General features: G+C 44.2%; 2 protein-coding genes and 1 long non-coding RNA gene across 4 annotated transcripts; 1 reads left to right on the forward strand and 2 right to left on the reverse strand.

Moving 5' to 3' along the window:
• Positions 1–1856: 1856 nt before the first annotated feature.
• On the reverse strand, positions 1857–84974 carry Ect2l (epithelial cell transforming 2 like). Its single transcript, XM_037200338.1, has 22 exons — positions 83371–84974; positions 74340–74473; positions 72996–73108; positions 45494–45656; positions 40559–40811; positions 39332–39497; positions 37174–37312; positions 36030–36198; positions 32905–33033; positions 30709–30801; positions 28322–28504; positions 26063–26166; positions 22703–22828; positions 17662–17748; positions 15211–15425; positions 14095–14242; positions 12839–12912; positions 12587–12743; positions 11291–11356; positions 9539–9627; positions 4286–4458; positions 1857–2683 (listed from the first exon to the last, which is right to left on the reverse strand). Exons 2-22 carry the CDS (start codon positions 74439–74441, stop codon positions 2559–2561), a joined length of 2874 nt encoding a protein of 957 aa, XP_037056233.1. The 5' UTR covers positions 74442–74473; positions 83371–84974; the 3' UTR covers positions 1857–2558.
• Positions 84975–87142: 2168 nt separating this feature from the next.
• Ccdc28a (coiled-coil domain containing 28A) lies at positions 87143–105805 on the reverse strand. Of its 2 annotated transcripts, none has more exons than XM_037200311.1 (6): positions 105628–105805; positions 102921–103120; positions 97756–97919; positions 93714–93868; positions 90793–92744; positions 87143–87723 (listed from the first exon to the last, which is right to left on the reverse strand). In XM_037200311.1, the coding sequence occupies exons 2-5, from the start codon at positions 103076–103078 to the stop codon at positions 92643–92645; spliced, it is 579 nt and encodes a 192-aa protein (XP_037056206.1). In that variant the 5' UTR covers positions 103079–103120; positions 105628–105805; the 3' UTR covers positions 87143–87723; positions 90793–92642. The 2 variants fall into 2 exon arrangements, with proteins under 2 accessions (XP_037056206.1, XP_028716727.1); XM_028860894.2 differs by having other exon boundaries at positions 90793–90815; positions 105628–105801.
• On the forward strand, positions 87510–92126 carry LOC119086837. Its single transcript, XR_005090203.1, has 2 exons — positions 87510–87758; positions 88279–92126. It is a non-coding gene; the product is annotated as an uncharacterized LOC119086837 (long non-coding RNA).
• Positions 105806–144179: the final 38374 nt, after the last annotated feature.

Genomic DNA, 144179 nt, shown 5'->3' on the forward strand with positions numbered 1-144179 from the left:
CGGATCTCTGTGAGTTCGAGGCCAGCCTGGTCTACAGAGTAAGTTCCAGGAAAGGCGCAAAGCTACACAGAGAAACCCTGTCTCGAAAAAAAAAAAAAAAAAAGAAAGAAAGAAAATACAATATTTAATTTCTGTATATTTTAGGCATAACTTAAACTTTCAAGAATTGGAATTAAAATTTCATTTTTGAAATATATTTCAGTAGCCTGAGTTTACAATTCTACACTGTACCAATTGATTCAATTACCATAACACAACAGTGGACAAACTGTGTCTACTAACAACAAAGTAGACAACAACATAACCCAGCATACAGCTTTCACCAATCAATCATTTAACTATGCAAGAAGAATTCTTTTTTTACTCACCTAAAGTTTATTACAGGTGCTTGCTTTCTTTTCTTTTTTTTTTTTTCACTAGATTTCCATTATTTTTTTATTTTTTATTTACTTATTTTTAAGCCAGGGTCTCTAGCCCTGGTTGTCCCAGAACTCTGTATAGACCAGGTTGGCCTCAAACTCAGAGATCTTCCTGCTTTTGCCTCCAAAGTGTTGGGATTAAAGGCATGCCTGGCTACTTCTTTTAGTTTTTGAGATTATGATTTAATTATATCATTTTCCCATTTCCTCCTTCCAAACTTACCCATAAATCCCTCCTTGCTCTCTTTTAAATTCATGGCCTCTTTTTTGTTATACATTGTTATATGTGTATACATATATGTATATACAATCATATTCCTAAATACAGTCTGCTCAGTCTGTAAATGTTATTTCTGTGCCTATTTTCAGGGCTGACCAGTTGGTATTGGATATCTAATCGTTGCTGTGTTCCCCGAGGAAGACTGTTTCTACCACTGTCAGCACGCCATGGTTGTCTATAGTTCTTCGTGTGGGGTTGAGGTCTGATCTTTCACCCGTCCGTGTTGGCTTTTCTATTGTAGCTGTCCTTGTTCAGCTCATGTTTAAATAGTCATGTTGGTGAGACTTGATGGGTGTAGCTTCTAACATTATTAGGAGACAAATTCTCACAGAAAACTTCCTAGTCCTCTGGCTTTTACAATCCCCACCTCCCAACCCCTGCCCCCCAAATCCCTGCCTTCCACAATGTTCCCTGAGCCTTAGGTTCTAGGGATGTTTTGTAGATGAATCCACTGGGACTGGGTTCCATAAATCTGCTCTTTGACTGGTTGTGGTTTCCTGCAGTGATCTGTTTGTTGCAAAGAAAGCTTTCCTTATTGAGGGATGAGGAACACACTAACCTGTGACTAGAAGGGCAGATATTTAGAATGAGTTGGGGATTATGCTGGTTGAGTAAAGTGGTGGTGGTGGGTTCTCCTCTGAGATCCATGACTTCACCAGCCCTGAGTAGTTGGCTACGTTTCCAGTACCAGGCCTGATTTCCTTCTTGTTGAGATGGTCTTGAGTCCAATTATAGAGCTATTGGTACCCCCAGGTATACATGCCACAACTTCACTCTTATGGTTAGCATGCCATGCTGGTCATTGTAGCTCATAGACATCATAGCCAGCTAGGACTGTTGGTTGCTTCCCTCCTGTTGGAAGCTTACATGGCACCTTCTGGGTGCCTTGAAAGCTAGTCCTTAGGGAGGAGTCTTCAGCCCATTCCATTTCAGGAGTCTCTGGGCCCTGAGTCTGAAGTACAACAATTTCCGTTAGTTTTTACAGATTATTCTAATTTTTATGGGTGTGTGTGTTTTGCATATGTCTCTGTGTACTGCATCCATACCTGGTGCCCATGGAGGCCAAAGAGAGCATCAGTTTCCCTAGAACTGGAGTTAGAGGTTATAATCTACCATGTAGGTTCCAGGAATTAAATCTGGGCCCTCTGGAAGAACAGCCAGTGCTTTTAACCAATGAGCTCTATCTCCAGTCCCATTCATTCATTTTTGGTACTTAAAAATTACATTTTCCCACCACTGCATTTCTAATAGTATTGTTTAAAAAAATTTTTTAAGGTTATTTGGAAGATCCAAGAATTGATCTTAAAGCAAAAAGTAAGAATTATAGAAAACAAACAAAACTCGCCAAACTTTTTAGTACTTTGAAATGGCATATTCTAATGCCTTTAAAAGAGGCACATTCACATTGTTTGACAGTGTGCTTAAGAAAGCTGCTATTTCTGTTTCTCAGACATATCCTTAAAATTATTAATTGCTTCATGAAAAAAGTTGATTGGTGAATCCCAAAATTCAAGTATTATTCTAGAATGCTCATAAAAGAAACGTTCATTCTGATTTTTCACTACTCATTTTTAAAATCCTACACGTTTTTTCTCATTGCTCATCATGTCAAATTGTTTTAAATAATGCTTACGAGCAGTAGCTACCGAAAGATGTGGTTCAAAATTTTAGACTTGTTCTTAGACACCCCACATAGTTTAATCATACATTTTAAAAGTTGAAAGGAACCTCACAGATGGTCCTAGCTCATCCATCTCCTCAGCATCCATGACTGATCCCTGTTTCTCACTAGATGTTCTGAAGCAAAAAACATGGCATATGAATTTCCAAGAACCTTCTTGTCTGTTTTGAACCTAGTCTTACTTCATACTGCTTCTGATTGCAGTTTGGAGTATAGACAACCAAAGGAATTTATCATCCGCCACCTCAGTAGCACAGATCCATTCACGTTTTGGACCTTGAAGAATGAATGCATTCTTGACATCTGTGAAAACATTTGAGATACATTATTTTTTTTCATCTATTGAAAGTATACCGCTTACTGATTTTGACTGTATTTATAGTTACGTAATTCACCATTGCCTGATTAAAGAACATCTTTCTTTTTACCTACTTAGTTTACTTCACTTAAACATAATGTTCTCTGTGTTCATCAGTGATCTCACATATGGCAAGGTTTTCTTCATGGCTAAGCAATACTGAGCACTTGAGCTACACTAAAGTTTAATTTTCAAAAGCAATAATCAAAAAATGTTTTAAGTTCAAAACTTGACTGGCTAATCTTAGAATTAGCCTATAGTCAAGAATTCGAGTGAGTACACATATAATTTAGAAGATTGTCTTCTAAGCAGAATTGAAACATCATTAAAAATCCTATCTCTATCATTATTTGTCAGTTATTTTGAAACCAGATGATAGTGAAGCCCTGTAACCCCTTGTTTCAGTGCCTCTAGAAAGAACTGGAATCCGTAAAAGCTCTTTCCCGGTGGCTGTGGAGAGGCCAGACTTGGAATTGCCTTAGCATGAATGGCACAGCCAAGTGTGGTCTTGGTGCCTGTGCCCTTGTGTAAGCGCAGCTGAAGATGGCAGTGGGAGGGAACTGAAGAAAAGAAAAGTGCCCGGTAGTAACCGTACTCAGTGGTTAAAGGCGGAGCAGACTCAGGAGTCAAAGACGTAAGTAAGGTCTTGGTTCCTGCTTTAAGCTGAGGGCCTGTCCACACACGGGGCAAGTATTGCAGTTATGTTACCTTCCAGTTACCTGTCCTAACAGAAATGTAGGAAAGAGACAGATCGTGTGACACTTGAGAAATAGAGGAGGTACAGTATGCAACATTAAAAATAAGCACCACCCGTTTCAGTTGCGTTCTTTAATGACATGCTGTTTTTATTGGAGTTGCAAACCGATGTTTAGTTACTAAGCACACTTTGTAAACACTGGCTCTTTTAGAGAGGAACTAGCTAACTGCTAATTTAAGGAAGAAAAGGACACTCAAGTCTGGAATAACGACTTACTCCTAGCAGAATGGGAAAAATGATAGAGGGCTGGGACTGTAGCTCTGTGGGGTACTTGCTTAGCATATATGAAGCTCTAGATTCTATCTGCAGTAGTGCCACTAATTGGGAGGGGTGGATGGATGGATGGACGGACGGACGGACGGACGGACGGACAGGTAGGTAGGTAGGTAAGCAGGTAGGTAGGTAGTCTATCTCCAGTAGTGCCACTAATGGTGATAAATGGATGGATGGATGGATAGATGGATGGATGATAGGTAGGTAGGTAGACAGACAGATACCTAAAATAGCAGCTCAAGCCTGTAGCGTCTTCAGAAAGTATAAGACAGTTTCACAGAAGCCCTCAGGATGATGTGGCCCTTTCCTACCTCTGTGACTAAAAGTTGGTTTCTGTTGTCCAAGGTACGTTTCTGATATTGCCAACTTTTGTTTCTTCAGGGGCAAGTTAATGAAATCTTAGTATTGGTAATTGTTTACAAACTAGCCAGTTGCTCCAGCCTTTTCCCTACTTGGATATTTTTATAGTTAATGAGTTTGGTATGAGATAGCTTTTCTCATGAAAGAAAATACATACATTTGGAGTCTGGAATGTCTTCTACGAGTATCCTGGGAAGGGCCACTGATGCAATGAACTGGTAGGTTGTTTTAGAAGTCCTTTCAAATGGAGTATGAGATGTGCTCCGGCTGGTAACAAGCAGTGCATCATTGAAGAGGAAGAGGCTGAGGTCTCGGGTCTCTTCATAGAGCCTGTTAGAGTGGAGAGAAGAGCTATTTTCATGGGTATGCATCTTGTTGATCAGTTAACCATCTTTAAATTGATACACCTATGATTAAGACCTTATTCCACTACAGACCTTTTGGGTAATTCATGGAATCCTTGGTAAAGTGGTCCTGCATCTTCTCTCAGACCAATAATGTAGGCCATCAAGGTACCTGATAGAATTATTTGATCTCATCCATTAGACAAGTATTTCATAATGTGAAAAACATGAACAGTGAGGACTGGAAAGATAGCTCAGATTAAGAGCATGTGTTGCTGTTGAGGACTGAGGTTCCATTCCCAGCAACCAAATGGTGGTTCACAGCCATTGTGACCCCAGTTCTAGGCACACAATGCCGCCTTCTGACCTCCATCGGCACCAAGCCACACATGGTGCACATGGAGCAGGCGCACGTAGAGGAATGAACCCAGCTGCTTGTCTAAATGAGCATTGACTCCTCCCTCCTCCCTGCTTTAGTAAATGAAGTCGGTCATTACTTCTCATAACTTCCATCAGGTTTGCTGGTGTGCTGCATGTATTGGGTGACTGAGAACCATACGGGTTTGCTTAGTTTCAGCTAAGATTGACACATCGGGTAGGGAAATATAAGGGAATGTTGTGAGTGGAGGTATCCTTTGGAAACCTGGGAGACCCATTAGAAATCAGGCATCCATTGGAAACCTGGGGGAGAACCATTTAACTATTGGTTAGAAATTCATTTCTTACTCCATTTGGAGAGAAATTGAAAGGGAGGTAGCTCAATAGCTTTATCCATATGAAAAACAAAAAGTAAATTGTTCTTTGTGTTTATTGACATTGCTAAAAATGGTCAGCTGTAGGCAAAGAGCAGACTTTGGTGTGCTTCGGACCTCATCTATGACCCGCTGGTTTTTGCTTTTAGCCAGGTTGCTGGATGATTCTTTGCATATAATCAAATTCTTTACATGAGCTGTTATAGCTGTCAGGGTTTACTGTGAGAAGCAGTTTGTCAAATGGTTTATTTTTGTGAAGGAGTTCTATATTGTGTACAAAACTTGATGTAGTTCATTATAATTCACTTTGTAATGACTGATATATATATATATATATGTGTGTGTGTGTGTATATGTGTATATATATATATGTATGTATATATATGTATACACACACACACACCTATACACACATACATATGCTGACCTGAGTTACCGGGATTTTGTCATATTGGACTTTCTATGCATATTGGGGTCTGTACATTTCTGGTAAGCCTCTAGTGACTCCAGTTCCACAGATCCAGCCAGGCTTTGAGAAGTAGGACATTTAAGTCATTTTAGTTACATCTGTGCCTAAGAGCTGGACCAGAGACTGGATCGGAGTTCGGAAATTTCAGGTAGCGAACACTTTAGGCTCACTTTCGATGCTTGGGTATACAGGTAAATAAAAACGTAGAGGTCATCCAGCACTAGAGTCAGCTCTTGCATGTAGACATTTCCTCCTTTCTGTGGTTATGATTTGTGCTGCTGTGAGTGGGTTGCTTCACATTTACTTCTATTAAATCAAGTTGATGAGGTACTCTCAAAATGATAGGGTAGAACTAGGAGGAAAGGAGAGAGAAAGCCAGAAAGGGTGATTGATCAACCACATGTAGGAAAAGGGCGCTTTCGCTAGATAAAGAACTCTACCATGTTGTTTCCTGGGGCATGGGGAAAGGTTTTACCACATAGCTGTTAAGAACAATTCTTTTTTTCTATATGTAAGTTTAGAAAAATTTAAAAAAATGGCTTTATGATAGGAAAGAAGCTTACAGGGTGCTATGAAGAAATGCCATTGAAACATGCTTGCTTGTGTACTAAAATGGTGGACTTCCCCTTAGAATGGACAAGGTTGAGTGACAGGAGTGGCGAGCGTCCTTGTGTAACCGGTGAGGCTCAGAGAAAGGAGAGAGCTGCACACTAACGGAGTGTGGCCACTCAAGGACAGTGGGGGAGGAGCTCTGTACAAGTGTCTGACCGGCATTCACCCCGAGGTGCTCTAACAAGTCCCTTGACAAAGTCACCACGAGCTCTCCAAGTTCTCCCAACGAGCAAATCAAGTAATCCCACCACCTGTAATGCTGACGTAATGAGCAGCCAGTATTTTAGGCAATGGTCTGCCTCCCACTCCAGGAACCCACCAGACTGTCACTGAGCTGAGAAGACACTCTTTCTTGACTGGGGGACAAGGGTGGCAGGCGTGGCCATTCAGAAATATGACCCCAGAGTTCTTAGCAAGGTCTTTAACAAAAGCCTGCCCCCATAGGGTTCTTTTAGCAGCCTGGGAAAAGGGGCTTCATATTCACTCCAATCCCCACAGCCTTCCTATCACTTAGAGGAGTGGAGCCCACCTGTATGTAATCCCAGTCCTTGGGAGAGCTGAGGCAGGAGGACATCCACAAGTTAGAGACCAGCCTGGGCCACAGTGACGAGAGAACTACAGAATGTGCCCCTGCTCTCACATCTTTCTACCGCACCAGTAGGACAACCGTATAAATACAGTAGACAAAAACACAAGGCTCAGACGATGTGGAAGGGGTCTTGGGGTGGAAAGATGGTTCAGTAGTTAGGAGCGCTTACTATTACAGAGGACCTGGATTTGGTTCCCAGCATCCACATGTAGCTCCTGTAACTCCAGTTCCTAGAGGATCTGACACCCTCTTCTAGCTTCCATGGACACCAGGCACACACGTGGTCCGCATGCATGCAGGCAGGCAGAACACTCAGAATATCCTTTATTTTTAGGAGTCTTTAAGACTAGGCCTGGACAAAACAAGGCCATGAGGGGAAATGGCAGCCCTTCACTGTAACAACAATAAGCCTAGCCTAGGTGGGGGGCATGAAACCGCACACCCAAAAGGCCTGTTTATGTTTGTCCATGTTTTTCTAGCTTTCGGTAAGTGTTGAGTGCTGAGAGGCAAAAGGCAGAGAGGAGAGGACAAGCAAGCCTCAGAACCACAGTTGGATACGGCAGAGATTTTGAAACATTCAAATTAGGAATTTAACCATGGTTAATATGTTAAGAAATCTAAAAGGGAAAAAAGTGGACAAAGCAGAAGAAAAGTGGGTAATAGAGTAATAGAAACTCCTACAAAGTCAAAGGAAATGGGGAAAATAAATAAATTGTAACAAAGAATCCCTTTGGTGGGCGGATGGGGAGACAGCTGAGTTAGGAGTGGCAAGCTGGACTGTGTGTGAGGAGAAAAGTCTTAAACTGAGAAACAGGAACAGACTGAGGATGGAGAGAAGAGAATATCTAAACAAAAGGCCAATTGAAAAACAAAACATACATGTCATGGGAATACCAGGTAAGGAAGAGAGAGAAGAACAGGAGAAATCCTCCAAGTCAGTTTGCTTAGAGGATGGAGAGATGTCTCAGTGGTTGTCTGCTGTTCTTCCAGAGGACATGAGTTCACTTCCCACCACCCACACCATGGCCCATCACTGCCTGTGACTCCAGCTCCCGGGGATCCAACACCCTTATCTGACCTCTGTACACCCAAACTCATGTGTCTATCCCCACAGAGATACATGCAAACCACAGTCCCAGAAAGCTCCAAAAACAAACAGCCTAAATCTCTACACTTAGGCATAAGGCACCACTCCATCAGAAACTCAAGGACAAACTTGACTACAAAGAACAACAAAAATCTAGATGAACAAGGATAAGAACTGCTGTGGGCTTCTCTTCAAAACTGACCAAGCAAAAGAATGGTGTAAAATCCTGAAAGAAAAATCGCCAACAACCTAAAATGCCATAGCCAGCAAAATTTTTCTTCAAACATAATGGACAGTTTCTCAAACCAAAATTAAGGGACCATGTTGCCAGTAGTTACGTGAAGACCTGAAGACTGACTGTTCAAGAAGCAATACATAGAGTAATCCAGCCTTGATCAGCTAGCATGTCCCCACCAAGCCAGCTCCTTTAGACTTGTGGGGTCAGAAGGCAGCTGCTTCCCACTCCTGCAGCTCTTAACCATCGCTACCAACTAACATTGCAACAAAAAACAAGAATGCTAAGTCCGTGAGGCAAAAGACACTGTTGTGATTTGCTTTTTCTCTCTCTGTTTACATTGATTTCCTTGTGCGGGGAGAGGGGTGTGCCACAGAGCATGTGGGAAGGTCAGAGGAAAACTGCAGAGGTCAGTTCTCTCCTTCCACTGTCAGTCATGGGGATCGAACTCAGTCTTCTCATGGCCTTTGATTTTCATTCGAGATCTTCCAGGTGGAGATGGAGGTGAAAGGAGTGACCCATCTACCCCACTGCCCTGGCACCTTTTGATCTAGTTTGCTGACATAATCATTGAAATAAAATTATGTGTTGAATAATTTGCCTTTGCCCTCAAGACTGAAAACATTGACCATTTCCTAAGGCTAGGATCAGGAAACTATGGTCTATCACCTGTTTTGTAAATAAAGTTTTATTGGCACATAGCCACAGCTGTTCATTTATATAATGGTACTGTTTATGAATAGAGCACTATTGTGTAGCTGTCTCTGATACATCAGAAAAGGTCATTGCCATAGAGCTCATTTAGCCAGCAAATTCTAAATATTTATTCTTAGGACCTTCATAGAAAAACTTGTCCATTCTTGTTCTGAAAGAGCAACAGGAAGACTAATTTATAGCCTTTGGCATCTTTCCACCTGTTCCCACACTTCTCTGAGCATTATGAAAAGTAAATATGGTAAAGTCATTTTCAGTGTTAACTTGATCAGGTATCTAAGGATAATAAAATGATTCTATTGCTTTTTAGCAGAACATTGGTGTGAGCTCCCACAATAATTGGCTCTGATCTCATTAGGAAACTTGAGGTCTGCTATGGAATTTATAGTCTTGGCAGACACTGTTTTCTCATTCTACCATCTAGAATGCAAACAAAATGATAAAGTGCCGTACATCACCTGTAGGCATATGCGTGTGACTTTGATTCAATACAAAGGTTCTCTTGACTGCACACAGGGTCAAGCATTGTACTGAGTGCCAGGGGTGAGCAATGAGCAAGACAATTTCTGCTTTGAAGGTGTCCGTAGCCTCGGCCAACTGCTGCTCACCTTAAAGAGAAGTCCATTGTTTCCCCACAGCAATGAAGTTGAACTATGTCTTGGATCCTAATCAGGTATCTGTTTACTCCTGATAGGGTCTATAAAATAAAAAGTAGGATGTACGATCATTTGAAATCCCATTAGTGTAGAACTGTTGTACATCCCAGAGCAGGCAGATGTTGACTAGAACTTAGTGCAGTCATAGAAAAACCTGTCTTTTCTTACTTTATAATACAAGCTTCCTTTAGCAAACCAAAGTGACAAAGCAATATTTGAGGCTGTCAGTTTTTTTTTAAAGCTTTCGAGATATTTTCTTTGACACTTTTCCTACTGTCAAAAAACAAAGTTAGGGAGGGGATAAAAGGACTGTTGAGAAAGGGGGGCAGATGATTAGTAGCATTGAGACATAAGCCCATGCATTGCTCTGGCCATGGGGATGCCTTCTCAGTGTGCACAGAAACCCCAAAGATGAAGTTCTGTGAGTTCTAAGAATCATACTTTTGCAGTCCAATTAATCGCACTGTTCTTTCCGTACCAAAACATGAAGAAAGAAATTAGGACAAAACTACTTGCTCCTGCTTCTCCAATTTGACCAAGTAAAAGTACCTCCAGTTAATTAATACTTTCATTCGTCATCTATCCCAAGCTCCTGCTGAATGTTAGACACCAGAAAACAAGGCAAAGCTCACACATGGTGGGGCGCCCAGTCTGAATGGGTGGGTGCAGGGCCATATGACAGGGCTGTCCATAGGGATATGGAACACCAAGGAGACTTAGATAAGATCATGACTGATCTCATTTTAAATGTGTGTGAGCATACACAAAGGGCAGAAGGACAACTGTTGTCCTGCTCTATTGCTCTCTGTCCTCTTCCCTTCAGACAAGGTCTCTTGGGAAACCTGGAACTGTACTGGCAGCCAGCTAGCCCCAGCAATTCTTATCTTTGGGGTTTCTGTGCACACTGAGAAGGCATCCCCATGGCCAGAGCACGGTCATGTGTTTTACACGATCTCTGTCTGACTGATAAAGTCCTTGGTGCAAGGTTCAGAGCACCTAAGACGTCCACACTCTGGAACCCGTTAGCCATCTATCCCTCTGTAAACCTGTCTGTTCGCCTTCATCTTCTGACTCCCCTACCACCCATGACGCCCACCATACATACTCTCCATTCTTTAATAATGTACCCCCTTGCCATTGCTCTTTGAGGATACGCTTTCTTCTCTGAAACTGTCTTCCTTTCCTACTTCACTGGATAAGTGCTATTAGCCCTTTAAAAATTAGGTCAGGGGCTGTGGAGATGCCTCAGTGTTGAAGAGCTCTTGTTCCAAAGGCATGCGGACTTGAGTTCAAGTCTCCAGCACGTATGTAAAGCACCAGGGAGACCACAGGCAGGCATCTTTAACTCTAGTGCTGAGGGAGAGTCCTGTTTCACAATTTTGGACATAAAATGCATCTATTCCAAGCCAAACAGGGTACATGACCGTGCCGTGCTCAACTCACAGGGAGTCATGATCAGAGTACCACCAAACAAGGAGCTACTTACAACCTTGGAAGATCCCAACCATGGGATAGGGCCCAACTCACATACGAGTTGTCTAACGCAGATAACAGGGATACGTTAGTAACGTGGAAGCCTGCAGTGCTTGGCAGTAAACAGCGTCCCACAAAACTTAGCCGCCGCAGGATCTGCATGTCTCTTCTTGCCAGTGACAAGGCTATACTCATGAGTGTGAGATGCAGCAAAAACATCAGTGTACGTACAGGGCACCCCGAGATGATCGTCTGTACATCGGACAGCTGCTCTTTCATGTTGATGTTTTCCTTTATCTAGAACACAAGGTTATATTAGGCAAACAAAGGACATGACATTCTTATTAATATTTTGTGACAGCTGGTAAAGAGTTTGGGACTTTATAAAAATACCAATTTTCTGGACCCAGTGTTTTAATAACAGAAAAAATCATGTCAGGGTATGATATGCTTACACAGTATATAGGGAATAATGAGTGCTTTAGTTACTGAGTCAATAAAGTGACTTGATATCTTAAAAACAAACTTTGGCCAGGTGGTGGTGGCACACGCCTTTAATCCCAGCACTTGGGAGGCAGAGCCAGGCGGATCTCTGTGAGTTGGAGACCAGCCTTGTCTACAGAGCAAGATCCAGGAAAGGCACCAAAACTACACAGAGAAACCCTGTCTCAAAAAAAAAAAAAAAAAAAAAAAAAAAAAAATTGGAAGCAAAACATTTTACATTTTGGCTTTTTTCTTATCTATACAAATCCAAGTTTTATATACTTTCACACTAGAAGAGGTGGTGCTGGGGCTGTGACTCAGGTGACAGAGTGCTGTGGATGATTGATAAATAAAATACTGATTGGCCAGTGGCCAGGCAGGAAGTATAGGCGGGACAAAGAGAGGAGAATTCTGGGAACAGGAAGGCTGAGGCAGCAGGATGTAAAGTACCGGTAAGCCACGAGCCACGTAGCAAGGTATAGATTAATAGAAATGGGTTAATTTAAGATATAAGAACAGCTAGCAAGAAGCCTGAGCCATTAGGCCATATAGTTTGTAAATAATATAAGTCTCTGTGTGTTTACTTGGGTCTGAGGGCCATGGAAGCTGGGCAGGAACAGGATAGCTTCAGCTACAACAGAGTGCTTTCCTAGTATGCACAAAGCCCTGGGTTTGAGCCCAACAGTACATTGCCTATGATTACTGGGGAATGTCTGTAATCCCAGAACTCCAGAAATGAAGGAGATAGGAAGATCAGAAGTTCAGTGTGATCCTTGGCTACATATCAAGTTCAAGCTAATCCAGGACACATTAGACCCTCTTTAAAACCAAGTGTGCGAGGAGCACTGTGACCATACAGTTTTCTGGAAACATTGTCTCACCCTGTTTGGCTTGGAATAGATGCATTTTATGTCCAAAATTGTGAAATAGGACTCTAGATTTAACTTTAAAAGGGGGAAAGAGGACATCCAGGGTCTTCCAAATGAAACCACCACAAGAGCACAGAAACATTCTGAAGGGTACACATGAATATCAGCAACCCACCTGCTCTATGTAGTCTTCATATTTCTTGATTTGATCAATTGCAGTGGTCAGGTCCCCACGGTCTGTGTGTCCTGCAGGAGTATGGAGTCTCAGAGCGTAGAGCAGGTGAATATATTCTCCAAATCTCTGGGATGGGTACAGAAGCAGCTCTGGCAGGCTGTACAGGGCATAGGGTAGGGTGCCCTGGTTAGCACTTTTGATCATGGAGAATCTGCCCTTGAGTGCCCAGCTGTGCTCTCCCTGGAAACTCACCTCAGCATTCTGGTAACGATGGTCTTATCATGCCTCTTCAAGAAAGCTCGGAATGCTGGGGTCATTTCTCTGCACTACAAGGTGAGAATTACATGTCAAATCTTTGTCAGAAAGCTCTAAAGCCTTGGGTTCTACCAGCAAGTGATGATCTATGGAACATCAAGGCAAGACAGGAGCATCTCCATCTAATCTAAGTATCAGTAGTACTATTCGTGTGTTCCAATATATTAACTCCAGTATTTTAATTATGCCGCAGATCTACCCATACCCATTAACTTGATCAATAGAGATTTATAATTAAGATAGGATTGGACTATAACTAGAATAAATTGAGTAGGTGACTTGTCAAGTTACCCGACTTTCTCATCTATAAAATGAATGGAAACTCACAGTGAGGGAACGGAATCCCACCCATAAAGGGTCTGCTATGCAATAAATCCAACTTAATTTCTGTAATCACCGGTAGTCGCCTTTAATGCTGCTGCTGTCAGTCATGTTTTCCAGAGGGATACTACAAAAATATTCCACTATTCTTAATGTCCATGTCAAATGCACTCATTTATCACCACGAGTATACTTGTGAAACTCTGTCCTTCCATTCAGTGTGTACACGTCTAAAAGATGTCAATATTGCTAATGTCTGAGTCCAAGATTTGCTGATTTCAAGCCCCCCAAATATTGTAGAAATAAGGCCATTTATACCTGCAAACAACTAAAGGACTTAAAAAGATTTGGTGGTGTTGGAATAATAATAGCCACCATAGCTAAATGTATTGAGCAGCTGTATGTACTCCTCATGCTAATGAAGAAGGTATCAGTATTGGCCATGGCTGTACAGGTTTTGCCACCAGTTTGTTTCTGATGCCACTCATTGCTCTAATTCTTGTCCTCAAGGTCAAAAGTCATGGTCAAGGTGTCCATTGAACCAACCTTGTGTGCCCTTTCCCCTGACGTTGCAGCAGCAGAGTATTCAGAGCTCACAATCTTGCTCCAACTTGTTCAATGTCCTGTCACTAAGTGGCTGGAATGCATGAAAATTTGGCAGTGTATATGAAGATTGCTACAGGTCAACTATCAGTTCCTGAGCACTGCTGTGTGCCCACCGCTGTGTTGGCCTCTATGTCAAGGTCCTTGTCCTCAAGAAGCTCCAAGTATATGGGAGGAGACCTCAGAGGGAGCAGCTGAGAAGCACCCCTCCCCATTTACCTCAGTCTTTTGCGTTGTACAGTGTTAGCGTGGAGGTAACTGCCACTTACCTTCTCGATGGTTTTCAGAACCACTGGATAGTTGTTGAAGAAATTGGTATAAGTGTTCAACTGCCTTCCAAACTTTATGAATATTTCTCCCACACAGTGGGCTGGGCTCCATTCCTGTAGTCTGTCTCTTAGGTTATCTAGAAATTCTCTACAACACGAGAAGATTGTATCTAGAGATAGGAGCCTGTGAGAGCTTCCAAACATAAGCAATGAATTCATTGGTATAGGCTTTTCTGCCTAGTGTTTTGTGGTAGGACTTGATTTTCACCAATTGAGTGCTTCACCACAGAGAAGTTGGAATTTGACAGGATGGGGGAGCTGGGCAGTAAGGGAGGAGGTTGGCTGTCTAAGATCCCATGTTTTACATTAATTTTTTTGTCAGACCCCAGCTTCCTACAATAGAACCACTTCTAAATGTCCCACCCTCTGAGAGCCAGAGCTGTGGACACTCTCACAGTCCTCTGAAGAGAATGGAGCCTTCAAAGGCTTCAAGGCCTTGGCCTTTAACCTTTAATTTGTATACAGCCATAACTTGCATACAGCCCACATACTCTACAGATCCAAGGTGACCCTTCTCAGCCATTCTAGGCCATGAAAACTGAAAGAGGTCTCGTCAGCCTTGTAACTGGGTAGGCGCTGGGCCCAGAGAGGTGAAGAACTCTCTCTCCAGATCTGTAGACATTGACTAAGACCAGCACTTGGCTCTCTTAACCCTGCTACATGTAGAAACCACTGTTCTTCTCATTCTCTTGATACATATAGGAAACCCATAATGGAAAAGCAGATTTCCCTATTCCCATTGACTCCTTGCATTCCTGTCCTGTTATTCAGTTAGACGTTGTTGACTCTTTCCCATGGACTTTTGTGTGAGCCATCTGTTGATTACAGTCTGCCTCGGCATTGAACTCTTTCTTGCACTTGTGACCTGGGGCAGGGGTCGAACTGGAAGCCATCACTGCTGGTGGGAGCCGTCAAGTAACATGCAAAGGAGACTGACTCTCTGCTCTTCCAGGCGATGGGGTCCCCAGGAAGACAGAGAATGGCTGAGCCACAGTGGGACTTTTGAGTCAAAATGTGCTCTTCCCACATTTTAAAGAATCCATCTTTAGGGTTTACCTGTTGAGATCTAGGATGCGTAGAATATCAGAGAAAATGATGTGTGTGTTGGCAGCACTCAGAATGGCTCTGTTTGAGGAGAGCGCTGCCCTCAGGGGCCTGGCGTACACATCCCTCACGATTCCCAGCATCTGCACATACCGTCTCTCGCTCTGTACAAGCTCCCTCACAACTTGGGTTCGTTTCTCTACTGAGTTCATCGTTAGCTTTCTCTCCTGTAGAAAATGTCAGGAATTCAGGAGAAACGTAATGACTGAGGCCCTCAGCAAGGGCCCATAGCAAGATGCCTGAAGAGGAGGAAGAGGCAAGCCCCAAAAGAGGGATCATCTTAAGGGAAGGTGGCAGTGGTGTAGATCTAGAAGCCACCCAGCAGCTTAGTGAGCTGAGACAGACACCCGGTGGTGGCCTACCCACTCTTGAGTGTCTTCGGCTCTTTCTCTCTCATCCACTGCGATAGCATAAGGAACGGAACATGAAGTGCCCACTGTATGCACAAGCTTATTTCCTCCATCCCCACACGTAGCCAAAGATGTCTTGGTCGACATCAGATAGAGTGGGGAATGCCCCTGTAAAATCACCCTTCCTCTGGGAGTGGCAGGAACGTTCATTCAGCTCCTACCTTTCTGATCCGAAAGTGATTTTATGCCCCCTCTGTTAATAGAACAGCATAGAAGTCCTTACACACCTGTTCTATCGGACAATTTTAGAGCTCTTTTTTTTTTTTTCACTTATCACTAGAAAACAAAAGACTTGTTTTTCTGGCCCTGGGGATTGAACCCAGTCCTGTACATGCTAGGCAAACTACATGTGAGCCTAAACCATCAGGCTCTGATCCTAGACCGCAACCTCCAAGGTCAAATGCTTTTCCATACAATTCTTCTGTCTCCAAGTAGAATTAAATTTCTTAAAAAAAAAAAAAAAAAAAAACTTAGGCAAGACATGGGTACACATACCTTGGGAGTTCTCATGAGGCAAGAGGATTGTGAATTAAAAGCCAGCCTGGGCCATATCACAAACCCCGGTCTCAAAAACAAACAAACAAGCCGGGCGGTGGTGGCGCACGCCTTTAATCCCAGCACTCGGGAGGCAGAGCCAGGCGGATTTCTGTGAGTTCGAGGCCAGCCTGGGCTACCAAGTGAGTTCCAGGAAAGGCGCAAAGCTACACAGAGAAACCCTGTCTCGAAAAACCAAATTTAAAAAAAAAAAAAAAAAAAAGAGCCGAGGATACAACCCACCAATAGAGCACTTGTATAGAGTGACTCTGGATTCAAGTCCTAGCATGGCCAAAAACAATTAAAAAATACTAATCCTAGCCAGGTATGGTAGAACAGGCGTGTAACCTCCAATGCCAGAAGGCTGTGGTGGTTGCTACCATCTGTTTGTGATGAGTTTCCCAGCTGATTTCTAGAAACTGGTCAGTAGGGAGAGTGAGAAACCATGTCCTAAGGGAAAGGCCTGCCCTGGACCCTCCCTAGGTGTGAAGGCGCTCTAAAAATCCCTAAGTCCAAGCTCAAGGCTGCAGAACTCACACATGTTTTTTTCTCTCTGAGAGTCTAACCTTAGGTAAAGTCACTTAGGTTTTCTAACTCAGGTGTTCATCTGTAAAACTGTCGATACTAACATCTTTGGAGTCTTTGGAAAAAGAAATGTAAACAAATGTGAAGCCATGTTGAATATTCCCAAATAATACATGCATGCTGTGCATTTTGGCAACTGGAACAGTCTCTGCATGGCTGACATCCCCCTCTAAATGCTGTCCTTCAGCCCAGGGCAGAGCACTTCCTATATATTGACTAGAGTATGTTGTGTGATATTTTGATCGCATTCTGACAATAAAGCTTCCTTTGAATCAGAGGGTGGAGCTAGCAACTAGCTGACCAAAATTAACCATAGAAGTTTTCGAGGACTGAGGACAGTGAAAGTCAGGAAGTTGTAGGGCAGGGCTTAGAAAGGATTCGGCCTTTTTGGATGGAGGAACAAGAGAGAAGGTCATTGGTAGATTCTTCACTGTTTCTCTGGTCATTCAGGTTCTTACCCCATATCTGACTCCCAAGTTTATTTATTGATAAAGAATAATCAAATAAACACATTAAGAGTAAACTTTTGAAGTTAGCCTGTAAGTTGGTGGGCCAATTAAAAACTGCAAATCTTCACACCCGTGTATCCTTTTGTTAAATGATGTCCTTAGTCATGGAAAATCATGGGTCACATATAGATTGGCTTTCTCCCAGATGCCACGTCTCCATCCTTTGAATCAACCTCTGAGTCTATAGCACAGTTACAGGAGAAAAGAAAAATCGATCTTTTCCTCCAGTTCAATTAAGTAGTCGGTTGGTTGTTCCTCTCTTTAAGGACTGTTTCCAAGGAAAACAAAGAACTAACCATGATAAATAATGACTTCCCTGTCAGTGGCAACACTGATAAGATCCTAGTTGGTAATAGGTGGCTTACCAGCTTAACCAGCAGCTCCATGTTCAGGTCGCTTTGGCTTGGACTTGACTTTGTGTCCTGAGAACTGTCTTCTACAGCACTTCTTTCCTGAAGAGGAAATGGAACTTGGTTACTTGGGGGTGGGTCCTGGGGTCCCTGAAAGCCCATTCAGTACTCTGCCCACACGAGCCTTGGGAAGGCATCTGCCTTCAGTTCTCATCCCAGGGTCCCTAGGCACTGAATTAAGCGCTTGACAAATGCGGTGCCTCTCTTAAACTAAGATTTATGTTTTTAATAACAGCCTTTAGGGTAGTGGTTCTAAACTCCTTTGGGGAGGGTCACATCAGATATCCTGCATGCCAGATACTTACCTCATGTTTCATAATAGCAAAATGACAGTTATGAAGTAGCCATGAAATAATTGTATGGTTGGGAGTCACCACAGCATGAGGAGCTGTATTTAAGGGTCACAATGTTAGGAAGGCTGAGAACCACTGCCTTAGGGGCTTAGGAGCTGGTTCAGTAGGTAAAAGTGCCCACGTGTACACATGTAAGCCCAGCCTTAGGAGGAAGAACTAGGAGGGTCGCTGGGGGTTGCTGGTCAGCTAATCTTTCTAGAACAGCAAGCTCCAGGCTCAGTGAAGAGACCCTGCCTCAATAAAGATGGGTGGGTGGGTGGGTGGGTGGATGGATGGATGGATGGATGGATGGATGGATAGAGAACAATAGAAAATACCACTCTGGTCTCCACACATGTACACAGGTACAATTTTGTGTGTACAAAATTTAAAAATATAAACAGCCTTTAGCCTCCTTTGAGCTACTATACCTAAAAACTAAATTCTAGCTTCTTCCCTGAAAGGTAGGGTGGGGGTCCTGCCCTTCAGGGCTCCTCTCAAGGTTAAAGCATCTCCACACTCCTGGCAGTGGGCTTGGCCTAAATGCTGCTTTTTCCCTTCACAGCTGCTGGGAAGTGGCTTATCTCACTTTGAAGATGCTAGAAAGAACAGGCTCTAACACTTTATAAAATTCACCCTTTTTCAACTCATGATAAAGTGTCATAAAACAGTTCACATACTCTTCCAAGATTTGTCTGTTTTCGCATTTAAATATGGCTTTTTCTCTCTCTTTATCATACCTTGCAGCCTGTCTGTAAATTAGTGCATCAGAATTAAAAAGTCCCCTGGTTCCCTGAGCAGCACCCCAGGGTCCCCTCTAGCAACAGAACAATAGCCCCATGTTCCTGTCAGAAGACTGCTGCTTTCACTACTCAAAGCTAAAACTCTTAGTGGAGATCCCCTGCTATCCCTGGAAGAGGTTGGAGGACAAACATCACCTTGTTTGAGGATTTGCTTGTCTTGTTTCCTTGAGACAGAGTTCCCAGTACCCCAGACCTCTCTAGATTTGCTCTCTAGCTAAGGCTGACCTTGAACTCCTGACCCTTCTAGCACCTCCTCAATACTAGGATTACAGGCATGCACCATCAGGCCTGGCTAGAAACATCAGTTTTCAACCAAGACTCCTTTTACTTTACCGGGAGAAAATGAGTGTATTCTGTTACTGTGTGGTTTCATAGGGCAGCTGTCAGGTCCAAAGACAACTTCAATTCCCCAAACTCCAAAAATCAGTCCAAATATCCAGAAATGGACTCAACCTGAACTATAGGAGGATTTCTGGCTGTTAGATAAAACCAGAATTCCTCAGGAGCTTGTGAAACTGGTTCTCATCTACAAAAAGGAGTCATTTCCAGTTACCTCTATCAGAAGGGACAAACAGCTACCTGTGGTGCCTATTAGCATATCAAAGCACATGCTGGCCTCCAGGCTCCGGCAGTATCACAAGTGCCTGTTTCACATTTCAAAACCCAGGCTAGCACCCTAGATTTTCTCACCTCCTCCTGTACTAAACTCCCTCCAGCACATGGGTTCCCTCCCTCGGCAACTCATTTTCCTTATAACCCTGCTATTCTCATTCTCATTCTCATTCTCATTCTCATTCTCATTCTCATTCTCTCTCTCTCTCTCTCTCTCTCTCTCTCTCTCTCTCTCTCTCTCTCTCTCTCTCTCGCTCTCGCTCTCTCTCTCTCTCTCTCTCTCGCTCTCTCTCGCTCTCTCTCTCTTTCTTGCTCTCTCACTCTGCTCTGCTCTAGCTGTTCTCTCTCTCATATCTACAATAAAAACCTTCCCCTTAACTACACCATGGAGCAATCATGTCAACAGTTTATAGCGGGCACAAACTTTGGCACAGGAGGTGGTCCCTGAGCAACATCCATCCTCGGCTCTCTTCCTGGTTTGCAGTCTATACCACTACAATGCCTGTCTGCTCCAGGGACTCTCTGCTCTTCCTTCCCATGTATGGTTGTCTCATGCCAGCCTGGTATATGTTTAGACTTTTGGCTTGGGGAGGGAGGGGGCCTTTGAATTTTGAGAAAAAAAGAAAAAAAAAAACAATTTAGAATGTCCCTGTGAGTAGAACGCTCTTCGTTTTAAAATAAATTACAGCACTAGTTATTTATAGCCAGGAAACCATCACTTTGTCAACTCCTTGGAGACACCAGTGGCTCTGCAGGAGAAAGCAACTGCAGATGTAAAGTGAGAATCAAACTCACGCTGTCTCGAAATTAGGACAGCTGAAACCCTGCAGAATTAGACTGCCACCTCTCAGATAAGGCAGGTGCTCTAACGTGGAAAACCACTCACTATTGCTTAGTTCTCAGATGTCCCTCAAAGACCATGCGTTGAGGGCTTAGTCGCTGCCCTGTAGCACCATTGGGGGGTGGGGCCTAGCAAAAGGACATTGGGTCATGGGGGGGGCACGCCCTTGAAGGAATCTGGGCACGTTTATTATTGTCACTCATCTCCATGATTTCACAGTGTTAGTATAAATACTACAGAAAGCCATGCAGGCACACAGCAGCCCAGAGTAAGGACTGCTTGGACAGCAAGATGAGGAGACAGAATAGTGAACTCATTGGTTACTGTCCTATTACTGTGACAGGACATCCAACAGAAGCAACTTAATGGAGAAGGGATTTACTGTGGCTCACAGTTTCGGAGGATCTCAGTCTGTTGTGATGGAAAGGGCAGGGTGACTCATCTCCGACGATGGCCACTGGAGCAGGAGGTGATAACTTATCCACATGGCATGGACTAGAACCAGGTATATAACCTTCTAGGGCCTGACACTAGTAACCAACTTTCACCAGGCAGATTCCCAAAGACTTCTAAATGGTACCACACGCTGGAACTAAACACTTGAAACAAGAACCTGTGGGGACATTTCAGATTCAGAGTAATGATTAAGATGGGTGGGTGGGTGGGTGGATGGGTGGATGGATGGATGGATGGATGAATATCAGACAGACAGACAGACAGACAGGCAGGCAGAAGAGATCTGGACTTGATAGACAAGCCCTTATTGCTTGCACAAACCCTTCAGAGCTTCCATCTGAGAGATATCATTATTTCCATTCTTGTAACTGTGGGCTTATGAGCTCTTCTAAACAAATACCTATAGTTTTAAAACTAAGCCCTAATGTGTGGAGATAGCCCCTTTCTGGGTGGTCTAGCAGGGTACATAGCAAAGGGAAATGTCCAGCAGATCTCCTGGGTCCTGCCCTGTGCTGTGCTCTAGGGATGCACTAATGAATTTCAGTGTGAATAGGGCAGCAGGTGATTCACCTGCTGGGGTAACTCAGAAGTCTATACATATGAACAGTCTAGATGGGGACTTTGCATTGGATGACAGCGTCCTAAGCCCTCAAATATCTTTTCCCTGGGTATAAGTGGTTGTGTAATGCCACTTTTTCTCCATGTAATAAATCAGTTCTGTGAATGACAATGAATTCTGATTATTTCGTGTAGCCAAGAGTGTGGGGGTCTGAATCAAGCACTGGAAAATTTATTCTCTTGTGAAGGATTAGCTTCAACCTTTTTTCTTTTATAAATTTGAATCTCAACTGAAAAAGGAGCAGGTCTTCTGTAGCCTGTCTTCTCCTATCATTTATGAAACCCAGGGCTTGATCTCAGCTCTTCAAAAGCCTAACACAAGCCGGGCAGTGGTGGCTCACGACTTTAATCCCAGCACTTGGGAGGCAGAGACAGGCGGATCTCTGTGAGTTCGAGGCCAGCCTGGTCTCCAAAGCAAGTTCCAGGAAAGGCGCAAAGCTACACAGAGAAACCCTGTCTCAAAAAAAAAGCCTAGCACAGTGGCACACACCTGTGATCCCAGAAGCCAAGAAGTAAGAGGCAGGAAGAGCAGGAGTTCAAGGTCTTCCTCGGCTCCATGGTGAATTCAAAGTCAGCCTGGGATACAGGAGACCTTATCTCAGAAAAGGGAAGAGGATGAAGAAGAGGAAGAGGAGGAAGAGGAAAAAAGGAATTCTCTTTTTCGTTTGTTTGGTTTTTTGACAGTCTCATCATCCAGCCCTGGCTGGCCTGGAACTTGATACATAGACCAGGCTGGCCTCGAACTCACAGAGGTCCACCTGCTTCTGCCTCCCAAGTGCTGGGATTAAAGGCGTGCGCCCTGTCTTAGTTTCACACACAACACAAAGGGTCTTAGTCTGCGATTTTTTTTTTTCTTTCAAGTTACCTCAGTGAGGACTCAGCTGAGTAAGTGGTGAAGCAAAATGCAAATTTGCAGGTCACCTGCAGTAAAAACACAGCTCTCCAGTCAGCCAAGGAGCTGTGCTCTGACGTGGCTGAAACGCCACTCATGGTAAGTACCACGAAACACCCCATTTAACAATAGTCCGTGACAGTGATCTTCTGAAACAATTGGCAGCTGGAAGCTTTCCAGGAAAACCATCGTCCTTCAGGAGAATCCCTTGCTTTTTTTTTTTTTTTTTTTTTTTGGTTTTTCGAGACAGGGTTTCTCTGTGTAGCTTTGCGCCTTTCCTGGAACTCACTTGGTAGCCCAGGCTGGCCTCGAACTCACAAAGACCCACCTGCCTCTGCCTCCCGAGTGCTGGGACTAAAGGTGTGCGCCACCACTGCCCGGCTAGGAGCCTTGCTTTATAGAGAAGCACCATGACATGAGAATACACAACACCAACTTTTACCTTCCTGAGTGGATCCGGTGTTACGTTTACGTCACGTTCTATCAGGATATCATTTCCTTCAAATTCCTCGCTCCTTTTACTAGATTTCTTCAGTAGGAAATATGACAAAAATTCCAGAGGTTTGTCCTGAGAAATGAACCCCACCCCCCAAAAAATCATATTTAAAACTTCCATCTGACATATTAAATATACGACAGAAAAGAGAGCATGGGCTGGGTTCATTTGGTAAGGGCCTGTGTGACCTTGAGGGCCTGAGTTCTGATCCCAGTACCAAGGGAAAACTGGGCTCTGGTGTTACATACCTGTAACCCTGGGGAAGTGCTCAGATGGAGCCCCAGAACTCACTGGCCAGCCGGCCTAACGGAATCAGTGAGCTGCAGGGTTCGTGAGTGCCCCTGTCTCAAAACATGAGGCAGGAAGTGATCAAGGAAACACCTGATGCCAACCTCTGCCCCACAGACACACATAGACGCCACACGTCACACACATGTACCAGGCTTTTTCTTTGGGGCCACCAAGCAGCTCCCAAATCGTGACACAGTGACTCATTAGTTTTGAATGCTTAGCCTTAGCTTGGCTCTTTTCTGACTAACTCTTTTAAATTAACCTGTTTCTCTTTATCTACCTTTTGCCTCGGGGGCTTTTTACTTTCTTTCTGTATATCTTTTTTTTTTTTGGTTTTTCGAGACAGGGTTTCTCTGTGTAGCTTTGCACCTTTCCTGCAACTCACTTGGTAGCCCAGGCTGGCCTCGAACTCACAGAGATCCGCCTGGCTCTGCCTCCCGAGTGCTGGGATTTAAGGTGTGTGCCGTCACCGCCTGGCCCAAACTTTCTGTATATCTTATTTCACTGCTTCTAGTGTCTGCTGGCTGGCGCTCCCTGGCTTCTGGCCCAGGCATGTCTCTCATTCTCTTCTCCTCCTTCTTTCCTCTAGAGCCTAGATTTCTCCTATGATTCATTCTCTCTTCCTGCCAGCCCTGCCTATTGTTTCTCTGACTACCTATTGGCTGTTCAGCTCTTTATTAGACCAATCAGGTGCCTTAGGCAGGCAAGCTGAAACTAATATAATACATCTTTACATAATTAAAAGTAACATACCTTTACATAATTAAAGTAATATTCCACAGCATAAACAAATGGAACACATCTTTGTCTACTTAAAATAGTATTCTACAACACACACACACACACACACACACACACACACACACACACACACACACACCAATGCCCACATGTGCACTATATACATGGATACATGAAAAAGAGAGGACACATTTTTAGCAGACTTTTCAGCTCTCTGCTTAAATCATACGACTGGAAAACAGAGTAATTGTTATTCAACTAATATTAGTAAATTTCTCATCATCCCATATTCTGGTAAACAGATATACTCTTAATGCTCAGCTTTTTTCCACAATACAAGTTCTTGAGGAAGAATCTCTCAAGATCTTTAGACTCAAATTGGCTTACAACAACCCTTGGCTCGGCGAGGAAAAGACCAGCATGGATCTTGTGGTCTTTCAGGAGGGAAGCAAGCCTCGGAGAGACACAGGTAGCAGCACTGTGAACACACCATGGAGTCTGCTTCCTTCTCACACTGTAGGTTGAAGCCTCATCAAAATTATGCCATCTATGGTTTTTCCTCCACCAAACATGTTTAGCCAATTGGTGTTTGAGAGAAAGTGCAGGATCTTTGCTGTGGGATATCTTTCTGTATGCTGTGAATATGTGTTGTTTTGATTGGTTGATAAATAAAGCCGCATTGGCCTATGGCAGGGCAGGATAAGGTAAGGTGGTACATTCAAACTGAACACAAGAGATGACAACCCATCACTGAAGGAGCAACAAGATGCCAGCAGACCTGTCCGCCATGGCCACTTGGCAACATATAGATGAATAGAAATGGGTTGAGTTAAGTTATAAGAGCTAGCTAGCAAGAAGCCTGACCCACAGGCCATATAATTTGAAATTAAAATTAATATTAAGCCTCTGAGTGATTATTTTATAAGCAGCTATGGGACCACAGGGCTGGGTGGGACCGGAGAAACTTAAACAGCTACAGATCTTTCCAGGCCTTTGGGTCACTAAATATCCATGATCAGTTCAACAGAGAAACTTGTCAAGGCCTTGACTCACTGGGTGTCGGGTTGGAGTACCCCTGAGCTGACTCTATGGCAGGAAGTCCATGGCTAAGAGTGGGTCCATATAGTGTATCTAAGCCTGCAGCTATCTGGTGCTGTCCCCAGAAAACCAAGGGAAACCAGAGCAGGCAAACAGCAGCAAGGGGAGGGAATGTGTGCAGAGATCACGTGGGAATGGTAGAATCACCACAGGAGGAGGGAGTCGGTCCTTGAAGAGTAAAGATCCTGCACAGTCCTGGGAATGCACCAATCATGGCTTCTTCCTCTTTTATTCTGACTTCCCCCCGCCCCACACAATGTCTGTTCATTCCCTCAGCTTCACAGTTATCCTTGAGGCTGTGAGAAAGGGAGCCTATGGACTGACCTTGTGTGTGTGTGTGTGTGTGTGTGTGTGTGTGTGTGTGTGTGTGTGTGTGTAAGCCAGAGGACTGTCCACTTTTTATATTAAAGAAGTTTTCTCATTGGTCTGGAACTCACCAATGAGTAATGATGGCTGGCCAGAGAGCTCCAGGGATCCACCTATTTCTCCCTCCCCAGCACTTGGATTACAGGCATCTGCCACCACCCCTCACTTTCTGGCACATAGGTTCTGGGGTCAAACTCGGGTCCTCACACTTAGGAAGACACTTTGCTAGCTCCCCGGCCAACTAACCTCTTATAGTCTTCTGAAATGTACGCTGCCTTTCCTGGTAGACTCTCCGAGATGCCATGATAACACAAATGCTTCTGGAGACCCGCCAAGTATCCCGAGCCCCCCAGTGCTGCCTCGCCTGTTTTTCTTTTGGTTTCCTTGGCTACCCTTCCTTGTCTAAACCCCTTTGCCCATCATCACATTGTATCCGTTTTCACGTGTTGTGGTTCCCCGGCTCATGCTGCTGTATGACGTTTATATAGACTACAAGTTTTCTAACATATAAGGCCATGAGCGAACGAAATTAGAACTTTCTTCTGACTGAAATTAGGCACGAGACAGAAAACAGCACACAAATTAATAGACTTTAAATAACCCAGGAGGTCTCCTGCTTCTCTGTTTTATACCCTTAGTAAATCACATCGTGAGTCCAGAATCTCTCTGTGTCTGCTTTCATAAACTGATATAATTTCTCTGAGGATCTGTGTCCCAGAGCAATAAACTGGTATAAGGTAACACATGTAAACTAGGGATTTATTTGTGCTGAAACCTGTCCTGTTTTCTTTCTTCAGCAAAAACACTTACAGAGCCTTCTTTTGACAACTCCGTCAGCCCATCGGCCAGAGTCTGTGCAGCATCTTGGTTCTGTAGAATGCTGGCCATACTCAGAGCGTCAAACATAAGTTGCCCTGAAATGTCAGGCACATAACACACTGTACTTAATTCATGCAAGACATGTGGTGGTAAAGAAAACAGTCATCACAGTTAGGTTTTTTAGTGGACAGCAATGCAAGGAACAGCACCACATTTTTATGATTGCCGTGAGAAGCTCTGGTATACAATGGGGCATGAGTCGGAGCGATTTCAATGTGGCAAAACTGACGCCGAAATGGAGTCTAAGAATTAGACAATACTAAGAGAAAGTATGAATGGAACCTTGTATGTCAGATGTTCGATCCAAAGTACATTCTCCCATTTGCCCTCCCCTTGTGTTCAAATGTAAACACTTTAAATTCACAGAAAGTAGTTTGCATACAATGGTATCTATCATTTTTTAATATTTTAATATCGACATGCTTTTACTGGAAAACAACTTTTCCCATTGACTTCTCATTGCCAACATACTTTCGTAAAAAATATTTACTTCTCCATTTTTCTATCTAATACTTAGTATCTATAAAAGAAAAAGGAGGAATTATTTCTCCTGGTTTATAGTTTTTGTTTTGTTTGGGGTAGAGGTGTTTTATTTGTTTGTTTGTTTTTTGAGACAGGGTTTCTCTGTGTAGCCCTGGTTGTCCCGTAACTTACTTTATAGACCAGGCTGGCCTTGAACTCACAGAGATCCTCCTGCCTCTGCCTTTCTAGTGCTGGGATTAAAGGTGTGTGTACCACCACTGCCTGACTAAATAATTTTATTTTCCTTTCGGTTTTTTTCAAGACAGGGTTTCTCTATATAGACCAGGCTGACTTCGAACTCAGAGATCCACCTGCCTCTGCCTCATGAGTGCTGGGATTAAAGGTGTACACCACCATCACCTGGCTGGTTTATAGTTTCTAAACTATTTAAGAATGTTGGTTTAGCCTTTCCTAAATGTGATCGTACAGGAAAACACAGGGGAAGATCTCCACATAAGAGGCATTTGTGAAACAAAATGTAGAATATGTACTGATGGACAAAATATCTGTGCTACACACATGTGCTACTGTTTGTATGCACATCAGGGAAAGGGAACGGCATGGGTCTGTAGTGTTCAAATGATACTGTCTTAGTCAGACGGAATGTTTAAAATATGAAGAGATGGTTAGGAATGAAGGGGGACATATTTACCCAGATGGGTAAAGTGCTTTATTTTAAAGAACGGACTGGTTTAGTCTGTGATTTAATGTTGAGAGTACATTATTCTGCAAAATTATTATGGTAAGTTGATCAGGGGAATGGAGTAGGAATGGAAAATTGATTCCGTGATGTCCAACAGGCTCATTAAAAGACCATCGAACCCAGCACCAAGCTGCATATTTTATTTCATTGTTTAAGGAGAAAATTGTAGTATATAATTTATATGCATATTTGGAGGGGAACCCGAATGGGCTTATCTGCCTGAGGCATCTGGGTAAATTATGTGTTTTAGATACTAACTGAACTGTAGAACAAGTTGCTGGGAAATGTCTTTCTGTATGCTATGAATATGTGTTGTTCCCATTGGTTGATAAATAAGCTGCCTTGGCCTATGGCAAGGCAGCTTAGAGGCAGGCGGGAAAGGAGAAAGACAGGAAAGAGAAAGGCGGAGTCTAGGGAGACACCACCCAAGGAGCAACATGTAATGGGACGCATGTGGCAATACATAGATTAATAGAAATGGGTTAATTTAAGATATAAGAGCTTGCTAGTAAGAAGCCTTCCCTAGACCATACAGTTTGTAAATAATATTAAGCCTCTGAGTGATTATTTTATAAGTGGCTGAGGACCATGGGGCTGGGTGGGACCAGAGAAACCTTCCAGCTACAACAAGTTGTATAATAGATGCCATGAGTAAGAGTTGCTTAACTGCTATAAGGTCATAGTGGCAAAAGATACAGTTCTCTAACTGGGCAAAAAGCAAGTTCTGTCCAGGGCAGATGGGCTGCTGTATGAACCAGTAAGATGGAGACACCTGAAAACAGGAGTCAGCTCCAACATTCTGAGCACGGCCAGTTTTCTCATGAGTATTTGAAAAACCAAGGAGGTGATGTCTGACCAAGCATGTGTTACAGCTGGGTTTTGCTTATGCCGTTCTCAGTCTTGAATTTCCTCAGGTAATAAATAAGCTCTGGCCTGATCTGCAGCAGAAGTGTCAGAGATCTTACCTATGATCCGGCCACTGATGCTCTTCTGCAAGTTCTTGAAGAGTGGATGTAACTCCTTCCTCACTGATTTCAAGGTGTCTTCCAGGGAGTCTGTGAAGCTGGACCATGCCTGTAGCTTGGACTCACTGAAGTAGTTAGAAGGAGGTGGTCTGTCCTGCTGTGCCCCCAGCCAGTCACTAAGAACTGACAGGAGTTTTACTTTTATTATTGAAGACTTGAGATCACTGTGTATGTACATATCTACGTATGTACGTACATACGTGTGTGTGTGTGTGTGTGTGTGTGTGTGTGTACAGGTGTATATGTGTGTGAGTGCACATGTGTACACTTACGTGTAGAGGTCAGAGGTCAACTTCTGGGGTTGTTTCCCAGGTGCTGCCCACCCTGTTATTTGAGACAAGGCCTCTCATTGGCCTTGAGCTCTCCAAGTAGCTCAAGACTTGACCTGAAGCAGGGGATTTCTACTTTTTGTTTAAAGTACAACCAACTCAGCTGTCTTTATACTGGGCACAGTGTCCTTTCTTGGGAGAAGATAAGCAGCCACAGCCTGCTTTTGGGGGTAAAATAAGAAACTTGAAAAGGACACAGTGACTGCCCGTCTGTTCATGGCAGATAAGGTTGACATGCTCTACTTGAAATTAGAAATGAAGTCGCTCACTGCCTGGTGCTTTGGGAAGCCAAGTGGATGGATGTAAGTAAGAATGTGTCTCTCCATTCTAAAAGTGAGAATTCTTCCTACTCAGCACTTCCCACACCCCTGCCAAGCCATTCAAGGCCAACCCACAGCAGCCCCTCCTGCCTCTCTCAAATTACGGGAAACTCAAAATATTCCACACGGCTATAGGGGATGGGTAAGAAAGTTAGTCTCCTTGCAAAGCAACTACATCCTGACGGAGTGGCCCGCTGGTTTTTGTTGTTGTTGTTGTTGTTTACCCGAATGGATAGTAAGATCTATTTGTTTCTCCTGTCACTGACAAGCCTGTGCAACACTTTCTAATGTGTTCTTTTACAAGCAGAGTAAGAAGAAACCACTGAAAGAGAAAAGGCCGGGGAGGACAACAGGGTGCAAGCCTTGAAGCTCTGAGCTGGGCAGCTCTCTCCACAGAGCCTCGGGCACCATCGTTGGCTGATGTCGTGTGAACTGCAGTGAACCAGCCGTGTGTGCTTCAGAACTCTGTGAACGATGAAGTCAATGTGCTTTCTGTTCCCCTACATGGGATCGTTTCCCTTAAAAGTGTCCCACTCGTGCCAACTCCCCCGAGTCACGAAAGGCCTTTGGGGACGAAAGCATCAGGGTTCGTAGCATTTCCAAGACAGGCCAAGCCCTGTTCGGTAGGCTGAGGAGAGTTTGCCACGAGAAAATGAGGAGTGACATTGCAGGACAGCCATGTGGTTCTCTGGTCAGCCAGTGTTCCGTTTTTATCCGATGTTAGCTTTCTTGTGAAGGTGTATACGCAAGTGGAATTTCTCTTTTGATCCAGTTCCCTTCTTGATCATGCTACTGTGTGTGTGTGTGTGCCGAGCCCTTCTCCAGCTCCTTAAGGCTTCCATTTCTGTTCCCAAATAAAACCAAATCCATTCTTTTTTTTTTTTTTTTTTTTTTTAAACTAGGAAAACACATTCTTTCTGTAAATCAGCAACTGGGCAATTTTGATGGACTCTTTAAAGAGGGTTTTAGTAAATGATGGCTTGAAGCAAAATATTTGCAGCAAAAAAAAAAAAATCCTCCTCTAAATGAATGACTCGGTGACATGAAAGGACACATCTGTGGAAGGGACAGTTCCCCTGAGAGAGAGAGAAGCAATTGCTGTAGGCAGACCGGGAAGGGTGTATATCGGCAAAGGCGTACATCAGTGAGGGTGTACAGCCACTGCTTGCTGATGAGGGGAAATGAGACAGAAGGGCATGTTTTCCTAGTACTTGCCCTTCAGTGATGCTGAAGTGCTGTGGGATGGTCTGTATGTCAAATTACTGTGATTGGTCAATAAATAAAACCCTGATTGGCCAGTGGCTAGGCAGGAAGTATAGGCGGGACTAACAGAGAGGAGAAAAGAAAGAACAGGAAGGCGGAAAGAGACACTGCCAGCCGCCGCCGCCATGACAAGCAGCATGTGAAGACACTGGTAAGCCACAAGCCACGTGGCAAGGTATAGATTTATGGAAATGGATTAATTTAAGCTATAAGAACAGTTAGCAAGAAGCCTGCCACGGCCATACAATTTGTAAGCAATATAAGTCTCTGTGTTTACTTGGTTGGGTCTGAGCGGCTGTGGGACTGGCGGTGACAGAGATTTGTACTGACTGTGGGCGAGGCAGGAAAACTCTAGTTACACTGAAGCAGCCGTGTGTTACTGGGCACAGCAGCCAGCTCTCAGATACACACTTACTGTGTTGGTATGAACCAGTCGCGATTCCGGTGGGGGCCGAGAAGAATGTGCCAGTTAGTTGAGACAGCTGAGAAAGGATTTCCATGCCTGCCTCTGCACAGTCCAAAAAGCTTGCATTAGTTTACGCACAGAGTTCTCCAGAAACAGCCAAATATTACTTAGAAGCATGGCAGAGCTGGCCAAGAAAGACCACAGGCAATTGTCATCTTCAAGTCAAATCCTTCCGTCAAAGAGCCCATGAACGTCTCACCTTTATCCCTACAGACTGATGTCCAAACACCTGATTTGTGAGGATAAAGCAATAAGATGTGGGAAGAGGGTATGCATGCAAATGCTTACCTGCAAGTTTGGAATAACTTAAGCCAAAGACAGAGAAAAACCTCATAGGGGTTTCCTAAAATAATCTGAGTAAAGGAGAATTGTCATTGAAAGTGGACAGGGTTGAGAGAGATAAACACAGGATTCAACAAAATAGTCACCATTTAATGTGGTGTTCATTTCTCCCCTTATTCAGTGACAGAGATTGGAATATAGAGTGGATTGCTGAATTCAATGAATAGATTAAAAAGAAACTTACATAACGGATGGGATATTTTAAGTCTCTGTTGTCCAAAAATAAATACCCTATTGCTTCTAGGAAAAAGATGGTAGAAACTGATGGACTTAGATGCCTAATGTTTTCATTGATGATGAAATCAGGGAGTCCACAAGAGTCCACAGACAGAGTGGACTGAAGTCCGTATCATCAACTGATTGCAGTAAACTTGTAAAGTTGGGGACGGGGCGGGGGGGGGGGGGGGGTTCCTTACAAGGAATGGTGTTGGGAAAATAGGTACCCATATGTAAAATAAATTAAACTTCAATCCATGTCTCATATTCTGAAATAAATCAAATGGGCCACAGATCTAAATGGCAAACTTAAACATAAACTCCTATGACATTTGCAGGAGGAACTCTTTATGATCTTTGCTTGTGCAAGGAATTTAGAAATACAGGAACTGGAGGGATGGCTCAGAGGTTAAGAGCACCAGCTTCAATTCCAGAGGATCCAGGTTTGGTTCCCATACCCACATGGCTTCTGACAACCTTGTGTTAACTCCCATTGTGGAGGATCTGACGCCCTCTTCTGGCCTCCATGGGTACTACACTACTTTTAAAAATGTGCCAGATCCTTGAACTGACACTTGAGGAAGATTTTTAAATGGTGGATAAGTACATAAAATGATGCTAGGCGTCATGACTCAGTAGGAGACTGCACATTACAACCACCATGAGGCGCTTCTCTATCCACTTGAATGGCTAAAACTAAAGTAAATATCACTGTGTTGAGCCATGCAGTTCTCTGACACACTCTCTAGAAAAGTAAAGGTGCACAACCACTTTGTAAAAGTGAAGTGTCCACCACTGGGATCTTAAATACCTTAAAGAAGTGAATGCACATGTTCCCACATGTGCTCACAGCAGCTTCACTTATGAAATACATTGTATAGATAAACAAATTATAGTATACAGTATGGAGGTACTTCATGCTATAATTACAGTGGTAAAAAGGAATGAGCCATTGATTCATGCATTAAATGGGTTCGTTTGTGAAGGCATTTCAGAAGCACACAAAGTAGAACTGCTGTGGGATGTTCTGTATGTCCTGTGGGAGCCCGTTCTTGGGTTCCTCGTGGCTTTACCCAGCAGGTCCGCATAGAGGATGATTAGGACCATGGGCCTGAGTGCAGGTGTCTGAGATGGTCTGCACTTGGCTGTGCTGTGGGATGGTCTGTATGTCAAGTTGCTCTGATTGGTCAATAAATAAAACACTGACTGGCCAGTGGCTAGGCAGGAAGTATAGGCGGGACTAACAGAGAGGAGAAAAGAAAGAACAGGAAGGCAGAAGGAGTCACTGCCAGCCGCCACCCTGACAAGCAGCATGAAAAGATGCCGGTAAGCCACAAGCCGCGTGGCAGGGTATAGATTTGTGGAAATGGATTAATTTAAGCTATAAGAACAGTTAGCAAGAAGCTTGCCACGGCCATACAGTTTGTAAGCAATATAAGTCTCTGTGTTTACTTGGTTGGGTCTGAGTGGCTGTGGGACTGGCGGGTGACAAAGATTTGTCCTGACTGTGGGCAAGGCAGGAAAACTCTAGCTACATAGAACCATAAGTAGACATATCCCCTGCCTTTCTAGAACGTTGATGCTGACCTGATGCTCCAAGAGGCACAAAGAAATCTACACGTCCCCCTTCTTCTTTGGTGGCCACACAGCTTCCTAATTTCTCCCAGAAGTCCCTCACTTCAGGCGACAGTAAATTTTTAATGCAAATTTTATAGCCTAAGGAAAAAATTAAAACATCAATATTGGTTAGTTACATCATTATAAACAGAAACTTTTAGCAGTCTGTGAAAATGAAACCACAAGTTCAAAACACAGTATTTGCCCTTAAAACCAAGATCTCCAGGGCACCTGTGCTTCACAAAGCACCATGTTAAGCCAGGCAGTGGTGGTGCACGCCTTTAATCCCAGCACTCAGGAGGCAGAGCCAGGCAGATCTCTGAGTTCGAGGCCAGCCTGGTCTACAGAGTGAGTTCCAGGAAAGGTGCAAAGCTACACAGAGAAACCCTGTCTCGAAAAACAAAACAAACAAACAAAAAACAACAGCAACCACAACAACAACAACAACAAAAAACCCCAAAGCACCATGTTAGGATCACAAAAAGTGCCTTTGAACAGCACTGTGGCCGAAGGATCCTTTTCACTCTGTATTAATGAGGTGTTAGACACTTAGGTTTTGGTCTTTGTGTTTCTGCCTTCATTATGCAGCTTCATTGGGAGTCACCAGTCAGGATTTGAACAGAGTTTAAGGTGAATGGCCGGTCAAGCCCTGGGATCCTGCAACTGATTTCCAAGTAGAAAAAGCTCCCGCAATTGTCATTGAAAAAATAAGGTCTGAGCAGAAGTAAGGCTCCCAGAGTTGGCCAACATCACCTCAAAGTCTCCTTCACCCCCACTTCCTCGGGAGTGATTTGTGACTTTTTCTGCCATGCTGCGGAATATTCCTTTCCACAGTGTGAAGATGTGTCACTGTGATTGGTTTAGTAAAGAGCTGAATGGCCATTAGCTAGGCAGGAAGAATCAGGCAGGACTTCTGGGGAGAGAGAGTTCTGGGAAGAAGAAGGCGTTGTCGCCAGCCAGATGCGGAGGAAGCAGGATGGGCAATACAGAGTAAAGGTAACTGAGCCATGGAAAAGAACAAGGGTTAAAAAACATGGGTTAATTTAAGCTACAAGAACTAGTTAGGAACAAGCCTAACCATGGGTCTAACCTTCATAATTAATAATAGGTCTTCATGTCATTTTTTTGTGAGCTAGCGGCCCAAAGAAAAAGCTTGCTACACTGCCATTATGCAAGTTCCCTGGAAGCTCTCATCCCACGTGGATGGAAGTTTTGATGTTAATAAAATTAAAACAATTCTGCTTTAGATATAAGAGGACAGATGCTAGAAGTTTTCTTTTCTTTTCTTTTTTATTTCAGGGCTGAGGCCCGAACCCCGGGGCCTTGCGCTTGCTAGGCAAGTGCTCTACCACTGAGCTAAATCCCCAACCCCAGAAGTTTTCTTAAAGGGTAAATGTTGATGAGATTTTTTTTAACTCTCCCCGTAACAACTTAAGTGTGTCGGCCATCCCTTTCCTTTGCAGTACCCACCAAGCGGGACTTCATCAGCGGCGACGAGTGCACACCAATTCATCTATCTTGGTGTGCATTGCTATGGTGATCACTATCCGTTCATCAAACTCAAAACTTTTGCGCATCAAAAGATAAAGTATAAAGGGCATCTTTGTGTGGTGCTTTGAATAAGAATGGCCCTCACCAGAGGTGTGGCCTTGTTAGGATAGATGTGGCCTTTTTGGAGGAAGTGTGTTGCTGGGGGTGGGATTTGAGCTCTCTCTCTCTCTCTCTCTCTCTCTCTCTCTCTCTCTCTCTCTCTCTCTCTCTCGGAACAGGATGAGACTCTCAGCTACTTCTCCAGCACCACGTCTGCCTGCCTGCTGCCATGGTCCCTGACATGATGATAATGGACTAACCTCTGAAACTGTGAGCATGTCCCCAACCAAATGCTTCTTTTGTGAGAGTGGCCTTAATCATGGTGTCTCTCACAATAATAGAACAGTGACAAAGACACTATAGGAGAGGAGAAAATACTTGCAAACCACGTATCTGGAAAGGAATTAATATCCATAACGTACAAAGAATGTCTACAACTCAACCTATTCAAAAAATCAACCCATGGGGTTGGGGATTTAGCTCAGTGGTAGAGCGCTTGCCTAGCAAGCACAAGGCCCTGGGTTCCGTCCTCAGCTCAAAAAAAAAAAAAACCTCAACCCACTTTTTAAGAAGCACAGGGCTTGTTTTCAGAAAATACAGAAATGGGCAGCAAGCACATGACAGATGTTCAGCATCGCTTATCAACAGACGTGCAAATCAAGACACAGTGAGACTGGAGACTGAAAACAAAAACCTTCACAAGTAAATGGTGCAGAGCGCTTGGGATACTTGTACATTGTTGACAAAATCATACTTATGGGTATACCTCCATAAGCATGGGAAGCAAGAGCAAAAGGGGTTTGTCGTTCTTCTTGACGGCCAAGAAGTAGTAGCAACCCAAAAGACTACTAGTGGATCAAGTGGTAAGCAACCTGGAGCACATACATAGAGTAGATTAGTATTTAGCCTGAAGAGAGAAAGAAGTCAATTGATACAGTGTATGAAGCCTGAAAAAATCTAGTCACAAGAAGACTAAACAACTGATTCCATTTCTGTATTCAAAGGGCATGATGCTTATCGGGAGCAGCGCCAGGGGAGGAAGACAGATGTTCCTTAAGTTTCAATGCAAGATGGAAAAGCCTTTCAGGAATGTGAGTGGGGTAGTGATGGCGCACGCCTTTAATCCCAGCACTCGGGAGGCAGGGGCAGGTGGATCTCTGTGAGTTCGAGGACAGCCTGGTTTACAGAGTGAGTTCCAGGAAAGCCAAGGCAACACAGTGAAACCCTGTCTCGAAAGAAAAAAAGAAAAAAAAAAGGAATGTAGACTAAACAAACTGTACACTTAAAAAGGATTAAGATTGTAATCATTATGCTGTGATTTTTAATCACAATATTTAAGATGATCATAAAAAATCATCAAAAGTTACTTTACTTTCTTCATGCAGACAAAATGGACCTTTCCTAGTAAATCCGAATTTAACAGCGCTGTGACAGTCACATTTGTGGATAAGCCCGCAGACACTCAGGCTGGGGGACTGCTGTTCTCCTCCAAGCCCCAGACCAACCTTGGAGTAAGTCAATTTCTCTGCTGTTTCCACCGCAAAATATTCCCAGGCTCTGTGCCTTCCGCCCTTGCAGAGCTCTGTCTACGAGATGAAGCAGGCCCTCCAGGGTCACACCGCTGTGTTCGTACAGGACGGTCACCACACCCACCTTCACGCTCTCCACCACCATCTAGAAGTGAGAGTGTGTGCAAGCTTTAGAACGAGTCAGAGAACCGCGGTGGTGTACAATACGCGATCACTGCTACAGAATTGTTTCAGGAAGCACAGAAGGAAGACACTAGAGTCTCACTAGCTTCTTTATTCCGTCTCTAATTATGAGGGACACATGAGGTTCATTTGCAACTCCATCATGCAGATCAACAGTACTAACGATTTAGGTTATTTTTCTTCCAGCCTCTAATTTTGTACATACCATACAGACGTATGCACAACTTAGGAAAAACAATAAAATTGAATTAATCCTGTCTTGCAATGGACTTAAGTAGATTTTAAAATCTTCTAATCATATATATAATTAAAATACATAACTTCATTTCGTTTTATTTATTTTTATATGTTGAGACAGTCTCATTATATGGTCCTAGCTTACTTGATACTCTCTCTGTGGTCCAGGTTGACCTCAAACTTGCATCTGTCTTTTTGCCTCGGCCTCCTAAATACTTGGATTACAGGTACACACTACTATACCTAGCTATAACTTCACTTTATAATGATCATACTTTAATGGCATTGTTTTTAAATAGATCATAAAGTAGTACTTCTAACCCACTTTTGAAAACTATTGATCACAAAGTATTATTAAACATCTTGGGAATTCTGGAAGAGTCTTAAATATTTTCAATCACCATGCTGGCTAATTTTTTAAGAGCAACAAGTTCAATCCAAGAGGAGTGTTTTGACACCAACTGCACGCACAGCAATTTGGACCTCTCATGCTTTTTCAAAATAAGTTTGATTACTTTTATCTTTATTGTTTTCAACTTTTAAAACTGTATGGGGTCTTGTCAAGGTTCACTTGATTGGACAATTTTCCTTTCAGGAGATGGATCATTTTCACACACATGGCAGCCAAAAGATTTCATGAGTTTAGAAGGGGAAAAAAAGCCCCTCAGGAAAGGGCGGGCCTCCTAGCACAGCGGGGTACCTCATAGGCAGGAAGCCGCGATGAGATCAGGATGACATGTGTCTGCAAAGCACCAGAAGAGTTGCCATCAGTCCTACCAACCCCACAGTGACTTTTCTTTAATAATACAGGGTAGGAGTGACTTCCAGAGGGATTGCTTCTGTAGGAGACGAGAGGGATGGATGAAATCCTAATGTTCCGCTGACATGACTTTGGATAACATCCTCTGAACACTGGTGGGCAGCCAACGTCCCTGAGTTCTCGACTCTCCCAGCAGTCTGGGGGACAGTGACAAACGGGGGGCCCAGGTTGGTAGGGCCAAATCTGCCCCATTGTCCCTCCCCTTCCACATGAGGAATGCAGGAAAAGCTTCTCATCCCTCACTTCGATTTTATTGGGCCCTTAAAATAAATACTAGGATACACCTAAGGGTTCTGAACTATATTTTAAAAGGGGTAGCCAAGTGATTCCTAATTCACTTCTGGCCTTTAGGGGTTCCTGAGTAATGTCTCCATTCTCTCCACAGCCCCATTCCCACTTTACCAAGGACAAGAGATGCCCTATGCTTCTTAAAATTCTTTATGTGCCTTCGGGTGAGCGAAACATAATTCCACACTCACAAATGTTCCAACCCAGAGCTGCACGTGGTATCGGTGTGAAGCTGGAGGAGTGTGGAATGTGAGGATTTAGTTATATTACGTTTCTATATTATGTTTACATGATGACAATTGGGTAAGTCATGTCCCCTATCTAGATTTTAGAGTCTTCATTTGAAACCTCAGTGTAGAATCCAAAGTGAAAAGCAAAACAAACCTCTTCTTCTTAGTTTCTAAGCAGCCGTGCAAGTTGTGGAAGTCACAAACATCAGAGAGGAGAGGTAGGTAGAGTAAGAACTGAGTCCTCGGGGCTGGAGAGACGGCTCAGCAGTTAAGAGCACTGGTGGCTCTTCCAGAGGACCCGGGTTCAATTCCCAGCACCCACATCCAGCTCCAGGGGATCTAACACCATCACAGAGACATGCAGGCAAAACACCAACATACATAAAACAAAAAGTTAAAAAAAAAACAAAAGAACTGAATCCTGGCACTGTGCACATATATTATGACTCGAGTCACTGAAAACAGCCAGAGTTTCTCTAATTTCAGTAGGAGAAGAGTATTGTGTTCAGATTTACAAATACAAGGGGGTCTTGTCCAGATATGTCTGGATGCTTCTGTAATTTGGATCTGCAGTTTTCCTCAGGTACTAAATGCCATGGTCCCCAGTCCATGGTGCTCTTTAGAGGGAGGGTGGATATTTAGAAGGTGGGCCTAAGAGCAGGAAGTTGTCATGTGCCTCCACCATGATGCTCGTGCTGCTACTGGCCCAAAGCAACAGAGCCAACTGCTCATGAAGCCATGGGCTGAAAGAGACCTTTCTTCTTTATAAGCTGATTTATGTCAAGCATTCATTAGGACAGTGGAAAGATGACTACCAAAAACGCCATGGTTCCTTTTTCTCCATAAAAAAATGTAGGGAAATGTCATTTTTACTCAACAGCTTTAGAAAATATATGATATCTGCAATATAACTTTACCATAGGGTTAAAAGTATATTAGACGCCGGGCGGTGGTGGCGCACGCCTTTAATCCCAGCACTCGGGAGGCAGAGCCAGGCGGATCTCTGTGAGTTCGAGGCCAGCCTGGGCTACCAAGTGAGTCCCAGGAAAGGCGCAAAGCTACACAGAGAAACCCTGTCTCGAAAAATCAAAAAAAAAAAAAAAAAGTATATTAGACATAAGTTTTGAGCACTCCATATTTTCCTCTTCAGAAAGCATTTAAAGACTGCTATTCTTGAACATTAAGTCACTGATTCCTTCTCTGACATTTCTTTTTTTTTGTTTTGTTTTGTTTTGTTTTTTCGAGACAGGGTTTCTCTGTGTTTCTTTGCGCTTTCCTGGAACTCACTTGGTAGCCTAGGCTGGCCTTGAACTCACAGAGATCCACTTGGCTCTGCCTCCCAAGTGCTGGATTAAAGGCATGTGCCACCACCACCCAGCTTTTTAAAATTTTTTTCTGACATTTCATAGAATACAAACCATCCAATTACTGAAGATCCCTATGTTGACTAAATAATTCTATAATGAATTCTTCATAACACAGGAGAGTCTCGAGCCCTCAGGAGGTAGAAGTTTGCTCACCGCTTAGGCAAAGCATCTAAAGATGCCAGAACAAGTTGTCTTTCCAAAGCTTCATAGAATCCTGCTCCATCCCTCCCCATCTGAGGACCACGGGGCAGGCTCCAGGACTTCAGTGTCCTGGAGCGCGTTCCACTCAGCCAAGGGGGTCGAGCTTTGAATAACAACTCTGAAAAACAAACAGCAGCAGGCTTCCCATTTACACCATACTGTTCCCAGCCAAGCTGACATAGAACAAGACATCAAAAAGAAAACTACTCCAGGGCAATATTCCAAACAATAATCATAGCCACATGCACACACTCCTATAGGATTTCTTATTTGCTCTCTGTCATCTGGGGTCAATCAGCAAAGCTCAGAGAACAAGAAATTCTTCTTGTGAGGACCAAATAACCAGCCCATAGGTTTGATTACCTTTCTGTCCTTGTCTGAGTGTAATTTCTCATTTGTTTCAATCTTCTCAGGGAAGAGTGAGGGAAAAGAGAAGGGTGAGCCCAAGCCAGTTGACAGTGTGTTTTAAGAACATGTGCGCATCAGAGGCTTCCCCGAGCACACCCCATCCCTGTTTTCTTCTTGCCCATCAAAGCAATTACTCTTCTTGCTCTCATCCCCATGGTCACGCCTCTTTTTCATCAGCCCCGATTCTTCTGTCCTGAATTTACTTCTTACTTTTGCCTGTGTTTGCACTTCCTCCTTTTATGTGTGAATGGGGGGGGGGGTAGGCCACATGCATGCGTACAAGCGTGTGCACAGATGTATGGGTGCAAGCACACAAGTGGAGACTAGAGGCTGACTCGGCTCCAGGGCTGGCCAGGAAGCTCCCAGGATCCTCCTGTCTGCCTCCCTAGAACTGGGATTACAAGGCACATATACCCTAGCTCAGGGTACTTCCCCCACCCCCATGTGGGTACTGGCAATTTTACCTCAGGTCTTCAGGCTAATATGACAAGCATGTCAGCAACTGAGGCATTTTACCAGATCCCTTCTTGGTTTATGCTCTGACAAACCTGGAAGTAGACTGCTATGGAGGCAGATGCTTGACCTTAGATATTTTATCTGAAATTCTTTTTATTACCAATTGACTGAAAGAACATAATAAAGGAAGAAGGAGCTGGCCTTGAGCATATGCTGATGAGTAACCCCACATGCTCTCCTTCTAGATGGGAACCTGCATGTAAACCCATTCATTCAGCGTCCGGGTAAGACAGAAAGTTTTATAATGCTACTCACTCTTCCGGAATGCAATATTCTCCCAAATGATTTTTCTCAGGCACTTTTCTCTTTGCCTCTCCTGGAACTCCTCATCTTCTGGTTTGGGTTCATTCAGTGTTCCATACACAGAAGCAGCCTCCCTGGGCGTTAGCCAGTCCAAGCTGGACACACAAGCAATGTAATGGTGCTTCCAAGCTCCGTATTCATTCTGTGTTGGCGTATACGGCAGAAACCATCCAAACTTAGTGCATTTGGGCATCCATAAGCAATCCTTCAGGGAAAAAACAAGAGCAAGATGGGTACACATTTCTAAGTGATAGTTTTTTAACAATGGTAGTTTCAGTCACATACACATTATTTTGGTAGACTGACATTTCTAGTATTGTTGACTGAATGTCTAAACTTCAATCTACAAAAAGTATGAAGTATATTTTATTCCATATGAAGAATGTTCTTTTGTGAGTATACATTATATTATATATGAATAAATAATGCATATATATGCCATCTTGTGACACTTATCCAGCATTCCTATAGCATTTTGTTACTTTAGTCTAGATGATGAGTATTCAAGTATAATAGTTTGCTTCAGACCAACCCTTTCACAGAGGAGAATTTTTATTGAACTCATATTGTCAAATTGCAACAATTTTTGACATATTAAAAAAAAACAGTGACTTTCATGTGGTTCACTGAAATCACAATCTAGACAAAATATGAAAAGTTGGGCACAATGGCATGCACCTGTACTCCCAGATCTTTGGGAGGCTGGGGTAGGAGGTACGCTATGAGCCCAGGAGTCCTAGGGTATCCTGGGAGACATAGCAAGACCTTAAAAGACACACAGTGTGCATATGTGTGTGTGTGTACATTCTAAAACTACCAGTGCGGTAGAAACCTTGTGCCCTCAAGATCTCAGAACAAAAGGAAATCCAGACTGACTTCAAGGCATTTGCCAGTTCTTTGCTTTTTAATTCACCACATAACATAACTGAGAATGACCTTGAATTTCTGACCTGCCTGCCTCAGTCTCTGGAGTGCTGGGATTACAAGTGTGTGCCACCATACCTGGTTTATGCAGTGCTGGGGACTCACCCCAGGGTCTCAAGAATGACAAGCACCCTATAACTGAGTACTTCCCCAGTTCACATTTGGCAATTTCAAAGTAAAGTGTGCTTAGGCTGAGAAGTAGACCACGTGGCTGTGGCTCAAAGATTCGAAGCACTAAAGAAACGGAAGAAAGAGGGAGAGAGGGGGAGGGAGGGGGAGGGAGGGAGAGAGGGAGAGAGAGAGAGAGAGAGAGAGAGGGAGAGAGAGAGGGAGAGGGAGAGGGAGAGGGAGAGGGAGAGGGAGAGGGAGAGAGAGAGAGAGAGAGAGAGAGAGAGAGAGAACGAGAGAACGAGAGAACGAGAGAACGAGAACACAATCTGGAATTCAGGGCTCATCAAAGCAAAGCCCTGGTTACCACACCAGGGTTTTCAATGGAGAACCACTGCGCAGGAAGAGTAAGACTAAGTTATGCAAACTATGACAAGAACTGAGGCCAGCTTTGAAGTAGCTCATTCCTTGATGGGATTTGCACGGTCAGTTGCTGGCCTAATCCCATGCTAGAAGCAAAAGTAAATTCTCTCTGGAGAAAGATGACATCATCCAGAGACCCAAATGATGACGTCAGTGTTTCATGCCCTGTAACTGCACTCAACCAAAAATAATTTGAATACTCAGAAAGACAGGAATTCTTTGTTTGTCTTTCAGTATTTAGTAACTATAGAGAGTCCTGACGAAGAGCCAAACATTGCTATTGTGAGACACAAACTTTGAAAAAAAATCCTATAATTAATATGCCCTGGAATATTGAGAGGCCAATGGAAAATGTTGGCAACAGAAGCCAATCAATATTCTAGGCCTGGAAACTATAATAACTTAATTTTAAAATTCAATAAACAGACAAGAGCACATTAGAATCCAACTAAAGACACAGAAAACTGAAAGACAGATTAGAAGAAAATCCAGGCATAAACACCGAAAGCCAAAATGATGTAAGTCTCACATGAGAGACTGTGGAGCCAGGCTTGGTGGTACACTCTTGTAATACCATCACTCAGGAGACATACCAATAGATACACATACATGCAATTAATACATACATACATGGAACTAAATATGATAAAAAATAAACTAAATATGATAAAAATAAACCTTTAAACAATAATAACATATATGGAAGAATTTAAAGTATCCAAGAGGACTGATTACATGTAGATACACCATGGTATATAAAGCTCTCGGGCAGCTGTGGATTTTGCTATTATGTTTGGCCTTAGTGGGTAAGGTGCTTCCACACAATTGTAAGGACTTGACTTTTGACCCCCAGAATTCATGTGTCAACTTGACACAAGCTAGAGTCATCTGAAAGGAGGGAGCCTCAACTGAGAAAATGCCTCCATAAGATCTAGCTACAGAGCATTCCTTAATTAGTGATTGACTGGGGAGAGCCCAGCCTATTGTGTGTGGTTCCATCCCTGAGCTGGTCCTGGGTTCTATAAGAAAGCAGACTGAGCAAGCCAGTAAGCACCGCCCCTCAAAGGCCTCTGCATCAGCTCCTGTCTTTAGGTTCCTGCCCTGTTTGAGTTCCTATCCTGACTTCCTTCAGTAATGAACTGTGATGTGGAAGTATAAGTCAAATAAACCCTTTCTCCCCAACTTGTTTTTGGTCATGGTGTTTCATTGCAGCAACAGAAACCCTAACTAGGACACCATGTAAAGCTGGACCCAGTTGCACATGTCTGTAATGTCAGTGCTCCTACAATGAGGTGGGAGAAGGAGGCAGAATCCCTGAACCTCACAGGAGGACTCAGCAGTAAATAGTGAGAGACCATGACTCAAAGAAGGTAGAAAGTGAGGACCATCACCTGAGATGCTACCTCCACATAAGTGCTAGGACACTGCGCAATGTCCCCGCCACATACACACACAGATAAAACCAATCCAAGCTTGTGGACAGGGGTTACAGCTTAGAGGGAGTGCGTATGCTTGGCATATATGAGGTCCTGGGTTCACTTCTCTGTACCCTAAAAACCAAACATATATATGTGTGTGTGTGTGTGTGTGTGTGTGTGTGTGTGTGTGTGTGTGTGTATGTGTATATATGTGTGTGTGTATATATATATGTGTGTGTGTGTATATATATATATATGTGTGTGTGTGTGTATATATATGTGTGTGTATATGTGTATATATATGTGTGTGTATATATATGTATGTGTGTGTGTGTGTGTGTGTGTGTGTGTGTGTGTGTGTGTATACACATAAAAGCCTGCCAAATGCTGGACAAGCATATTCTCTTTAGAGGGCATATCTCAAGTGTGTGACTACAGAAAAGCCAAGAGTGAAAATATATAACCACTGGGTTAAGTCAGAGTGCCTGAGTCTAAGGAGCCTGGGAACAGTCCATAAAACAAGGGCCGTTGCCTGGCTTGGGCTTGAGGCCCTCACTGAGCACCAACCAGTGTTTGAGATGAGATCTGGACACAGTCATCCCTGGACATGTGCAGTGTACAGGAGAAAACATGGGGCACAGCTGGAGCACATCTGCCTTCTCACAATGAACTCTTGTAAAAGGCAGTGAACATACACCTAGACAGACCAGAGGCAGAAGCAGTGGCAGATGTTGGCTTTTGTTGCTGTTCTGTTCCTCAGCAGATGGCAGCCAAGGATTCAGTTAGAAGCTCTGATGATGGACCAATTTCCCAGAATTAATTTATCATGAATAAAATAATACCGTATAAAAAAACGAAGCTCAAGACATTTTTCATAAAGAATAGCAAACTTCTGTACATGAAATTTTTTAAAAATAATAATCGCAGTGACTAGTTCACAAGCATGATAAAGGGAAATAAACTATTGGAATGATGTATCTAGCCATGATTATAAAACGGTACTGATGCTGGCATTTAGTTCAGTGGTAGAGTACTGACCTAGCATGCGTGAGGCTCTGGGTTTGATTCCCACTATAAAAACTGGGAAACCAGAGGAGGAAAAACAAAACAAAACTGTGGGGCATTTACCCACCAACTGCACAGCTCCCCAAAGTTTTCTTAAGTGTGAGCAGCAGGAAATATTAGATAGAAGGATTTATCGCGGAGATAAACAGAAAATAAAGGATAGCCTCGAGAGGGCCTGGAACCTATTCCAACGGGCCCCAACTGTCTCTGGCTCAGGGTTTTTATTGAGACGCCAAGGGGTGGAGGGAAAGACCTTCTCCCCCAGCACAGCCAAGTGCAGACCATCTCAGACACCTGCACTCAAGCCCGTGGTCCTGATCATCCTCTATGTGGACCTGCTGGGTAAAGCCACGAGGAACCCGAGAACGGGCTCCCACACAAAACAAAACAAAAAAACCTTCCAACTAAAGAATAAGCTTACTGAATTTCACTGATCTCCATTTTTAAGTGTGTGTGAGTGTGTGTGTGTGTGTGTGTGTGTGTGTGTGTGTGTGTGTGTGTTCACGTGTATGAGCACAGGTGAGTGTGTACCAATGGCGGTCAGAAGACGGCTTTGGGAGTTAGCCTTTGCCTTCCACCTTGTTCGAGACAAGGCCTCTCTTGACCTTCACCACTGCATCCAGCAGGCTAGCTGGCCTATGAGTGTCCAGGGTTCTCCTGCCTCCATGCCCCATCTTACAGGAGAAGCATGGGGACTATAGACGTGTGCTGCCATGCCCCCCTTTCCGTAGGTTCCGGGGATCAAACTCAGGGCCTCACATTTGTGCAGCAAGCGCCTTTAGCCAGGAGCCAGCTTCTTCCCAGCCCTCCATTCTTTCTCCTTAGGGGCATTTAACCACATTCCAGGCTTTCCGCCACTGTTATTTCAGGGAAGAGAGCCATCCTGACTGACCCACCACAGATGATGGTTGCTTTTGTGTCCCACAACTAGGAAGTGAGAGGAGGAAACCTGTTCTGTTAGAAACTTCCAGGGCCAGCTGACTTGAGCAGCTGCACACAGGTCTTTCGGACTCAGAAAGGAAAAGATATACAGAGAAATGGAGCGCGGTAACACTGTCGAGAAATCCACTCTGGCCACCTGCTGCCTTTCTGAAAACCAGTCTTGCAGGAACCTACAAAGAGAGACACAGAAGTTTAGTTCTTAACACCATCATCTAACGGTGACTGAAAGATCCTGTAAAGATGCCAGTCATTGTTATTTTCCAAAGTTCCATTGAAAAGTAATTAAATCAGGGATTGGGAAGTGGTAATATGCCTCCCGAACCTGAGCAAGGTCTTGAGTTACATCCTCAGCATTGGATATACATATGTATGTATGTGTATATATATGTATGTATGTATATATCCATATGTTATGTATTTATATGTATGTATGTATGCATATATACATATATGTGTGTATTGTCTGCATATATATCTCTGCACTCATGTGTGTCCCTGAAGAGGTCAGAAGAGGGCATCAAATCCCTTGGAACTGGAGTTACAGAGGTTGTGAACCATCACGTGAGTGCTGGGAATCAAACCCAGGTCCTCGGGAAAGTCACCCAGTGTTCTTAACTTCTGAGCTGTCTCTCTACCAGGTGTTCTCAACTTATGGGTCGTGACCCCTATGTCAAAAAATATTTACGCTCTGATTCATAACACTAGCAAAATTGCAGATAGGAAGTAACAACAGAAATGCTTTTATGGTTGAAGAGGGGGTCACCACAACATGAGGAACTGCAATAAAGGGTCGCAGCGTTAGGAAGGGTGAGAACCACTGCAAGTCTAGCTCCATTTTTTTAAATGAAATTTTAAGTCAGCAGGCAAAGCGATGCGTTCCTTATGGCATTTTCATCCATACAGCATCAGCCTCCGGCCTTGCTGTCTCCTTCCCTCGCTGACTCCCCCATCCCTTGCTTCGACCGTGTTAATCTCTCCCCCCCCCCAATAGCCTCTCTTTGGTTTTCATGTCAGACATATTCCCCCACGCCCCCCTACCGAGCTCTCGTCCTCCACTCTCATGGTCCCCTTTATAGTTTTATAATTTTCGCACACACATACACACACGTGTGCACACTTGTATATGTGTGTGTAATACTCTTCTCTTTATATATTGGTGACAAAACTCTACAGCGCTAGGCTACCAGATAGGTTGTGGTCTTTGAGGACCTCTTGCTGGCGCAGGAAGGGCTGGAAGCAATCCAGGCAGCAGGGGTCCCACATCGCTGCCAAACTCACTGGAATCTCAGACATCTATGGCCAGCTCTAGGTGCTGGAAAAAGTCCTGCTAATCAAGGCCTTTGGCACTACAGAATTTTCTCCCACTGCTAAGTGGCCACTACTATCCAATGTCATCGGGCCCCAGTGGACGCAGATGAGCAAATTCCTAGAAGGTGGCTTAAGCCTCAACACATTTCCTAGAAACAGCAGCAGCATTTCCCATTAAGAAAAGACTGTAGCCACCTTGCTGAACACCTGTGACTCCTAGAGGTGGTCTTGACCACTGCCTTACCAAAACTGCTGGCTCAGTCTGGAGCCTCATGTATAAGTCCCCAGACCTGAAAACAGGACAACTCACTGATAAAATCATCTACCGTTAAGAGTGGCAGCTCTATTCAGCATAATAAAGACCTGTTGTAATCCACCATGTTGGATACTCTGTGAAGCACTCTGGGCTTCAAGTGGCTTAAGCCATACATGATGTCCTGAGACTAAGATCCAGCCACCTTCTAACTGCATCCATGGCATTTGGGCCATGTAGAATCAGAATATTGTGAGGCCTCCATGTGAATCAGATGCAACCTTCACCATAAATTCAGTTTTGTGTCTGGTCTACGTACTCCTGTGATGCGATCACATTTTAAAGCAATGGAAATATTGATGAACATCTCTGCTGAAGATGAACATCTCAGCTAGATTTATGCCCCAAACAGAATCACAGCATAAGGCACTAGAACAACTGGTGAGAAATTCTTCTAATTCACAAAAAAAAAGCCATCATTATCCATGAAGCTGTATGGTTCATAGACTCTTGCCAAGCTTAAAGCAAAGCTCTTCTGTGTGTTTTCAGTTATTTTAAACTGTAGTCATGCCTCCCCCTTCAATGGCTAAGCTATGGCATCCAGGAATCAGTGCAAGGTAGAGAGTGAAAGGGTGGAATAATCCTGTGGTCCACTGTAAAGATTTGTCACTCACACTGGTTGAATAAAATACTGATTGGCCAGCATCCAGGCAGGAAGCATAGGCGGGCCGACCAAACTAAGAATGATGGGAAGGAGAAGGGTGGAGTCAAGAGTCACCAGCCAGATGCAGAGGGAGCAGGAGATGAACATGCCATGCTAATAAAGGTACTGCTACATGGCAAAGCATAAATAGAAATATGGGTTAACTTAAAATATAAGAGTTAGGTAGTAACAAGCCTGAGCTATTGGCCGAGCATTTATAATTAATATAAGTCTCTGTGTGGTAATTTGAGAAACAGCTGCCAGGACAGGGAGCAAGAGGTCAGGAGAGGAAGCCATTTGTTTACAGGGTAGTGTTCATTTATTTTTATTTTTCCATGAACACTCATGTAAAAAGAAATAATACATTCTTATTCTTCCTTTTCCTGCTTAAACCGCTCCTTACTTCCAAGAACACCTGAATAGACATGGATTTGGACCCTGACTGCCATGGCACACCCATGACTACCCTTACCCCCACCCCAGGTCATTCATGAAATTGCTGTAAAATGGCAACCTCCATGTTCCTGTGGAATTCATAAGGCCAGGAAAGGGCAACTAGGTTATCTTGGAGGCATCATGACTGGGCATAATTCATGCCCAAGATGTGGAAGTAGATAAGGCTGAAGAAGGATGCAAAAACGTCCATTTTCTACTAAAGATACAGACTGGCCTCACTACAGAAGCCTTCTATGACTTCTCAAGTGTTGGGCATGTCTTTCCCTACTTGGCCAGCTGTATGAGATTTGGTTGACACATCACTTGAGAACAAACACATAAGACCTAGTGTAATTCAATACCAACTAAAGATAACACAGAGGATTACATTCAAAGAGTCTCAAGTTCAAGGGGCTGGACTGGGAAGGAATGATCCTGATGGATGACTTAGCCATGACTATGCAGAAAGCTCTCTCAGCAGACCTGGTTTAGTTCAACAGAAGAATAACTGCTGAGTGCCAAGTGTCTGTTTTGTTTTGTTTTTTAAACAGGGCAGCATCCTCTATAATTCTCCGTTCCCCTCCCCCATGTTATAAATATACATCAAATCTCCCGGGCCAAGTCTCTGCATTTGCTCTCACTCACTGGCCCAGGGCCACACAGCCCATCTCCACATTGCCTAAGCTGTGTGGTGATGAAAGGTGAGGTCATCCCGCCACCTCTCTGTCTATGTGAGTTTCCCCTGGGGTAAGGGAGGAGGAGGGGGTTGACATCAGGGTGGGGGAGCACTAGCTGAGATAAAGGGAGTCAGCGAGAGTGGGAGAGGGCTTAAGGGCATATATGTGGTTATGATCACAATACACTCTCTACATGTATGGAATTTGTCACAAATCATATCCTATAAGAATTTTCCCTAATAAAGTCTGTTCTACGTGTACATTCCATGGAACGTCTGTGTGTGTGTCCCCTACGCAAGACAGAAGATAGTACATGACATATAAAAGCATTTAATGAATAGTTGTTAAATGAACACATTACACCCAACATGTAAAACGCACCCTACCACCTGCAGGGAGAAGTCAGTGTCTCTAGATTTTGCACTGGAGTTTTGGTAAGGGATTCATTCCTACATGCCTTGATTGATTTACACTAAAACATGAAGAATCCTGGGACTGGAGAGTTGGCTCCTTGATGAAGAGGATTTGCCGCTTTTACAGAGGACCGGTGTTCAGTTCTAAGCTCCTATATGGTGGCTCACCACCATCTATAACTCTAGTTTCAGGAAATCAGATGCCCCTCTGACCTCTGAGGACATCAGGCACACAGGAGGTGCGCTTCATGTGCAGGCAAAACACTCACACACACAAGATCAATAAAAAGAGGAGTCGTGACTTGCAGCCAGATGTGGTGGCACAAGCCTGAAGTAACAGCACTTCGGAGGCTGCGACAGAAGAATCAAGAGCCTGTGTGGCTCGAATCTTAAAAGGTCTTAGTAACAAAAAGAATCCCGAGCCGGGCGGTGGTGGTGCACGCCTTTAATCCCAGCACTCGGGAGGCAGAGGCAGGCGGATCTCTGTGAGTTCGAGGCCAGCCTGGTCTACCGAGTGAGTTCCAGGAAAGGCGCAAAGCTACACAGAGAAACCCTGTCTCGAAAAAACAAAAACAAAAAATGGAGCCAGATGTTAGGGTCAACGCTGAAAGATCAGAGAAACAGAACAAGCCATAGCTAACCTCACCTGGCCAACTTCTCAGCTGATCCTGTTTCCTCAGACTGAAAGTCTCTGAGTCCTCATCCGAATGGATCTCAGCTGAACTGCTGCTAAAAGCTAAAAGCTTAAAAAGGCTCTAGTTCCTGGTCCTCATGCCTTATATACCTTTCTGTTTCCTGCCAATAATCCTGGGATTAAAGGTGCGTGTCACCATGCCTGGCTGTTTCCAGTGTGGCTTTGGACTCACAGAGATCCAAATGGATCTCTGCCTCCAGAAGGCTAGGATTAAAGGTATGTGTGTGTGTGTGTGTGTGTGCCACAACGAGACTGTATTTCAAAAAATACTAGGCATTTGTCACCCACACCTGGCAACCCGAGTTTGATCCCTAGAACCCACATAAAGGTAGAAGGAAGGAACCAACTCTACAGTTGTCCTCTGATCTCCAAACACATGTTGGGGGACATGTGCACCCATGACAGACCAGGTACACACATGCACCATAATAATAAATATTAAATTTTTTTTTTGGTTTTTTGAGACAGGGTTTCTCTGTAGCTTTGGAGCCTGTCCTGGACTAGCTCTGTAGACCAGGCTGGCCTCGAACTCACAGAGATCCACCTGCCTCTGCCTCCTGAGTGCTGGGATTACAGGCGTGTGCCACCACCACCTGGCTAAATATTAATTTTTTAAACAAACAACAAAAAGCACAGTAATTTGAACCAACAGGATGGAGTTCTTGGCTGGGAATCTAATGGTTTCTTCTACACACCTCTCAACAGTTGCTTCCAGTGCCTGGCTCCCCGGAGGGTCTCGTGCCATGTGTCTTGATTCTGGTGCATTTTATTCTTTGCCTCTCAGGCTTCGTGGACCTGTTATTCACCACTTCTCCATTTTCTGCTGGCACACTTGTGACTTGCATTTATAGACATGACTTTGCTTCATCTAAGGTAGAATGGTCTTTACTGTTTGGGGATGATTTGGGGACTTACTTTATTCTTATCTGTTATTTTATAACTGATAACAATGGGAGCTTAAGCTTTTTAATGGAGCTAAAATGCAAAGCAAAGGTGTATTTGTTTGAATGTTCTTGTAATTTTGTTGTTTGAATCTTAGATGGTCTTATAATAAACCCGGAGCCAGATATGGGGGTGAAAGCTGAAAGATCAGAGAAGCAGAGCAAGCCACAGCCAACCTCACCTCACCAACTCCTCAGCTGATCCTGTTTCCATGAATCCTCAGACTGAAATCCTCTGAGTCTGCACCAGAAAGGGTCTCAGCTGAACTGCTTTAGTTCCTGTTTCCTCAGGCCTTGTATACCTTTCTCCACCCTGTCGTCACTTCCTGGGATTAAAGGCGTGTGCCACCACTGTCTGGCCTCTATGTCTAATCTAGTGGCTGGCTCTGTCCTCCGATCCCCAGGCAAGTTTATTAGGGTACACGATATATCACCACATGATTTATTCTTTAGGTCTGTGCTCCTAAAAGAAATAGACTTCTTTTCCCTTTTAGTTGGTAACTTCTACACAAGATAAAATTTCCTTCCCGCCTAGAGCTGTTGCTACATTATAAAATGTGTTTCATTTATTCCTACTTTTAATATCTTGGCCAGCCTGTTCCAAACCGTCAGTCATTTCTCCTAATTGGATAACAAGCAGGCATTGGAGAGACTGTCTGCTGGGAAAGAGTTTCGATAGGTTCACTCAGCCTGGTGTGGGCTGAGTTAAAAGCGAGGAGGCAAGATAACTAGCCTGCCCCCTGCCAAACTGTCAAGAAAGAAAAGGCAAGGACAGCCTGAGCAACTGTTCCACAGGGAGGGTGGATCTAGAGATAGAAAAACTGGGAGCCAAATTCCATCCCCAGAACCGGAGCCACGTGTGCTGGTGTCCAGAGCCGAGGCTGAGGAGAGCCAACATGGCACACTGGGCAAGCCCAGAACAAGGAAAAACCCGGTCTCCAAAAACAGCGTCAAAGGAACAAAACTCAAAATTGTTTTCTGGGCTGCTCATGTATGTGCTCCCTTGTGCACCTGCACCCACAGACACGTATGCACCTCATCACACATGAACACGTAAAAGAAAAGGAAAATTGACATTGATGTGCTGAGGGTTATGAGAATCACAGTTACAACGTACTCTCAAGTGATAAAGGATAAAAAAGGCAAGCTTGATACAGATATTCACTACTGAGCAGTACACTATGAAACTTTAATCAAGTAGAGGAATCCAGATGGAAAAGGCAAAGAAAGTATTAATATTATTCTTGCCCAAAAATTATCGGAAAATAATTGTTTTAAAAGAGAGACCACAACAGGTAGTGGTGGCATGTACCTTTAACCCAGCACTAGGGAGGCAGAGGCTGGCGGATCTGTGGTTTTGAGGCCAGCTGGGTCTGCAGAAGGAGTTCCAGGAGAGTCAGGGCTACACAGAGAAACCCTGTCTTGAAACCAAACCAAACCAAACAAACAAACAAAAACAAAAAGAGAGAGAGCACGAGAACTTACTTCATGGTTTTTTTGTTTTTGTTTTTTTGTTTTTTCCCCCAGAGCTGAGGATCAAACCCAGGGTTTTGCACTTGCTAGGCAAGCACTCTACCACTGAGCTAAATCCCCAACCCCTCGTGGTATGTTTTATATGGACCTACTTCCTGGCCTTGTTTAAGCTACTGCTGTTTGTTACCTGTGTCCACACAGCCTAGTCACATCCAGAGACATTGCCTTACAGTGCACTCGTTGGCAGCAGAGTCTGGGAGAGGACAGGGGTGTGGATGTGCAGGGCTGGCACCATACGATTCCCACAAATGGGTCATTTGGGGACTCTTCTCGGTGTTGATGATACAGTACACGTAATAACTGTGTCACTTCCTTTGAAATTGACATTCAAACTGAACAAGACCATGACACACTGAGAACAGTTAAGCTCCGAAGGATTACGGTTCCAACTACAACTACAAATTGCCTGGTAGAATTTAGAACCAGTTTTCTGACTGCTGATTCTTCTTTCTCCTCCTCCTCCTCCTCCTCCTTCTCCTCCTCCTTCTCCTTCTTCTCCTTCTCTTTCTTTTTTTCCTCCTCCTCCTTCCTCTTCCTCTTTTTAAAGAAAGATTTACTTTATGTATATTTGTATGTATGTATGTATGTATGTATGTATGTATGTATGTATGTGTGTGTACACGTGCACAGATACCCTTGGAGACCAGAAGAGGGTGTTAGGTTCCCTGGAGCTGGAGTTACACAAAAAGTGGGTACTGGGAACTCAACTCTGGTCCTCTGGAAAAGCAGCAGGCACGCTTAACTTCTATGCCATCTCGCCAGTTCCTTTGAGATAAAATTTACTCTCATTTTGAAATTTTAAGAAAATTAGCAAAATAATATGTAAAGCTGAAATCTTTTCAGCCACTTTTTCTTGAGGTGCTGGGAACACACATATCCCAGTGTGTCATGCATGCTAGCCTCCACCAACGAACTATATTCCAGCCCTTGGTTCTTTGAGGCAGGGTCTCTCTGCATGGAGCTCACACTGGCCTTGAACTTACCTGGTGGGCCTGACTGGCCTCAAACTGGCCATCTCCTTCCTCAATCCCAAGTGCTGGAATTAACAAGCATGCACCGCCATGCCCAGCCTCAGCACCTTTTCAAAGAAGGGTCTTTGGGTATCTTGGAATTTTTGCTTCTAACCCCATCCCATGTTGTAGAAGGTACTGTTGCACCCCGGAGAGACCAGAGAGAAAAACAGAATGTGAGTTACTTATAAACTAACTACACTTCAATCATCCATGTTTTATGTTTGTGCCTGGTCTGCTCTGCTACCAGACTCATATTGAAGAATAATGAATCTTAAGCAAGAGGAACAGAAAATGGCCCAATTATGCTTTAAAAACAATCCACGCCTGAGCAACAGAAGGGAGGTTTTGCAGTAATGACACCCTGCTCATCACTTTGCACTTAATGTTGCCAAGGAAGAAATCAACGGAGAGAAATAACAACACAGAAGGAGGATAAAATGAACAAAATGTGCTTTGCTCATTTTCTTGTGACAAGGATGGTTTTATCTACATAATTCATGGCGATGCTTTGCAGTGTATTACTGAATGTACAGTGTGTTCTTTCAAAAACAACACAGCTCAGTACTAGGGGACTCCAATCTCATCATTGGTTAAATTTCTGATAAGAAGGAGAAAGAAGCTGCCAAAATTATGATGAAAATGGCTGGGAGGGTGGTGGTCTGGGGAGGACTACCTGGGGAGGACTGCCTGGGGAGGGTGGTGGCCTGGGGAGGATGGTGGCCTGGGGAGGGTTGTGGCCTGTGGAGGGTGGTGGCCTGGGGAGGACACTCTGGGGAGGATGGCCTGGGGAGGACAGCCTGGGGAGGACACTCTGGGGAGGATGGTGGCCTGGGGAGGATGGTGGCCTGGGGAGGGTGGTGGCCTGGGGAGGGTGGTGGCCTGGGGAAGACAGCCTGGGGGGCACACTCTAGGGAGGACACTCTGGGGAGGATGGCCTGGGGAGGGTGGTGGCCTGGGGAGGACTGCCTGGGGAGGATGGCCTGGGGAGGACACTCTGGGGAGGATGGCCTGGGGAGGATGGTGGCCTGGGGAGGATGGTGGCCTGGGGAGGACGGCCTGGAGAGGATGAATGGATTTGGCTAAGGTCTTTGTTTTTCAGTTGCCTAGGCAGCACATCTCAGTCTAGTGGCTGCTCCAAAACATTTGTAGCCAGGTAAGGGTCGACTGTACAGTTTGTTTCAGCCAGTCGCGTAGACCAAGAAGACATGTTGGCAGGATGAGAGGTGCCAACAGCCACCCCAATGTGCTTTTGCGTCCAGCAATCTATCCTCTAGGAGTCTGTCCTTAATGATTGAGGACGCAGCCAAGGACTCAGCTAAAAGATATTCCTGTATGTGTTGTTTCTATAGCAAATGCCCGGGAAACAAGCTAAATGTCTGAGATAAGTTATGGTGTATTTATAAAACCTAATAACGCTTCTTAGAAATCAAAACTCTGAGCCAAAAGGGGAATCCATGTGCTAATTTCAAATGTGTAGGAGGATGGGGAATATAACAACATTTTAAAGCATAATCTCTTCCAAAAAAAAAAAAGTAATGGAAAAGTAAATCTGCAATTTCCTGCAATTTACACACACACACACACACACACACACACACACACACACAGAGAGAGAGAGAGAGAGAGAGAGAGAGAGAGAGAGAGAGAGAGAGAGAGAAATGCACAGTACACTCAAGTTCAGACAGGGAGGAACGGACACACAGATGCTCTCCGGAGAGTTGAGTCCTTAAGCTTTTACTTCTTTCTTCTGGATCCCCTGGGGAAGATGCCAGAGGCATGCTGTCAGATGGGCCGCAAGAGTCAAGGTCTAGGGGAGGGATGGGAATCAGAACAGACGTGAAGTTTATGTTAGCATAAGGTCCAAATCATGGGCTGTTGAGTGCTCAAACCTTAAAGCAGACATCAATATCAGGCTCTCAAAGGCCCAGGGAAGATCCTAGAAAAGATGAGAGAGTCCCAGAGCTGGAACATGGGGTGGGGTGGGAGCACAAAATCTTGAAATGCTGTCTTCTGGATTTGATGAGGCTGAGGTAGCAAATACACAGCAGTTCCGGGTACCTGCACAAGACCTGCAGGTGCAGGCACAGGCACAGGCACGTGCACGCGCGCGCGCGCGCGCGCACACACACACACACACACACACACACACACATACACATGCAGGTAGGAGGGAAGCCTTTCCTGGAACTCTCTCTGTAGCCCAGGCTGGTCTCAAACTCACAGAGATCTGCCTGCCTCTGTCTCCCAGGTGCTGGGATTAAAGGTGTGCACCACCAACAAAAAAAAAAAAACAAAAAACCTTAAAGGGGTTGGGGATTTAGCTCAGTGGTAGAGCGCTTGCCTAACAAGCCCAAGGCCCTGGGTTCGGTCCTCAGCTGGGGCGGGGGGGGGGGGGGCATGAAAAAAACAAAAACAAAGGTGTGCACTACCACCCAGCTAACAGGAATGGTTTTAACTGTTCATTTGGAAGAGAAAAATATATTTTAAAGTAAAGGAGTATAGTTTTTGAAACAAAGAGTAAACTAAATGGATACATTGGAAGAATTCGAAACAGCTGAAGAGGAAATGAAAGAGTCTTGAGCAAGAGCCAAACTGTGGAGATACCACAGAGTCAAGGAAAATAATGACAGACATGAAGTTATAGAACTTGGTATTATGGACTGATATTGTGTAGCTCCAAATGTCCCTTAAAGGCCCATATATAAGACAGGCTTTGTCTCTAGTTTGCTATGGTTGAGAGGTAGTGTAATTTAAGGGGCGGAGCCTCATGGGAGTCAGTTAGGTCATCAAAGACATGCCCTCAAAAGGCATGGAGGGATCCAGCTCCTTCCTCTCTTTGTTCCCTGGCTACTTGATGAGAAGAGCAGCTGCCTTCATGGGTGCTCCAACTACCACGTACTACAGGCCCCAAGCAATGAGCCAGCCAACCAAAGACGGAAACCTCTGAAACTAAGCCAAAATAAGCCTTTCCTCCTCTTACCTGGTTGTCCTAGGTATTTGTTACAGTAGCAGAAAACTGAATCTATTCTATTTATACTGTTGCCCATATAGTCAGAAAGAGCACAAGGACTTTCTAAAATCTCAAGCAACTTTGGATACATACTTATGAGTGTTGTTCTGGGGAGGAAATGCAGAATTTTTAGAACATCTTAAATACGCCTTCTCTAAAGAGTATATGACCCAGAATTATTTCAGAACCAAAGGGCTATTTTGTGCATATTTGTTGTGGTTTGGTTCATTGATGTATTCGTTAAACCAATACTGATTGGATCTCTTATTATATTTTAAGGTCTTAATGATAAGAAAGAAAAAGGGGGAAGGCAGAAAGAAAGGAAGGGAGGGAGGAAGAGAGAGAAAGAGAGAGAGAAAGAAAGAATGAAAGAAAGAAAGAAAGGGAGGGAGGGAGAGAGAGAAAGAGAGAGAAAGAAAGAATGAAAGAAAGAAAGAGAGAGAAAGAGAGAAAGAGAGAAAGAGAGAAAGAGAGAAAGAAAGAAAGAAAGAAAGAAAGAAAGAAAGAAAGAAAGAAAGAAAGAAAGAAAGAAAGAAAGAAAGCAGACAGATGTGGTAGTACATACCTATAACCCAAGTTCAGATAACAAGTTCAGGGCCACCCTGGTCTATATTCAGAGTTTCACAATAGTGAGGGCTACATAGTGAGACCCTACCCCAAAAGCAAAACAAGGGGTTGAGAGACAGCTAAGCAATTAAAAGCACTTGCTACTTTTTCAGAGGACCAGGGTTTGGTTGCTAGCGCCCATACGGTGGCTCCTAAACCATCTGTAACTCCTGTTCCGGGGGATATGAAGCTCTTGTCTGGACCCCACAGGCCCTGGGCAGGCCCATGGCGTACAGACTTACATGTAACAAACACTCACACACGTAAAATAAAAATAAGTAACTCTTAAGCAAAACAAAATCAGAAAGAAAAATAACAGGATACAATTCCTGCATTTATGAAGCTTATAGTCTGGTTGGGGGGAAAAAAGTATCGATAAATAAAAAGCCTAACAGAAAATGAATACATCTTGAATGTAATAAGTATTATGGCAAATAAGTATACACTGCTATGCCGTTGTTGAACTGATGGAATCGGCTGACTTGAGACATCCAGGGAGGCTTTCCTGAAGGAGCTGAGTGGATGGATGGTCAGCAGTTCAGAGAAGAGGGAGGTGGGAGGAAGTCCCCTCTAAGCAGAGGGGAAGGTCAAAGTCACAGCAGCAAGGTACTGCCAAGAGCTGGAAAACAGGGAACTTTGGAGATGTGGTGAGGAGGAGAGCTGGGAGGCTAGAGCAATGGCTCTCCGGGCAAGAGTGCTCTGCAAGCGTCAGGACCTGAGTTTGGGTCCCAGCATCCCTGCTAGAAGCTACACATGGACACTTGGGTGCCTATTCCCCCAGCACCACTGGAGGTGGAGATGGGAGGATCATTGGGACTTCCAGGGGGCCAGCTCCAGGTTCAGTAAGTGACCTTGTCTCAAAGTCACATGGTTGAGAATGTTAGAGCACAAGGCTCCTCTAGTCTCCTCCGGCTTCAGCACACACACAAACACACACGTACACACCACATACATACCACATACACACACCACATGTATACCACATACACACACATACCACATATATACCACATACACACACACACACACACACACACTCCACATACATGCCACACACACACACACCACATATATACCCCCCCCCCACACACACACGCTAATAATGAAGGAAAAACAAAGAGTGGACGAACGCTATACCCCTTGGGGGCAACATGTTAAAAGGGCAAATTCCACCATCCCAGGGTAACACTGACTCTCGGTGGAAGGAGGAGCTGAGGATGGTGGAGAAGCTCGGTCAGAGGCTGCCGCTGAGGAGCAGGCAGAGTTTGTTAACTTGGAGGTGGACGGACGCTTGGGCTGAAGATGGAGAAAGCTGGATAAGCTGTAAAGAGCTGGAGGGTAAGTGGACAAGTGAGGACCAGGTGAGACCGACTGGCTGGTGGTATCAACTCTTAAAAGAGAAAATGGGCACATTTTGCCCACAAAAATAACATTTTTAAGCAAATTGGTTTTGGGAGAGATATAGTTAAGATACTTAAAAATAAATAAATAAATAAATAAATAAATAAATAAATAAATAAATAAATAAATATCAGAGCTGGTTGTGGCGCATACCTTTAATCCCAGCACTCAGGAGGTAGAGCCAGGCCAATCTCTGTGAGTTCGAGGCCAGCCTGGTCTACAGAGCGAGATCCAGGACAGCCAGGGCTACACAGAGAAACCCTGTCTCGAAAAAAAACCAAAAATAAATAAATAAATAAATAAATAAATAAACAAATAAATAAAATCAATATCAAGTAAGTAGTTGGGTATAAGGTTAAGATAGCACAGGAGATGTCTGGACCAGAAATAAAAACTGTCTGGTACAAAAAATGTCAAATGAAATCCACAGGTGTGCATTAAGGGGCCTAGGGAAGATGGAGCGTGAACGGAGAAGCAGGGCTAAACAGACGGGAGGAACGCCCACATTTAATGACGCAGGTTTGCGGGCTATCAACGTTCTTTATGCAAAGGCCACAGGGAGAGCGAATTAAGCAGTAGGTAAGCCAGAAGAGGGTTATTCCACGGGATCCACAGGCAAGAGCATCTCTGGGAGCAAGAAGTTGATGTTACTGAATGCTGCAGAGAGATTGAGGGCGGCAGGCTTGAGGTAGACATGCTCTGGGCTCAGCATATGGACTTGCAAGGATACATACCAGCTTAGGATGTGGTGAGCTGCAGCTCAGAGCTGATGCACCTGATGTAGAGGAGAAGAACAGCCTAGGGAGGATGGTCCAAGCTTTAGGGATTTCAACTTTTATTTGTTGTTGCTTGTTTATTTATATTTTTGTTTTCTGGTTTTGATTTAGGGGAGAATAGCCTGTTTTTCACAATTATAGATTAGAATAGTTTAAATTTCTAAATAGAAAGAAGTGACTAAATGTGATATGTCTTAAGGACAAAAAGAATTGCAAAAAAAAAGTTTAGCAAATTTCAGTAACTATATAATGTGTGGTAGCAGTGGCCTGGTTTATTCTGGGAGTGTTATGCATACATTATTTTATTATGGAACAAAGAAAGAGAAGTAGTTAGATTGATGTCACAGGGAGCCAAATTTCCCATTTGAGAGACGAAAACAGGCTGGACATAGAGCCTCTTGAAGAGGCTCCATGGGCCAAGAACAGAACACTTTACTTATGAAAAAATCATGAATATTGCCAGGTGTGGTAGTGCATGCCTATAATCCCAGGCAGGAGTCAGAAGAACCAGGAGGATCACTCATGAGATTAGGCTAGCTTGATCTACATAGTGAGTTCCAGGCTAGCCAGGGCTACATACTGAGACCTCATCTCAGAACAAACCAACCAAACAAACAAAACAATCTGAAATTGAGTCCTATCAAAATATTTAAATTCATAATAAAAATACTTGAGTTCATAATTCTCCAAAGAACTCAATTCTCTGGTCTGAAAGAAGCTGGAAAACCAGATTATTGTTGTTTGCTTTTTCAGGACAAACAGCGCTTCAAGAGAAGGGGACCCAGCAAAGACAAGGGGCCTCTCTATCTTTTGAAGAATTTCAATTAGTAAGCTAAAAAGGACTGAACCTTACCAAGTCAACATTTCCTAACATAATGGACCTAAGCGACAGCCAGAGGGACATCTGAACCCCACCCTTCTGAAGGGGAACCTTAAGAACACTTATCAGATGTTCTTATAAAAATAATCAAGCCTGAATCCAATTAGGTAGGCCCCAACTACTAATTTTCAGAAACTACAGGAGACAGGAGGGTACAATCAGGCACAAGGCAAACTGTGGGAAACTCTACAAGTCAAAAGGGGAAGGACATCAAGGGAAGGGCACCTATATATTTAGAGAAACTTAGGAGTCCTACTTAATTCATTTTTGATTCCTTTCCTTCATTTGTATGTGGATGGGTGTGTTGCCTGCCTGGAAGCTTGTGCACCTTTGCTGCGGGCCGCAGGAAAACGTAATGGAATCCAACTACTATCACAAAAGCTACTACTTGGAAAAGTCAAGGATTTCTCCAAAGGCCAAGCCATGGCTTAAGAAGTCTTGGTGATATTTTAGCTTTTGTAAGTATATTAGCTGGTTCCTACAGTGATTTTCTTGTAATGCTATGTGTGTTTCCAAGAACTCCTAACAGTGTAATTATCTAAAATACCTGTCAAGCATCCAAGGCCAAACTAAACACCTGTCTCCTAGGTCAGGCGGATAGATTTATTTCTTGTGCTGTTTAGGGTGAGATCCTCCTTTCTTATACAACCTTACTAATAGATCCCTAACTTCTTACCTAACCACTCCTAGGAATGTAGACTGAGCACGTAGATCCCCTTTGGGATATACTAACCGGTCATTAGCACTCAGTTGACCTCCTCTATTACCACTCCCAGTTTGGGTTGTAAAAGAAAACCTGGTGGTCACTGCCTGAGAATTCTTACTTGCCTTTATGACCTTGAAGGAATTCAAGCTTGGTGACCTGGCTGGAGGGGGAGGATTGCTATGGCTTGGGTTTATAACTGAACACCTCAGAGACTTGAGAGGATTTAGAGGTATAAGGAGATGGAGAGGAAGAGAGGAGTGGAGAACTTGAGGACGGAGAACTGAGAGGGATAAGGAGGATTTTGTCCAGAGAGAACTTGTGGATGAGATGGAAGATGAGCAAGAGCCAGATGGGGAAGTACTAGCTGAGTAAGAACTAGATGAGAAGGACCTAGATGAGGCAGAATTAAGATGAGAGAATTAAGATAGAACTTAGAGGGAACAGTAGATAAAAGTAGAGAGAAATCAGGCAAGAAAGGGACTAGGTATGAGAACAGAACTGTAGTTGTGTAGATAGGATTTTATCTCAGAGGAATAAAGTAGATGGACAAAGACCTTGGTGTACTTAGATTCATTTCCCGAAATAATTCTTGCCATTTGTAGTTTTTTGAGTCCCCGAGAAGTATAACATTAAGGCTGGTCCTTTTAATGTTATACAAGGTACCATGAACACTCAGTGCCTGCAGAAGCCAGAAGAGGCTATCAAATCCCCTGGCACTGGAGTTACACAGAGTTGTGAGCTACTGTGTGGGTGCTGGGATTCCAGCTCGAGTCCTCTGGAAAAGCAGCCAGTGATCTTAACCACTGGGCCCTTTCTCCAGCCTCAGGAGTCTTATTTAAACCCACCCCAAGATACTAGATTTATTATAGTCCATATCAGAACAAATATGTAGTGAGACCTTGACCAAAAAAATACTAAATCAAAACAAAAACTATTAAGAAGAAGAAGAAGAAGAAGAAGAAGAAGAAGAAGAAGAAGAAAAAGAAAGAAAGAAAGAAAGAAAGAAGGAAAGAAAGAAAGAAAGAAAGAAAGAAAGAAAGAAAGAAAGAAAGAAAGAAAGAAAGAAAGAAAGAAAGAAAGAAAGAAAGAAAGAAAGAAGAATTGGACCGGAGAGATGGCTCAGAGGTTAAGAGCACTGAGTGTTCTTCCAGAGGTCCTGAGTTCAATTCCCAGCAACCACATTGCGGCTCACAACCATCTGTAATGAGAACTGGTGCCCTCTTCTGGCCTTCACAGGGACATATGCAGGAAGAACACTGTGTACATAATAAATAAATAAATCTTTAAAAAATATTTTTTTAAATGTTTTTAGAATGGTGGCTCACTCTGTAGCCCTGGCTACCCTGATATTTGCTATGTTGCCCAGGCTTGCCTTCAATATATGGGCATCTGACTGCCTCAGTCTTCTGAGTGTTGAGTCTTTACGTGTGCCTCACCATGCCCAGCCCAACATTACTTTTTGAAAATATTTTATTTGTGTATGGTTGCTGGGGGGGAGGGGCGCAGTTGGGAGATACATATGTGCCATGACCTGTATGTGAAGGTCTGAGGACAACTGTAGGGGTCAGCTCTGTTGTCCCATCCTGTGGGTCCTGGAGACTGAGATCAGATTAGGCTTGTCACTCAATGGCTCTCCCCACTGGGACATTGTGTCCATCCCAACGAATTATTTTTGAGGTAAGAATTTACGAAAATGTTAAGGGAATTTGAGCTATGACTAGAGCTGTAATGACTAGTGAATTATTCATTTTGTTAGGTTAATAATGGTTTTGTGATTAAAATTTTAAGGCATGGTTTTTTTTTAAAAGATACACACTGGGATATTAATGTATGCAATGATGTGTCTAGAAATTGGTTTAAAATAACCCACAGTATGGAATGTTGAGGAAATTGATGAAAGAATATGGACCTAGAGTTTATCACTGTCAAAAAAAAATGTTACTTGGGAGTTCATAACATTTTGTTTGTATAGTCCTGATAAAGCTTGTAAATGTCCTTTTGTTAGAGAAAATGTCCACTCAGGCACTGTTGCATGCACCTAGACCACAGCACTGAGGCTGAGCCAGCGAGGGTAGAGAGCAACATTGGCTCAAAAAAAAAAGTTTAATAAAAACCGACTCTGCTGATGGCATTGTCCAGGAAATCTTTATGAACAGTGTCACTGGAGGGGGGAGGGAGTGATAGGGACTGGGCATAGGGGCTGAAAAGCTAAAGCCGTGGGGGGGGGGGGGGATTAGAAGAACTGGAGTATGAATTACTGAAGTGCGGGCCATGCTCTGAATGTGGGGGAATGAGAGAGAGTATCCAGGAAAGGAGTGCCAGACAGGAAGGAAGCTGGGAGCAGAGGAAGCCTGGAGTGAGCGAAGCTCTGAATGTGTGTTGTCGGCATGGACACAACCATGATAAGGAACCCAGTGCCTCAGCCCATGGCAAGATGGCAAAGCCACCCCCACCCCTACCTAGAGTGAGGCTCAGAGGGATGGCAAAACCTTCCTCTGGTCTGTGTGCAGATGTGGGCAGTGTGTACAGGAAACGTCCGCCATAGTTCCCTGATGGGGGTCTTTTTGTATGCTGTGAAAATATGTTTCTGTGATTGGTTGATAAATAAAGCTGTTTGGCCAATGGTGGGGCAGAATAGGGTTAGGCGGGACCTTCTAACTAGAGAGGAGGAAGGAGAAAAGCAGAGCAGAGGAGACACTGCCAGCAGCCGCAGCCATGAGAAGCAAGATGTAAAGATACTGGTAAGTCATGTGGCAAAGTATAGATTTATAGAAATGGGTGAATTGAAGGTGTAAGATCTTGCTAGTGAGGAGCCTAGGCTAGGGCCATACAGTTTGTGATTAATATAAGCCTCTGTGTGTTCATTTGGGTCTGAGCAGGGCTGCAGGGCTTGGGGGGGGACGGGACGGGACTGGGTGGGACCAGGAAAACTTTCAGCTACAGTTCCGCATGCGCTCATGGCCCCCAGAGACAGCTACTACTGAGATCAGCTAAACCACCTGCTTGTTCAGCTGTACATAACACCCCTGCCTTCTGTTTAGATGTATGCAATAATCCTGCTGCTCTGTTCAACCATATATAATAAACACACTGGGGGGCTTCCGGTTTCTCCATCAGAGAACCCAGTCCACCAGATCCCAGCGTTTCTGTGTGAATGTGTCTGTGTCTTTTCATGATTCCTTCATTGCCCCAGTCAGCTCTATCCCTGGAGCCCAGCTGGACCTTCCAGCCCATGGTTGGAAACAGCAGAACCAGTTGGCTAGGAGAACCAGCGAGACACAAGAACAGCCAGGCTGGGGGAGCTGAACAGGGAGCTAGAACGTGAACAGCAGGAATTCCCAGGCTTTGTTCACTGTTGAACCCTGACACCACCAGAAATGTGTTGGGCCCACAGTGGGCGCCCAGCCAGTGTCTGCTGAGAGCTACATGAAGACACCTGACTTTTGCTACCTATCACTTACCCTTCTTTAGGCAAAATGACCTCAATTTATTTTTTTAAGATTTATTTTAATTTTTAATCACATATTTGTATGTGTACTGTGTGTGTGTGTGTGTGTGTGTGTGTGTGTGTGTGTGTGTGTGTGTGTACATGTGAGTATGGTGCCTGAGTATGTGAGAGGCACAGAGTCCCTTGGAGCTGGAGTAGCAGGTGATAATGACTTGAGTTTCTATTTTGGGATCCTTGGGAATCCATAGATGCTGACTCCATTTCTAGATCTAAGAAGCCCAGGATCAAGGCTAAGTAACTTCATGTGGCTCAGTGTCTTGGTCAGAGCAGTCACTTGGATACGGCTCAGTTGGTAGAGTGTTTGTCTAGCATGCACAAAGCCCTGGTTTCCTCCCCAGCACCACATACACGGGCATCGTGTCACGTGCCTTTAGCCTCAGCACTCAGGAGGTGGAGGCAAGGGAATCAGAAGTTCAAGTCATCCGGGTACTAGCCTGAGGTATACAGCCTTCAGGGGGGGACGGGGCTGTATGGGAGGGTGCCGCCCTGAACCTATAAACTAGTCCCATTGAAATGAAACCCCAAATAATGCACTTTCATCCCTTGTAGACACACTGAGGATGCATAAGAAGTCAAGAACGGGCTGGAGAGATGGCTCAGGGGTTAAGAGTGCTGACTCTTCTTCCAGAGGACCCGAGTTCAATTCCAGCACCCACATGGCCGCTCACACCTGTCTGTAACTCCAGATTCAGGGGACCCCGACACCCATAGCAAAAACACAAATGCACATAAAAATAAAATAAAAGCCGGGCAGTGGTGGCGCACGCCTTTAATCCCAGCACTCGGGAAGCAGAGGCAGGTGGATCTCTGTGAGTTCGAGGCCAGCCTGGTCTACAGAGCTAGTCCAGGACAGGCTCCAAAGCTACAGAGAAACCCTGACTCGAAAAACTAAAAAAAAAAAAAAAGTCAAGATTGCTGAAGACAGAAAGCAGAGCAGGGGTGGATCGGAAGAGGGCATTGGCTTCATTACTGAAACGTGACTTCAGCTGCAACCAGATCTATCCCTGGAATTTCCAGTTATGTAGGAATAAATCTCCTTAATTATTCCCATCAAGTTTAGGGCCAACTACATAATGAAGCATATTCTATAACCTCTAAGTAGCCTCGCCAGTGTAGGATGCAAAACACACTTCCAACGCCAGGGCAGCTGATGTAGCCCGTGTTCCTGCCCCCAGGAAGGAAGGAGATGAAGAGGCAGAAGAAGCCTTGGGGCCTAGAGAGTCTACCCTCCGTGTGTTGTCCTTGGCCCTACACCAGATCACCTGGGGAACTTGGTGACCACAGTTTCCTCAATCCCATTCCAGGCTGCTTGAGCCAAAGTCTCTATCAAGGTCCATGATCTATGTTTTACAAACTCCAGGCCAGTCTGATGGGACGCACTTGTTCAGTGTCTGGTGAACTTGACTTCCCACTGGTATGGGAGGCGCAGTGGGGCAGACTCTGTGGCTGCTGCTGAAGTCAAGGAGACGTGCAGAGTATTCATGCGGTTTTATGAGAGCTCTTATTAACTACAGAGACCCTGCGTGTGGGGCTGATGGACTTTCTCCTATTTGTGTGATTGCTAAGTGCTTTTTCCCTCAGCCATATTCTGGAGAGTTGAGATGACCAGAGAAACAGCTACTAAATAGAAAGACTGTTTTAGGCCTCCTAATCAGGGCAGCTTCAAATTCAAGGACCCTCTGATGTCATCATGGGGCCAGGGTGTCTCCATTTTGGTTTTGACATCCTCACGCTCTGGTCCTCAGTCTGGTCCGATGAGATGTTTTCCCCAAGGACTAACTACTCTGAGCATTAATCCTGACACAACAGAGACCACAGGGTGGGAGAAGGCACACACCCGTCCTGAAGTCCCAGCTGAAGTTCAAGGTTGAGGCAAACACCTGGAGGAGCTCTCTGCAGATTTTGCTAACATCTCTTGGGCAGAATTACTCTCTACAAGGCCTCTCCTCAACCAAACACGCTCACAAGGACATAAATCCCATGATGACTTCAGTCCAATCCCCAGGTGCCCTGGACCCTCGGGTCCTTGAGTGTGGGGTAATCAGGTAATCCTCAGGCATCTAATTCCTGAGGGGAGGAGAACAGGGAAACAAGAGACGTGGAATGGCTTGGGTGTGCAGGCAATGAAGTGTGTAAACCCTAGGCGGGAACTGAGGAGAGACAAAGAATGTTCCTGCCCCTCCCTTACGCATCCCAACCCTACACGCCCCCTACCTCCCCACCCTCACCCCCCCACACTTGAGATACTGCAGGGGCTAGTTCTTAGGATAAAGTCGTTTAGAAAAACAAGGTGCTGTATGTGATCACATCCCGTGTGGTGGGTCTACGCGATACAGAGGGACTTTAAACTTGACAGAGAACAGAGATCTGAGAACCCAAGAGCAAGGACCTGCTTACCGCGTCCACTGCACCTCCCTCAACACGACGACAGCTTTGGGGGTTTGGTTTCTCCTTTCCTTTTACACTTCAGCATTTTTGTTGAGGAGGGGACCGGAGAGATGGCTCAGTGGTTAAGAGCTCTGGCTGCTTTTCCAAAGGACTGGGTTCCATTCCCAGCACTCACATGGTGGCTCACGACTGTCTGTAACTCCACTCCCAGGAGATTCAGCACCCTCTTCTGGCCTCTGAAGGCACTACACACCCGTGGTGCACACACACATGTAGGCACGTAAAAACACCCATACACATAAAATAAAAATAAATTCACTTAACTGTTTTCTTTACGAGCTTCATCAATCCCTACAAAACATCCCAATAATGAATGCCAATATTTTGTTTCACCGCCTCAAACAAACTGAACTGTGGAGAAGGTTGGAGAATGCTCAGAATGTGGGCCTTAGGGGGAAGAAAGAGACAAGTTAGCCCAAACGTGCAGACTCTCTGGTGTCCAGATACAAGAGTTTGAAGAACAGGTGCGGCTTGCCTCTGGGCACTGCCTGCTCCTTTCTGTCCAAACTTCTCCGTCCTCTCAGGCTCCTGAGCGCCGCAGCCGCCGCCGCCGCCTCCTCCTCCTCGGTCCAGCTGAGCTCCTTTGTAAAATCTAGTCTTTGCAAAGAACGTTGCCAAGTCAACTCAGCACAAACCCCAACCCCTGGATACCTGATCACTCTAGAAACATGATCAGGTCCCCGATCCCTCACCGCCCCTCAGAGGATGTCTGATCCCCGGGCCTGTCTCCAGCAGAGGCTTGCTAGGTTGGTTTAGACAGAATCCCCTCACCCCGGGTGTTTCCTCATGGGGATTTTCCATCCACTCCACTCTGCCCCTTGGCTAGGATTTTCACTTTGCCCACGTTGTGTTTCAGATCAAGCTGCATCCTTCTCTGGCGGCAAATCTCACAGCAGCGATCCCGCTACCCTAAAAAGCCCATTTCCTTCTGCTTTATGGTTAGACCACCACTGGTGGATACTTTTTCCTTAACAGCTTCCCCTTCGGCCACACGGAAAGATTCTCCTTTAGAATGAGTTTCTGAACACAGAGTGCGGCACAGTTGTGCTGGACTCGAGGTTCAGGTTGAAGTACGATGTCTTTGAAAGACTGCACACCCAGTTTTCTTCTTCAGACCACACACTAGTGAGACTTCCCTCACCTGACCCCTCGAAGGGGCATTGTGGGAAGAGTGGATGGGTGTACTGGAGTGGGCGCTGTGTTCTTTCTTAAGCATACAGGAATGCATAGGTCTTCCTGCCCACCCCATGTCCATTCTACTCTGGTGGAGACAAATGGCCAGAGCTGATCTCTCTGCCGTTGCTCATGACCTTCCTTCTTTCTTCGGTCGCCTCCTCCCCCACCTCTTGAAAACGCAGTTGCCTGAATGTTGTTGCCCCACCCACCCAGGAAGGCTACAAGTTTAAACTTCTCCAGTTCTGGAATGAAAGGCCTTTGTAGGAAGGCGATGCTGGCAGCCGGGTAGAGGCAATTTAAAACCGGTCCCACGAGTGCGGCGAGGAGAGCGATTCTCAGTCCTCAGAGGCTTATCCAAGTGTGACAGATACAAACAGCCCGGGTGCCTTCAGAAGTCGGCTGAGTCAAGTGGAAGAGGGCAGACATGGGTGGGAACCAGGAGGCCTGCTGACGCGGGAGCGTTATGTCCTGGGGGAAATGCCCCACGGAGGGAAGAAAACACCCCCAGGGGAGGGAACTCTTTGGTTAAGAGGAGAAGCTAAATTAGTGAAAAATAGCTTAGTTATCATACAATTCCACTTAAGATTATCCTAAAAGTTAACAGTGTGGAATATTGTCTTAGATGTTTAAATATATCTCACAGAGGTTAGGAACAATGTTTCAAAGAAACTAGTGACAACATATTCCTGTTGATATTGAAATATCATGTGTATAAATGTGGCTATCTGAATTAAAACGTATTGGAAAAAACAACAAAATAAACATGTGGGACAATGGCCTCGAGAGAAATCAAGGGAGCAGAAGAGGCGTGAGGAGGTGGGAGTTTCCGGGAGGAGCTGGAAGAGGGGGAAACGGTGATCGGAATATATTGTCTGAAAAAGATTTTTAAAAAAGAGATAATCAGACAGCCAACCATGGCCTCTGTCATGAGAAAGGTACTGCTCTATAAATACAGAAGTTTACACAAGAGTTCAAGCATTCAAGTGATGTATGTTTCTCTTATTTATTACGTTTACAGCCATGGAAGAGAAAGACTACAGGAATAAGGAGGATTCCAAAGGAACACTGAATAAGTAAACTGTGATGGTACTGTTACTGTTCGATGCTACTGTGACTGTTAGGACCATTCATTTCACTCCTAAACATATACTTCACACACACACACACACACACACACACACACACACACACACACGCACACACACACACACACACGCCCCAACCCTGCCCTTGCACATCCTAGGCAAGCACTCCACCACTGAGCCCTCTTATACGTTTGCTTAAGAGAGAGAAAAGGACCAGAGAAATGGCCACAAGTAAAGGCAGGCACTTGCTGTCCAGCCTGACTGCCTGAGTTCAGGCATTGGACCCCACACAGCAGAATAAGAGCTGCCCCAAGTGGTCCAACCTCCACACTCACACCATAGCATGTTCATGACCACCCCACCCCACATACGCTAAATAAATGAATCTGATGAATGCACAGAAACCAGACAATGGTCTAAAACTGAACTGTAAAGGAAAAACAAACAAAAGGAGGAAAATAAAAGTACCCCTTTAGCCAGGTGGTGCCAGCACCCGCCTTTCATCCCAGCACTCGGGAGGCAGATCTCTGTGAGTTTGAGGCCAGCCTGGGCTACAAAGCGAGTTCCAGGACAGCCAGGGCTACACAGAGAAACCCTGTCTCAAAAAACCAATAAATAAATAAATTTTAAAAAGCATTCCTTTAGAAAATTTGGATACAGATGTTCACAGGAGCATCATCTTCAGTAGCCCAAGGAGAAACAAATCAAATGCCTATGGACTGATGACAGGCTAAAATATGACATATCCACACAATGGAATATTGTTTGACAAGAAGAAAAGTGCTAAATGTGCTATAAAGTGTGACATTTTAATACATGAAAGAAGTTACACAAAAAAAAAAAGTCATGTATTACTTGACCCTGTTTATATAAGGAATCCAGGGGGGTAAATTTAGAGAGACAGGAAGTAGACTTATGTTTAGACACATTTGAAAGGACAGGAGGTAGAGATTGACTGTTGTGGACTGGGAGGGTGCTCTGGGAAGGATGGAGGGCAATGTGTTAAACTTAGATGGGATGATGACCACACAGTTCTGTGAGTGTTCTAAAGCTATTTACTTGTGTCTTTCAGTTGCCAAATGCTATTGTATACGAATTGTAGCTTGACGAAGATGTTTTAAGGGATGCTGATTGCATTAACTTGTTCAAAAATGAGTTGAGCTTTTGGATCTAACTAAAATGGAACACAGCTCTAATTGAATTAGACCAGCAACCTACAGTGAACCTTTGGAAACAGTTGAGGGGTAGGTATAATCACCCAAGTATGGAAGCCTGAGATGGGCAGAGTGTGACTAGACAGATTATGTTCAATAACAAAACTGTCCCTACAAGTTAAAGATGGCCTTGGAAGGTCAAATCTAGAAAGCAGAAACTCACACACAACTTCCTGCGAAATCAGCCGCCCAGAGCACGTTAACAGCTGCGTGAACTATGACTCACTCATTGCTCCCTCCGTGGGAACACAGCTGCCATCAAGCGAAGCAGAGAAATTCTTCAGAACAGGTTGGTCGCACATGTTTATCCCACAAAGGATTCACGTAGCAAAGGGTGCAATGCCCAGGCATCAAAGGCCTGTCTTAAGAAGCCTCAAATACACCACAAGATCTCTGATGACCTCCAGTGGTTACAACAGAAATTGCTTGCTTTATGGTCCCGGAGACTAGAAGGCACTGTACAAAGGGATGATGGGTAGGAGGTTTGGTCTGTTATTTTTTCTGGAAAGCTGCAAGGTGGGGTAAAACGACAATATTGAAAAATGCCTTCCTGACCTTCAGACACTGACTGCAGAGCCCTCTCCTAGGGCTGGGGAGATAACTCAGTGTTGAGAGCACATACAGCTCTTCCCAGAAGACCAGAGTTCAGTTCCCAGCACCCATGGCTTACAGCAGCTTACAAGTGCCCATTTCCAAAGGATCTGACATCCTCTTTAGGCTTCCTTGGACACTCGTTCCCTACACACACACACACACACACAGAGTAAATAAATATTATTTAAATAAAAGAATCTTTGCAATACATTCAACACAGCCGGGGAGCTGTGTCCTTCCAGTGAACCCCACTGCGAGGCCTCAGTGAACAATTTACTCTTTGCCCAGAGATGTAGGAGTGAGAGGCCAGTGGAGAAGAGGAAAAACGAAACAAAACAAAATAAAGCAGTAATCTCAATGTAGGGAGAGCCGGAAGGAAGGATAGAAGGCAGGTTTGAAGTTCAAGCCCGTTTGACTGCCCCCACCTTTGGATAAGTTTTGGTAGTTATATAAGAAATTGAAGGTTAGCCTCAGCGAAAGCAACGAACCCCAATCTATGGCACACCCAGAGTTTCACTAAGCAAACAGCAGGGAACACGCCACTTCCTCGAGTCTGCTCTGCACGCTTGACGGAGTTCCAGTTCTCTGTCCACTGGGTAAAGAGTTTCACTCCATGAACAAGGGACAACATCTCAGAAATGCCATTCCATCATGACCGTTGGCCGAAGTGACCAGCAGCTATCCCAGAAGGACTCCAGGTCATCTCTTTGGAGATGAATCCTGCAAAACCATCCTTGCAGCCCCTGCCGCTGGCCCTGCTGGGTTCTTCAGTCAGGTCCAGGCATACTGAGGGGCTTTCTAGAATATAGTAATTAGCCAAACATTTTTGAGTACCTCCAATTTCACTTACAAGAGCCTTTTTTTGTTTTGTTTTGTTTTTTTGTTTTTTGAGACAACGTTTCCTCTGTGTAGTTTTGTGCCTTTCCTCACTCTGTAGCTCAGGTTGGCCTGGAACTCACAGAGATCCACCTGCCTCTGCCTCAACCGGTGGTTTTTTTTAAATAGCCAGCTAAATGTTAGAAACGGGCTCTTGTGCCGGGCGGTGGTGGCACACACCTTTAATCCCAGCACCTGTCTCTAAAAACCTGAGAGAGAGAGAGAGAGAGAGAGAGAGAGAGAGAGAGAGAGAGAGAGAGAGAGAGAGAGAGAACAAAACATAAAAACAAAAATCCCCAACTGGTTGGTCTGATTATCTCTCAAGACTAATGTTTTCTCTGCTAACTGGAAAGTATCTGAGAGTCGCAGAACCATTGTGAGCTTCCCAATAAGAGGCTATTGAAGGGCTGGAGAGATGGCTCAGCAGTTAAGAGCACTGGCTGTTCTTCCAGAGACCCTGAGTTCAATTCCCAGCAACCACATGGTGACTTACAACCATCTGTAATGAGATCTGACGCCCTCTTCTGGTGTGCAGGCATGCATGTAGATAGAACACTGAATACATAGTAAGTGAATAAACTGAGAGAGAGAGAGAGGGAGAGAGGGAGGGAGGGAAGAGAAAGAGAGGGAGGGAGGGAGGGAGGGAGGGAGGGAGGGAGGGAGGGAGGGAGGGAGGGAGAGAGAGAGAGAGAGAGAGAGAGAGAAAGCTAATGATCTCTAGAATACTAATTCCTGATCGGAACATTAGTCTTTCTAGCTGTGATTTCAACTAACAAATGTCACACTGTCTATGCCAAGAGGAAGGAAGGAATAAGAACAGGACTCCATTAACAATCAACACCTACTGTGCTGCGTATAGTGCCCGTGACCCTGAAGGCCACTAGTATTGTCCCTTCTTACATTTTTGCCCATTTAATAATCATTTATGAAATGTCTGCCTATGTTCCCAATATCCATCCGGCATATATTATCTATCTGATAGCTCCAAGAAGAATGTAATAGACCAGGAGAACAGACCAAGCCACTGACAAATGTTTGCAAAAATGAAACAGCCTCCCAATAGTATGAAGGTGTTAAACCTCCGGGGCTCTGTTTCAGTCTCAAGGAGGAAGCAGGCAGTACAAGAATCTGTTCATAAACTGTAAAATAACAATTGCCCTTTTTTTAGAGAGAGAAAAACTCCTTAAGGATTATATGAACATGTTACCATATTTTGGTTTCCTTAAGAATCAATAATTACATCATTATGCTATTTTTACCTTAGTTGTGATTTAGAGCATTGTGAAAGAATTGTGAATAAGAATTCCCGCCGTTGCTTGTTGGTCCAGAGGCCAAACCAGTGAGTTATGAGAGTAACTCTTTCTTGAAAGAGCTAGAAGAGACGAGAAGGAGATTTCACTGTCTACTTCTGTTAGTTCTCAGTTGCTAAGCAGTCGGTCGACTAAAAACCTCATAGCTGATATTTACATCATTCATGGCAGTTTACAAGTGCTTCCACATAGGCTGTAGGGTCTCTCTTCAGGGCTTAAAGTGTTTTTATCCAGTCATCCAGGCAAGCCAGGGCTTGTTGGGTGGGCCAGTGGGAAAAACCAGGGGGTGTCTGATTACAGAGGGGCCGGGAGGAGCCTCTGGAGAACAAAGGGCAAAGGGGAGTCACCGCTCCTGGATTTACCCAGCTTAGTGTGGCCCAGGGCAAGAATCCAAATATTTCATCTTATCTACAGGCCCTACTCACTGAATTGTGGAAGCAGGACCATTTAATAGAGGTTTGGTGTTCTTGACTCCTACCTAGCTTTGGAGCTTTATAATGACCATACAACTAAAAATTAGTTATTATCGCACAATGCCATTGTTAGCTGAGTCTCCAGTGAGGACGTACAGCATGAACCAACATCTCTGAAAGCCGGGTTTCAGCCAGCGTTGCTTACACAAAAGCATATACAAATTCATTGTCCTTATTGTAGATCAAGCTTTATCCCCTGCTACACCTCCTCTCCTCCATCTGTGGAAGCAGCTGAACCTACATGAGCTCTGTCTCCATGAAAACCTGGCAAGACTGGCCTGTTGTTCAAAGAATTCTTCTTGAATTATTTTTCAAAAGAACGGGTGCTCTCAGGCTACATGGAATCATGAAGTGAGTACACAATGGAAGAGTAGATTAAAGACACAGAAATGGGGTTGGGGATTTAGCTCAGTGGTAGAGTGCTTGCCTAACAAGCACAAGGCCCTGGGTTTGATCCTCAGCTCCAAAAAAAAAAAAAAAAAAAAAAAAAAAAAAAAGACACAGAAACATACGTGAAAGTGTCCTTGCCAACTCTCCAAAGCCTTTCCTTACTTTCTCTTCCCCATTCCAGAAGCTCATGATGTCCTGGAGGTGCAGATTGAGAGCAGGGGGTAGATGTGGTGCCTTCCCTAGGTAACAGTCTTCGGTGAGAAGATTCTCACTTTGAGACATAGCCACGGTTTTATTTAAAAAAAAAAAACAAAAAAACCCAAAACTAAACTATTTTTTCTTTAAAAACATGACAAAGTAAGACTTGACATACCCAGTAAAACTGACTTTACCAACTGAACTCATTTCTACTATAGAGCATGGAACTCACCTGTCTGTTTAAGGACTGGTTGGTAAACGGAGTCCAGGCACTGAACCTCGTGTGGAAGCTCTCTACTTCCAGACTTTCCTGGGGAAAATTCCTGAGTGACATCTCAGCAAATTACTTTCTTCCACTTCTAGGAACTATGGGTTCAATTTAACAGACGTATGGTTAAGAATGCTTAGAAACAAGCACAATATTAATTTTTTTCCTATAGGAATTATAGAATTACTATATCCATTAATATACAGGAAAACCATACATAGAATTACAATTCAGGAATGTATATGCATATACACATATGCATAGTAAGCCATGAAAACATCCACCAAGTGCCCACGAACTCCAAAGTGTTATATTTTTTTGTACTTTTATACTTGGATCCAGGTCTGAATCTAAACAAGAGGTTTTACTTTGTTGGGAAAGTAGAGAGCTAAAACGGGTTTTCAGGATCAGAGTTGGTAAGTATTCGTTATCTATTGCTGCATTACCAAGTACTCCAAATTTTAATAGTTTAAAATATCAACATCATAGCCGGGTGGTGGTGGTGGCGCATGCCTTTAATCCCAGCCCTCGGGAGGCAGAGCCAGGCGGATCTCTGTGAGTTCGAGGCCAGCCTGGTCTACAGAGGGAGATCCAGGACAGGCTCCAAAGCTACAGAGAAACTCTGTCTCGAAAAACAAAAAACAAAAAACAAAACAAAAATCAACATCAGACATTTTTTTAAATCTCAAGATTTCTGAGGGTTAAGAATCCAGGTACAGGGTCAAGGAGATGACTCTGGGAGAAAGGGCTTTTGGCACAAGCCCAATGACCTGGCTTCCAGGCTCTGAACCAAAGTAAAAAGCCAGGTGTGGTGCCCACATCAGTGACCCCCCCCACCCCCCCACCCCCCCTCCAACATTTATTTGAAAAGTGGCAACAGGAAAATGAGCCAAAAACTCAAGTGTCATCCAGCCTAGTATGTGCAGTACAGCGGCAGAAACCAGAGAGAGACCCTGCCTCAGCAAGACAGAAGACAAGAACGAACTTGGACCTCCAAGCACCCCATGGCCACTTTTGCAAATGCAGTCAGTAGTAACAAATTTACTGAAGTAACAAAGTAACATTCAGTTTCCACCCCTTAGTATAAAATACAAGCGCACTCTGTACATTAAATGTCTTTTTTTTTCCTTTTGGTTTTTCAAGACAGGGTTTCTCTGTGTAGTTTTGGTGCCTGTCCTGGATCTTGCTCTGTAGACCAGGCTGGCCTTGGACTCACAGAGATCCACCTGCCTCTGCCTCCCGAGTGCTGGGATTAAAGGTGTGTGTCATCACCACCGGGCATATTAAACATCTTTCGACTACCATTTTACTTTTCTCCCAGTAGCATAATATGGAAGATGGATTTCCATCTTTCAGTTCCCAATAACTTCGTGCTGTGAGCCTGCTGAGGACGCACAACATGGACTGCGTGGATGTTATCTGGATGTTATCGCGGCATCTCGTTCTTAGAACTCATTTCTGCATCAGCTGAAGATCTAAGGAATAAGTCACACTAAATTTACATGAGCTCTTTCAGAGAAGAGAGAAAAGGGTGACGATTCCAAAATAAAACTTTGATACCAAGTTCCCACAAGAACTTCCACACGGAAGGAATACTGAAGGTTTATTGCCATAAAACAGATGTAGAAATCACCCCAAACCAAAAAAATCACGTTGTTTCTTCTTCTCCTCCTCCTCCACTTCCCAGGGTTCTATATCATAGGCTGGCCTCTAACATGCTTTAGCTGAGGATGACCTTTGAACTTTTGATCTTCCCGCCACCCGAAGTGCCTTAGTGTTGAGATTATATGGCTGTGGGACTACTTGGGCTGTACGTGGCGCTAAGGGCTGAGTTCAGAGTTGGTGCCAGACACCAAATTGGCATGCCAGACACGGATTCTACAGGCTGATGAGCTACATCCCCAGCTCCAGATTTCTTCTTAAAATGTAAATGTGACATAATGTCAGATGTGCTACATTATGACATGTACTCCAATATGTCAAATATAACTTGACATCGTAAAAGCAATATACTTATCATCATAAACTAAACAAAGAGGAAAAGTTATATAGTAATTTCACAAAAAGTGTATTTTATAAGCTTCTGGTACTTATTCATCACACACACACACACACACACACACACACCTTTGTAAAGCATCAGTAGGGGTATTTCCTAATCCAAACAAGAGTGCATTTAAGAATTGTATGTCAAACACTGAACTAAACGGTGAAGTGGATCTTTTCCTCTGATTACAATTAGCATCTTTATTTGACATTGTTCTGAGTGCTCTTTGAAGTTTGATAAATCACCAACAGAAAAAAAAATGTGTAATAATGTTAAGGAAAGAAATAAAATCGTCATTTTTGTCATATACTAAAGAATCGACAGATAACTTGACAGGTTTAAAGGCTGCTTCTTACAAGGTCAACAGGCAAAATCAATTTTATTTCCATATGCTCACAAATATTTAAAAGTCTTTAGTGATTTATCTTTATTTTATGTGCATTGATGTTTTGCCTGCATATATGTCCGTGTGAGGGTACCACATCCCCTGGAACTGGAGTTACAGATAGTTGTGAGCTGCCACGTGGGTGCAGGGAATTGAACCCGGGTCCTGCAGAGAAGCAGGCACTTAGCCACTGGGCCATCTATCTCTCCAGCCCCTCACAAACATTTTTTAAGCAACAATGTATCATTTATAAATAACATTTAAAATCCAATTAAAATACAAAGAACAAACATTCCACACAGAACACTAAAAATTATATTAAGAGAGATGTTAAGATATATAAATAAGAACAAGTACCTTATAGATGTCCGTGGTGATATTATATTTGCGCTCTAACAAATAAAGCTTGCCTGAAAATCAGAAGGAGGAGCTAGCCACTAGTTAACCATAGAGGTCTGGAGGTCTGTACAGACAGACAGGAAGTGATAGAGCTAGGTGGAGAGAGGAAGTGATAAGGCAGAGTGGAGAGAGGAGCTTGCTCTCTTTCAGCAGAGGATTTCGTAGAGGTAAGAACTAGTGGCTGGCTGTTCTGCCTCTCTGATCTTTCAGCTTTTACCCCAATATCTGGCTCTGGGTTTTTTATTAACAAAACCTTTTAAGATCCATGTTACCTCTGGCACCCAATGTGGGGCCACTAAAAACTGTATCAAGAGAAATGTTAAGAGATATAAATAAGAACAAGGATCTTATAGATGTCAGCTCTCCCAAATTACTCTACTACTCAGTGAAATCTCAATCAAAATCCAAAAACTGTTGAACAAATAGAAAATGTGTACAGAAGAGCAAAAGACAACTTGGAAGACAAGCAAGCGTCAGGACTCAACTGCAGCACGTGTGTCGGGATCGCTTATTCTAAAGTTGGTGTAATAAGCATGTGAGATTTTGACCCAAGAAGAGCCAAAACAATAGAAACCCAGAAACTGAGCCATGTGTATATGGGCACTTGACTTTTATAGCAAAGGTGGCCTTAAATTGCAGGGAAAGGATGGCTCCAGCCAGCCACACACAGAGAAGCACAAGTGCCCAGGTCACGCAGCTGATCACCTGAATCAGGACAATATATTGCTATTGTTTCGAGCCACTGTTTTTTCTTTTTAAGGTGGCTTGTTATTCAGAATTAACAAAACCCAATATACCCGGAGGTATATTTAAGCCGTATATAACTTAAAACATAGCATTGACACTGGGTCCAGGGTGATGAGGAGATGAAGAACAGGTGAATTACTAAGACAGGTTGAGAAGACGAACTGGGTTAGTGAGCTATGGGAGCTGAGCAACCCTGTTGTCTGTGTGACTGTGACTAATACACAGTGTAACCACGAGCACATAAACATGACTAGAGAGGTTCCAAGCAGAATATAGAAACCGGTGATTCATTAACCTCTTCAGTTACATATAATAAAGTCCAGTGAGACAGCCAGCACCAACATGAAAGATCTGCTCATTGCGGGGGTAGACTATCGAGGACAGTTTCCAGCTGGCAATAGTCTCAAGTAACAAACAGCCTCTGGACAAAGATCAAACAAACAGCGTGGCCATGAGACTCTTCGGTGAGGTCTGTGTAAGATTTAGGATAATACTTGGTAGATCTACCCATTTAGCAAGTAAAAGAAGTTCTTTTTAATGATTTATTTTTATTGATGTGTATGTGTGTGTATCTATGTGAACGTATACCGTGTGTGTGTGTGTGTGTGTGTGTGTGTGTGTGTGTGTGTGTGTGTGTGCAAGTACCCACAGAGACTAAAGAGGGCTACAAGTGGAAGAATAGCAGGGAGGGAGCCAGAAAACTGGCAACACTGTGGAAAATCAACGGTTACTGTTACATGCTGCCGACATGTGGGATGGTTTGTTACCTGGCACCCAGTGCAGACCTTGAGAGCCAAGTGCAGGGGAGCGCTGGGAAGTCAGATACAGCTGGTGGAAATGTACTTCAGACAGCTGTTTGGCATTACTTACCGAAGATGAACGTAGATGTATGATTGCCCAAACAGAAAGAGTACACATAGGAATTAAACATCAAAAAGAATATTTGCTGAGGCACTGAATTGCCTCCAGTGGGAATCATCCAAGCATCTATCAACAGCTACATAGATAAATGTATCATGTATCCATTTAGCAGAATACTGTGTATCATGGGATGGAGGACCTGTTACATAGATGGGTCACACACATACCCTAGTGACAGAAGGAACTAGGAACAGAATAATACAGTTTGACCACAGTGGTGTTAGGAATCAAGACAAGTTTCCTTTGGAGAAGGAAAGAGCAATATTGGGGGGGGGGCACTAGAGGTGATTCTAGGGGCTAGGAATGGTCTAGAAACAAGAGTCCAAGTGAGTTCACGTCATAAAACTTCGAGCCTGTGGTTATGATTTGCCTTTTCTCAATTCTCTATTCTGAACAAGAAGTTTGTAAAGTGATATATAGTTACAACAACATAAAAAAAAAACTATTAGGGACCATGAAAAAAATGAGTACAAAGAAAACTATAACACTTCATTGAAAAATATTCTTGGCCGGGCGGTGGTGGTGCACGCCTTTAATCCCAGCACTCGGGAGGCAGAGGCAGGCGGATCTCTGTGAGTTTGAGGCCAGCCTGGGCTACCAAGTGAGCTCCAGGAAAGGCGCAAAAACTACGCAGAGAAACCCTGTCTCGAAAAACCAAAAAAAAAAAAAAAAGAAAGAAAAGAAAAATATTCTAGCTGGGCAGAGGTGGCACATGCCTTTAATCCCAGCACTTGGGAGGTGAATTTTAATTAATTTAACTAATAATTAATTTAATTTAATTCCAGCAGGTGAATTTTGAGTTCAAAGCCAGACTGGTCTACAGAGTGAATTCCAGGACAGCCAGAGCTACACAGAGAAACCCTGCCTCAAAAAACAAAAACAAAACAAAAATAAAAAAAGAAAGAAAGATGTTCTAAAGTCCTAAGTGAATGGAGAAGTGTGCCTCCTTTATGTGCCTCTCCGCAGGACTTAGCGGAGAGAAGCGATGAATTCTCTCATGCTGATCTATAACTTCAACGCACTCTCAGTAAAATATTAACAACAGATGAATCCAGAGGTGATGGCGCATCACTCCCAGCACTTAGGAGGCTGAGGCAGGAGGATCTCTGAGAAGCCAGCCAAAAGTAACACAGCAAGACCTTGCCTCAGAGAGAGAGAGAGAGAGAGAGAGAGAGAGAGAGAGAGAGAAGAAGAAGAAGAAGAAGAAGAAGAAGAAGAAGAAGAAGAGGAGGAGGAGGAGGAGGAGGAGGAGGAGGAGGAGAGGAAGGAAGGAAGGAAGGAAGGAAGGAAGGAAGGAAGGAAGGAAGGAAGGAAGGAAAGGAAGGAAGGAAGGAAGGAAGAAAAAAGACTATGTCAGAAAAAAATGAGCTGAGATGGCTCAACCCAGAGGATACCTGCAACCTGAGTTTTGTCTCAGGAACCCCTTGCTAGGACACACATGTGTTCTCTCTCTCTCTCTCTCTCTCTCTCTCTCTCTCTCTCTCACACACACACACACACACACACACACACACACACACACACTCACTAAATAAATGCAAAAGGTCATTCAGCCGCTCTCGTTGCCTCTTATGTCCGTTCCTAGATACCCCAAAGCTCAAGTTGGGCTCCCACATGTCAGTGATATTCTAGCTGACATGCAAGCAATTTAGATGTTTCCAGCAGCCCCTGGGTGCTATAAATTCCAAGTGAGCAAGTCACTGAAGAAAAGACCCGAGTCAGAAGACTCCCAAGACAAGCATTTACATGTGTACCGCCTCCTTGCCATACAATCCGACGAGAAAGGCACATTTCAAAGTGACGGTATTTCAAAGACACAGACAGTCTTGGCAACAATTCTGGGAGTGTTCCAGGAGGGTAGCATGACACACACTGAACATTTGAATCCATGCAGCCATGCAAGGAAGTAGTAGTGTGTCATGACAAACAATAATATAATGATGTGTTGTTCAGATTAAAAACCTCAGGGCGCCGGGCGGTGGTGGCGCACACCTGTAATCCCAGCACTCGGGAGGCAGAGGCAGGCGGATCTCTGTGAGTTCGAGGCTAGCCTGGTCTACAAAGCGAGTTCCAGGAAAGGCACAAAGCTACACAGAGAAACCCTGTCTCCAAAAACAAAAACCAAAAAACAAAACAAAACAAAAAACAAACAAACAAAAAAACCCTTAGGGCAATGTGGGGAATTAAATATCTCCTTCTGACCACTAAATCAAAACAAAGCCTATGACATGAAGGTGTTATAAGATATTTGGCTGTTGTTATGTAAAATCACTCCAGGAGCCAATGGAAGAGAATTGGATTTTAGCAAGTTTCTCAGAATTGTTGCTCTCCTCTGTGAGGAGGGCTCGCTGACTTTTATAATGAACTGAACACAACGGAATAGCTCTTGTTTCTGCTGCTGGGTTTAAATACATGATCGTGTGTGTGTGTGTGTGTGTGTGTGTGTGTGTGTGTGTGTGTGTGTGTGTCTGTGTGTCTGTGTGTCTGTGTGTGAATGCGCACACATGATCGGTGTGTGCAAGTTTACACAATACTATTTTCATTATCTGAAATGTCAGTTTGGGCTCAGTGGGCAGAGGGCTTGCCTGAAACACTGGCTTTGAACCTCAGCACAATAGAATCAAGTGCTGTAGTAACAAGCTTGTAATCCTTGTACTTGGGGAGGTAGAAGAGGATGTTGAAAAGTTCCAGGTCACTCATTCTCCACTGCATAGTGAGTTCAAGGCCAACCTGGGATACTTGAGACCCAGTCTCGGAAAGTAAAATAAAAACGTCAGTTTTCCTAACCAGCTATTCAACCAGGGAGAGATGGACAGAATGCCGGTCACTCCTTCCTTAACGCAGGATGTCTTATCCTTTTTGGGGACAATGTCTCACTCTGCAGCCCAGGCTAGCCCCAGACTCCTAGCAGTTTTCCTGCTTCTCCCTCCCAAATGACTTTTCTTGTTCCAGCATTTTATAATCACCCAAAGAGTAGTTTTACAAGATATTAGTAGGTGTTTCTTCAGAAACAGAATCTGTGTTTAAATATAATTAGGAAATAATAATTGGCTAGAGTGAACGTTTCTTTCATTGCACAATGCTTTGGAAGCTTTGACATGCTCTCGTTACAGTGAGTCTGTTAGAGGAAGAAATAACATATAGCACTTTCCCTCATTCACTGTGACCCAGCACTCACCAGAGTGTGTGTTATCTGATGCAATTATCACAGTATTTATCTAATTCCAGCAGATTATTTCCCAGTCAGTGGCTTACTGTAACAAACACTGATTATCTCCCAGTGTCTGTGAGTTAGGAGTCCAGGTGCATCTTAGGCAGGCCTCCAGTTCAGGGCCTCTCAGTCCAAGTATCACCTAAAGATTCGTCATCTAAAACTGGACCCAGGGAAAAGTCCCTCCCAAGCACATGCAGGTGGTGCTGAGCCATTGCTGAGGCCTGCTCTAATGTCTGTAGACCTAACCTGGGAGCTGTGATTGGCATCTGCTGTCACTGGATCTTGAGGGCCCCTCCTAAAGGCCCATGTGTTGAAGGCATGGTGCCCAGAGTGGCTGTGCTTAAAGGCTTTTCTGAGGTACAGACTCACGGGAGGTCTTTAGGTCATTGGCGGCAAACCACTGAGGATGATTATGGGACCTTAGTTCCCTTATTTTCTCCATCTCTTTTCCATTCCCACCCCCCCCACACACACATACACAGAAAAATTAAGGAAAATGGTATTTGTGCTGATATTTTTAAATGCTAGATATGCTTAATGATTTAAAGCTACAAAATCAAAGCAAGAAGTAACTGCACTATTTAAATTCATTCAAGAAAAATAATGCATGACTGTTGCCCTAATTTTTTTTTTACCTCCTCCACTCCTATTTTCCTCCCTCTGAAATTAGTGTTTTTAGAACACAATTTCCGAGGCTCCCGAGCACACACAAGTCAGAATTCTGAGGACAGACTGCCACAGGCGGGATGTGCAAACTGTACACAAACCACTGCTTGAATTGCGTGAACACGAATACAGATGGTGCCTGGAAACTGTTCGGATACTTGGAGCAGTGTTTATTAATAAGCACAACCACCAGTACTTCTCAAAAGATAAACACTTAGCAATATGTAATATTTATTCACCTTATTCATGAAATCATAGCATATGAAATATTAGAACCACAAGCTAGTCACCATAGAGTCTTTGTCTCGTCTTTAGTAGCCCTACAGCTCCTTCCCACGTCTTTGGACTCCAGAGGAACAAATAGAAGAAGACGATACACAGCCAGAGTGGGAGAGCTAGCCTGAGCCAATCTGGAGTCCTGTGAAAAACCAGTGTTTTCCACAGTGCTGGAGCACTTCCTTCTAACCCAGGAGTGTTCTGGAGGAGGGAAGACTTCAGTTGCCACAGTCCCACTCAAACCTGACCCTGCCAGGGGCCTCCAAGGTCACGGGGCACTACTCAAGGTTTTTCCAGAGGCCCCAAGAAAGAGACATCGCCAAGAAGGCAGGGGCTTTACCTCCGGGAAGTGGCCAAGGGGCTGAGCTCGGTGGCGGTGGCGGCAGACTCCTCTTGGCACTGTGCAGGGAAAAGGAGAGGCAGTTCTCCAGATCCCAGCCTGGGGTGGCAGGTGGGGCAGGGAGAGAGCCCCATCTCCATAGGGATGACAACACAGGCCGGCCACCACGCCCCACAGGTCCCGTGTCCCTGCTCAGTGGCGCGCTCCAGTGGCCAGGCTCGGTCTTTGCTGCAGGAGGACTCTCGGACCCCAGTCTCCTTCCCTCGGTTTCCTGGACTCAGGTTCTGGGTGGGTTTCTTTTGCCGGCGGTGGGAGGCAGTTGCTGCCTCCCCTCGAGGGTCTCGGCGCCGAGTCGCTGGGAAGAGGTGACTGACACAAAGCTGCCGTCTGCCAAGAAAGGCTTAGACGCTGAAGCCAAGTTTGTTTTGCTTTACGTAAGCCAGCAATTTTCAAGTCCTGTGCTGGGAAAGGTGGCGTTCCTTAGCCTCTCTCATGTTCAACTTTAGCAAATCCTCAGGAAATTTTAAAGATTTTTTTTTTTTGTAGCCAGTAATTAGTTATACAGAAATTAGAAAGACACACGAACATCAACATGTTTCTAACTGCTTTGATGAAAATGCCCTCGTTCATTGTGACACCTCACTCCAACACCTCTCCTTTTTTTGTACTTAACATGGGAAGATTTCACAATGCAGAAAGTATGGGAAAGTTAAAAATCCTGTGAATAGTGGGGCTAAACAAAACCCAGGTATGAAGTCTGAAAGGAGGCACATAAGTAAGTTAAAATAAGTTTGCTCCAAAGCAAGTTCTGGAATTCATTTTAAAAATATGATTTTTTACAACATCTATGCTGAAAGGGTGGCCAGGCATCGAGGAAATGTAAATTAAAATTGAGATCATATCTTACCTTGGTCAGCATGGCCATCATCAGAACTATGCCGAGGAGAGTACGGGTTGTTGGTGGGACTGTAAACCGGTGGCACTCTGTGTGGAGGTGTCCCCCAGAGCTTAACTTAGAACCGTCATATGACCCAACTGTACCACTTCTGGGTATACACCCAAAGGGTTCTACAGCCTACCACAGGGATCCCTGCTGCTCAGCTGACCGCGGCTAGGGCAGGAGATCAGCCTAGACACACACAAGTGGCAGTTTGTGTAGATGTCAGGAAAAGGAAATTCTGACGTTTTCTAGAAAATAGATGGAACTGAAGAGTACGTAAGCAAGAATATGGTTACAGAGGTAACCCAGGCCTAGAAGGACAAATGCCTCTCTCTCTTTCTCTCATGTGAGGATCTCAGCTTCAAATTTTTAGATGTGTGTGTTTTAGTTGAGGTCAGGAAGCTAGAAATAGCATATAGGGCTGGGAGGCCTTAACGGAGTAAGTGCACAAAACAGTCGTGGTAAGGAAGTGTGTGTGTGTGTGTGTGTATGTGTGTGTGTGTGTGTGTGTGTGTGTGAGAGAGAGAGAGAGGGGGGGGTATGTGTGTTTAAGCAGGAGTGAGAGTTGTGGTGTGCGGGTGAGTCAAACACTAAGGATGTATAAAAAGGCCTTGTTTGGTTTTTGGTCTTTTTTTTGGGGGGGGGGGCTTCCACCCACTCCCAAATAAATCACACATGGAGGCTTATTCTTACTTATAAATGCCCAGCCTTAGCTTGGCTTGTTTCTTGCCAGCTTTCCTTAACTTAAATGATCCCATCTACCTTTTGCCTCTGGACTTTTCCCATTCTCTTACTTCTGTGTATCTTACTCTTACTCTGTGGTTTGCTGTGTAGCTGGGCGGCTGGCCCCTGGAGTCCTCCTCCTTCTCTGGCTCCTTCTCTCTCCTTCCTTGATCTTTTTTCCTCCCAGAGTTCTCCTTCTATTTATTCTCTCTGCCTGCCAGCCCTGCCCATCCTTTCTCCTGCCTCACTATTGGCCAGTTCTTTATTAGACCATCAGGTGTTTTAGACAGGCACAGGAACACAGCTTCACAGAGTTAAACAAATGCAACATAAACAAAAGTAACACACCTTCAAATAATATGCTATAACACCTTATGCTTTGTAAGCTAATTTTAAAGCATTTTTAAAAGGAGTTTGAACAGAGGTATCTTTAATTAATGGACAATGTTCCTCTAGAAGACAGAGTTTTTTAATGAAAACATCAGTGTCAGCTATGAGATACCTCCCTATGAATAACTGGTCAGAAAGGACACAGAGGCACCCCAAATAATACAAGTCATCATCATTGTTCTTGGTTGTCCATCATAACTAAAAATAAAAAGGTAAAACCCAATTGAAGAATGCTTAAAGAAATTAGGTTGAGCCGGGCCGCAGCACTTGCCTTTAATCCCAGCACTCGGGAGGTAGCGCCAGGCGGATCTCTGTGAGTTCGAGGCCAGCCTGGTCTGCAGAGCGAGATCCAGAACAGGCACCAAAACTACACAGAGAAACCCTGTCTGGAAAAACTAAGAAAAAAAGAAATTAGGTTGAAATTGACCTGGAAACTTCCTTCCTGCAAGCTAATTGTTATAGTGATCAATGGTATTTTATAGTCTGCTGGGAAAGAAAGGTCATCAACAGACTTACATACTATACTACTACCCCGCCAAACAAGATGTGCCTACCAGAGCAATAACGGCATGACTATTATGGGCTTACCAACCATTTTTGGGTTGGATTCGAGGCCTGCTCCAAAGGAGGGAATTCAAGTCTAGCGCTGTAAACCTGGTCAAAAGCCCATGGCTGAAGAGGTTCTGGGTCCTAGGGGAGTACTGATTATTGTTTCCAAATGTTTCTATCCCGAGATCAGTGCTGCTCTAACCCTGGTCAGAGTTTGGCTCTGCAATGGGCAGCAACCTCATAACTGATTAAGGTGTTGAGAGTAGGTGACATTGAGGACTCAGCCCTAAACAAGCCATTTATTATCGAGTCCCCCGAGGCTCAGGGAACATCATGGAAACAGCGGCAGTAAGAAAGAAGGCGGAGGGTGGGAGGGATGCTGTGAAAGGCTCTCCTCCAGACACGGCACGGCGACTGTACTAATGAGCTCGCTGCACTAGGGTTACCTGTTAGATCAATCAAGCCAGTCAATACTCCCCGTGGATGAGAGAGCGGCTCAGGAGGCGTCGCCCACAGCTGAAGAGCTATTCACAACCCATGGCTGTTGGGGGTGTGGCTGCTTCTAGGCTGCCCATGCATACACAGCCATACATGTATAGGAAGCACTAACTGGACCCAGTGAGTTATAAAAATAAAATTTAACAAGGACTTGAAGGTGGGAAGTACTAAGGGGTTCGGGAGGAGAGGAAGGAGGGAGCTGGGGGTGGCATCATCGAGACACAATATGCATACATGAAATTGTCAAGTTTTGAGAACATTTTTTGAAAAAGAGTGGCCGGTGCAGGTCAGTGACAGTGTTTGCCTAGTGTCTCTCCTGAGTCCGCATCTCTGAGACAAAGGAGGGAAAGGTAGTGAGGCTGTATCTACCGAGCCTTCCTGGCAACCACTACCAGCTGGGAAATCCTCGCATGCTACATTGGAAAGGAAAGTTGAACTCAACCCGAGTGAATACATGATAGAAAGCCAAGGGGAAGAATGCGGATCCAAATCAAGCTCTAGCTCTAAAGCCATGTACTTTCATGAAACAGTATTTAAATACGCAAAAGGTACAGAATTCGCAGAGATGGCACAAAATCCTCACATTATTATACATGCAGTTTACTTTGGAGGATTGTATCCTTGTTTCCAGACTGACGACCACCGGGGCCTCCAAACAGACAACAGAGACCATCATTTAAAACAACCACTTTATTAAAAATAGCGAATCTCACAAATACTTATTAAACATTTGTCACTGGCCATTGGCAAACACACCTGCGTGTGTACTGATTGTCTGACGTAAACTGAAAGCTGGGCTGCCACAGGAGGCCCGTGCACCGCCACCGTGTGACCAGGACTCGGCCGGTGTGGTGGTCGCAGGGCACATCCTTCAGCCCCACCGAAGGTTTAGCACAGAGCATTTCAAGTAGAACCTTAAGGCAACAGAAGAAAACTCAGCAGCACACTCCGCATCCCACTGCATCCCACTTCCGGACCGACCTGCAGCCAGGCCACGCCCTCCGCAGGGGGAATTACAGCAAGCACGTGGACTAGAAGCGCGGGCAGGCGGGCGGGCGTGTGAACACAATCACTGCACTTGCGCTCTCAGCACTTGAATGTTGTTGGGGAAGATGATTGTGCGACAGGACTCGGCTGGAAAAGCAATGGCTGCCGCTTCTCTGCGAATCCCCCAGAGCAGGCTGCACGCGCCGCCGCGTTAGCTGGTGGACGGATTGGGAACTTCCTGCGCGTCTGCCAAATGCAGCTTCTGTCTGGAGTCACCAGTTAAGAAGGTTTTCATTTTAAAGTGAGTACTTCTTTAAAGGTCAGGAATTTCCACTCAGTACCCGGGAAACAGAAGAAATGGGATAAGGGAAGGAGGGAGGAAGGGAGAGCAGGGGAGGCATAAAGGGAATGCTGTCGTGTTGTCAACAAGTTTGGACAGTGGCTCAATGTATAATGTATAATGTATAATTCGAAGCTTAGAAACATTTGGGGCTGGAGAGATGGCTCAGAGGTTAAGAGCACTGGCTGTTCTTCCAGAGGTCCTGAGTTCAATTCCCAGCAACCACATGGTGGCTCACAACCATCTGTAATGAGATCTGGTGCCCTCTTCTGGCCTGGGTCATACGTGCTCTGTGTGCTGTATACATGCTGTGTGCTGTATACGTTTGGGGAAACAATTTCCTTATAAAGCCAAACCTGAAAAAATTATCACAACTCTGTAACCTTTTATATAATCTTAACCATCCTTCAAAAAACTGGCTAAAACAGAATTTCTGCATGTGTCCTTACCCCTTCTCACGACTACCTTTCATTTTCCTTAGTCTTAAACTGCTTAGCTGTTGCCCAGTTCAAACAGTGGAGACACCGAGGACAGCTCCGAGCCCGCGGTGCATATATGGAGAGGTCGTAACAGCATACAAAGGCATGGCCATCCAAAGTACTCCTGGCTAGTGGGGAGGTTTGAGATTTAACACAGAAAAACCACCCGACAGTGAGGGGCAGACTGCGAGCCTCCAGGTACAAACCGAGCGTTGGACAGGAGTGGTCAGTCGGCACGGATGTCACCTGTCTGACAGAGAGGAGGGGGAAAAGGCCGGAGTGTGTCTGCATCAGAACTACAGGCTGAACGAAGGACACCCTGGCAAGAATGAGCATGATGTGCTCCGAGACATCGAAGGACACAGCTCGGCGGGAACAAAAACTCTAACGTGATGTATGTGCTGGGATCGCCTGGAAAAAGCCTATAAAAAAGGTGACCATGGTAAAGAATAACAATAAAAAAGCATTGGCAAGAGCCAATGTATGAAACCACCGGTGGGGGAGCGAGGCAGGAGGATTGCTGCAAGTTTAAGGCCAGGCTGCACCACACAGTGAGTGCTAGGCCAGCCTGGACTGTAGAAGGGGATCCTGATTGAAAAGCAAAACAAAACAAGAAGAGAAAAAAGTGACACTTTAAGAAGATTAATTCAATGGCAATGGCTGAAGTCTAGAGAAATATGTAATGTAACCTACAGATACGGTTTTTAAGGTGCTAACACTGAGTTAAAAGGAAAAACAGGTGACATTCATTTAAATATGTTATTTACTCAGATAGATTTCAATTTAAAATTTTAATGTACTGTGTATGTGGCCATGCCACAGTGCGTGTGGAGCTCAAAGGTCAGATTTGTGGAGCCCGTTCTCTCCCTGAGTCTGACCTGGGTCATGGTGGTAAGACTCGGGTCCCCAGGCTACACAAGCACCATCCTGCTGGCTCTGTCCAGATATAGTTCTTTTAAAAACTCAAATCAGGCATGGTAGAATACACATTCCTGCGACTCCAGCACTCAAAAGGCACAGGCAGGGGTATCTTAGGATGGAGGCCAGCCTGGGGGTATCTCATGGAGACCTTGTCTCAAAATAACCAAATGAAGTCAGAGCAGCAATGCTTTCAACATGCAATCACAATTGAAATGTTGGGGTCTTTTTTTTCATGTCTGAAATTCACTGTCCTTGTTACAGTCGAAGCCTATTTTAATTCTCACTAGCTAAATACATCATATGCTCAACAGCCATACAGCTCGTGGCTCCCGTATTGAATACTGAAGCTCAAGTCAGAACATAAAGTCAAAACACTGAAGAACCAGGTTCTAAGTGCCTTCAGTGTCATACAGAGAATGAAGGAAAGACGGGAGCAGACGTGGTAAGAGCTGACACCTAGTTAAGAATGGCAAGTGGAGTTCATGGTCACGTCCACACTCAACGCAAAAGCACAGACTTAATGGTTGTTACTGCACAGCTGAGCAGTTAGTAACAGTATAAAACGATACAGCGGGATTCAGACTTGCTACCCTAACATCTGTATATTCTATAGTTTAGAAATTTCCTCATATATACCATCACCAAGGCTGAGCAGTTAGTAATAGTATAAAACGATACAGCAGGATTCAGACTTGCTACTCTAAAGTCTGTATATTCTGCATAGTTTAGAAATTTCCTCATATATACCATCACCAAGGCTGAGCAGTTAGTAACAGTATAAAACGATACAGCGGGATTCAGACTTGCTACCCTAACATCTGTATATCCTATAGTTTAGAAATTTCCTCATATATACCATTACCCAAAGCAGCTAGTATTACAGAAGCCCCTTGGAGATGTTAAAGGACGTGTGAAATGTCCCATTATTTAAGTGTGAACCACATTTCAGAAGTCCTATCTCATGCCATTATCATGTTCAAAGAAAGTTTCCTTCTCATGTGAAAGCAGGTTGAAGGCAGGGTTGATTCCTGTTATTCTTGTGTATTAGCAACTGTGTTGACAAATACATTAAAAGAAAAAGTCTGAAAAGTTCCTTAAGTCATTGTTTTAGACTGAAATATCAAAATTAAAATAACCTACCTGTGACTTGGGTGTTTTCCTACAAGGTATTCCTACACTGCCCTAGCTTTGGCATGGAGATGCCATGTCAACATCTGTGAAAGGACCCTTGAAAGTTGTGGTTTAGTGGTACCTGACTTTCAATTTTATACACCTCAAGTAATACTATTAAGCATATCTTTGGATATCTGCTAGGTAGTCTCAGAATCTAAGAGTCAAAATAATTCTTATAGTCCAATACACAATTTTCATGACTTGAAAAGTAGTAATTAAATTTCTTTTGAAAAAATAAGAAAACAATATAAAGCAAAGAACAAACCAGACACAGAATTTCAGCATACAAAACAATGAAACAATTTGATTTGGAGAGTAAAATGGAAGACACATAGTCCTAGTAGTAAAATAAGGTATGGTAGGAATTATTTCCCCGGAACTACAGATTATGAACTTTACTGTTGATAGCAGGCAAAGGATACATAGAAGAATTCAATTCTTCTAACTGCAACACAAAGAAACAAATTGAATATTAGTTTTGACAAGATAAATATTAGTAGGTCACTGTAAACCATGTTTTAAAATAGCTTCATGTAGGTTTTCTTTAACTGAATGAGCAAATTATCTAAAATTTTTAAATTTTCTAGGTTGAGAAATTCCTTTTTATAAAATAACTATGAAGTAGCTGCAGCCTGAATGGAAGAACTTAGAGGGGAAGCAAATGCTGAAGACTAGAGCTGTGCAAGTGTTCTTAGAATCACCTATAATGGCAGTAATCTCTACTGTTTGTTATTCCTTTCTGAAAGAGTCTCTAACAAAATATCATTAAATTAGTGGTTTGTAGAAAAACCCACTTCTAATGGCTCTCGAGACCAGCCATCCACGATTAAGAAGCCAACAGAGCCCGTGTCTGGCTAACAGAACAGCACCTTGTACTATGTCCTCACAAAAGGGAAGCAGTGGGGTGTCTCTTTCCAGCCTCTTTTCCCAGGATACTAAACTCGCTCTTGACCTAATTACCTTCCAAAGACCTGTCTCTTGGTGCACCGCCTTCAGGGGGAGAACTTGAAAGTATGATTTCTAGAAGGATACAGACATTCAGACCACACTATCTTTAACTTTAGATGGAGAAATATAAAGTACAGAAATGCTGAGTCTGTAGCTTAGTGGTGGAGTGCTTGTCTTGCATTCATGAGGCCCTCGGCTTAATCTCCAGTAACTCAAAACAGTTTCAAAAAGAAAAGAAGGTAAGTAGGTAGGTTAACTAGACTTGGTAACGAAGTTCACTGTTACCAAGAAGAACACTGATGTGAGCCTTGCACTATGCCTCCTGGCTTCAAATTCAGTGTCTTTTTTGCCCAGATACAGCATTTTCCTAAATGCACCAAAAGTGCAGAAATTAAGCTTCTATTTAATAGAAATAAAGCACAAAGCATGAACTTGTGACACTGAATGTTATATGGCAGACTTGACGTTTAAAAGAACAGGCTTGAAGGGATTTTTGTTTGTTTCTGCGAGAGGTCTCATGTACATGAGGCTAACCTTGAACTCCTGTTCCTCCTCATCCAGTTCCCAAGTGCTCGGATTACAAGCATGCACTGCTAATCTTCTAGGCTTAAAGCTTGAAGAGCGTGGGTAGACACCAGGAGGAGGTGGCGCAGACCTTTAATCCCAGCACTTAGGAGGCAGAGGAGGTTGGCTGAGTTTGAGGCCAGCCTGGTCTACAGAATGACTTCCAAGAAAGCCTGAACTACATCGGGAAACCCTGTGTTGACAGCTGCCTCATATTTATTTAAATTAAAAAAAAAAAAAAAAAGAGTGAAGAAAAGCAGCAGAAAAAAACTCTTGTCACTGGTGAACAATGACAAGCTATGAATATGAAGCTAAAATACGCTGAAGTCAGTTTTTATTTATTTCCCTTTGTTCTACAAAGGTTTTGTACGTGCACACGTGCAAGTGTGTGCATCTGCACACGTGCAAGCCAGAGGTCAACGTTTCGTGTCTTCCTCAATTGTTCTCCACCTTAGTTTTCTGAGACAGGATCTCTCACCAAACCTGGAGCTCACAAATTCAGCAAGAATGGGTGGCCAGTAAGCCCAGAGATCTTCGTATCCCCACCTCTCCAGGCACTGAGGATCTGAACTCAGGCCCTCACGCTGGAGCAGCAAGAACTTGACTGACTGAGCCCTCTCCCTAGCTCCCTAAAGAAGGCTGGAAAGATTTATTTATTTTTATTTTATGGGTATGAGTGTTTTGCCCGCATGTAAGCATGTGCACCACAGAGGTGTGCCCTCAGAGGCCAGAGGACGGCTTCAGATCTCCGGAACTGGAGCTACAGACGGTCGAGGGCCGCCATGTGGGTGCTGGCAACAGATTCTGGGTCCTCTGCAAGAGCAGCAAGTACTTTTAGTCGCTGAGTCAGCTTCTCAGCCCCCTAAAAAAGGTTTAAGAGGCAAATTTACAAGATGTTATGGGCTGAGTAGTGCCCCACTCCATCCCCAACTCATACATCCTAGCTGTCAGTCAGAATAGTCAGAATATGTGGGTATTTGGAGACAGAGCCTTAAAGAGGTAATCCAGTTAAATGAGGTCAGTGGAGAGGACCTAGTTCAACAGGACCTTAACAAGATGTGCACAGGAGAAGAATTCCATGAGCATTAAGATGGCCACCCACCATGGAGAACTGAAGCCTTACACAACACTTGGATCTCCAACTCTAGCTCCCAGAACTGTGAGAAAATAAATTTCTAGTGTTCAAACTCCAGTCTGCGGTGCTCTGTTACGGTAGCTCTAGACTGACAGATGGAAATGTTCTCAATTGCTGTTAAGACCAACACTGGTCTATATTTAAAATGAAGTAACCATCCAGGCAGGCAAAGGTCTTCTGACTGGTGTCTTCTATGGACTTAGGATCTGCCTATGGATAAGGTCTCTACAGAATACAGGCACGTATGTAAAAATGTACAGAAGCAAGCAGGGCCTTCAGAAGTTTGCCGGGATTATGAGAATACATGCTTCCACAAATCTAAGTGTAAGCATTTCTTAGACTGTATTTCTCTAAGGGGAGTCCAGTGTAACAGAGGTGAAATTTGAGGACACAGAACTAAGCGAACCCCCGTGAGGGCACACGGTGTATGAAGTGCCACAGAGGCCAGTTCACCGAGAGAAAAGTACATGAGGGGTTGCTAGGGCATGGGGAGGAGAGACTAACGCACAGGCTTCTTTAGGAGGTAAAGAGAATGTTCTAGAATTAGACGGTGTGGATGACTGCAAACACTGAATATATATGTAGATGATAAATGATATATATGAACCACATATATACAGTACATGTATATGATGACTGACATGTGGGTGGTGTTGCTGGAAGATGTTTTTAGACAACAGAGAGCACTCCACTCACGTCAGACAGAAGTCTGTCCAGGTTGGCATCGCTGGCCGCTTTCCGCTTATCCTCGGGCAGCTCCTCTAACTCCCCATACAGCTCCAAGTTCAAGCGAGCTAATTTCTCCTGCATTCCCCGGACATGCTCCATCTGTTCTATGGAACATTCATTTCCTGGGGAACATTCCAGAACATTAACAAAGATTAGTGTTAAAGCCTATAACCCTTGAGAAACAGCTTTTCAATTCCAGGTGCGCAAAAGAAATCCATTTTCTTTGTTTGTAAATTGGCTTGCTAATAATTGTTTTCTTTGTGTGATCATAAATCCTCTATTTTTTTGAGACAGTGTAGCCAAGCTGGTTCACAATCTTCCTGTCTTGGCTTCTTCACTGTTGGGAACAAATATAATTATTGGCCAGGGAAACAATGACCACCTAAGAAATATTCCTGGGCCCTAAAATAAAATCAGGCATAAAATATTAAAGCAAAGTCACTCCTTAAGTAGGGAAGACATGTTTTTCCTTCCACTGTATACAAAAGCAGTAACGCCATAATTATGTCCACTTTGACACCTGCCAGTTGAACTGGAAAGCCAACATTTTGTAGTACTCTGAGTAAAATAAGGACTTGTCTAAGAATTTCAACCACAAATTATTTTTCCAGCCAATTATATATTCTTCCTTTAGGAAACAGAAATGCAAATATTTATGAAGTGTGATGATTATACATGACACAGTGTAATGATATTTTCAATCATATGCATGGTAATGCAAGACAACTTCACTAAGGCATGGGTCTCATTATTTCTTAAGTCCAGCATAGTGATTTTATCTGCCCAGAACAACTAACATATATACACATGACATAGTCTACATCTTCATCTGGTTTAAGTGCAGCATCTGCAACCTCTTGGTACTTAAAACAAACAAACAAACAAACAAAACCCACCGTTTTCCCTACATATATTGCAGAAGTACACTATAATTCAGCTGGCGCTGAAATGAGCCAGGCGTGGCATCCTAAGTGTGTGTATCAGCATTCATCCTGAAGAGATATGTGTTCATGTGGCGAGAGGGAGAGGGAGAGGGGAGGAGGGGCAGGGGAGGGGGAGAGAGGGAGCAAGAGAATGAGTGAGAATACGAATGAATGAATGAATAAAGAGATGCAGACCTGACAGAGGAAAATGGAGAGGAAGGCAGACCTAGATGGCCTGCCAGGAGACAACAGAAGCTTCCTAAGATAAAAAGGATGGGTTTTGAAGGGCGAAAGATCAATGGCAGCTAAGAAAGGCTTAGTGATTCCCTGGAGGGAGCCATGAGGAAAGACCCAGTCCTTGCATGTCCAGATAAAGGCCCACAGTTTACAGATAAAGTGGTGGTGGTGGTGGTGGGCTCTTAGGCGTTAAGTTGTTAAAACAAAAAAACCACCATTAATGACCTGAACTGAAGGGAGGAAGCTAAGTAAAAGAAGTACAGAGATTGCCACTGAGAAGAGTGAGCAGGGAAGAGAGGAAGGTGTGAAAACATTCTGGGATGCCGTGCTGTTGGTGTGGAGCATGAGGTGGCGGAACACGTCTGTGAAGGAAATAATGCTCCTTCTTTTGGAGTCAGGGGCTCCTATGTAATCCAGCCTGGCTTTGAATTCAGGATTCTCCTGCCTCAGTCTCCCCAGTACTGGGATTACAGGCCTGAGCCTGGCTTCTTTGTCAAATATAAGTATTACTAAGGACTAAAGACCCAGGAACCACAGAAGAAAAAAGATGTGAGTACACAAAAATCAAGAACTTTACAGGATTAAATAGACTATCACAACATCTAAAGACAAATATATCTGGAAAAATAAGTCAGAAAAAAATGGATCGTTTACAGGCAAAACATACAGAGGACTCTTGACAATGACAAAGAAAGAAATTTCCAGACTGAAAACTATGTAAAGGCCCTGACGAGAGCAATCCAACTACTTAACAAGTAGACACAGAAATTCAAATCTGATGGCCATTTAAAAACATTTCACTTGACTGGAAAAAAACTGAAAGATAATGTCTACTGCTGTGGGAGGCCCAAAGAAAAAAGATTCTCCCATAAATGGCCAACAAAACAAGAAACCAAAGAAAGCATTCAGGATACTCCTATTACAAATAAAACTGGAGCTGGTGCGGTGACCCACTTCTCTATTTCAGCACTTGGAATGTGGAGACAGGAAGATTAAGGATTGAAGAGGAGCCTCTGCTACACAATGCATTCAAGGCTAGCTTACAATACATGAGACCCTGCCTCAAAAAACCAGTCAACAGGATGAGAATGTAACTCAGTTGGCAGGATGCTTGTGTAGCAGTCACAAAGACCAGAGTTCAACTTCCAGCATGCATAAACAGGGTGTCATGGCATGTGCCTATAATCCTAGCGGTGGGAGACAGATGGCAATGGGAAAATCAGAAGTTCAAGGTCATCCTCAGCTACACACCGAGTTCAAAGCCAGCCTGAGCAATACAAGGCCCTGCTTCAAAAGGGGAAAATTCCCAGTGCATGGAAAGCTGAGGCCGAAGATGAACTCCAGGATAGCCAGGCTACACACATAGCAAGACACTTCCCAAAAATAAAAGCAAATTGAATACACTAAGCCTAAATTGGTTTAGCGGATAAAGACTTCCCCTATTATTTAAGTAGATAAATTATATGATATGGTTTTGTTTTTCAGAAATGGATTAGGTTGCCTTCAAAAGAAGGAAGGGGCATAAAAGGCCATATATAGGGACAGAGAACCTAATTTAAATTAGACTTCAGGATGGTTATTCCCTACCAGCAATCCTACTTTAACATTTCGGTTGACCTTCCCTTGTGTGGTGGTGTTATATAGTATGCCGGAATGCACCTGTGCAGACTGGCATGCAGAGGCCAGGAGGGTGTAGGGGTCCTGTCCCACCACTATGCCTTATCCCTTTAAGACAGGGTCTTTCAGTGAACCTGGACCAAGGCCAACAGCCAGCAAGCCCCAGAAATCTGCTTCCTGTGTCTCTGGAGTCACAGGCCTGCTTGTGCCCATGCTCAGTTTTTGTTTTGTTTTGTTTTGTTTTTCAGAGACAGGGTTTCTCTGTGTAGCTTTGGTGCCTTTCTTGGATCTTGCTCTGTAGACCAGGCTGGCCTCGAACTCACAGAGATCCGCCTGGCTCTGCCTCCCGAGGGCTGGGATTAAAGGCGTGCGCCGCCACACCCAGCCATGCCCAGCGTTTTAACACAGGTGCTGGGGTACAAACTCAGGTCCTCATGGCTGGGCGGCTAACTGTCTTACCCACTAAGCCATCTCTCGGGCCCCAAAAACATCCTTTAAAAAATCCCCCAATAATTTTAGAAAGCAAATTATATTCCATGACAATGAAATCTAAAATCCTTAAATTTTATGTCTATATATTTCGTGGCCCCTTCTCTCCCTCTCTCCCGACACCTGAGTGTGTGTTTTGTTGGTTTGTTTTTGAGGCAGGTTTCGTGTAGCCCACGTTGCTTCCAAAGCCACTGTGTAGCTGAGGATGTCTCTGATCTGTCTGGTTCTCCTGCCTCTATTTCCCGAGAAGTGGGATTAGAGCTGTGTGCTCCCATGCTGGGCTTTATGTAGTGCTGGGTGTCAAACAGAGGACTTTGTAAGCACCAGGCAATCATCAACTACCAACAAGGCCACATACATACCCAGCCTTCTCTGGGCATGCTTGTCCTGAGACAGGCTCAGATGGTTCAGAATGGCCTCAAACTCCCTATGTGGTTGAGGATGACCTTGGACCTCTCACCCTCCAGCCTCTCCCTTCTAGATACTGGGATTGCAGGCCCGAGTCACCACATCCAGCATCCCTTTGCCTTTTAACAAGAGAAAAGGATTCTTTGAGAGACCCTCGAACAACAAGGTGGAGGTGGGTGGGGGGTGCTAAGGAATGACGCCCAAGGTCGTCTGTCCTCTGGCTTTCACGCGCACACACAAGAACCAACCAGACAACAGGGAGAAAGAAACATCCAGAACACAGGCTGCAAACATCCTAAGACGAGGCATGAAGAGCGGGCACACCGGCGGCTTACCGAACGCCTGCAGCTTTCCAGAGTGGAAATCATTCAGCAGACTGAGGAGGCCGCGCTCCATCTCCTGGACATCGGAGACGTCCGTGAGGAAGGAGTGCTGGATGGGGGTGGACTGAGCCCCCTTCCCTTCTCCTGCTTGCGGTCTGTTCTTCTCTTTCATCACTCTGCGGAGACGACACAATTGACTCCAGTTAGATCTCCCAGGGTGTTCTAGGTTAAACTCCTGCCTAACTTCTTAAACAGATGAACATTTTTTTCTTTGAAAACAAGAAATCAGAAGGAAGTCAATACTAATTTGAAACCTCAAGCCAATGACAAACAAAAACAGGTGGTGAAAAATCTCAAATACATAAAGTGTAACCACTGAGAAATGTCAAAAGTTTAGTTAGTACGTTTATGCAATATGCTACCTTGTTAGATTGAAAAGAAAATTGGTAAATCTTTTCAGTATTCTATTTTGTACATTTCGTTTCTCAGTAAAACACACCACACACTCCCCTTTCTAAATGTTATCCTTAAACGATTTAGAGCTGGGTGAGTCTTTCGGGGTTTCTGCTCTGAAGACAGCATGCCAGGCGTGCGTGGGCTTAGGAGAAAGACATTTAAAATCCAGAATCAAGAGCCTGGTAGCATTCTGAATCCTGCCACCCTCCTCGGAGCCCCTCATGCAGTTTGGAAGCCCAACTGAGTAACCGTACTCTAACTTATCTATGCTCTCCTTAGCCACTGCCACCATCCTGTGCCTTGACCTAACGGCTCCCCACATCTTCCCAGATGGCCCACCTGGTCCTGTGTATGGTCCCTGCTCTCCTTTTCCTACCAAAGAGGCAGACAAATCCATTTCTAAAAACTGCCTAATTTAAGCCTTCAAGAGCTAAGGCCTGCCTTAATCCAATACCCTTCAGAAGCCCTGCTTTTCTTTGGTGTAGTTATTCAAACGTTTAATCCAGATGCAGAGGAAGGAGGCAGAGGCCAGTGGATGACCAGCATGATTTAACACAGTGAGTCCAAGGACAGTGAGGGACACTCACCCCACCCCTGTGACACCCTGTTCAAATAAAACAAAACAACCGACCCCTAATGGTATTAGCCTCCTTGAAGTATATTCGCCATCTGATCTGAGTCCTGGATCCACATTCAGATCCTTCACTTCCCAGCATCTTGCCAGGCCACTGCTCATGAACCCTTCAAGCCTCAGTCAGGCTGCTATTTCCACAGAAAGACATCTGGGAGCCCTTTGATGAATTCTTATCACATACATCTGCGCATACTGGGCTCTCAGATACTAGAGAGATGGTGCCATGGATACTCCTACGTAAAAACAGAGAAAGAGGAGTTCACCCAGCACAGAGCCAGCCAGACTTCTAAGGGGGCTATCCAAGTAAGGGTTAAAAAGCCAAAGGTGGAATGTGCCCTGTGGCTGCTGCTGAAGCCCAACATGACAGAGACCTAATGGGTCATCATGAAAAAAATCTACCCTTCTGATGCCAATAGAGATTGAGAGCCCAATATGGCCAGCTTTGGCAAGCATTAATGTAAGCCTAGGAACTGTAGCCATGAGACTGGATTCTCCAGAAGAGCTGTCAGCCAAAGTCATGCTCGGATCAAGAAAAACGGGCCTTGGCGGTTCGTGTTCCTGGAGTTGTATCCATGCCAGTGGATGTCCACACAATCCAGAAGAGAATTTGACATTGCTGCTGTTACTGTTGCTGTTATAACAATGGTGAACACCGCTGCTACTGTTACTGGGATTACCATTTTATAATTGCTTACTACAGCTAGCACAGTGGAGACCCTGGCAACAAAAGTAGCTACCACAGTTAGTTAATCTTTCATTCTATTGGGCATGATAAATTTAATTCAGTAGTTATATACATCTTGATTGGCTTTGAAAATTATAAATTTATAAACTCAAGCTCCAGTTGCTTTTGGGATACTATCTTACAAGGACTCCAACGTACAGTATGGCTCGATAAGGAAGGGAATGGCTCAGTTGCCTTTAGCCTACTGGCTATGGTTGAGATAGGACCTCTGTTGGTCTTTTCTGTATCGAATACACAGACTGCAAGCCCAGTGCCACTTTGAGATCTTTGGCAGCAATTAACCACGCAGCTCATACACGATTGAGCCGGTATGATAATGAGTATTCAGAGACGGGTAATGCCTGAGGGGCACTCACCAACCTAAGAGAGAGCACCTGTGTGGCCTGGGCAGGTGTCTCCATGACGGGTAAGGTGACCTGCTGACATCCCACGCAACCCAAGTCAGAAGCTCATTATTTTAATAAAAGGGGGACCTGCAGGGCCCTGGCCCCCGTTTTGGGTAACTGTTGCCTTTCTTGCAGACCTTGACCTTCATATCCTCCCAATGCTAATTCCCTGCCAGGTTCCACCCTCCAGAATGCCTAAGGGAAGTTCCTTGTCTGTGTATCCTGAATAATGGGCATTAACAGCTTAGATGCAAGATTATAAAACATCAGTAGCGAACTTCTGCCCTCCAGGGTCCTCCCATTGTGCTGTAAGCCTGTAATTAAGACCTCCTACCCCCTTCAAGAAATGACATTTGACATTTAAAATTAAATATATATATTTGAATGAATACTGTGAATGTAATCTATGAATACCACAAATGTGATTAATATCATGAGTGTAATTTAAAAAAAAAAAAAAAAAAAGCCAAAGGTGTTGGCATTGCCTTTAACAAGTACTGTAGATTCTGGATTCAGTACTCTACATACAGAGACTCAGGACTCAATTTTCACACAGTAATGAATGAAGACCTCATCCCCACAGCTATACACACGAGGATACAGTGAACAGGGCATGTGTATGTATACATACACCTTTGTGTGAGGGCCTGGGAGGGTACATAGATGGGGTGGGGTAAAGAAAGAAACTAACAACTCATAAGCAATTTAGAATTCAGGCTGGAGAGAAGGCTCAGTGGTTACCAGCATTAGCTGCTCTTCCAGAGGACGAGGGTTCAATTACGAGCATCCACATGACAGCTTACAATTGCCTATAACTCCAGTTCCAAGGGATTCAACACCCTTGGTCTGATATTCAGACTTCAGACATGTACAAACAGACATGAAGACAAAACACCCATACAAATAAAATGAAAATCTAAAAAAAAAAAAAAAAAAAAATGGACTTGGAGTGGTGGTGCACATCTTTAATCTGAGTACTCTGGAGGAAGAGAAGAAGAGAGAGCCCTATGTGTTCAAGGCCAAGCTAGTCTACATAGTGAGTTCCAGGCCAGCCAAGGCAACCTAGTGAGATAACTGTCTCAAAAACACAACAACAAAAACAAACAAAAAAACAGGAGAAAATACAGAACTCATAGTCTGTCAGTAATGGTTCTTCACAAGGAAAGGCCTGTATAGTGTGTGTGTGTGTGTGTGTGTGTGTGTGTGTGTGTTTTATGCAGCGCATGCATGTACATGGTTGTGTGTACATGTGTGTGCATGTGTGTGTGGAGGCCAGAGGTCGATGTCAGGTCCCTTCCTTTGCTGCTCTCCACTTTATTTTTTGAGATAGACTCTCATCAAACATGAGCTTGCCACATTGACTAGACTGCTCAGCAACAAGCCCCAGGGACCCCTATCTCCATACCGTTGGTGCTGGGGATCCAGATGTGCACTGCCACACCTTGGGTTTACCTGGATGCTGGGGATCCGAACTCAGATCCTCACGCTTGTGTGGCAAGCTCTTTAGCCACTGGCCTGTGGTTTTTAGGCAGGTATTTCATATGGTATTAAACCACGTCATTCAGTGTTTTAGTCTGCTTCCTCTTACTGTCATAAAGACCATGGCAGAAAGCAACTAGGGAAGAAAGGGTTGATCTGGCTTACAGTTCATAGTCCACTGTGCAGGGAAGTCGGGGCAGAAACTCAAGGTAGGAGCCTGCAGGAAGGAACTGGAGCACAGTCCATGGAGGGACTCTGTTTACTCTCTTGTTCAGCCTCCTTTCTTATACAACCCAGACCCACCTCCTCAAGGGTGGCACTGCCCACAGTGGACTGGGCCCTCCCACATCAGTAACTAATCAAGAAAACGTCCCCACAGAATTGCCTACAGGCCGATCTGATGGAGGCATTGCTTCAGTTGAAGATCTGAGTTTCCAGAGGACTCCGGGCTGTGTCAATTTGACAAGAAACACTCCAAGAGCTGCCCATTACCTCACCTGTGAGCTTATTACAAAGGGTCATGTGAAGCCCCACTCCTGCTGATCTGGAATGTACAGCTTAAAAAGATCCCCACAATACCCATACTCTCTTTACAATTGGAGAGAATCCACTAGGGATTTTAAGGTGTCTGTGTAGCAAATGTACTTTTCTTCTTCTTTCAAAGTTGGAAGTTTTTATCTACTAGATAACTTCATCAGTTAACACCTCCTAGAGAAGAAGACAGACACACTACAAAACTCCATTTATTAAAATTTGTTTCCTTGGGCTGGAGAGATGGCTCAGAGGTTAAGAACACTGACTGCTCTTCCAGAGGTTCTGAGTTCAATTCCCAGCACCCATATGGTGGCTCACAACCATCTGTAATGAGATCTGGTGCCCTCTTCTGGCCTGCAGGGACGCGTGCAGGCAGAACATTGTATACATAATAAATAAATAAATCTTAAAAAAAAATTGTGTTTTCTTTATGCATATGTGTATCTGTGCATGAGGGTGTGCATGGCCGTGTGGCTGTGCCTGTTTGTGTGCAGGCAAGTGAGGTCATAGGATACTCTTAGAGCTATCCCAGGAGCACTTTCTTTGAGGTCACCAACTAAACCAGACTGGCCAGCAGGCCCCAGGAATCCTCTTGTGTTCCCCAGGCTGGGAAAAGAGAAATGAGCTACCAGGTGTTTTTATGTGGGTTCTAGGGATGAGACTCAAGCCTTTAGGTTTGTAGGACAGGAGTTTTACGAACTGATCGAGCTCTCCGGGGCTAAAAACACCTTTCTGAACATTTATTCAAACACAACTCTCACAGTCACTGCTATAAGAGTCAAAGCCTGAGCTGAGACTGTGGCTCAGAGGCAGAGCACTGCATGTGTGAGGACTCAATCTCTAGCACTGGGAAAAGTCAAACCATGAGAGGAAACGAGGCTGGATAGAGAAGTTAACTACTTAATAGCACTTAACTGTGAAAACGTCAAAGGAATGAACTCACCTCTTTAACTTTGGCCGCTGGGAAGTTGACTGTGCCGTGGGATTTGAAAAGCCTGTGCTTTTACTCGCTGGGATGGCATTTTTTTTGGCATTAACAACCTGAGTAGAGTGGGCACTGAAAGACTTGGGGCTCTTCCTCTTCACTTTCCGCTCTTCCATTGTTTTAAGTTCTTCGACGCATCAACACCAGCTTCGTATGACCTAAATATCGAAAGATAGTGGTTACAGCTATACGCTATAATATGTAAAGAGAGTCAAAGGCACATTCCAAAGACCAAAAGAACAAGAATTTCAAGGCATTAAAGTTAGGACAAGGAATCCCTTATGTCTAATTTATTTTGCTAATGCACACAAATGTTCAAATCTTAGATGATCTTTTAATAAAAAATCCAGAACCAGATATCAGGGTGAAGGCTGAAAGATCAGAGAAGCAGAACAGCCAGCCACTAGTTCTTACCTCTATGAAATCCTCAGCCTAAAGAGAGTGAGTTCCTGTTTCCTCACACTTTATATACCTTTCTGTGTCCTGCCATATTACTTCCTGGGATTAAAGATGTGTGTGTTTCCCAAGCAAAGGTATGAGATCTCAAGTGCTGGGGTTAAAGGTGTAAGCCACCACTGCCTGGCTCTGTTTTCTCTCCTATACTGGATCAATCTCATGTAGCCCAGTGTGGCCTTGAACTCACAGAGATCCAGAAGAATCTCTGCCTCCTGAATGATAGGACTAAAGGTGTATGCCACCTCTATGTTTAATCAGTGGCAGGCAATTTTATTAGGGTACACAATATATCACCATACATAAAGGTCTTTGTCTAATAAATTTTTTAGAATTTTCTCTATTCACATATCTTCTAAGTATCTACTGATTCTTCTCCACAAGCCAGAACTGTCGTCAGTCCTGGGGAGACAATAATGAATAAGACAAAGCCCTTAATCTCAAGAAGCCACCATTATATAAGGTGGCCAATATAAATAAATCACCCATGCAAAACCCCAGCCTCCTTGGAGCTTTAGCTGGATTCTCAATCTCCCTTCCAAACCAGACTCAAACAGGTGTAGATCAGGGCATCAATAATCTAAACTGCAATTTGAGGCTTATGTAATGTACATTATATTGGTATGCTATGCACCACCATACTCAGATCTTATCTATCTGACTATCTATCTATCTATCTATATTTTAAATAAGGTGTTAGGGGCTGGAGAGATGGCTCAGTGGTTAAGAGCACTGACTGCTCTTCCAGAGGACCCTGGTTCAATTCCCAGCACCCATATGGCAACTCACAACTGTCTGTAACTCCAATTCCTGGGACCCATCACCCATGGCTAAAACAACAATGTATGCGAAATAAAAATAAATAATTAATTAAAAAATATAAGGTGTTACTATGTAGCTCTGACTGGCCTGGATCTTGCTCTGTCGACTAGGCTTACCTACCGGGAACTCCCAGAAATCCATCTGCCTCTGTGGCCTGCATGCTGGGATTAAAGGCATCAAAAGTGTATACCACCTCACCTTTTCTTTTTGAGAAAAAGTTTTGTTCTATGTCCCTGGCTGGCTGAGAAATAACTATGTAAACCATGCTGGCCTCCGGCTTGTGATGATGCTCCTGCCTCTGCTCCTGAGTGCTAGGATGATGGGCATATGCCACAAGACTGGCTGTTTAGATCTGGATTTTTCTTAATTCAATTATTAATGGATCACAAAGTCATCAGAAATATGAATATCTATTCATTCTTTTTAAATTGTCAATTGCATTATGAATGTCAGGTCTTAAAAAAAAAAATACCATGGGGCTTGAGAGCCAGCTCAGCAGTTAGGAGCCACTGGATGCTCTTCCAGAGGACTCATTTGATTTCCAGGACCAAGAAGGTGGCTTACAACAATCTGTAATTTCAGTTCCAAGGTATCCAATGCCCTCTTCTGGCCTCCAGGGGCACTGTATGCACGCAGGTAAAACCATCATACACAGCCAATAAAATTTAAAACTTAAAAGAGTTTTAATCCTGCACGACTATTTTAAAAGACTGAAACCGTCACTCCTAAAAGCATTACTTGGGAATTGTAAAGACAACGTTGAGGTTCTGTTTTTTTGTTTTTGTTTTGCTATCTAATGGACGGCTTTCTTGAGAAAGGGTCCAACGTCCAGTCTCTAATCAATCTCAGGTACCAATCGTGAATCCCCTTGAATCAGTTGGGACTTGTTTAACACGCAATGCAGATTAAAGACGACCGAGCAGGTCTCCAAGAGCTGAGGATCTGTCTGTATAATTCATGATACACATAAACACACTAACCTTCCAATCTAAGAGTGCTAAATAATACACATTTGGTGACATAAGAAAAAAAAAAACCAGTTAACACGAAAAGCATCGAAAATAAACCAATGGTCTCCGAGGGAACAAGCTTGCGATTTACTACTCATTTCTGGGGGGGATAACATCTGTCACGAGACCTGAAATCCTTTTGGTAGGGCAAGCACCAGGGACCGACCGTTCCAGAGAGGGCGAACTGCTCACGGCTGAATGTGAGGCCTTGCTTCTAACCAGGACCACCGAGGCGGGGGCCTCTGGACTGCACTTCATCTCCCTTCTCTCTTCCGCAACCCATCAGCGATGATGACCCATCAATACCCAGCAGTGACCGGAGCGGGTGCTGAGGGGCCCGAAGGAGCAGGCTTCGGGGTCCCCCTCACCCCACTACGTACCGGAGGAAGAGGCTGCGATCCCCCTTCCTTCACGGGGAAGGGTCCGAGAGCGTCCAAAGCCTCTGCTACAGCTGCAGCAAGAGCCCGGGATCGCCAAGCCGGGTCAGCAGCCTGGGACCGGCGCCTCCACAGCGCCCTTTGTTTACGGAAGTGACGTCACCGGGGCGGGACCCTCTGTGAGGCGGAAGCCACGCCCCCGGGCCCTTAGCGTCGCTGGCATCGCTTAGCCTGGGGCTCAGGGCTCCCGGGTGGCTCCGGCGGCCGCGGGAAAGAGAAGTCGTTTCTAGTCACTCCAGATTCTGCCTCTGCGCCGGCCTCGGGGGAGCTGGCTGTCTAGGGTCCTCACCGGAAGCGGGTAGCCACCGCGGTGAACGACCGCCCCCATGCACTACAGTTCCCAGCATGCCGTTCGAGCACACCTGAAGGCGGAGCCTATGGGATCCTCCTCTCCGATTGGCTACCTTGAGTGTGGCTCGAAAAGCCGCCGACAGTTGTGCGGCTGAGCCTCCGGACTGGGATTCTGTAAATAGCTCGTGTCCAAGCGTTGCAGGTCTTTTGGGGGGGGGGGGGGCGTTGGGTTTGTTTGTGTGCCTGCCTGTCTTAGTTTTCTTTTCGACAGGGTCTCCTCCGGCCCAGGCGGCTCTAGAACTGGCTGTGTTGCTGGGATGGCCTTGAACTCGTGATCTTCCGGCCCGCGCTTCTTACCTGCTGGGATGAGGGATATGTGACCCCCGACTGGGTTTACCTGACGACAGTCCCTTGAGATGGGTGTCATAATCCCCGTTTTAGAACCGAATCTGAGATTCAGAAAGGCTAATCAATCATGTTCTCTGACTCTCCACTTCACCCCTGGGAGAAAGAATTGAGGGTTGAGAGGGAAGGCTCCTGGAAGGTCTCTAGCCAGCCAGAGCATGGCAAACATGGCTCTGGCAGACCTTACCCTTCTCCCCATGCCCTCTGTCCTGCTAAAAAACAATTAGATTACATTCCTAAAATTAGCCACCAAGGTTTATTTTCTTTTTTGGGGGCCATTTCCTCCTCCTGAGGCTGACTACCAAGGTCCAGCTACCAAAGTATTGAAGTCCAGTAATCAAAAGCCCCCCTTTGGCTCACCTAATTAACATGGCAGTTATGCAGCATTACATCTGGCTAAGCTTCCCTTTGAAACTGCAGTGTCTGAAGGAGTTGGCCCAGTCCTATCGCTGACCAATAGCATCACAAGTGTCCAGGCAGGCACTCTTTCCTCAAGGAGCATCTGGGACTTTGCTATACCTGCCTTCCTCCAAGAGGTCTGATGAAGGATCTAATTACCCAGCCTTTGGAAGTTCTGATGCGTTCTTGTTTAAAAAACACAAAAACAAAAACCAACCAATAAAACTTATTATTTGGGGGTTATGGTTCTACAAAAGTTAATGCTTTTTTTTCGTTTGTTTGTTTTATTTATCATGTATACAGTGTGAGTGTTCAGCCTGCAGGCCAGAAGAGGGCACCAGATCTCATTGTAGATAGTTGTGAGCCACCATGTGGTTGCTGGGAATTGAACTCAGGACCTCTGGAAGAACAGCCAGTATTCTTAACCTCTGAGCCATCTCTCCAGCCCCAAAAGTTAATGTTTTAACTGAGTCTTTGCATTTCTAGGCTACCCTTCTCTTTTTTTTCATTTTTCATTAGAAAATTTTCTATTCACTCCACATACTACCTACAGATCCCACCTCCTCCCTCTCCCCCACCCAGCCCTCTCTCACAAGCCAGCCCGCATCCCCACATCCCCCAAATCAAGGTCTCCCATGGGGAGTCAGCAGAGCCCAGCACACCGAACCTAGGCAGGTCCAAGCCCCTTCCCACTGTACCAAGGCTGTGAAGGTCGTCACACCACAGGCACCAGATTCCCAAAAGCTTGCCCATGCACCAGGGACAAATCTCAATCCCCCTGCCTGGGTGCCCCCCAAACAGTTCGAGCCAAACAACTGTCTTCCATATCCAGAGGGCCTAGTCCACTCCCATGGGGCTCCACAGCCACCAGTCCACAGTTCATGGACTTCCACTAGTGTGGCCGGTCATCTCTGCACGTCCTCCCATCATGATCTTGATGTCCTCCACCTGCAGTATCTTTCCTCTCTCTCATCAGTTGGATTCCCGAAGTTCAGCCTGGTGCATGGCTGTGGATCTCTGTATCTGCCTCCATCAGTCACTGGACAAAGGCTCTATGATGACAGCTAGGTTATTCGCTAGACCGGTCACCAGAGTAGATCAGTCCAGGCACACTCTGGACCACTGCCAGCAGACCAAAGTGGGGTCAACCTTGTGGATTCCTGAGAGCCTTCCCAGCACCCTGCCTCTTCCTATTCCCATGATGTCCTCATCTATCATGGTATCTCCCTCCCTGCCCTCCCACTCTGTCCCTGTTCCAGCTTGACCCTCTCATTTCCCTATGTTCTCATCCCCCACTCCTCACCCTCTTCCACCCCCCCACACCCAGTCCACTCATGTAGATCTCATCCACGTCTCCTTCGCTGGGCCATCCATGTATCCCTCCTAGGGTCTTTCCCTGTTAGCTAGCCTCTCTGGAGTTGTGGGTTGCGGTCTGACCATCCCTTCTCTCACATCTAGTATCCACTTATGAGTGAGTACATACTATGTTTGTCCTTCTGAATCTGGGTTACATCACTCAGAATGATATTTTCTAGTTCCATCCATTTGCCCGCAAATTTCATGATGTTGTTTTTTACTGCTGAGTGTATATTACTCCATTGTGTATATGTGCCACATTTTCTTTATCCATTCTTCAGTTGAGGGGCATCTAGGTTGTTTCCAGGTTCTTGCTATTACGAATAATGCTGATATGAACATAGTTGAGCATGTGTCCTTGTGGTAAGATTGAGCATTCCTTGGGTATATGCCCAAGAGTGGTATAGCTGGGTCTTGAGGAAGACTTATTCCCAATTTTCTGAGAAACCACCATACTGATTTCCAGAGTGGCTGCACAAGTTTGCACTCCCACCAACAGTGGAGGAGTGTTCCCCTCGCTCCACATCCTCTCCAGCATAAGCTGTCTTCACTACACTTCTCTTTTAAAGCTAAAGTAGTTAACTAGATTAGGAGCTAGGTGTCAGAAAGATCTGAAGATGTTTTCATCCTCTGAGAATCTTTTCCAAGCTCCTGTAATCAGAACAGCTTTAAAAGAAGGCTGATCCAAAAAAGAAAACAGGCCATGGGGTCAGGAGTTGGCTACACTGCAACACAACCTTTGGTTTTTCTCTCCTTAGCTAGACTTTCAGAGTTTACCATGGAGTACTACCAGGGTGCTAAAAACACTTGTAGGAATGTCTTACAAAGTAGCAAAAAGTAAAAGGAAGAATGTCTTACTTTTCTACAGCTGTGAAGAGATCCCATGACCACAGCCTATAAGCCAATGCTAATAAACCATGCCTGTGTGTGGCGCGCATGCACACACACGTAAATGATATATAATATACGTGATGAGGGGGTGTGCATGTGTGTGTGTTTATTCTCTCAGTTGTTCCTTTAGAGAATGCTGACTAACATTAAGGGTGATGGAGGCCGGGATAGGAAAGGAAGAAAGCAAGTAAAAGAAGAGCCCTCTTTATACCTGTTAGGTAGGGAGGAAGTTTTAAAATCCAAACTGCTGCCAGGCTTCAACTTTGAGTTGCTTAATTTCTGTCACCAAGTGTCTGGTTACTGCTGTGGGACGGTCTGTATGTCAAATTGCTCTGATTGGTCAATAAATAAAACACTGATTGGCCAGTGGCCAGGCAGGAAGTAGGTGGGACAAGGAGAGAGGAGAATTGTGGGAAGCAGAAGGCTGAGGCAGAGAGACACTGCAGCCGCCGCCATGACAAGCAGCATGTGAAGACGCCGGTAAGCCACCAGCCACGTGGCAAGGTATAGATTTATGGAAATGGTTAATTTAAGATAAAAGAACAGTTAGCAAGAAGCCTGCCACGGCCATACAGTTTGTAAGCAATATAAGTCTCTGTGTTTACTTGGTTGGGTCTGAGCGGCTGTGGGACTGACGGGTGACAAAGATTTGTCCTGACTGTGGGCAAGGCAAGAAAACTCTAGCTACAGGTTAGTATTTATTTGTCAGCTTGACACAAGCCAGGGTCATCTGGAAGCGGGAACCTCAATGGAGAAAATGCCTCCATCACATTGGCCTGTAGGCAAGTCTGTGAGGCCTTTTAATAATTGAGGTGGGAGGGTCCAGCAAGCCCACTGTGGGTGGTGCCATCCCTAGACAGGTGGTCCACAGCTGTAAAAAACAAACAAACCAAAAAAAAAAAAAAAAAAAAAAAACCAGGGTGAGATAGAGGGAAAGTCAATAAGCATCATTCCTCTATGGCAGTCATTCTCAACCTTCTTATTGTTGAGACCCTTTTATATATTTCCTCATGTTTTGGTGACTCCTAATGACAATAAAAATTATTTTCATTGCTACTTTTTTTTTTTTTTTTTTTTTGGTTTTTCGAGACAGGGTTTCTCTATGTAGTTTTGGTGTCTGTCCTGGAACTCACTATGTAACCCAGGCTGTCCTCAAACTCACAGAGATCCTCCTGGCACTGCCTCCCGAGTGCTGGGATTAAAGATGTGCACCACCACCTGACTTCATTGCTACTTTATAATGAGAGGGCCAGGGAGCCACACTAGAGCCATAACAGGTTTCTGATAGTCCTGCCAGGGACCAGGCTTTAGTTTCAGTTTAATGGAACTGGCTGGAGCTGAACAAGCAGTTCTCAGGAAGATCAGAACTCAGGGGCAACCAATCAGCAGCCCCCCCCCCAGCCTTCTGATAGCTAAAGATAGCTTACCCTACCCTTTAGCTGGAAGGTCCCTAACCATTGGAGCCTCCCACCAATCAGCCCCCAGACTAATCTTCCCTCCACCAGTCTTCATCAGATTAATCCCTCCTTCCTGGAATTCCCCAAACACCACTTAAAAGGAGCTTGTGACCTCCCTTTGGGGTCGCTATTTGCCGCTCCAACATGTTGGAAATAATAAATGCTCATGCTGATTGCATATGTGATTGATGGTCTTTCTTGGGGGCTTCTTCTGGACCTTAACACGTAACTGTAGCTTATCTACTGTTACGAATTGTAACGTATTTATCTTTGTTATCAATGGTCTTAGGCAACCCCTGTGAAAGGTCGTTCAATCCCCAAAAGGGTAGACTGGCTACTCTGTGGCCTCTGTTTCAGTTCCTGCCACCAGGTTCCTGCCTTGAGTTCCTGCCCTGGCTTCTCTCAGTGATGGACTGTGACTGGCATGTGTAAGATCAATAAACCCATTTCTCTCTAAGTTGCTTTTGGCTCGTGTTTTATTACAGCAAACTAGCACAGTGGGAGAAACAGAGGCGAGAGAAAATAGATGGCCTGCTTCCTGTGCACTCGTAATGAATGATGACAACTAGATATGCACAGGTGTGCAGGAGGCTGAGTTGGATGATACAGAATTGAGAAAGTTGACTTGGTAAAGAGGAAAGAATCACTGGGGTAGAGTTAAGGGCAACTCAATGTTGGTGCTAGAGGCAGCCGAAAAGGGAGGCAGGAGAAAGGGCAGTTGAAATGGTAGGAAGAACTGTGAAAAGAACAGTGGCTGACCAGTTGCAGAGATGCACACCTTTAATCCCAGGACTCAGGAGGCAGGATAGGCAGGTTTCTGTGTGGCTGAGGGCAGCCTGGTCTACATAGCGAGTCCAGGACAGGCAAGGCTACATTAAAAAGACCCTGTCTCAAAAATCAAAAAGTGATGGTTGTTAACATACGGAATCTCAGATCTATAGTCCAGCTTGGGCTGGTTAGCCTGTGCTATAGAGTCAAATGCTGTCTCTAAAACAAAACTATCTAAAAAGGAGAATGATGGCATCTGTTAATTGACCTGTAATTGTTTACTATTGTCATATATATGTGTGCACACAACCATACTTCCACACAGAAAGAGTAATTCCTCATGGGCTCAAATCTCCCTGGAATAATTACTACAAGAGTCCAGGGAAGAGAGCTGGGTTCAAGATCTTCAGGGAGGTCTGAGGAGAACAATGGCAGAATGTATGTCTGGTCTATACACTGAATAATTTATATTCGTGTAATAAAACACGAGCCAAAAGCAAAATAATTATATTTTCCCATTCACTAAGGAGAACCTGTCTCTCATGAAATTATTCAGTGTATAGACCAGCTAATATAGTTCCAGGGCAGCCAGGGCTATACAGAGAAACCCTGTCTTGAAACAAACAAACAACAAACAAACAAAATAGGTTTCTTTCTTCCTCCCTCCCTCCCTCCCTCCCTCCCTCCCTTCCTTCCTTCCTTCCTTCCTTTCTTCCTTTCTTAGACAGTCTTGCTATGTAACCTTGACTGTTCATTGTGTAGAACAGGGTGGCCTTCAATTTGAAGTGGTCCTCCTGCCTCTGCCTCTTGAGTTCTGGGATTACAAGTGTGCCAGCATGTCCATCCTGTGAGTTTAGATTCAACTGCACTTTTGCATCCTTAGTTTCTGGGGTTCTATGTGCCTGTCTTTCTCATTAGACTGCCGCTAGTTCCTCAAGGAAGGATCTGGGCCTTACTGTCTTTATATTCACCAAGGCCAGCATAGTGTCTGCAGCACAGTAAATATGAACCAGTTAGGGGAATTAAACTCTCAAGGCAGTCAGCAGAAAGGCATGATCAAAGCAGGCATTCCTGTGAACTGTTTCTTTTTCCCTTAGAAGGCACGTTGCTCTGCTGATCTCTAGGTGGTAGTATTTTTCCATATTTGTTTTTGACAAACTGCATTCCACTAACTTTTTGGGAAAATAAGCACATTTAAATACAAATCAAGTTATCATCTATTTCTGTAATTGTACAGAGGCAAATAAGTGATAAAATATAATTATATAATTCCATGAGAGTGTGTATTTCTTTCCGGGTTTCAATACAAATGAGAATACCTGGTAATTCTTGAAGCAGTTCCTAGAATCTTGAGAGAGTATGTGACAAGTTGGTGTACTGTTTTTCCTTCAAAACACACACACACACACACACACACACACACACACACACACACACAGGTTAGAATTAGGAAGAGAAGGCAGTAATATGTTCAGAAATAATTGATCTGGCCAGATTAAATACAGTGGCTAGTAAAATTTGAATCTTGGATTAGCAGGGGTATTGGCCTGTCTTTCTACACATTGCATCTAGGACACAGAAAAAAAACAAAGCACTCCAGTTGACCTGAAATTCAGATTTACTGGAAAGCCTGGACTTTTTTTTTTTTTTTAATAAATTGGGCAATTTTACCAACAGTTTGTAATTGTTTGTCCAAAATAAACAAAACGTCCCGGGAAACATGGCACTTCCTTATTTGGAGAGATAATGAAAAGAAGTAGCTGGTAGGCTCAGCTTCCTTGCTGTGAATCTGACTTCGTTGGTTTTTGTGCTCTCTCCAAGAGGCTAACATCCCTCAGTGGGGGACTTCTCTCTGGGAAACTGAGTCCTTTAGTAAGTGAACACGGGAAAGCCCAAAGCAGTTCTTTCAAATGAATATTGTTTTATGACTTGTAGGTCTGGCTGAGAATTGCCAAATCCTGGGGCTGATGAAATTATGCATGTCGGAAGCCCTGTTCTATTCTAAGCAACACACACACACACACACACACACACACACACACTCGCTAAACCTATTAATAAATTGATCCTAGACCCTTTGCAGAAGAAGTGATAGATGTTAATCCCTTAAAATATTAACAAATTTTCTAGCAAGCTAAATACATATTGTTTTGTATTTAATTGTATGAGTAATACCCAACCCCTATCTTCTAAGTAAACTGAGCTTTAGAATTATGTTTGTAGGGCCAGACATGTAGCTTACTTAATGGTGGTGCGCTTGCTAGGCATGTATTGAAGCCCTGGGCTCAATCCCCAAAACAAAACTTGAAAAAAGAAAGAAAAATCTTTCCTTAGAAACATATCAGTAACCGCCGGGCGGTGGTGGCGCACGCCTTTAATCCCAGCACTTGGGAGGCAGAGGCAGATGGATCTCTGTGAGTTCGAGGCCAGCCTGGGCTACCAAGTGAGTTCCAGGAAAGGCCCAAAGCTACACAGAGAAACCCTGTCTCGGAAAAACCAAAAAAAAAAAAAAAAAAAAAAAAAAAAAAAAAAAAAAAAAAAAAAAAGAAAGAAAGAAAAAGAAAAAGAAACAGTATCAGTAGTGGTTAGACTGTAGGTTACTTAGTCTACTTAATCACGTGGCTGAAATACTTCATAGGTTTAAGATGTGTTTTTTAAGGAAAAGGTTATTGTAATTTAAAGGAAGAAATCAAAGTGAATATTTTAAATATTGAATACTCATGTTTGAGGAAATATCTCTAAGTCCTGTTTAGATTGCTTTTGTGTCAAAAGCCTCCTAAAGTGCTTCATTTCAATTAACCCTTTTAATGTGTATAATGACGTAGGAGATAGAGTCTATTAAGAACCCTCTGGACAGATGAAAAAACAAAGACTAAACAGCTGCCCCACATCACACAGCTAATAAATGGAGCTGGGGCTTGATCTAGTCCACAGCAGCCTTGTCTGAGGTATGACACAGGCCCAGGTGAGGGGAGGGAAGGAAGTGAACTGTGGGAGAATCTGAAGAGGCCATCGGATCCCCTGCTGGAACACTACCTGGCATTCTTCTCCAGAGTCTAGAACAGTTCAAAGTGAATGGCCGCTCCCTTTCCTTAATTGAAGGTATTGTGAACAGCGCTTTGGTGCACATCCGCCAGAATGGAGCTCTTTTAGATGTAGTCACAGAAAAAAGAGGTGTCAGAAAATGACAGAGCTTTACCTAAAGTGACTGGACAGGAGCTGACGGAAGGTGGAAGAGGATTTAAAAAATGCTCGCATGGGAGGGGTGTGTGGGCGCGAATCACTGGAGCCGAGGTCTGAAAAGAAAGGTGGGTGGGAGGAGAATCTGATTTCCTATGAACACGAGAAGGAATGGAGAAATGGGAGGGACAGGCTTTTGTGTTCTAACCGGCCTGAATGTGAGACAGCCTGAGGTTGCTCAGGTTGCACCAGCCCAAGGTTGCATTGTCGTGACAATACTGTGGAATCACCCAAGGCTACCCAAGGTGGCGGTCCCTTCTCTTTACACACTCCATTCTCTCTCGGTCCTCTTCCGGAGCAGATATCGGTGAGATAGTGAGGGTGGAAGGGAACAGTCAGGGGTAGTGTCTAGCACTTCAAGTGCCAGCACTTGGGGCATAAAGGGAGGAAATCAGGAGTTCACAGTCAGCCTTTGCTACACGGTAAGTTCAAAGCCAGCCTGGGCTACATGAAGCCCCATATCTAGAATAAAAAAGCAAACAATTAGTACACAAGGAGGAGAAGAAGGACCTGTCTTTAGGGAACAGAGTTCTGACCATGCTGCTTTCTGAACTGGAGATAGCAGCGATTTTAGGCACAGGGCAGACAGTGATGCTTTCTTGGATGCGCTCTGGAATGGAAGGCGGATGGATGCCCCTGTGACCTGGTTCTGGGCAATAAAGCCTACACAGCAGTGTCTGCTTGTGGCTTCCGGAAAAAAATTAAAAAAAAAAATACTAGGCTGGTGGAGCTGGGCAATGGTTCAGTCAGTGAAGTGGCTGCTGCCTATGCATGAAGATCTGAGTTAGTATTGCTGCACAGCCAAGCATTCCTGGGGGAGGCGTGGCCCCGCATCCTGTCCTCAGCACTCAACTCTGGCTGTGACATAGTCTGTGTGATTCATGGACAGTGGCTCTTGATGGAGGTGCTCCCTCCATCTAGTTTACTCTCTTCTCTCTATAGTGTGATCCTTAGTGTCAGGTGCTCCCTCCATCTAGTTTACTCTACTCTCTATAATGTGATCCTTAGTGTCAGGTGCTCCCTCCATCTAGTTTACTCTGTACAGTGTGATCCTTAGTGTCAGGTGCTCCCTCCATCTAGTTTACTCTCTTCTCTCTATAGTGTGATCCTTAGTGTCAGGTGCTCCCTCCATCTAGTTTACTCTACTCTGTACAGTGTGATCCTTAGTGTCAGGTGCTCCCTCCATCTAGTTTACTCTACTCTCTATAATGTGATCCTTAGTGTCAGGTGCTCCCTCCATCTAGCTTACTCTCTACTCTGTACAGTGTGATCCTTAGTGTCAGGTGCTCCCTCCATCTAGTTTACTCTACTCTGTATAGTGTGATCCTTAGTGTCAGGTGCTCCCTCCATCTAGTTTACTCTTCTCTCTATAGTGTGATCCTTAGTGTCAGGTGCTCCTTCCATCTAGTTTACTCTACTCTGTACAGTGTGATCCTTAGTGTCAGGTGCTCCCTCCATCTAGTTTACTCTCTTCTCTCTATAGTGTGATCCTTAGTGTCAGGTGCTCCCTCCATCTAGTTTACTCTATTCTGTACAGTGTGATCCTTAGTGTCAGGTGCTCCCTCCATCTAGTTTACTCTACTCTCTATAGTGTGATCCTTAGTATCAGGTGCTCCTTCCATCTAGTTTACTCTCTACTCTGTACAGTGTGATCCTTAGTGTCAGGTGCTCAGGGGCAGAGGACAGGCTTCTTGGGTTCATATTCTGGTGACATGACCTCTCCGTGCCTCTTCTTCTTCAATGGCTTGCTGTGTGACATGGGAGACATAGTCCATGGGAGCTCATAGCCTATCAAAAGAGATAGGTTAGTAATAACCTATCAGAAGGGTAGGTGCAGTCATGGAGATAAAAATAAAATGCTTCGCTTCCACGGAGAAGTCAATGCAGGGAAAGGGGGAATGATAGCATTGATGGTGAATCTAACCAACAACCAATACACACATTAAAACACACACACACACACACACACACACACACACACACACACACACACACATCTATGTATGTATTTCTGCCCACAGGTCCAAGAATGAAGTTCAGTCCTAGCACCGCATAAACTAGGCATGATGAGCTGGGCGGTGGTGGCACATGCCTTTAATCCCAGCACTTGAAAGGCAGAGTCAGGTGGATCTCTGTGAGTTCGAGGCCAGTCTGGGCTACCAAGTGAGTTCCAGGAAAGGCACAAAGCTACACAGAGAAACCCTGTCTCGAAGAAAACCCAAAAAAACCAAAAAAAACAAAACAAAAAAAAACAAAACAAACAAACAAAAAAAAAAAAAAAAAAAAACTGGGCATGATGGAGCACCTCTGTGTTCCCAGAATAGCCTTCCCTACAGCTTCCCCAAATCCCTGTGTGGATAGCATATTTTATTTATTTGTATTTATTTTTATGGTGCTAAGGGTAGAACCCAGGGCCTCAACACATGGTAGGCAACTCCTGTGACATGGAGACACATCCTCATCTCAAGGGTGGGGATGGGAGCTGGCCTGTAGAGGGGTATGCGCAGGCATGTGTATGCCTGCCTGCGGAGGCCAGATTCTGATGTCCCATGTCTACATCTATTGTTCTCCATGTTATTTTCTAAGATAAGCGTCTCTCATTGAATCTGAAACGTGCAGATTTAGTATGACTAGCTGGCCAGCAGACCCCAGGGGTCCCCCTGTCTCCACCTCCATAGGCATGCACTGTGGTGTTCAACTTCTTCTGTGGGTCCTGGGAATCAAACCTAGTCCTCATGCTTGCTCATTAAGCACTTTATCCCAAGCCATCTCCGCAGTCTGAGGCTAGGATTTAACTAACACTGGCTACTGCAGGAACTCACCTCTTGTGTTGCTATCAAAACAAACTCATTATTGAAGTAATTCTGTAATTTAAAAGAGCATTTCCCCCATTGAAACTGTAATATCCCTTATGATTCATCTTAGTTTTTTGTTTGTTTGTTTGTTGTTTTTCGAGACAGGGTTTCTCTGTAGCTTTGGAGCCTGTCCTGGACTAGCTCTGTAGACCAGGCTGGCCTCGAACTCACAGAGATCCACCTGCCTCTGCCTCCCGAGTGCTGGGATTACAGGCGTGAGCCTCCACTGCCCGGCCTCATCTTAGTTTTTATCTCTTTGTAAGTAATTGTACGTACGTATGAGTGCATGCCTGCAAGCGTGTACATGGTATTTTGTGCTGTGTTGTATGTTTGATGAGTGTGCTTGTGTGGTACATGCACATAAGTATTTAAGCATTCTGGTATGTAAGCAGGATGCCCAGGGTCTCCCTCCTTCACCCACTGCCTTATTCCTTCGACACAGGGCCTCTTCCTGAATCTGAGGCTCTCATTTTGACTAGGCTGGCTGGCCAACAGACTCTCAGGATACTATTTCCGCAGCCATGTGCGGCCATGCTCAGGTTTTTAAAGATTATTTTTAACTTTTTAAATTATTATTCAATTATTTTTGGGCTTTATGTGTATGAGTGCTTACTTGTATATAAGCAGTGCCCACGGAGGCCAATACTTTCTGCTTGATTTGGACCTGTTCCACCAGACCTCATTTTGTAAACCTGGTTAAAAGCTCATAGGTAGGGATGTCACAGACCCTAGCAGAGAATCTGCTATCGTTGTATTGGCTAAATGGTCATGTTATCCAACTGTCTTCTAAATATTTATGTTTGTACTCACAGGTTTGCTCGGCTCTCAGCCTTGGTCAGAAAAACTTCTTTTTTTGAGGTGGAATCCTAGCTGGTCAAAGTGCTAAGAATAAGAAATTGCGAGTTCTTAGTAATGAATGGATCATCCATGTCCACCTTAACCTACCCCAAGGCTCAGGGAACATCCAGAAAAATGGGGGGAGACACAAAGGGAATGTAAGAGGATGGGTCAGAGAACTACTGTTGTAGGCTTGAACTTGCAGCTGTGGTTACTGTGAAGACCAGCCCGGCCAGAAGCCTAGCATGAATAGGGGACAGGTTCCTGAGGCCCACACCCCTAGCTACAGAGATATCGGCAATTGATGGCTGCTGGGAAGTAATCACCATGTCCGAGTAGATGGAGCCACAGCCATGTGCATATGGACAACACAATTGGATACAGTAAGTTATTTAAAAAAAAAAAAGAATAAGAGGACATGAAGTTGTCAGGGAGCCATTTTAGGGGTCCCAGCAAGAGGCAGAGTAAGGTAGTAAGGGGTAGAAATAGTCAAAATACACACACAAACTCACACACACACACACACACACACACATATAACACACACACACACGTGTGTGTGTGTGTGTGTGTGTGTATAAAAATGTATTTTAATTCTTTGTATTATATAATACATTATATAAAATATGATTATTTTATTTTTAAAAAATGTTATATATAGCCGGGAGGTGGTAGCACACGCCTTTACTCCCAGCACTCGGGAGGCAGAGCCAGGCACATCTCTGTGAGTTCGAGGCCAGCCTGGTCTACAGAGCGAGATCCAGGACAGGCACCAAAACACCACAGAGAAACCCTGTCTTGGGAAAAAAAAAAAAAAAAAAGAAGAAGCCAATAATAAATCTGTTCCTGTAACCCTAGTTAAAAAAAAAAAATTCTGTTTAAGTATAAATAAAGATGGCCTGCGGCCATTTGAGTGCAATCTTGGTCAGAAGTTTTCCTTGCACTGATATCCCTTCCCAGCCTCCGGACCTGTACCCGAGCTGAGGCTGGACCCTGACAGGCTAGTTTTTCTCACTCACAAATAGATCAGTGAGCCCCAAAGAACTCCTATTCCTCTTCTCTTTTAAAACTCTACCTTTTCTGGGCAATGGTGATGCAATGCACACCTTTAATCTGAGCGCTCAGGAGGCAGAGGCAGGTGGATCTCTGTGAGTTCGAGGCCAGCCTGGTCTACAGAGCGAGATCCAGGACAGGCACCAAAACTACACAGAGAAACCCTGTCTCAAAAAACAAAACAAACAAACAAACAAAACCAAAAAATGTTTTATATATATAATCTGTATATAATGCATATGTATAATGTGAACATACACACACATATATGACATTTTCAAAGAATTAAAAAAAAAAAAAAAAAAAAAAACCATAGCACTCAGCAGAAGGGAAAGAGAAGGAAAGGGCCTGAATCTCCAAACGATTGTGTGATCTGACGAGAGTCCAGATGGGGCGGCTTGGCGAGGGGGGGAGGGGTTGGTTGGGCCAACATCGCAGCTGCAATCTTGGCCGACGCCCCATAGGTGTTATGTAATGTGAAGGTGTGCCTCTACCCGAGTGAGTTTCAGACCAGGAGAGAAATCCACACTAGCCTGAGAGAAAGCGAACGGGATCTTGCCGTGTCCCTCAATTAACACGAACAATCGCTGGGGATTTGCTTTACTGGTAGAAAAAGGAGGATCGGCTTGTGTTCCCTTTAAGCTGGAATGCCAAGCGCACATCTCTATGTAACAGCTTTCGAAATGATCGTGTACATGTGACTCCAGATCTTCTTTTCTCACGGTCAATACCGTCTTATGTTTGTGACTTTAGGTGTGTGTGTGTGTGTGTGCAGAGAATGTGTATGGGTCCAGGAATATACCCCATCATGCGTAGAGGTTAGAGGCCAACCTCGGGTGTCAGCTCTTGCCTTCCATCTTGTTTGAGGCAGGATCTCTCTTTTGTTTTGCTGTTGGTGCACTGTCTACACTGGCCTGCCAGCTCCCAAGGATTCTCCTTTCTCTTTTTTTTTTTTGGTTTTTTGAGACAGGGTTTCTCTGTGTAGCTTTGCGCCTTTCCTGGAACTCACTTGGTAGCCCAGGCTGGCCTCGAACTCACAGAGATCCGCCTGCCTCTGCCTCCCGAGTGCTGGGATTAAAGGCGTGAGCCACCACCGCCCGGCTTGGATTCTCCTTTCTCCACCCTCAATTTCACTGTGAGAACACTGGGATTACAAATTGCATTACTATGTCTGGCATTACATGGGTTCTGAGGATTCAAACCCTAGACCTCACTCTTAAGTGGCAAGAGTGTTACCCACTGAGCCATCCTATGACTTGATTTACCCTCAGTTACAGCCACCAGGGTTTTAAATCTTTTTTGCATACATCTCCAATATTTTATTTACACCCTTTCTTATAAAACCTTGATTTTATTCCCACCCCTCTACTGACCCAGTCCCAAATCTTTATGTCATCTATGGAATCAAAGCAATAAACTTCATTTTCAGTTAATCCCTGGAGGAAGACACTACAAAAAAAGAATGTTTTCAGGGTTCATTTTTCAGTCTTGTTTTCCAGTTTTAAAACTCATTTAATAAGGACCAAAAGGAGGAGGAGGAGGAAAAGGAGGAGGAGGAGGAGGAGGAGGAGGAGGAGGGAGAGGAGGAGGAGAAGAAGAAGAAGGTTGTTGGAGGTCTGTTGACAGCTTAGTCCATTTCCAAATTTGTTAAATTTCCTATTTTCAGTGGAATAGATTCTCAAAGTAATGCTGTTTAGAATATACACTGCATCTAAGACTTTTCATGTGTTCAACATCTCTGCCAGCTCTCCCTGGAGAGAAGGTGTGTGCAGTCTTTCCAAAGACTGGGCCCCGAGTTGTAAGAAAAGGTTCTCTTTGTGCCAAGTAAAACAACCTTTCCCATGAATTGAGCAACATAGTAAAGAGGGACAGAGATCACAGCCTAGATGGCACTGGGAAGAGAGACTGATTCCTGCCGTTGGAAGCGGTGATAAAATATTGAAACACGTACTTTAGACCGAAACAAGCCATTGTTTCCATTTGTCAGTTGTCAGACAATTTCATTTTTCTGAGTGGGAGCTGAAAGTATCCAAGCTGAAGTGATGTCTCCAGGTTTTTCCTCCTGCTTCTCGTAATTTCTCATTTAGTCTCAGTTTGATTACTTGGAAATTAAAGTCATTCTTCTCATTAAAATATTATTGGAGCTGGGATGTCTCTTAGTAGAGTGGTAGACTAATACACACAAGACCTTTGGGATTTATACATGAATAAACCATGAGTGGACGTAAACACCCATAATCCCAGCACTCGGGGTGTAGATGTAGGAGGATCAGAGAAGTTCAAGGTTCTCCTCTGTGACATAGTGAGTTCAAGACCAGCCTGGGGTGTATATGGGGATTTTCTTAACTAACAAACAAACAAAACCATCAATAATATACATAAGGTCCTGAGGCCCTGGGTTCAACACACACACACACACACACACACACACACACACACACACACACACACTCGAAAGCATGCATACACACTCATTATGACAGCAAGAAAGGCAATGGAAGGTAAGTTATCTTCCAACAACACATTTTTTATTGCCACGAATGAATTTTATCTATTATCCAGGCAAACTATTCTTTGACCACCCTGACTATTAACTTCAGTAATCTAGAAGGGAGGATTATAGGATGAGGAAGAGAGGCCAGATGAACAGAAGGTGGCGCTGAACAAAGAATTATACATTATTTAAGTCATCAACGCTGTCTTGCTGAGACTGTAATGGGGGAAGAAGAGGATCCGAGTTGAGTTCCTAGAGCAGCCTCTTCCTGTCCTGTCTTTGAAGGATCCGATCTGATAAGGAGTCTGGAGGGTTTCCTGACAATATGAAGAAAGGTGTTTAGGCTTGTCCCTGCCACTGGGCATTTGAGTGTTGGTGTTCAATAGTCAGCTAGCAATCATCAGGCATTTGAATAAAATAAAATGAGCATATTAATTGGATTCCATTGCTTCATTCCAGAATGTTAAAGCCATTAGGATAGCAACAGTATTACAGTTTATTCAAATTTTCTTATACAAAGTCAGGCATAGAGTTCCAGTTAAAATACTTCAGAAATTGGGTTTCTCGGGGTTTCATGAGTTTCTTGGTGGTATAGCATGCAGATTGATTTCAGCCTAGTCAAACGTTTACTGAGCTGGGCCTGATAGCTCAGGCCTGTAATCTCAGCCACTTGGGAGAGCCAAGTAAGGATGATCATACATGGAGGCTTTGTCTGGGCTATGGAGTGAGCACAAGGTCAGCCTGAACATCCTAGAGAGAACATCTCAAAAAGGAAGAAACAGCAGAACAAGTCATTTACAGAGGAGAAAAATGATCAATAAACACATGACAATGTTTTCACACTCTCTAGGAACCAGGTAATAAAAATTAGAACCAAGGCCAGTGAGATGACTGGCAGGCAAGAGTGCTCACCATCAAGCCAGACGACCTGAGTTCGATCCACGGTACCCACACAGTGAGAGGAGAGACCATCTCCCACAGTGTATGTATATACTCTCTCTTTCAAGAAACTAATACAAAATAGAACTAAAACCAAATACTTACTGCGGTTAGCGGAACTCAATGGAGTCCAGTAACACCAGGCACCACCAAATTCTAAACAGGAACCTCAAACCTTGAAGGAGGGAATACAAATAAGGAGTCCTCTGGAGAGCTGGTTAGCAAACTAAAGCCGTGCTTAACTCACGATCCAGTAAAAGGGAGCAGGACATGAACATGCAGACACGTTCACCGCACCATTGTTACCGAAGAAGTTTAAAGCAGCATTCATGCGCTCAAGTGTAAGAATGGGCATGTGTGAAAGACTCACTCATTCATTGACTGTTGAGCCCCTGCTGTGTGCCGCTTTGGGTACTGAAGAAAGATCAGTGAAACAAAACCCAGACATCTGCTCCAAGAGAGATGTATTTGTAGGCACTCAGAAAAAAAGTTTTTAAGTAAGAAAGTAAGATGTCTAGGAGATAAGATACGCGGCATGGATGAAACCCAGCAGTGACGGAGTATAGGAGGAGCCCGTGGGTGGGGAAAGAGACAGCTGAGCAAGCCCTAGAAGAGAGAGTGAGCTGGGAAAATAACTGGGGGAGGGACTTGGAGGCACAGAAGGCCATAGAGAAGGAGGGGGCAGGGAAGGAGGGGGTGATCCGGGCATAGTTGAGGGCCACAGGGGAAGATGTCTAGGGCTGGGTTGGCCTGAGCCCACTTTGAAGGCCCCTGCTTGACTCCCGAGAGCACACATGGCATGAGCCCTCAATACACTAGGCACCGGGCACTATTATAAACTAACGTACCTCTCTCTCTCTCTATCATGCCCCCTACGCTTTGGTAACCCAGGCTCACCTTGAAACTCTGCTGGGAGGACAGGTATGAGCTACCTCATCCCGCTTCATTATAAACTTTCTCCATATATTTAGTCATTTAAGGTCCCCAATTGTCTCCCAGAGGCGTTAATAGCTAGACTCATTTCGTAGATAAGGGAACTGAGTTCCAGACAGGTTAACTCATTCGAGATCAGTAAACTGTGTGTTGATTCAAACCTAGACTGAGTTCAGCCCACTCTTAGTGACTGCCTGGCTAACTCTTGTGTTTATTCTCTCGGGGGCGGGCCCCTGGTGTCTGGCATCTTCCCACCATTGTAGGCTGTGCCGTGGGTCACCTACTGGCTTAGGTTATTGTTATCACCTAGAATTTGGATTCTGGGAAGAGCTGAGATGGGAGGTGTCCCTGTTCCCAGCCTCCTCCTCCGCTTTCCCCTCCCCCAGAGTGGTTTAGCAGGTGCAGGCGGTGCAGGTCTATGCAGATTTCTCTAGCGAAGAGTGGTAACCATCTCACAAAGTCATTTGCAAGTTTTACTTCATCTTGTCTCTCAGAGGAGAAGGTAAGTGAGGAGGCTGACCCTGATAAGACGGTCCCTCCTGAGACTTCTCTCACTTCTCCTGGCTGGTTGTGTGTCAACTTGACACAAGCTGGAGTTGTCAGAGAGGAAGGAGTCTCAGCTGAGGAAATGCTTCCATGAGATCCAGCTGTAAGGTATTTTCTCAATTAGCAATCAATGGGTTTGGGGGCAGCCCATGGTAGAGGGTGGGCCCAGCCCATGGTGGATGGTCCCATCCCCGGGCTGAAGGTACTGGGCTCTATAAGAAAGCAGGCTGAGCAAGCCATGGGAAGCAAGCCAGTAAGCAGCACCCCTCCATGGCCTCTGCATCAGCTCCTGCCTCCAGGATCCTGCCCTGCTTGAGTTCCTGTCCTGGCTTCCTTCCGTGGCGAACAGCAATGCGGAATCGGAAGCTGAATAAACCCTTTCCTCCCCAACTTTGCTTTATGGTCATGGTGCTTTGTCAAAGCAATAGAAACCCTGAGACGAGAGGAGACTAGCAAGCCTCTTCGGGGACCAGGAAGATGACTCAGTGGGCAAAGGCCCCGGAGTTGAAGTGGTGGGAGGTGAGAGCTGACTCCCACGTGCTCACTGTGGCAAGCGCACCCCCCCCTCCTCATACAATAATAAATAAATAAATAAATAAATAAATAAATAAATGTAAAATTAACAAAAAATGGCTCTTCTATTCACCTTCTGAGGAATGCCCTTCTGAATCTCCTGATTGTCTGGGGTGGAGCTTCAAGCCTGATAGTTTTCTTCTGGTAATTGTGTGTGTGTGTGTGTGTGTGTGTGTGTGTGTGTGGTGGGGGCTCCCTCTCCCTTACAATGTCATCACATTTCTATCATAAATTGTATGTATGTATGTTTGGGTTTTTTTTCTGTGGTTGGTTGGTCTGGTTTTGGGGGGGTTTTGAGACAGGATCGCCTGCATCCCAGGCTTGTCTGAAAGTTGCTATGACTCCAAGGATGGTCTTGAACTTCTGATCCATATACCCCATCTTCTGACCACAGGGATGAGACACGGGCCACCATGCTTCATTTATATGGACCTGGCCTTTGAACCCTGGGCTCCATGCAGGCTAAGCCGTCCACCATCAGAGCTACATCCCAGCTTCTAAATTAAACCTTCCTGACCACACCCATTCCGTTGAGATTTCTTACATATGTCTGCAACCAAGAGCAAAGCTCTGGTTACTTCAAAGTTCGGTTGAACCGCAGGAACAGCAGTTTCAAAAGTGCCGGGAGGTAAAAACAAGGGGCAGAGAGTGTTTCCGGGGTGCTACTGCATGTAAGGGAGGCTTCTGCCTCATCTCTCCTTCAGACACCTGACACACTTTTACTCTGTTTGGGGGGTGTGTGTAAAATTAGTGCTATAGTGTGAGGTTAGAGGGATATTTGTTTGTTTTTAGGCAAGATCTCACAGGCACAAAATAAGTAAATAAATAAATGTAACAAATGACTGTTAAAGTAATTAAAAGAGAGTACCTGGCTGGCTTTAAACTCACAGAGATCCGCCTGGCTCTGCCTCCTGAATGCTGGGATTAAAGGGTGTGCCACCACCGCCTGGTGAGTATTTTTTAACCACCATCCAGAATGCACTTTTAAAAAATATAACCTATCAACATTCTGGAGGAGAGGCATTAAAATGGACACCCAGCATGATGTCACACATCTGTAAGCCCAGTACTTAGGAGGCCGAGGCAGGACTGCCCAAAGTTGGAGGCCAGCCTGGGCTACATAACAGGATCCTTTCTCAAAAAAAAAAAAAAAAAAAAATCAAAAAACAAAAAACAAAACAACAACAATAAAAAAAAGCAAAACAAAAAACCCTAGTGATTTTTGCAATAGCCTATTTCTTTTTGTTTTTGGGGTTTTTTTTCGAGACAGGGTTTCTCTGTGTAGCTTTGAGCCTTTCCTGGAACTCGCTTGGTAGCCCAGGCTGGCCTCGAACTCACAGAGATCTGCCTGGCTCTGCCTCCCAAGTGCTGGGATTAAAGGCATTCGCCACCACCGCCCGGCTGCAATAGCCTATTTCAAATGTACTTGAGTATTGGGAAATACACAGTACTGACTAGCTGCACCTGTCTGTGAAATATGTTTTTATATTGGACAACACTTGGTTATCAAATGAAGTACACCTGATCTGAGAGCGTGGCCCCCTAGTATGACTCTTTACCATTGGGAGGTCACATTATAGAGGGAAGAATTCCTTCTTATATAAAAAATATTCTTGCATGCAGTAAGAGTTTTGAAAGGAGATAGTTAATATTATATAATTTGCTTTTCATAAAATACAATTTTCTATTTTTCTATGTGTAGAAGTGTTAAAAATGGCAAAAATAAATAATAGAATTCTTGTCACTTGGCTGCAGTCTATTGGAGAGGACATTTTTGACTGCCTACTTTAATATGGGCATTTCCTGTCTCCCCTGATGCCTGACAGCGTCTCATCAAAATGTTCCTGGATTAAAAAGTGGGGGATATGTGAACATCCAGTTTCCAGAACCACCAGAAAAGTCCATTTCTTGTTCTCCAAAATCTGTGCATCTAGTAGGTAACATAAGTGGAATTAAGCTGGCAGATCAAGTTAAAGCTGACAAGAAGCTTCTTGTGTCTGTTTTGTTTTGTTTTGATGACACACAGTCTTACTGTATAGATCAAGATGGCCTTGAAGTATGTAATCAAGACTGATCTTGAATTCGCCATGTAGCCAAGACTGGCAATATATTTTGATCTCCTTTTCTCTGCCTCCTACAGTGCTGGGATTGCAGGTATGAATCACAAAACCCAGCAGCTAAACAGGTATTATTGTAATGAGGGAAGGTAGATCTGGGTACTGTGGTGCATGTCTGTAAGGATGGCATTTCTGGGGGTGGAGGTATCAGGATGATCAGGAGCTGCAGGACAGCCTTAGCTATATAGGCTGAGCTACTGTGGGGGTGAGGGTGTCGGGGTGGGGATGGGCATGGGAGTGGGGGGATGTAAGTGTCAGAGGGCCAGGACATTGGCTGAAAGGTAGCGTCTTCTATATAGACAGCGAAGCTGCACTCGGGAAATCTCAGCGATGTGGTTGCCCAAGCAGACACGAAAAATGATACCAACAGTTAACATACCCTTGTGGACACAGAAGGTTGTATTTATAAGAAATATATACGTAGCAACAATAATTAAAGAATAAGAGGCAGGTTTGGGGATTTAGTTCAGTGGTAGAGTGCTTGCCTAGCAAGTGCAAGGACCTGGGTTTGGTCCTCAGTCCCGGTGTGTGTGTGTGTGTGTGTATGTAGAATAAGAGGCTATGAATTTGAGAGAAAGTGGGTCGGGGATGTGGGAGGAATTAGGGGGAGGAAAGGGAAGTGTGGACTGATATATAGTATTCCTATATGAAATTCTCAAAAAAATATGTGAAATTATCAAAGAACAAAATTAATAAAAATAACAAGACAAAAACAACTTGCGGGGGAGGGGTGGAGGGGAATGTTGCTGCCTAATTCAAGTGGGCCCAGTATAACCCCAGGGTTCCTTAAAAGTAGGAGACACAGGCCTGGGCATGACAGTGAACGCCTTTCATCTCAGCCCTGGAGAGGCAGAGGCAGTCGGATCTCTGTAAATTCCAAGCCAGCCTGATCTACACAGTGAGTTCTATGACAGCCAGAGCTACAGAGTGTGTGTGGGGTGGTGGGGGTGGGGGTGGGGTGGTGGTGATACAGGTGCAGGGGTGGGTGGGCGGGGCAACAGAGGGAGAGCCAGAGGACACAAAGATACAGTGAGGGAGAACTCACCCTGACATGACTGGCTAGGGAGAGCGCCCCCACCAGCCAAGGGGATATTGGTGGCCTCTCCACTTTCAAAACTGAAATGCATGCTTTGCCTCAAACCTTGAGAAGGCATGCAAACTGCCAATGCCTTGACTTGTTTAGTCTGTTGAGTTTAATTTCAGGCCTTGTTTCCCTAAGGTGTAATACATTGGTATTATATAATCCACCAAATCTTTGGCCATTGTTACAGCCACAACAGAAAACTAATGTGTTACTGTGATTGTTCAGTTATCTTTTTGGTATCTTGACTCTTGTCTCATCAAAACATCAAATGAAACAAAGACAGTAAACTGATTATCAACTTTAATTTGATCTGCAAACCTCATTCCATGTGCCATGTAACATAATGTATTTACAGATTTTTGAAGAACAAGAAATGGGCAGCATTCTATGTTCATATAGAGAAAGTTTTTTACGTTTGGAGAAGATAGGTACTGGGCTTCTCATAAATCTTTATTAGCCAATGCCACAGCAACGTGTTGAACAAAGAAAATGTATCTTATTCTGAGAACTGGAGGGGAGGGGAGAGTTTACTCAAGAAGAAGTTGTGTTCTGACCGTCATATCTGCCCACTCCACCTCTGTCCAGATGGCCAGTCATTAGCCTTAGTTCCGATAGTGGTTAAATGTCTATGGCCCATTCTGTCATCTACCTGATACACAATGATGCCCAGGGGTTGGGGATGCTTTTTATTTTTTAATGTAGTTTCACTGTGGCTCTGCTATCTCAAACCAAGAGCTAACATTGATAGCATGCCTAGTCAGAGCCAGGTATGAATATGAATAGGTTGCACAGATTATTCTAGCATACATCCCTAGAGCAGGTCATAAAATTCTTCCAAGCCCGAGGAACCTGGAGGACAGAGAAATGAGGCTGCTACTGTGACAAGAGCTTGTAAGCCACGGAATGGTGGCCCCACTCTGAGCTCCTCATTAGAGGCTGTTTCCTTTATGTTCTCATCTTCCTTTGGTTTATTTAGTTATTTTTTTCTGCCTGGGCTGTCCTGGAGCTCACTCTGTAGACCAGGTTGCTTAGCTCCCAAACTCTTTTTTTTTTTTTTTTTTTTATTAAACATTTTTTTCATTTATTTTACAAACCAAGCAAAGTTTCCCCTTCCTCCTCTCCTTCTACAATAAACACAGACACTTGTGGTAGAATATTATTTTAAGGTGTATTACTTTTGTTTATGTTGTATTTGTTTAATTCCATGAAGCTGTGTTACTTTGCCTGTCTAAAACACCTGATGGTCTAATAAAGAAGTGAATGGCCAATAGCTAGGCAGGAGAAAGGATAGGCCGATCTGGCAGGCAGAGAGAATATATAGAAGGAGAAAACTGGGATGAGAAGAAGGAGGAATAGACAGAGAAGGAAGAGGACTCCAGGACCTAGCCACCCAGCTACACAGTAAGACATGAAGTAAGAGAAAGATTTACAGATGAGAACAGGAAAAGTCCAGAGGCAAAAGATATGAGATAACTTAAAATTAAGGAAAGCTGGCTAGCAACAAGCCAAGCTAAGGCCAGACATTTATAATTAAGAATAAGCCTCCAGGAGCTAGAGAGATGGCTCAGTGGTTAAGAGCACTGACTGCTCTTCCAGAGGTCCTGAGTTCAATTCCCAGCAACCACATGGTGGCTCACAACCATCTGTAATGAGATCTGGTGCCCTCTTCTGGCTTGCAAGGACACATGCAGGCAGAACACTGTATATAATAAATAAATAAATCCTTTAATTTAAAAAAAAAAAGGAGAATTACAGGCCACACAAGATTACAATAAATAGTGAGTGTCTCAAAATCATTTAAAAAAAAAAAGCCTCCATGTGTGATATATTTGGGAGCTGGGTGGAGGGCCCCCCAAAAGAGTGAAAACAAACAACAGACACACCCCACAAAACACTCCTTTACAAACATTTGGATTAGAAATTGAAATCAGCATTTGTATTCTCAAAGACTATGGACTTATACTGTGTGTGTGTGTGTGTGTGTGTGTGTGTGTGTGTGTGTGTGTGTGTGTGTTCGGTGTTTAGGACTGAGCCAACATGCCAGGGAGACACTCTGCCATAAGGTGCATCCCTGGCCCTCTTATTTCTGCTTTTAAACATTAGTTTCTCATTGATATAAAAAGGAATAAACTGTGAGTATATCTGGTTGATGATGACGGCATTTTGCATGACTTTTTAATACTGTGACTTTATTTTCCAAGTTCTTTTAAGAATGTAATGCTTTTCTTATTAAAAATGCTTTTTCCCCCATGTTAAATCACAAAATGGCTCAGGATCCAAGTGTTTTATTTGTGTTTTTTCACCTTGCTATATTTAAAACATACTTGCAAGCTCTTGCTAATTCTCCACTGACAGCATCCTATCATGGAATATAAATATGTTTTACTTCACTAATATCTAGTCATCTGTTCCTCTCCCTCTTCAATTGCTGTACATGGGACAATAATCAGCCTTGTAGCTAAATCTCTATTTGCTTCTATTACTTCCTTAAGGTGCATTTTGAGACATGGCAGCCTGCCAAGGATTTGTAGGTTTTCAGAGCACACTTCTCATGGCATTTTGTACGTGTGCCAAATTTCCTTCATAGAAACTTCTCCCTCACTTCCCCCCCCCCATCCAGTGGCAATGTTTGAGAAGTTAGATTTTTTTCCCTCCTTATACAATATTGGATGTTTACTCTGTAGTAACTGTGGGTTTAAATATTTCCTTGTTGCTTACTTATAAGCCTTCTTTCATTAATTATCTGCTTTGGGATTTTGTCCATTTGAAAAAAATCTGTTGTTTTTTTTTTTATAAAATTGAAATATATGAATATATTAAAGATATGAGCACTTTGTCTTGTTTTTTCAGTAATTTTGTCCTTGAATTTTGGTTATTGTTGGGTTTTACTTGCTTATTTGTTTATTCACATGACCTCAAATCATGTGGGTGAACTGTATTTCTTGGTGTGTGCTAATTACCTTTTCATATATCATCTGTTCTTTTGCATTATCCCGGATTTCATACATCATGTCATACATTCTTGAATATAAACATATCTACAGTGGTATTTTCTATGTGCAAATGTTTTGAATGCACATTAGTTACAGTGTGCTAAAGATCTTGCTGCATTCATTTTCTTACTCAGTGTTACAATTTTAAGTTATATTATGTTTTAGTGCATACATCTACAGCACTCCATAATACATAATAGCATTCCAAAATTATAGGTATGCGCCATCACACCTGGCTTTAATCCATGAATTTGGTCAAAGGTCAAAGCACTCTGATCACCTTCACAGTTTTGCTGTATATGATGGTTGCTGTGGGATGGTCTGTATGTCAAATGTGTTGCTCTGATTGGTCAATAAATAAAACACTGATTGGCCAGTGGCCAGGTAGGAAGTATAGGCGGGACTAACAGAGAGGAGAATTGAGAGAACAGGAAAATGGAGGGAGACACTACCAGCTGCTGCCATGACAAGCAGCATGTGAAGATGCCGGTTAGCCACGAGCCACATGGCAAGGTATAGATTTATAGAAATGGATTGATTTAAGATGTAAGAACTAGATAGATAGAAGCCTGAGCCACTAGTCCAAACAGTTTAAATAATATAAGCGTCTGTGTGTTTATTTTATAAGTGGGCTGTCGGACTGCTGGGGTTTGGTGGGACCAGGAGAGAAAACTCTCCAGCTACAGATGGTAGTTACATCCATGGTACTCTCTCAGAATGATGACATCTTCTCATGTCTAATATTCCAGAATCCAAACATGTCTGTTTATAGTAAGCGACAGTTCCGAGGCACCATCTCGTCACTATGTAGTGGCTTCCTCAACGCTACTTTATTATTGTTTTAATGAAGTAATCCTCAACTACATAGTGAGTTTGTATACATACAGGCTTACCTGAGACCCTGTCTCAAAATGTTTTCTTCTTGAGCAAGAAAAAAAGGACTGCTGTTTTGGCAGAAGATTACCAATTATCTTAGAGTCCAAAATACTGAGTTTTGCCCACCCCCATGTCACCATCCCTGATGGCAAGATGACCCTTTTCAGGGAAAGACCGTGGCTCTGCCACAGAAGATTTGGAGGCTCTGGGTTCTGTTTCCTTTGCAGCTTTGCTAGGCTTCAGATTAAATTAAAATCTGGTCTTACTTTTTTCAGCATGTTTTTCTCTATAGCTAAAAAATTTAGTTCGTTTTATGTTCGTTTTCCTCTTTTTCCTTACTTTTTTTAATCAGAGTATAATTTACACACACACACACAGTTGTCATGCAAAAAACAAACAAACAAACAAAAAAACCTGTAGAGCTCAGTGTCCATTGTGTGTGTGTGTGTGTGTGTGTGTGTGTGTGTGTGTGTGTGTGTACATATACCCTTGTAATTACTACCTCATAACATAACTTGTAACACTTCTGGCAATCCACAAGACCTTTTATCCCCCCCCCATAAGCCTTTTCTATCGCCATACCACAATTATTAGAATTCTTTCATGTAATGTCATCATTCTCCTTCTTTAATTTCAAAGGATTCATGATTTACATTGCTTGCTTGCTTGTTTGTTTAAGACAGGACCTGTAGCCCAGGCTAATTTTGAATTTGTAGTCATCCTCCTGTCTATATCAACCATTCCTACCTTAGCCTCCCAAGTGCCTGGATTACAGGTGTACACTACTGTATCAGGGCCCAAGTGTAGTTTCAATATGCACTTCTATGATGAAAGTGATGCTTAATCTTGATTATCAACTTGATTGGATATGAGACATCTAACAGATTAGTAACATACACTTCTGGGCATTTCCAGAGATGACTGAACATGTGGGACAGCATCTGAGGAATATGGGAATTGAAGACCTGCCCTGAATGTGTAGAGTACCATCCAGTATGCTGGAGGATGGATAAAAACCACTAACAGAAGAAGGAGGTAAGACATCATGAGCATGCTGTTCTCTTCCCAGTGAGTGTGTCCATTGCCACACGACCTTCATGGGCATCAGATGCCAGCTTCTTGGGTTTCTCAACAAGGACTCAAACCAGCGACTCTCCAGAGCACTTCTAGGCCTCTAGGCCTTGGATGGAGAATACATCATTGGTTCTCCTTGTCCAGACATTCGGCGCCTTGAACTGAGAAGCTGCCAGATTCTCTGCCTCTCCCACTGAAGACAGCCATTTTTGGACCACCCAGTCTCCAATTCTGTAAGCCATCTAATAAATCCCTCCTGTTCCCCTAGAGAACTCTAATACAATGAATAATAGAAACTGCCTTTTCATGTCCATTTTGCCATTGTTTTTAATCCTCGTGAAAAAGAGTTGGAGGACAGTTTTAAAAATTAAGCTATATGAAGTTTATTTTCCTTAGGTTTGTAGGAATCCTTCAAATATTCTGAATGTAGGCATTTTTCTAAATTGTGCTTCCTTTCATTTTTGCCTGGTGTGTGCATTTTAGTGAGGTCCAATTTTAAAATTCCATTCCTTTATGGGTCTCTCTCTCTCTCTCTCTCTCTCTCTCTCTCTCTCTCTCTCTCTCTCTCTCTCTCTCTCTCACACACACACACACACACACACACACACGTACACAGAGGCTTGACCTTGACTTTTAATCCTCCTGCCTTCTTCCAAGCGCCTGAATCAGTGTTAATTTTTTTATTTTTTTGAATCAGTCTTTCTTTAGCACTTTTTTGAGCTCAAAGGTCATGAATGTGTTCTTCCGTTTTGTGTTTGCTTGTCTTCTAGACAGGGTTTCTCTATGTAGCCCTGGCTGTCCTGGAACTCCCTCGGTAGACCAGGCTGGCCTCCAACTCAGAGATCCACCTGCCTCTGCCTCCTGAGTGCTGGGATTAAAGGTGCATGTCACCATGGCCGACATCCCCGTGTGTTTTTGTTTTGTTCTGTCTGGAGCTTTGTTGTTCTGTACCTTTAGAACCGGCTCTGGGCTATGGTGTGATATAGGTCAGAGTTGCCCCATGTTGTATAGTCAGTGGATCCAGCACCAGAACTGAGAGAGGCCAGCTTGCGTGTGGGTGTCTCTTTACACTTTCTGTTTTGATAGTGGTCCTTGCAGTGATGGGCAGATGATATATCATTTTCTTTTATTTAAGATTTTAAAATTGGGGCTGAAGAGACGGCTCAGATGTTAAGAGGATTGGCTGCTCTTCCAGAGGACCCAGGTTCAATTCCCAGCACTAAAGCTAAACCACATTGTAATTTTCATAATTACTATAGACATCTCTTCCAGTGCTAAAGCATTGTATACTAATGCTTCCTCCTCTAAGAGTTTTTGGGGTGTGACTGGGAGACAGGAACATGGGCATCCCCATTCACCTCTCCCTACTCCCTGCCTGCAAACACAACATGACCAGCTGCCTCACAATCCTACTGTCAACCCCTCTGTGTTGACATACTGCCTCTAACTGTGAGCTAAAATGGATCCTTCCTCCTTGATCAGGATGATTTCCGACTTGGGCCAGTTGACACCTCCTTAGGCAACCTGGTGGTCCCTGGCTCCCGGGAGGTCACCGCACTGGTGCCTAATTTAGTTCATGCATGTCATGAGCATAACACGACAGCCCAGAACTCCTGGACTCAAACGCTCCTCCTGCCTTTGCCTCCCGAGGAGCTGGTACCACAGGCATGTGCCACCATACCCAGCAAACCCTTCTCTTTATGTTACCTCTGTTAGGTATTTTGACACAGCAATATGAAAAAAATAACTAACATATTATGTATCTAAACTTGTGAAGACTTTATTGGGGAAAAAGGATTGACAGTAGAAAAACTTTAAGAAGCCACGATGTAGTCCACCTAGAATCTGTTTAGGTATGACCTATATAGAAACTTTACAAAAATGTTTATTGAGGTTTTTACTGCAGGGTTATAGCAAATGCTGTGTGACGTGCTTGCTGTTAGCAATCACATTTTGTTGCTGTTTATTGTTGTGTTTTGTTGTTGTTTGTAACAGGGTTTCTCTGTGTAGCCCTGGCTGTCCTCAAACTTGCCCTGTAGACCAAGATGGCCTCAAAACTCAAAGATCCACCTGCCTCTGCCTCCCAAGTGCTAGAATTATAGGAGTCCATCACTACGCCCAGCCTGGTGATCGCATTTTGACTTCAACTATCAACAGGGTATGTCTAGTTCAAATAATTATCTTTTGTAATAATCCAAAAGACATGTTTAACCTAAGAGCTTTTAAAAATACAGTACTCAAGCTTAGTTTAAAATCTGGGCGCTCAGTGAACACACATAGATTTTACTCAAGTTTCCCAATCTTCTGTTGATGTCCTGAGCCACTCAGGTGCGAACGAGAAACCTCACGTGTCAGCCACCACAGCCGGGAGAAGCCTTTCTTGTCACGTCCCCGCACCACAGTGGATTGTACCGTCAAACCGCAAATGAAAATAAGCCCCCCTCCCTTAATTTGCTTCTTGATCAGGTCACAGAGGTCAGAAGAGTAACTCAAACAACCCAGGGATGGTGGTAAGGACAGACGGAATCTCAGGAAAACATGACCAGCAGATAGCTTCAGAATCTAGAAGCTGCTCAAGACTGTTCCAGGGACGAAGCTGTGTCCTCATCGAGTCTCCTGGTATTAAATACGTGGCTCTGAAGCCGGGCGGTGGTGGCGCACGCCTGTAATCCCAGCACTTGGGAGGCAGAGGCAGGCGAATCTCTGTGAGTTCGAGGCCAACCTGGGCTACAGAGTGAGTTCCAGGAAAGGCGCAAAGCTACACAGAGAAACACTGTCTCGAAAAAACAAAAAACAAAACAAACAAACAAAAATACATGGCTGTGATACTTCTTTTCTTCTTGTCTTTTATGGAAGAATTTACCCTCTGAATTTCTAGATGGGAGGAAGCTGGGTAGGATGACACACACCTGTAATCCAAACACTCCAGATTCTGAGGCAGGGGCATTACCATAAGTTCAAGATCTGCCTGAGCTACATAGTAAGTTCCAGGCTAGCTTAAGCAACATTCAGAGACGTGGTCTCAATTGTAAAAAGAAAACAAACCCCAATAGAAGGTCCATGGACCATAGTTTGCTAGCTCTTACTGTAAGGGATGCTTAAGAGATTCTTGTCCATTCTAAACCATCCTGTTTTGCTCACGGACCCTGCTTTCCTTGCAAGAGTCTTACTCCATGCCCCTTTTTCAATGGTCACTGCCAGGCCATAGGTCGGCAGTGATGCAGCAGCGAGGACCTGACTATGGTAGCTGGTTGGATTGTAGTGTTGCAATCATGTGGGTTTCCTTTTTCTCTTGCAGAAAGAATGTGGTAGTGTTGTTGTGTGACAAAACTTTTTCTGGGGAGACACAACACACACATCTACTCACCCCAGACAGGGAGCCCACAACAGACCAAAGTACAAATACCACCGAGGTCCAATGTGTTTCATTGGGGTTACTTACAGGAATATGGGTGAGGGGTTACTCACAGAAGCGGAATTTACTCACAGATAGCTGCATCTGTCCAAAGCCCACCCCAGCATGAGTGACAGCCCACAAAAGCTGGAAAACCTGGAGTACACCACATAGCCTGCAGGCAGCTCAACACATTGGAGAGAGTCTTTCCCAAGTGACTCTGGTCTAAACCTCTTCCAGGTAGCTCAGCTGGTTTATGCTTCTCCCAAGCAGCTGGTCTGGTCTCAGAGTCACCTCTGCAGCTTTTGCTCTTCAGAAATGTTTGCAGCTTGGCCTGTCTGAGAGTCTTTCCTCAATCTTAGCTTTGTTTTCTGTCAGGGAGTGGCCTAGTGAATCTGATCAGTTTCAGGGACTTCCTGAAACTGTTGTGAGTCATTTACCTTTCTGCTTAAGGAGCTTCCCTGAAGGGTAGAATGTTTCAATGGTTGAAATTTCACAAAAGGCATAGTGAGGAGATGAACCTGGAGATGACAGTCTTCTGTATGAACTAAAGAATGAAACTGACTCAGTAGAAAGTGGAACCAAGACACTAAGGAAAACTGAAGTTTTATTACATCCTGGTGGGTCACGCGTGTTTAAACACCCGCCCCCTCCAAGGCTTGAAAAAATATTTATTTTATTATTTGTGGTGTATGTGTGCTCCTAAACACACATATAGATAAAAGTTCAAATAAAATGTTTTCTTTTCTATTAAGGAGTGTTTAAATTGGGTTCTATGCCACACAAAACTGAAGCAAAACCTCCTACATCATACATTGATTAATATTCACTAACGGAGAAAACCAGCATTGAGGGTGGAGACCACCAGACTAGCCAGTGAGCTCCAGGCAATTGAAAGACCCTGTAAACAAAGTGGATGGCACCTGAGGAAGGATACTTGCGTATACTAGCCTGCACACACACATACAGATACACATACACACATATAAAAACAAAATTAGTTAAAAAAAAGTTAAGGTTAGGTTCCGGAACATCTTATCAAGAGCCATGCTGTCAGAGTCCTAGAGAAGTCCCACAAAAGACCACCATTCACATATGCAATCGGCAAGAGCATTAATTATCTAGAAAATAAAAGTACCAGCATGCTGGGGCCACACATCCAACACAAATGTCTACCCTGAGAGAAACTTGCAGACTCCTTCTATACACAGCCAAAGGAATTCTAGAAGCAGTTAGCTCATCCTATCAATGATTGGCTTATGTGAGTGGCAATCATATTAGTACATTCCTGATTGGTTAGGGCTAGCAGGCATTGGCTAAGGCTATAGTTTTTCCATTTAGGGGCAAGTCCAGACAAGCACCAGGCTCTGTCCTTACTTGGTTTTTGCCTTGAGATACTATGGGGGCTGGCTCAGCCTGGTGTGTGAAGTTCCCCATGTCCTTGCTATTGGGGGCATTGGTGATTGATTGCCCTTTGTTCCTGGCTTCCTCAGAAACTGTCTTTTCAGTGTCAAGAGGCAGGAACTGAGGCCTAGTTCTTAACTGAGTTATTAGGAGCCTGTCATGGTATTTGCCTGGCCTTCTCGATACATGTAGAAGCTAGAGTGGCAGGCCATGGCACCAAAAGCAGTTACCTGGAGGGACAGCAGGACATGCTGGCAGCAAGAACACAGTGTAAGAATACTAGGTTTCAAAGTTCACTTCCTGTGTGAGTGTACTGTTATTTATTAAGCGGCACTGTTTACCATGCAAGAAAAGCCACGAGGTACAATAAATCCCTCTATAAGAGTTTATTAAGGGAAGGGGAACAGAAGGGATGTGCTTAGGCCTATAGGAAAGATTGTGCAGGAAGAGAGGGGAGGGATAGATGGAACCTGTTTTTTATAGGTTCCCCCTCCCTGCCCCCCTCTCACCCACCGCCCACCACCCTACCCCACCACCCACTCCCCGCACATGCGCATAGCTACACCACACATGTGCATAGATAGTGTGGTCACACTGTGTGCAAATTACATGATCACGAAATGCGTGGATTACATAAGACTTAAGGCCCTGGGATGAGTAAGCATCTTGCTTGGCTGCTGGACAGCACATGTATGGTCATGCAGGTGGGGGAGGGGCTAGGAATTCTAACTTGTACATTCGTTGTTCTTGGCACAGTAGACTTTGGAAAGATGTCTCTGGCAGTTCAGTTTCTTCAAGGAATTTATGCTGAAAAACAATCCTATCACAGAAGATTCTTTTATTATTTATTTATTTTTATGTGCATTGGTGTTTTGCCTGCAGGTATAGCTGTGTGAGGGTGTTGGACCCCCTGGAACTGGAGTTACAGACAGTTGTGAGCTGCCATGTGAGTGCTGGGAATTGAACCTGGGTCCTTTGTAAGAGCAGACTGTCCTCTTAACCACTGAGCCATCTCTCCAGTCCCGTAGGAAGATTCTTATAGAGAATGGGTTGCAATAGATGCACAGTGGTGTGTGCTTGAGATCTTGGGTACTGTAGAAGGAGACAGTTTACAGCTGCAAGGGATTTGTATGAAAATAGACGAGGCTTTCCTTTATCTTATTTCATCCCAGCCCAGTCCACATTTAGTGATAGACAGGAAGTCGGAGTCTTCAGCTGGAGATGCTGATGATGTGCCTATGGTTCCAGTTGGGAGTCAGCCTGACCTGGAAGCTTTGTAAGGAGGGAGCAAAGCCCAAGTCTAGCAAGACAATGGAGCAATTGTACGCTCTTAGAGTCTTCTGAAAATAATGAAATAAAACTCAAACCATTAATAAAACCTTTTAGCCCCCCCCCCAACACTGCAAATGAGAAAAACTTCAGACCCACAAAACCTCGTCATGTCAGCTGCTTAACATAATAAATGCACTGTAGCTTTGAGCCAGAGAGGAAGAGCTTTTGCCAGCATTCCAACTCTGTTTGGCCAAACCAAGATCGTAAATAATCTCTCACGTGATGCTACCCTTCCAACTTAAAACACATTTATTGTCTGGAGAGGGGGCGGGGCAGGGCGGTGTGTGTGTTCTATGGCGGGCATGTAGAGGTTAGAGGACTACTACCGGAGTTGGTTCCACCACGCGCATCCTTGAGCTTGAACTCAGGTCATCAAACTTGGCGGTAAAGCCCCTTTACCTGCTGAGCTGTCACGTGCCCTTCCGGTGGTGGCATCTTTAAGAGGCAGATGAACGCCGTTAGATTAGCTTATACATTCTAATCACTTTCTAATGTCTCAAGACGTTTTTACTTATGGGATAGCCCTAGAGTTTGCAGCCAGTAAAAACAGAGGCTGCGTCTCAGTAATACCCCTGAGAGATGTTCTCCATTCACTAGCATACATGGATGAAAATGGTGTACTGTATGCTGATATATCCCTGACTTTGCATTGGGAAGGACAATAGGAGACTCTCAAAGGACCATTATTTAGCATAATAAAAGAAAACCCAAAGAGCTTCTACACAGACTACCCCAGATGACTTCACTTCTTTGATAATTAAAAAAAAAAATACAGCAAAGGAGGCACTCCCCACATAGGCCCAATCTCCAGGACCAAGAGCCCACAGTAGAGTTTAGGATTCCAAGGAAACTGCCAGAAAAAGACTTAACATCTGCCCCTCCTCAATCTGCCAGAACCCAAGAACATTGAGGCTGCAGATACCGACATCACCTACTTGACCCACCTGTGCCCAGCACCATGTGGAACGCCGCTTGAGCCAGAGAGATCTGAGAACTTTACCTTTCAGCTCATACAGCAGTGCCAGCAATTCGTAAGTTAGTGCTGCTCTCAACCTTGGCCAGAGGAGCTTCTGCAGCGGGCGGCAATTCATGCAGAAACTCTTCCCTAGTGCTGAGAGTAAGCAGCATTTGGGTGCTCAGCCCTAAACGGGACATTATTATTAATCCATCCAAGGCTCGGGGGTATCATGGAAGATGAGAATGAATGTGAGACCCCAAGGATGGGAAGTTCTGTGAATGCCATCTTCTGGATGTGACAATGGCTGTTGAACTCATGAGTTCATGGTAGTTATGTGACCTTCACAAGATCAGGCCAAGATCAGTCACCATTCCAGCAGGCAGCACTAATTGGACCCAGCAGGTTACAAAAAAAGAAGAAGGAGAAGGAGGAGGAGGAGGAAGAGAAGAAGAAGAAGAAGAAGAAGAAGAAGAAGAAGAAGAAGAAGAAGAAGAAGAAACAGAAGCAGAAAAAGAGGAGGAGGAGGAAGAGGAAGAGGAGGAGGAGGAAGAAAGAAGAAGAGGAGGAGGAGAAAGAAGAGGAAGAAGACAGGAGGGTGAGGTTGGGGGTGTCAGGAAGCAGTGAGAGGAGAGGGGAAGGGATGGAATTTGTTCAACTTACATTGTGTCTATGTGTGAAGTTGTCAAAGAAGAAATACAGGATTTGAAAAATAATTACAAAAATACAGGTCATTATTGTTGCAATGTACAAAAAATAAACACTCTGATTAACACAGCTATCTGATTTGTTTTAATTTTTCAAAAGCCTATGAAGACAGAGTGCAGTAGTGGAGGTCTCGCTGGAGGAAGAAATGGAGCCATCTTAAGGTAGGTAGGAAAGGGTAGTGTGGCAAGTGAATGGTGGCAAGCAAAGCATAATGACATATATGTGACATATATGTATGAGGAAGCCGCTATGAAACTCAATACCTTATACATTAACCTAAAAAAAGCTAGTTAAAAAAAATGAAAACATACAGTCCTTTCAATATATTTTTATTAAAGCTGTTTCCTTTAAAGTCTGTTGGGAAGGAAATATTCAGGCTTCTTGTTTATGTGCCACACAGTGCTCACAATACCAAAAATGTAGCTTCTTTAAGATTTTTGCCATTTATGGTAATTTCACACATGTGATGTTTGATTGAGATGGCACATGGTGGACAAGAACTGTGGATGCGCATGTGGGAGTTCATTTTGATCTTGTGGTCTTGGTCACAAGGCCCTGACTGCAGTAACCGCAGCTGCTTTATTTGACAATGTCTTGTTTCTTTGTATGCTTTAACGTCTTGAAGTAAAGATTGTGTGTCCATCCAACAGAGAGCCACAGTATTTAAATTGACCAACCAAATATTACAACTACTTTGAGGTAGCCAAATGTAAACTAAAAGCCTTAATTAAAATGGTGCGCAATGCTGAATAACTTAGCATATGTAGTTTGGTAAATTTAGATTACCATGGAGAAATTCTTAAAAAAAAAAAACAAAAACCTAACCAACTTTAGGGCTAGGAATATAGCTCGTTTGGTTAAGCATTTGCCTGGCATGCATGAAAGCTCCAAGTTTGCATTCAATCCCCAGTATTGCATACACCAGGTCCAAGCCTATAATACCATCGCTTTTGAAATGGGAGTAGGATTAGAATTTCAAGGTCACCCTCAACATATATAGACAGTTTTAGGCTGGCCTGGGTTGCATGAGAACCTCCCAATTAAAAAAAAAAAACAACTTAGACTTTTAACGTAACTATAGAATCGGACAAGTTCAAATCAATAACACAGCAGGTGATATTTTACTTTCTGAAGCCAAATTCTTCTCCCAGTATGAACACAGCTAATCTGTTGCAGGTCCTTTAGCGTTCTTTCTGCTTTTGTGTCCTACATATGAGGTGTGTGTGCTGATTAATGAATTATTTCCTCATCTCTGGAATCTCTGGAACTGTTAACAAAACCTCTACTCACAGTGTTCCTGGTGACAACATTTAGTCAGCTCCTGATGTGTGCTTGGCATGCGCATTCTTCTGGACCTTTCTCAGGAGCTAAAACAAAGACGAGGATCATTGTGCTTGGCCTGCAGATGATGCTGGTATCCCATTAAGGTACTCTCATATTAAATGACTCAAGCCAAAGTCTTTGGTCCATGAGACTGTGTTCAACTGTGAATGGAAGAAGAAGCTTTGTGTTTGTGAGAGGCAAAGAATTCTAGAGGGATGACTGCCCATCTGCTGTTGGGACATGCCAACTGTCGGCAGTGTGATAGACAAGGCTCCGACATACTAGACTGTGAACTCAATGACAGCCTGTTTCTCTACTTCCGGCTACTCCCACCTCCGTCTCCTCACTCCGCAACAGTGTGGGTCATTGCTTCTATTAGAGATGTGTGTGTGTGTGTGTGTGTGTGTGTGTGTGTGTATGTGTGCACTGCATACCCGTGAGCGTGCAAGTGCATGAGCCTACACTCTGTACATTCAGAGGCCAGAGCAAGTCATCAGGAGTCTGTCCCTATGACTCTATGCCTATTGCCTTGAGACAGCCTCTCACACAACTGGAAGCTCTTCATTTTGTCCAGGCCCGTCAGCCAGCGAACTCTCAGGATCCACCCATCTCTGTTTCCCAGTGCTGGGGTAACTGGCATGCATAGCCATGCATGGCTTTTCAAGTGGTTTCTGGCGGTTCTAATCCTGGTTTGGGGTACTCATGCTTGCAGAGAAAGCATTGCCAACTACCTCCTCCAGACTTCTGTTCGAAATTTTAAACTAAACTGGACATAGTGGCACAGGCCCGTAACCATAACTAAGCTGGAGACTGAGGCAGGTTAAAAAGCTCAAAGGTCAACCAAGGTTACAGAGCTAATTTAAAGCCAGCCTGTGCACCTTAGCCAAGACTGTGTCTCAAAAGTAAAGACAAAAAGGATGGAGTGAGGATGTAGCTCCGAGAAGAGCACTTGCTTGGCATACACAGGTCTTAGGCTCAATCCTCAACACTAGAGGGAGGTAGGCAGTAGGTAGATAGAGATGGATAGATAGATAGACGGATGAATAGATATATATAGATGACAGGTAAATAGATAAGTAGGTAGGTAGGTAAGTAGATAGATCAATGACTGTTAACATGCAGAACTCGTTAGAATCTATGTGTACAATTACACAAAGTCCTTGTAATTTATTGGTTGGTATAGCATAAACTGGATCTGCTGGTGTGAACAAATGTGATATTTAAATTACTTATTAATTTCTTCAAATCATGCTTACAGTGTAACACTAATTGCTAAGTGGTTTAATTTCTATTAAAAAAAAAAAAAAAAACAAAAAAAAAACCCAGAGCCTGATATTGGGGTGAATGCTGAAAGATCAGAGAGACAAAGGAACAAGCCACCTCTTACCTCTAGGACTCTTCAGCCTGAAAAGCTTTCCTCAGCCAAAAGACTTTAGTTCCTGTCTCCTCATGCTTTATATACCTTCCTCTGCCCACCCATATCATTTCCTGTCTCAACTTTTCTAGTACTGGAATTAAAGGCATGTGATTCCCAAGTATTGGGATTAAAGGTGTGTGCCACCACTGCCTGGTTCTGTTTTTCTCCTAGACTGAGTCATGTAGTCCAGGGTGGCTTTGAACTCACAGAGATCCAGGTGGATCTCTGCCTTCCGAGTGCTAGGATTAAATGTGTGTGCCACCACTGCCTGGCTTCTATGTTTAATCTAGTGGCTTGTTCTGTTCTCTGATCTTCAGGCAAATATATTAGGGTACACAATATATCACCACATTACAGTTCCCCCAAATACTGAGTAGCTTTCAATATGAGTGATTTATTCTTTTGCACACAGTTCTGCGGTCATCTGGGTCAGCTCTGTATCATGTGACATGTCATCTCGGCTGGGTTTCAGTCTTTTGTCAGATGTAAGGCTGTCTGTGTATATCTCACCTGGGGTCCAGGCAGAAGGGATGGCTGCTAGTTGGCATGTGCTGTCTTCAAATGACTGCAGGATGTCAGAGGTTGAGCCAAAGACAAGAGAACCTTTAAGTCCTGTCTTTGTGTGTCATAATGTCCTGACCAGAGCAAGTTATGTGGGTCAACATCAGTGGAGGGGGAAACATACCACACCCATCCTAGTGTGTTGTTAGATTTATGTGGCTGAGGGATTGGGAGAATAATTGTGGACAATAATCCAACCTAGTCTCTAGGGCTTCACTTT

This window comes from Peromyscus leucopus, chromosome 8a (assembly GCF_004664715.2).
Source record: "Peromyscus leucopus breed LL Stock chromosome 8a, UCI_PerLeu_2.1, whole genome shotgun sequence".
NCBI classification, from domain to species: Eukaryota; Metazoa; Chordata; class Mammalia; order Rodentia; family Cricetidae; genus Peromyscus; species Peromyscus leucopus.

What these genes read in the sequence shown, in the direction of transcription:
- Ect2l (XM_037200338.1), bottom strand. Translation starts at nt 74,441, where the DNA reads ATGTCACTCAGGAATTTTCCCCAGGAAAGTCTGGAAGTAGAGAGCTTC. An exon ending in ACCAGTCCTTAAACAGACAG is followed by an intron (nt 73,109 to 74,339) that starts GTGAGTTCCATG and finishes CGTCTCTTCTAG; the next exon opens with CTCTTTCAAGAAAGAGTTAC. An exon ending in ATCGTTACCAGAATGCTGAG is followed by an intron (nt 12,744 to 12,838) that starts GTGAGTTTCCAG and finishes TGCCCTGTACAG; the next exon opens with CCTGCCAGAGCTGCTTCTGT.
- Ccdc28a (XM_037200311.1), bottom strand. Translation starts at nt 103,078, where the DNA reads ATGGAAGAGCGGAAAGTGAAGAGGAAGAGCCCCAAGTCTTTCAGTGCC. An exon ending in CAGCGGCCAAAGTTAAAGAG is followed by an intron (nt 97,920 to 102,920) that starts GTGAGTTCATTC and finishes TCGTCTCCGCAG; the next exon opens with AGTGATGAAAGAGAAGAACA. An exon ending in TGGACAGACTTCTGTCTGAC is followed by an intron (nt 92,745 to 93,713) that starts GTGAGTGGAGTG and finishes AACCTTTTTTAG; the next exon opens with GGGGCTGAGAAGCTGACTCA.